Source organism: Camponotus vicinus, unplaced genomic scaffold (genome assembly GCF_025532165.1).
Source record: "Camponotus vicinus isolate PSW18456_S1 unplaced genomic scaffold, iyCamVici1.0 SCAF_11, whole genome shotgun sequence".
In the NCBI taxonomy this organism is placed as follows: domain Eukaryota; kingdom Metazoa; phylum Arthropoda; class Insecta; order Hymenoptera; family Formicidae; genus Camponotus; species Camponotus vicinus.
The window spans coordinates 2,919,595-3,063,773 of record NW_028141947.1 but is presented as its reverse complement, the minus strand read 5'-3'; the positions used below and the strand labels follow the sequence as shown (position 1 = coordinate 3,063,773).

Genomic DNA, 144,179 nt, shown 5'->3' with positions numbered 1-144,179 from the left:
ATATATTTTTTATTATATTATGTTAATAATGTATATAAATATATGTACATTAGTATTGCATTAATTACTATTTGCTAATACATATAAATTAATACATGTATATTAATGTGCAATATACATATATGTGATTTAATAGTGGATAATAATATAGTATAGATTACAATTTTAATATAATATATAATCATTATGAACGTTGTATATAATAAAATATTATATGTATAATTAATATTATAAAATACTGTACATATAATTAATATTTAAATATACTTGTATATAAATATTATCAAATTAGTGCGTTATATTAATATATGTTAATATTTTAAATCCTATAAAAATTATTCTTTACGAATATGTTTTAATAATGTACTATTAATATTTTTAATTTAATAATAAATTATATGGCATAATTCTTGGAGCACGCTATCTCTATAATATTTTTATACCATATTGTGAATAAAAACACCTCTCTCAATTTAAATTTAAAAATCTGCTTCGTTATAAGAAAAACACGATTATTGATTTGATCGATTTGAGGGATTTCCTGTTGTTTTATTCATAAATCCACCAAGTAAATTTGAAAGAACTCATAAACAAAAATCTAAAAAATATTAGTTATTCATTATATTCTCTTATATACGATACTGTAATATTATATTCTAGTGTAAATAAGTTACGTTTTTTCATTAACTTGTTCAAAGACAATTTACCGATACAATCTCGTAATAATATAGTTTATAAAATTTCATTTGAATGTATATTGTAAATTATAAAAGTTCTCAAATTTTTGGTAAAGGAATTTACTACTTTTAAATAGTATAAAAGAATTCAAATATATATATTTCTAGATATATTTATATTCTACGTAACGGTAGCCTCTTTTGCTTTAGACCAACGCGAAATAGACGGCTCTGCCTTCTTACGGCGCTCGATCGCTAGCACGAATTTGGAGTGGGACAAACGGCACCGTGCTTTGCTATTACATACCGTTTCTCGATCGAAACGTCTGTTAACGACCTCAGAAGTTGTGTGTTTACATGACACACATATTTATTACAATATCGCGTACCCCAAGTGTTGTTAGTCTTTGGAAGTTTCTCGAGATATTAAGAAGTCATAACTGTGCATATATATTTTTCTTATTACACTGATGATAATGGATAAAACATTGATTTATTGCGGCTAATTCTTATAAGAGGACATACATTTGCATACATTTTGCGATATATCTCAATATACAGAGTAAGTCGTTAATTAAAATTAAGTACATCTATATGTTTGTTTTATTTCCATTAAACTATTACTAGAGACAACGTTGTATTTAATTTGTCCGTTTGTTTTTTCCAATAAGAATGTTTTTACAGATATCTAAGAAAGTAGTATCATGTTTGTAAAACGATTATTATGTAGCAGTTTAATAATCATCGTATCGGTCTTTTCATACGATTACCGGATAACTGAACTATCCGAAGAAGGCATATACAGGCAATCATCCTATATATCAGCGAAACAATATGATATCATTCTTACATCATATGTTAAAGAGGATGCTTTTGTCGGCAACTGTAATATTAGTATTAGGATAACACATTCAATTCAAAGAATACAATTGTATTTAGACATAAAACGTATTATCGATACAACAGTGGTTAATGATCCAATAAAATTTAATTATTATGGAAAAAAGATTGTTTATGAACCGGTAAAACCGACTTGGTATGATAATAGGAGGAACATTACCGAATATGTATTCTTGAATTATCTATTAAAGGGGGATTATATCATACAATTAAACTATAATATAACTGATACAGGCCTAAAAAAGTTTTATAAAAGAAATGAAGGACAATGGTAAGTAACTGTTAAAATATTAAGTATGTAGTAATTACAGGATGACACAATCCTGGTACAACATTCTATTTATTAAAAAATGTTTTCTAAGAAAAGACATTTATATAAACATGTGCCTATCTGAAAAGTTTTCATTCCTAATTATATATTACTTAAGATCTTATTGTTAGTAACAAATTTTGCAATTTATTATTATTATTATTATTATTATTATTAAAATGAATGTAAACTGCAAATAAAAATCAATTTAATTAAATCAGCAATAATGCACGTCTTACACAACATTTTATCATCAACAGTCGGACGAATTCAAATATTCCGGTAGTGTTTTGAATTGTTTTCAAAATCTAAATAATACAATTCTAAAAGATTTATGTTTATGTTTTCATAGAACTTGTTTATTTGAAATTCAAAATTTTGGCAAATATTTCATTTTTATACTAATAACAAACTTTAGGAAATCATTATTAATATTTAATGAAGCCTATTACCAAGGCGTTTATAACATAAAATTAATCTATAATATAGCTGATGACACAGATGTAAAAAATTGTTATAAAAGTTATAATAATTCGGAACGAAAACATTTCCAGACACATGAGTTTCGTATGAATTATTTGTGATGAAATTTATATGAATTTTTTTGTTCGTACATATATATTTCATAGAAGTCACTAACAAACTTTGGTTAGATCATGAACACTTACTCAATTTTCATAAACACTTTATATATAAAATTAAATATAAATATATAATATTAAGTATACATATAAGCTATATTTATGTTGTTTCATGTATTTAAACATGCACATACACGCACACATAGTACTATTCAGAAATTATTTTCGCTATAATATGCGAATAACTAAAAACATATATATGTGATTCATTTAACAAATTATCACTAAAATATGCAGTTTTTTTAACATGTATAAAATTATGTATGGAATGGTTAAATAATATATCAATGTCAATAATCACAATATATTAATTAAAATCAATTAAAAGAAGTCATTATTCTAACATTGTGTAATATAAAATTTATTTTAATTTTATTGAACGAAATTATTTTTTATTTTAATTTTATTGAAATTTATAATTTTAATTTTATTGAAATTTATTACTTATAATTTTGATACTAAAATATTAACTATTAAATATTAACTATTTATTTTGTACTTGTATATTCTAAAGTAAACATTTCATGACCATTACGTTTTACTAATGTCAAAATACTATTAAAATTGTTAGATTACATAATGTTATACAAGATATAGAACAAAAGAGTAAAAAGAACTCTATGCCATAATTTTCTATATATATTACTCTTATATATAAATTGCATCCGTACATCTTCTCTTTATTCAATTTTTAATATTTCTATGTAATTGAATATTGTCGAAAATTTATTATCATTAATTCATATTTCTAAATGTAGTTAATTCATATTTCTAAATGTGTCATAGGTTGGCCACATATGTCGATACTATTGGGATCCAACACATGATTCCACGTTTGCCCGAATCTATTTACGTTTCACACCCCTATAATATTATTATGAAACATCATCAAAATTATAGAGTTTTATCAAATATGCCGATACAAAAAATAGAAATAAATGATAAAAACATGACAATGACACATTTTTATACGTATGTAATGCCTAAATATTTTGTATTTTTGGCTAATCGGACTAATATATCTTTTATGCCTGGTCCAAGTCAAAGTATAGTCAATGTTGATATGTGGTGTGGAATGCACTGCGCATTTGCACACAAAATTGTTCAAAATATAACTCTATACTTGTTTGATAAATGGAAACGCCTGAATAAAACTTGGCAAATAAATCATGTTGCAATTCCGGATTTTCCGGAAAACGAGAGCTTCATAAATCTGGGTGTTGTTATTTATAGGTAATTATATAATTAAAAATGATTAATATGTTTCGAAAGATGAAAAAAGGATAATAATTGTTGGTACCTAAAATTATCTACATATCTTTTGTCTATTTTCAAAATATTATTTAAATATATTTTTAAAAATAAGTAAAATTGTATGAGACAATAAGAGAAACATATCCGAACATTTATTATATCTTTAATCTGTCAATTTATACGATAAACAATATTAAAATATTATATATATTTTATAATTACAAAATTAAAATTATAAATTATAAATTAAAAACATAAAATTAAATAACGTATTATATTCAAGTTTTCATATTCCTTATCGATCAAAATTTAAAAAACTTTATATACATATATATATATATATATATATGTGTGTGTGTGTGTGTGTGTGTGTGTGTGTGTGTGTGTGTGTGTGTGTGTGTGTGTGTGTGTGTGTATGTGTATATATATATATATATATATATTGGAAGCATTACATGTATATCAAGTAAGTATCGCATTATTTTGTGATGAGTCATTCATACGCGCAGACATTATAAAACATTAATATATAATTAATATGTTAATTTATAGAATTATTTAATTATATTAAATTTGCAAGCACAAAATATTTTCAACAGTAATAAGCTTTCTATAAAACATTTTTTTTTTAATTTTCAGAGAAGCAGATGTTACCTACATTGAGAATGTCGATTCTGCTGCGAGTAAAATTAAAGTTGCTCACTTCATAGCCCATAAAGTAGTACAGGAATGTCTTTATTATGAAAATCCACTTTGGTCGTTATCCTCTTCGTTAAATGAGGCTGTTGTCGCATTTCTTGGATTATATGTCATCGATAAGGTTAGCTTAAGCATTCTTTAGCGCAAAACTTGCTAACTTGCAAACAATATGATAAATATACAGAGTGTAACTGAAAAAGCGCCCACGGAGCAAATAGCTCAACTTAACTCAACAATACCGCTTTATTAAGCATTATAGAAAAAAATGGTTCAGGACTTTTCGACTCAATTTTTAATCAGGAATAACGCTATTTGCTCCGTGGGCGCTTTTTCAGTTACACCCTGTAGATTTATCATATTGTTTGCAAGTGAGCAAGGTTTGAGTTAAATATAAAGATATAGATACATATATAATTTAAAAGCTCTTTATAATTTTAGCTTTATCATAGCGTATAAATTTTTTTTTGCGAATTAGAATATTACGCGAAGATTCTATATTTAAAAAGAGAAATGATAATTTTTTTATAAATGCTAATATTATTAAGTAAGTTAGTAACACAAACGTAGATAAAATAATATAAAATATTCTTACATTTTTGTGTTTCTTTTATTTGTCAAAGTCACTATTATATTACATTTGTTAGACATCTTTAAATTGTTATATAAAATAAAAGAGAAATTATCATTCAGATTGCATAAATTATAGATAAAGTTATTATAAAGTTAAGCATATGTATATGGAAATTGTGTAATAAGATAATTTTGCTATATTTTATAAATAAGAAATATTTAATTTAAAAGTTATATTGTGTAGCCATTTTTGCTATTATTAATATTATTTTTGAATTATTTATTTTATATTTTAAGATTATTTTAATATTATTTATTTTATATTTTAAGAGTATAAGTAATAAAGTTTTTTACATAGAAAGTAGCAGCCCTAGTACATATTGCTGCTGTATGTAAATCTAATATTAAATGACTAAATACATTAAAATTATTTTTTATAGGTTCTCCCAAATACCCGAATAATAGACTTGTTTGTGGTACAGTTTCAACAAGAATCCCTTCATTTTGATAATGAATATGATACATCACTTTATAATACATCATTGAACAGTGCTTTCAAAAATCCCCGTTACATTAAAGGTAAAGATATAATTAAAAATTGAGTTTTGAATATGCTTAAAAAGTTAGGCGTTATATGTAAAACTTATATATAGATTTAAATGTGTAGGTCTCACTATTTAATATTTACACTGTAATAACTCGAGAACAGTGCGTTTTGGAAAAAATTTAAATAAAAGTTGTAGGGTTTGGAAAGAGAAAGAAGGTAGGAATATTAATATATATTGGACTATTTGAATGTAGGTGTCAAGGTCATGTGAAGGTCAATTTAGTTCTTTTTAATGAGATTATCTTAATTTGTTTACATAAAACAATTGCTTATAATATTCCACGTAAAGAGTTATAAGGATAATATATCCAAAAATTGAGTAATTTACACACAAGATATTTTATACTTTAAATTTCCAAAATTTTACATAAACCATAAAATATTTCATAAAATATTTATTTTTCGATTATCTTACATTAATATTCAAATCAATGAATGCACACAATGAAAAAAATTAATTAAAATTAATAAAAAAAACACATAATTATTCTTAAAAAAAATGTGTAGCTGTATGTTGCAAATTCTTCACATTATTTTGTGTATAAAAATATTGAGGTAAGATAATTGAAAAATAAATATTTCATGAGATATTTTATAATTTAGATAAAATTGTCAACATATATAAAATATAAAATATCTCATAAACCATCCAATTTATGACTCTTACTCTTACAACTTTTACATGGAATATATGAGGAATCATTTTATATAGACAAATTAGAGAGAGGGTAGTCTCATTTTGAAAAACTAAATTGATCTTCACATGACCTTAACACCTACATCCAAGGTCCAATTAATATTCTCTAATATAATCCTCTTTCCCTCTCCAAACCCTATAACTTTTATTTAAAATTTTTCTTTTCCAAAAGCAATGTTTACGAATTGTTACGGTATGAATGTTAGAGTGGGACACCATGTATATATTTCTAGCAGGTATATTTAACTACACATATATATATATATATATATATATATATATATATATATACAGGGTGTCCCAAAAGTCCCGATACAGTCGAATATTTCATAAACTATGCACTTTAGAAAGAAATATTTCAGACAAAAGTTGTGTAGCTTGAAGGGGGCCATAAGATGGTGGCAATGATTTGACCTTGGAGAGTCATTTGAAGGTCACGTGATGGTCACCGTCAATTTCTTAAATGGAATCCTCTATATTTTATTACATATTCTTGTAGCTTATCTCGAGGACTTTCCAAAACACTATAATAAAATATTTTTCCCTCAAGTACTTTTTGAGTTATAAGGCTTGAAATCATTTCTTAATTTTACATAAACCGTAAAATATCTTGTAAAATATTCATTTTTCGATTATCTTACCTTAATACTTTTATGTACAAAATAATGAGAGGAATCAATTGGTGTAAAGAAAACACATAGTTGTTTCGAAGAAAAAATATGTAATTTGCAATTAACAATTACATTTTTTTTTTCGAAACAATTATGTTTTCTTTACACCAATTGATTCCTCTCATTATTTTGTACGTAAAAGTATTAAGGTAAGATAATCGAAAAATGAATATTTTACAAGGTATTTGTAAAACGGTTTATGTAAAATTAAGAAATTATTTCAAGCCTCATAACTCAAAAAGTATTTAACGAAAAGGTACTTAATTATAGTGTTTTGGAAAGCTCTCGAGATAAGCTACAAGAATATGCAATGAAAAATAATAGGTTCCATTTAAGAAATTAAAGGTGACCTTTATGTGACCTTCAAATGACTATCCAAGGTCAAATTCAAGGTCATGGTCATACGTCCCCCTCCTTGCCCAACAACTTTTGTATAAAACTTTTTTTATTATTTCGCTTACCGGTCGAGTTATTCTCCATTAAAGGTTAAAATGGTCCACCCTGTATATACAGGGTGTCCCAAAAGTCCCGGAACGGTCGAATATTTCATAAACTATGCACTTTAGAAAGAAATGTTTCAGACAAAAGTTGTATGGCTTGAAGGGGCCATAAAATGGTGTCATTGGTTTGACCTTGAAAAGTCGTTTGAAGGTCACGTGAAGGTCACCTTCAATTTCTTAAATGGAACCCCCTATTTTTTGTTACTTATTCTTGTAGCTTATCTCGAGAGCTTTTCAAAACACTATAATAAAGTATTTCTTCAATGAGTACTTTTCGAGTTATGAAACTTGAAATAATTTCTTAATTTTACATAAACCATAAAATATCTAGTAAAATATTCATTTTTCGATTATCTTACCTTAATACTTTTATACAAAATAATGAGAGGAATCAATTGGTGTAAAGAAAAAACAGTTGTTTTTAAGACAAAATATGTAATTTGCAATTAACAACTCCATATTAGTGCCGCGATATTTTCGCTGAGGAAAAATTGTTTTTAAATTGGCCAGAGAATCTGCCTTTAAAATATCAAGCGTTAGTTTCGGGACACCCTGTATATATATAATTGTAATTATTATTAACTTATATGTATTATTATCTTATTTCTTGATATAAATTATGTAAATGTAGGATCCAATGTATTGCGTGTGTTTCCACATGTGGTTAATGAAGAAATATTTTGGGAAACTATCCGCATATATGTAAAGAATAAGTAAGTAATATACTGTACTACTATAATTACTGTATTACAGAAAACTAAATATGATGAATGATTGATTATATATCATAAAAGTCTCAAATTTTATAGTTATTTTATAGTTATTTTTATTTTAACTTACATCGTATCTTACATACTTTATTATTAACCATACACAATTTCTTTTACCTTCAATGTCATTAAATATTCAAGATAAACTTACAATTTACACATATACTTATCTTTTAAAAATAATCAAGTTAGGCTATTCCTATAGTTAAATTATAGTTTAAACTATAGCATATCAAATATTTATGGAAATTATAAATCATATGATTAATTACGTAATTATTTATATAACTAATTAAATTAAATAAAAAGTATAATTAACGTAGCAATTTTATATATTATGGTAATATTGTGGTAATTGTATATGTTGCTTATAATACTTTTGACACTTTAACAATAAATTTTGCAAAATTTTGTAACTTTAGCAAGCCTGCTGCCAATGTTGGTGAAGTTTTGAAGCACTTTTCGTCTCCACAAATATCTCTAAACAATTTAGTACTTATATGGAAGATAACTAATTGTTTGAATGAAATATTATCACAAAAATATTATCTTGTATTGAAAATAACACGAGAATATAGTTCTCCTATAGAACGGATACAGGTATCAATGCACAATTTAAATAAATTGGCGAATTATGAAATACCTGTAACGTATACTACACAGACGTATCATAATTTTACTGGTACTTTAAATAATACTTTATTGTCCTATTTTCTGACTTTTGGATTACGTTTGAAATTTAAAGAGAATGGCTGGATACTATTTAACATACAACAAACTGGTAAATATGTAACAAATTTATCACACTTTATAATGTTTTTAACATAATGAAAATTTTATATTATTTTAATTATATACATATAAGCCTCTAAATTATTTAAACATTTTTCACTTGTTATATATTTAAAACGATTGACTGTAAAATATAATAATAAGTATTCTGCTACTCCCTAAAAGTGAATCAGTGTATTATAACTGAAAAACAGTAAATAGTCACTCATTATAGCAGTTATAAATACAGCACTGTAAATCACTAATATTTTACTGAAAGAATTAGTAATATTGACTGTTTCAATCAGTATTAGTAATATTTTATTTATATTTATTATATTAAAAATTTTATTTCATTTATATTACTTATTTATATTACTATTTATATTATTACTACTTATATTACTTATTTATATTACTATTTATATTATTTTATTTATATGCATGTTGAACTTGTTATATTAAATACATAATGAATGGATCATTTTTGTTTATTCGCCGGATATTGATTTGTGTCCGACTTATAAAATCGATTTAATATCTGAAGTTCCTCTGTTCAGATTGTATCAGAAATTAAATTGAAGTAATATTTTTAATTTTATCTGTCGCCCTTTGCAAACTTTAATTCTCATGACTAAAACTTAAATATGAAAGATACACTGAAAAAATTGTATTCTCAATTTAAGAATATGCCACTTATCTTTAGAATATATACTAAAATAGGTGCCAAGAGCATCTCTTCTTGGCACCTATTTTAGTACATATTCTAAAGATAAGTGGCATATTCTTAAGTTGAGAATACAATTTTTTCAGTGTATAGCACATCGTAGCGGTAAACGAACGAACTAGCGATTACTGGTTTTACAGTGAAATTTACTGGTTTTACAGTGAATTTTGCTTTCACTGACCATAATCAGTGAGATATCAGATGAAGTAACAAAAAATAATCGTTTCCACTGAAGGGGGAGGTCAGTGCAATACTCGCTGACTTGCTTCTCTTGTCAGTGAATCTTATTTTACTTAAAATTAGTGATATTTTCATTGATTCACTTTTAGAGAGTACATTATCATTTGTAATAAAGCTAAATACTACTTTTTGTATAATATTCAATAACAAAGTTATTTATTCTTACAAATATATAGTAAATTTGATAATATATCTTCTGTGTTAAATTTAAGTATGTAATTTCAGAATTTCATTAAATTTCTGCAATTTAAATCTTCAATAAAATTGTGGTTGTTTTGATATTGTATATTGTTAGGCATGGATATTTTAATTAAAATTTAATTACATCAAAAACTTTCCTTTCATTTTGCTTAAATAGCTTTTTTAAATGCACAATATAATTCTTTAAAGTAAGATATAATTTATATAGATGAATGTATATATAAAAATAAGAATTTTTTTATCTAATTAATAAATTTATTATTTGATAATTTAATCAACTTATTTATCATGTTACAAACTATTACAGATCAATTTTATTATCAATTTTATCATTTTGACCATACATACATTTTGTATTACATAGCATTATTAAATAGCATTTTGTGTGTGCATGTGTGTAAATTTTAAGCTACATGATTTTAAACCATTTATAACCTACTGTTTAACACAAAATATAATGATTATAGAAAAACTTTTTTATTTTAATTTTAGATTATGTTTTTATATGAATATATAGATAATAACAAATAATGTTATGTAATATAATGCAAATTGATCATTATTTATATAATTAAAAAATTGGTTTAAATTTATATAAAATTTCTTGTACAACTATTATATATACTCAATTTTAGTGCAAAGTAATTTCATATATATAATATTTTACAATCTGGTTTTCCTATTTATTTACAATTTTTGATACATTTTTTTATCTGTGTTAATGTATAAAAACAGATACTTAGGCCCAGTTCAACAGTGGCCAGTTAGCTTAACTAGTAGTTAAGTAGTGATGCCAACCACTGAAACAAAATTCGGTAAGCTATTTACAAGGTTAGATTTTGACAAGTTTACTCGTCCAATATCTTCAGCCAAGCCTCTTCTTTGTCTTTAACACTCACAGCATCAGTCCGCTTATTTTCTGTTATCAATTTGTATTTTTGTATTAATGATACAAGTACCAGTTTTTCCTCATGACAAAAATTTGATGTTCGTATACGATTTGTTTTGATATCCATTTTCGTTTTGCGATGAGGTATCGTAATGAGAACGAAGCTGAATATTAATTAAAATAGCTTGTAAATAGCTTACCGAATTTTGTTTCAGTGGTTGGCATTACTACTTAACTACTAGTTAAGCTAACTGGCCACTGCACTGAAAAAAAGGCTTGGTTATAATAATCCAAACTTGATAAATGTTACCCACCGCTGTGGTGAAATAGTTTCAACTAAACGTATAGGTGATTAAGACGAAATTATTTAATTATTTTTAATATTTAGTGAACTCAATTAAACGTAAAATATTTATAACTATTTTTAGAAAATGTTTATAACTATTACTAAATATTTTGTTATTATTATCATACTTGATGATAAAAACTAAATATTTCAATAAATGCATTACTAAATGCATCTCATAGATTTACCCAGAATTTTTTTTTAGTGTGTTGAACTGGGCCTTATATTGACAAACCTATTTGAAAGAATTATATCGTTATATATTCATTTGTTATCGATAGGATATTATCGAGTCAATTACGATATCGAAAACTGGCGAAGAATTACAAATTATCTAAATTCTGAAAATTATATGAAAATACATGTTCTCAATCGTGCCCAAATTATCGATGACACTTTCCATTTAATGATAACAAACCAACTTAATTCCATTGTATTCTGGAATATTACGAAATATCTATCACGAGAAACAGACTACGTGGCATGGTATCCCATGTTCAAAGTTTTGGAATATCTGTCCAATATCTTTCTATTTCGGGAACCAATATATTTTAACATCAAGGTAATAACAAATATTATAAACAATGTCAACAGTAATGTATTAAATATATTAAAACGCTTTAAACATATTACTTATTACACATATTAATATTGTGTGCATTTATAACAATAATTATTAAGTGCTTTCCGAAAAGATACATACAATAAAATACATGCAGACAAAAAAATTTGATTACGATTTTTAAATATATTTTGGATGAATGATAAGTATCTATTTGTAAATTAATATTCGAATAGAGTATGTATTAATTATAAAAAGTTGCAGAGGAAAATAGAGAAAAATATGAAAATTGTTACCATTTTTAATCACAACATGATATTCATAATGACGATTTAAATATCATTAATTTTTAGATAGAAAATTGGTAGGAAACATATATGTACATTAGTTATTTGTGTGTTTAATACACACACAAACAGTTAAAAAGTTATTAAATTATATTATACATATAATGTCTATAAATGTCTACATGTATGTCTATATGTCTACAAAATATGCATTTTTGTATGTATATTTTGATATGGACATGTGTGCATGCGTTAAGCATGTGTGAATGTGCACGTAAGAAAAATTCAAATTTGCATAAATACGTATACAATATAAGTATAGCTAATAGATATCTTTATAAAAAGAAATTTAGAGTTGTTTACCAAGACAAAACGTTCTTAATATATAAAACCATGTAAAATACATTTGCGCAAGATATCTTTTGGTATGGCAAAATATAATACAAGAATCGAAAAATATAAAATTTATATCAAGTAACAATATAAATACATATAAATATATATATATATTTATATATTTAGGGGCAAATGCTAGACTTACTAAACGATTTGCTTGATAAACTTAAATACGATGAAGTTTCTAATGAACACGATCTTACAAAGAATTTAAGAATGGAGGCTGCGAAATGGGCATGTAATCTTGATGGTCGCATATGCACAGAAAATGCCCGACATAATTTAAATCGACATCTCGCAGATCCCGAAAAGAACACGTAATTTTTCTTATATTATTCTTTATATTATTTATATATTACTTATATTATTATATTATTCTCGGTCATTTTAATTTAATTGTTTTGTAAATACATATGCAATGTTTATTTCATTATTTATATATCAAAATTTAAATTTATTATGTTATGTTATGAAATTATAATTTGTTAAATTATTTAATCAAAATATAAGATTAATATGTGCAAAACTTTTATATTAGAATTTGTTTTTTGTTAAATCTCGTAGGCTTTTGCCATGGTGGAAAGAATGGACATACTGTCAAGGTTTAAAAGTATTGCACTATTCTCTTAGCAATGAAGATTCTCCTTGGTGGGGAGTATATCGTCTGGGAAAAGAAAAATTTAAACCTAAACTTTTAAAATTTCTCTCTTGCCCTGAGGATTCACAATTTATCAAAGACTATCTAAATCTAATAAAGAATGATAGTACAACATCGATTATGTTTTTAAAAGATTTTTTCGATAAAGATTATATTAATTATTTTCTTTTTACTATTGCGAAGCATGCAAGGAATCCTGTAATACTCAATTTCATATTACATAATCTTGAGCATATAAAACCTAAGTAACACAGTTTTCTCTCCGTAAATATATATCTATCATTCAACAATTTATTTGTGTATCAATACATTTATTGTTTTACTGTTATAGACAAGTCAGCGAGTATGCAACGTTTATTATTATTATTAATCATGTGTATTCCAAAAATCAACTCGAAAAGGTAAAAATTGCATGTGCTTATGTACATATATATATGTAAAATAAATAACCATGATGCGACATCAAATATTGCTGTTTAATATCATCAAAATGATCTGTTTTAGATAAACGAATTGCTAACAGATAAATTTTTTAAAGTACCGCAACTTGTATTAAATCAATGTAAGAAGTTATGGTTTTTTGTGAAAGAAAAAAATACGAAAGTAAAGGTAAATTTTATGAATATCATTATACTAATATTTCATTTATTAATCATTGATCTTTTTGTTTTCATACAGAATATATTAATATCACAGTATCCCAAAGTAACAAGCAGAAATTAATGTCATTTAATTTTTTTGATAAAATAAACATATTTTTATTTCTAATTTCCGAAAATACATTATTTTGGAAATATGTAATTTTTAATGAATAAAAAAATGGGAAAGAATGAGCGAGCAAGCGAAAGCAAAAGAGAAATATAATTTCTTTACTTGGAAATTTTAGTGAAAATCGATTTATATAAATTTTAAAAAGAGAATTTACAAGCTTCAAATTTAAATCTTAGTTAGTCTAGATGTTCAGCTCTTAGTTAAATAAATTTAAATGTTTTTCAATATGATTGAGAAAGTATTACGTTATGTGATTCGCATTTCTTTAATATTACACGAGCCATTTGATTATTAAAATAAAAATTTAATAAAGATGGATAAGTTAAGAACAATTAATGCACTTGCTAGATATAACAGTTATAATATTATAATATTATAATGATATTATCTCTGTGACAGCTGCAGTTCATATAAATTTCTAATTTTATTTTAAAAATCTCTAATTCTAAATTTTGATTTTTATTTGTTGAAAGTTACTTGCAAAGTATTATTTATAAGCATTCCTTGCAAACAAAAGAGTTGTTAAGTAAAATATAGTGCAACACAATGCACATAATATAATACAACACATAGTACAATAGAGGAATGATTTTATTCTCATTCTAGCAAATTTGTAATTTTCATAATCCATAATTATTATTTATTCCTATTATATTTAAGATTATTATTATTATTGTATGTATTATATATATGTATTAAATGTATTAATATTATATATATATGCACATACACGAGATAATATTTAATATAATATTTAGTAATATTTATTATAATATTAAATATAATATATATTATAATCTGTTTTAGACAAGCAAATTAACAGAATTAGCAGAACATTTCATATGTATGCAGCAATATATTTCAAATATTGAAAGCAAGATACAAATGCGCTTTATCGAAATCAAAAGTCAACAGAATTACTTTCAGAATTTTGTCAAATATCAACAATAACCGTTTAATAAAAGTAACAATTGTGACGCGAATACATCTATATATATTTTTTACAAATAGCTTTCTATAATGTTTATATTTTTCGATTTATTATTTATGCTTATGTGCGTTAATAATATATAATTAAATGCACGTGCATTTACAAGGATTCATTTTAGCCTGCAATGCACTGATGTTTTTATTTTCTTATTAACATGAAGTAAAGTAAAGTGTAAATAATATTCATAATAATAACATATAAATAATTATAATTAAATTATGTTATATTATAATTAAATATATAATTAAATTAAGTGTAAATTATGTTCATAATTTTAATATATAAATAATTATAATTAAATTATGTTATATTATATGAATAATTTTAATTATATTAAATGAGAAAGTATGTGCAATATATTTAATATTATATTATTAATGTACTAAAAACGTATTATCTAATTTAAATTGTATTTGATTTGTTCTATATTTGTAACTTTATTTGTTAATATTTATTAATTATATTATCTTGAATCAAATTTTTATTATAGGTATAATAATGCATATTAATATTTAAATAACATCTAAAATTAAAAATTTATAAAACATATTACAATTCTTTAATATTTATATATATAATAACAACTTTATATATACATATATACATACATATATATATATATATATATATATATATATATATATATATAATAAATTGTTGTTATAAATTTAATATGTATTATTAATATTTTAAATATATATTATTAATTGTTGAATGAAACACATGATCTTTTTAAATTTCATATAATTTTTGATTTTTATAATAAACCACATGGCACAATTTTCTTATTACATGTCTATTCCTCTATACTTATTCTTACATATAAGTAGATATGGGCCTATGGTGCGTCAAAACAAACCCCCACCACTCGGCCCCTGGCGCCGTGGACGTGGCCAGGTAAAGTGGAGGGTGGCGTTCTGATTGGTGGACTAGGATATTGAGAAGTTAGTTTAGGTGCTAAATACCTGAAGAAACAATACCCCACCTCCCGGAAGTCTCGATTTTGATTGGCTTGCACCATAGTGGCCCAGAGCTGCGTTTGGCCGATTCCGGTTATGTCGCCGATTTAGTAAATTTTTATTTCTCTACCTCCACGGTTCTAGACTCGAAGAAGCAATTCTCCTCCAGCTCTGGTATAGGGCTCCAAGTCAAATTCCCGTTACCTAACTCTTAGTCGCTACGTCTTGGCAGAACGAACCCCCACCTTCCGACTTTCAGGGTAGTCGCTATATGTCTCGACGAAACAATTCTTACCTCCCCACTCCATCTTGGGCCCGCTATGGAACATCGAAACAAGCCCCCGTTGGAAGAGTTCATGACGCGCTTTATCGGAAAAGACAAAGTCTCAGCACGAGACAATAATTATAATGAGACTACACTCTCTCGCGCTTCAGTGGATTCTGATAATGGAAAATTAAAGATAAACAGGCTGATGATCGAACGCGAGGTGGGGTGTTATAAAGGAAGAAGGGAAAAGCTAAAAGTATTAAACACGAATTAAGATAAAAAATTTTCACATTTATTAATGTACCTGCATACAATTCGTAGCACTTTGCAAAAATATTTTTATATCTTCTTACAATTAAACACGCTATTAATTAACATTATATTTTTCATGTTTCTTTTCGCAAAGAAAAATTTTATGAAATAATTCTACGATTAAATGATCGTTATATTCGCAATTTTTGGAAAAAAGGCTAAGAAATCCATCAAGATCGTAACCGCTGCACATATAATATAAAAATACACAACTGTAGTGTCCGCAGGTTTGAGAAGAAAGTCCTTGTAGTTGTTCGGTATTCCATCGATAAATGTTGGAATTTCGTCGGAGACGAAGGAAAAAACCGGAATACAAGGGCGGTATTCCGTAGCTATCGAAGTATGTCCCTGTACCGTGTTCGTCGAGGAAGAGAGCGATCCAGTGTTCTCCAGGCCGATTATGATTGTCCGTATTAGCGACGATGGCGTCGACCTCGTCCACATCATCGGCAATCTGTCGGAAGGATAGACTCCCACATGTATGACATCTAGCTGACGCAATGATTGCAGAATTTCGCGAGAGTCCATTTATTTGCAGCGAAGACGAGCGAACAAGCGGTATTATTTGAATAATTTCTTTTGGTGGCTTGTTTTCGGCTTGTACAGCTAACGGATTTTCAATGTCTGTTTGCGTGGAGCGGTTAATAGCCGTACGTTCGATTTTTTGTAGATTTTTCTTCTCTATTTTATTATTTGATTGTGCTTTAATATTTTCATTTTCATCGTCGTCGTCGTCGTCGTCGTAGCTTACTATCAAAATTTCGGGAGAACTGCAAGTCGTTTGAGTAATGTTGCCTCCGTCGTTGTTGAAATTATTTTGCGCAACTATCCAGCTTTTTAATTTGTAAGCGTTGCGTAATGCGCAATGAAAGATTCCGAATTTTCGAAATCCGTGATGTCCGCACTCTTCTTCTACCGTCAGATTTTTAAATGCCGGTGAGATGCCTTCCAAATTATATATATTTCGAGAAAGTAGATTCTGCAAATAACTCGCTTTTTCGTTTCCTCTAACATAAATGTGACGCACGCATCTTGTAATTTGCCGCAGTTGCGAAGTAAAATATTTCGGATTAGTTTCGCCATCGAACCATTCAATGCCGTAATGATTTCGCATGAGCCAGTTGTTTTCTTGCCTTATTTTTTCGGGTAATTAGGCAAACGAATGCGGCGGTATCATAATCCAATGATTGACGATTGGAGCGTCAATCGCTACAACAGCAACTTCCTTAGGGATAAACTTTTTCTCCGCATCGCGGAAACCCTGAATATCGACGATTATATCCATCTTACGAAAAACTTATGTGATTCGACGCGAGGCTCTATACGAAACGACGACGCCGAGCGTGTCTCCAACGAAACTGAATATTTTTCGCAAACGCTGCGCGCTGATGTCGGTGTTTTGAGCGAGGTAGAGGGGGAACAATTTTAAGCGTCTATACAAAATTTACCCCGGAAAAAAATCGACGATGATCTGACGAGACGAGTCGATTTCTATGACATTATTGAATTCGGCATAATTAATACAATTAACCATCTCAGAAAGTGCCTTTATGAATCGCACTTCTAATCGTAAACTACCATGTTTGACGAGATTCCAATGTCCAGCGCAATTAGCGGATAGATCGGGAGTAAGATCAAAAGCAAATAAAGTATATCCTTTGAAATAATCGTCTCTGCTTATAGAATTTTCTTCGTTCAAAAAATGAATACCTGTTCCTGAGAAAAGCGTTTGATAAGCTTCGATGTAAAGCGGCTCCTCCACGGAGAAAGCTGGTTGCAAAGGTCTGCTGGGAATTTGCGTGCCATCGACGTACAGCGAAAAGAAATTTATTCCGTAGATTTTTGAAATTAAACGGATTTAATTTTCTGTCACCGTTAAACACTTTATTACTAACGAAACCGACTATTACTCGCTTCGGTAATTGACCAAATATTACATTATTTAACGATTCACCGATAACACTGCTATGAATCGTGAGTGTTTTAACCTCGACTCTCGTGAGCGGATACTTGGCTGTAACTTTACTCATCATTCTAGCATGCGCGAGTAACAAACCCGAGCTTATTTTCGCCCTTCTAACGAGCAAGGTAGCATCGAGAATGTGAATTTTCGATGTTCCGCTACTTTCCATGAGACAGAACGAATCTTTTGTTAATTAAAAATTTGTCTTGATTAAAAACGTCGCAATGGAGATGTCCTACGAGATCTAACGCCTTCCCTCCGGAAATGTAACGAGCGCGTCTCGCGAGAGCGGGATTGCCGGGATTTGATTCCAACAGATCGTCCATGTGTCCAGGTGCATCCATGTCCCATAAACAGAAAGTTAGATGGGAAGTTTTTGCGGGTAAAGAATAATTTAACAACGCCTCTATGTACGCGCGGTACGCGTAAGCGTTGTTTGGAGGCGACACGAGCTTCTGATTGAAATACACGTCGATTTGATTGAAGATAGAATGAAGCAAATGAAGCAATGATTTACAGGTCCTACGGATATTCTTTCGGCGCTTGTTCCTGAAGTCTGTCTCGCGGAATCGGCGTTTGTTTCTACACGTAGACGAAGACTCAGCATGGTGTGCGTGATATCCAAATATTCTTCTCCATATCCGGAGATAACGAATTCTATCGGTGAGTCGCCCGAGAGAGAAAGGTCACGGGTTTGTAATGAATCCATTGCGAACTTTCGATGCTAGTTTGCGTAGGTGGTAGAGAGAAGAGATCGAGTTCGCTCTTTAAACACTCGCTCGAATGCGTGTGAAGAAAAGACATATTTCTTTATCGCAAATTGCTCGCTGTCGTCCGTCGGTCACCACCGTCGTTAATTAGAATGCTTCGAATATAACCGCTTAAGAAAATATATCGGATACGCTACGTTTTTTACCGATTTTACGTCGTTTCGCAGACGTCTTAAGTCTTTTTTTCACAACCGTATGACTTTTCTTCTTTTTTTTATTTCTCTGTGCTTTTGTACTCCTTCTTTTTTTCCCAACCGCTTTGATTTTCTTACTCGTCCGTCGTCGTTTACGAGCCGATGTTATTGCGGATCGTGCGATGTGATTATCAAGCCCGACAAAAGGGAACTGAGCTACATGCATTTTCGCATCAGACTTATATCCCGAACCCTTCATTAGACTATTTATTTTTTCTTTGGCTTTTCTCTCGAGTTTGTCTCGCGATTCTCAAAAACGGTGTTTGACCGCTATCTTAAATGGCGTATTGTTTTCGACGTCTTCGATTACATTAACACCGGCTCGTAAAGCTTCTTTCCCCACAGCTCGTACGGCTTTACCTAAATATGGTAGTACGCGTCTGAATAATCCCCCGAGAAAACTACCGATTCCGTGACCGCGTTGATAGAGCGATCCGACGAAAACTCGCGGAATTCCGCCGCCGCGGCCGCCTCCGTTCTGCAATTCGTAGCGATATACCGAGTAATAGTCCATTAATAATAATAATAATAAACGGTCAAATGCATTTTTTCTCTTTCGCAGATTCCGTGTATTTTATAATATCTAATTGATACGTCTAAAGTGCAAAGTCACAGTCAACGTTCCGAATTCGAATGGTATACCTTCCCCCTGTTGATCTCTTATATTTATTTCGATTGTTCGGAAACATATTTGACGCAAAGCGATGTATTGTGCGGGCGAAAAATGGCTTATCTGGCTAGATGCAAACGAATAATCATTTTGAGCATCGAGTGCGACTATTCGAAAAAGAGGCGATTGTACATCATCTGTGATATAAGGCTCGCAAATGTCACAGTAGACGAAAAGTTTGTCGGGAATGCCTCGCATCAAGCTAGCTGGTTTGTCGGCCATTATATACTCGATATCATCCTCGAGTGCAAAACGAAATGATGGGAAAAGTAAGTGTGAACGTTTTTTACCATCTATATCAAAACCGAGTATTCGACAAAGTTTGTCGGAAAAATATACGTAATGAACCATGTCGCATTTCTCTTCTACACAAGAAAGTTTCATAACAACTCTACCTTCGACTTCTAATTCCCAAACGATATGCGAGTTTACCAATTTGGACGCGTAATTCATCGTTTCTATAATATCGTGTATACTTGAATAAACGCCTGGCGGTACTTCGGCATCGTCTACAGGAATTATCTCTTCGTTTTTCCTTCTAACATTGAGGAATTGTAATGTACCTTCTCCAGGGCGTATATGTAAAAAGCTACCCGGAAACTGGATCTCCGTGAGCGCTACTTCCCAACGACCACTTAAGTTTATACTTTACGTTGAGGTAATTCAGTGGTGAAACACGTTTTATTTTCCGGAAAGTATCGCATGCTACTATTGCTCGGGAGGATTATGTAAAATTCTTCCCCTCTCATTTTGATATTAAACTCGAGGCTGGTATCCAAGAATCGAATTTAGAAGGATATCCCCGCCAACTAACTAGTAATTGTTTATTATTACCTCGTCCCTTGGTTTTTATCACACGGTCTACGATAAATTCTCCCTCTCGCAAGTCTTTAATAACATGTGTTAATTCTTGCTCGTAAAAAATCCCGTCTATAACCTCGCCCTGTAAATCACTTAGTTCGTATACAGGAGGTTTTCTTCCATAAATTTTGGATCGTCGGGATATACCTGACGTGCTAAATGACAAATTTGCTCGCGATCGCGCGGATTTTTGAAAACTACTATATAATTCGCGTTGAGAGATATGTCGCGCTGCCCACGCCCCTGATGGAAAAGATTTTGCGAAATGAGTAAAACGCTGAGATTCTTATGATGACTTCCTTTGGTAAATAGATCCACGATAGCGTCGCACGAAGATGATTCCCTCATAAGATCATCGATTATCACCAATTTCGGAGAAAGCGGATCGTTAGAATAATCTTTCGGGCGCGGTAACCCTTCGTGAAATTTGATTATATTTTTCCTCGTTTTTACTAAAGCATTATCACTATATTTGCTCTCACTTTTCTTCTCTCTCGCCCGTGTCGCAATGTAAGCACTGATACGCATCTTGCCACTCGGCGTAATAAAATAAAATTCTCTCGAATCGGACATCGGACATGCGGGATAAATGTCGAAGAAATGTTTTCACGAAAATTGTTTTCCCGCATCCCGTAGAACCGCAGACGATCGATGTCCAAGGATGTTTCCAGCGCACGTCCATTACACAAAATAATCGATTTCATGTTTAGGAACAATCTCATAAATAAAAAAGTAAACGATGATATTTAACAATAATAATCTAAGTAAAAAATGCGCATGCTCCTCGAATATTATTTGCGGGAATGTAAGAAGAAAATAAGCTTATTCACTGGGGGCCCCATCCGCGCCGGCCGCGTGTTCGAGCTAACGTTCTCTGTTACGCGTGCGAGCGGAAAGCACTGCCGATTAGCCGATACACGGTGCGCGATCGCGAGTAAGTGTATTCGTGGGAGGGTAGGCTCGTATCAGCGACTTTCGCGAGCACCAACGCTAATGAGCTCATAATTGATTCTCCATATACGCTTATAGTAAAAATAAAATGTTTAAATTCTGGAAAATATATTTTAAATCGATGTATCGTCTAAATTACAAAATACCTGTACATACTCGTATTTTATGAATCAACCGATAACTGACTCAGACAAACACTATCCCCCGTGATATAATAATATCTAGAGATTCTTAAAAGCCTAAACGCACGTTAAAAACTAGAGACATCCAATAAAATAATCTAATCTTAAGATAACCATCGATGGTTTTCATTTTAAAATAGACCCGCTATATTTACAATAGCGATTAAGAAAACAATTCTCTTTCTAAATAATTTAGGAAGATATGGAAAATATTCTTATTTTTCCCGTGGTGAATCACCGAGATATAGCTTAGAGAAAATTTTTAGAAGTTTCTAGAAACGTTTATAGAAGTTTCTCGGTATTTTTTCTTTGATTATTGATAAATATTTTGTTTGAACACGCATTTATGCTCACTTCTGCGCATATTATTTTCTCCCCACTCTTTCTTAGATTTTTTTTTGAGGGGGAAGAAGCAGTAATATAAACGCGAGGACAAACCTCAGGAAAAATTTCATTCGAATTCCGTCGTTAACAGAAGTTAAGCCTCGAGCGAAGATGAAAAATTCTACGCAAATACGCTATCGTTGTTGTGACTATTTTTTACTTAGTACATTCGAAAGTTAATAGTAATGGCTGGAACGACGGAAATAGCCAGTTTTGTGATATCCGCGCACGTTTGCGATATTAAGGAGCCGGGAAATGGAGACAATAAAATCGGCAACGGTGGAAGAAATCGACATTTGTTGCTATCAACAACATATGGACTTAATTCATCCTTCACTAAGAAGATACAAGTGGGATTGCAATCGACGAAGGAAGACTGCTTCGTTCCAATTGTTAAATTAACGAGCAATAATGCCGATGGAATTTGTCTCGACTCCGACACGTGGCAGCAATTTCAAACCTGCATGGATCATATGAGGCAGTATTTGAACGAGGATCAAAAAAGAACAGGGGGATTAAATCCGATTATTATTAACAATATCACTATCAACTTTACCAGCGCTTATGACGCGAGGGCTATTCTAGTGGCATACAAGGAAACCACCGAATATTCTGCGACTAATGTCGAGAAGGAAGAACGACCTCCGTTGAAGAAACGAAAAACTTATAACACCGCTATCGTGATGCAGAAAGTTACTTTTCTAGGCTTGGAAAATATTATAAAATGCGTAGATACATTTAGCATTTGTCGCAATTAATTAATATCGTTGATACTGTCAATACATGTGCTAACTATATAATAAACGAAATAGAATTAAAACTTCCCTCATCGTACATAGATTGTGAAATTATAAAACTCACAATTAAAGGAAATTATGAAGAAATCGAACAAAGTGTCCGAACTCAAATTAATAATTTAACTAATTAATTATTTTACTTACGGGTAATTATTTTACTTATTTTATTTATTTTTACTTTCGATGAAAAAATACAAAAAATCGCGATTATAAAGTTAAATATTTAATTACTAATTAATCACAGGAAACAATAATCCCGCGAGAACAGCGATGGTGCGACCTTCGCGTAGACGCCGCGCTGAGGAAGAACCCGAGGTCCTTCACGTAAGTTTGCACGTAATAAAAACGCGTGCTAATTTTTCTCGGATAGATTGTTCGGTAGTAATAAAAATAATAATTAATACTAATAAAAAATATTCTACATTTCATGAAGACCGCGATTACTTGAGGAAAATCCGGCGATTCCCGTCGTCGTTCTTGACGATGACGACGACGACGACGGCGAGGAAAACATGGACGATGACGCTGCCGACATCACATACGCAGTCAGCAGCCCCGATAGCGAAGTATTCTCGCCAGGTAAGATGATGATGTAAAATATATACTAAAACGAAAATCCGAATATAAAAGTATTTTTAAAACTTTTTTTAAATTTTGTTTCTATAATATTAAATATTCAAATCTTAAAATATTATTAGAATTTCTGCGAGAGATGGAGGAGCGCGAGAGAGTGGAGATTAATGAAGAAGAGCCAGAGGAGAGCGGGGAAGAAGAAGAAGAAGTGCAGGAAGAGGAAGAAGTGAAGAAGTAGTGGAAGAAGAAAAAGAAGAGACAGAGAGAGAGAAAGAAGAGAGGGATGAAGAAAAAGAGGAAAATGTATACGCTCCCTCCAGAGAAGGTAACATTATTAATTTATTTTTCGGTATATTTTTATGCTCGAATTTAATCTAACAAATTCTTAATTTTTTTTTAGAAACTCATCGCTGGGGGATTAGCTATTCCCCAGAGTATTAGTAACAGAATAAAAAAACAACGAATATTGCTAAAAAGGTGAGTTATTTCGTTGTATTATAACATTCAAAATACGGATTACATTCGAGTATAAAAATATTAAAATAATAAAAATAATAAAAATAGTATTTTATAATTTATACGGTTTTTTATTTTTAACAGTGCAATATGGAGGTGGTGTTGACGGCGAACAAAATTCAACGCTCTCCCGCAGCAATGAGGAGAAAGAAAAAGCGGAGGAGGAGGAGACTTAGGGGGAAGTAGCTGAATTACCCCGCTCGGAAAATATTTCATCCGAGACTGAGGAGGATGAAGAGGACGTGGAGGAAGAGGAGCATGAGTACCAGCAGCAACAACAACAACAACAACAGCAACAACTTCAGCAACAGGTCGGAAATAATAATTTTAACTTTGTAAATTTAATATCGGAAAATGCGCGACAATTTGGAAGATTCCGAGTAATCGGTAGAGAAGCGAGTTTCGCGATACGACCGTTGACTGAAGGCGTCGATATATATCACTCGTTAGAAAACGCGTTTCGCGAAATTCACGCGTATGCGTTAAATTCATGCGAACCGTTTACGTAGGAATATCGTTTGATTCACCGAATTTATCGCATGGTTCTGCGGGTATATATTTTCGTCCGGCGCGTGATTTGAGTTATGAAGCTAGATATTTGGAGACTCGTAAGTTCGTTAGCACAGAGCGCCGGTGGTCTCGATATCGCTGACCAATTTATCATACGGGTTTATAATATCTCGATGCCTTCAGGTCGCGGTCGCGTCGCGTTAACACGCGTTGTCGCGAAACGTTCGATAGTCGAAATTAATCATTCGGATAACTTGTGCTTCCCTGGCGCCCTCGTAGTAGCTCAAACTTATAGCGAACGCGGTAATATCCGTACAGGTGAGCTGTATGAGAAATAGAACGCGATAAGATATCTGCATTCTTCGTTACAACGCGAATGTGCATTGCAATTAACGAGAAATGCCGGTGTCGTAATACCGGAAGAGGGTTGTGGAATTCGCGAAATCGAACGTTTCCAACGTTATTTCGCCGCAGGCAATATCGCGATTGTTGTGTATAATTTTAATACTTTCGGTCGTGGCGAAAAACCGTTGTATGATGGAACCGAAATACTCGCTTCTCTCAGACGCGAGTCCTCGCGGTGATTAAATATCTTGTATTATGAGGATTCGCATCATTATAATCCTATTTTAAATTTAAAAGCCGCCGCTGGTACTCGTGATTATTGTGTAGCGTGTAATGTAGACTTTCGAAATAGGCCTAATAGTCACCGGTGTTTAAATAAATGCCCGCAATGTTTATCCGTACCGCCGTGCGATTCTACTTACGCCGAAATAAAATGCGACGCGTGCAATCGGTTATTTTATGGTGCAGGGTGTTTCGAGCGTCATCGTAGCGAGAAATCGTACGATGGTAGAACACGCGCTAATGTTTGTAGCATCGTGCGATTTTGCGATAGTTGCGGTCGTATCGTTAAATTGAATTTAAAACACGAATGCGGCGTTTCTTACTGCAAATTATGCCGTTCACAACAACCGCACAATCATATGTGTTATATGCAACCTCTTCGTCAACGTGTCGATATTTTCTCTGCCGGGCCATCTTCATCAGCGATGGTACCGGATGAGGTAGATATATCTAGCACGAGAGAAGAAGAAGAAGCATGGAACATATGTGATAACGCGGAAAAGAACGAACGTGCATATGAACGCGGAAAGGGACGTGTGGCTTTCGTATTTTATGATTTCAAAACGCGACAGGACGAGACGGTCGAAGGAACGAGAAATATAAAAAAACATATTCCGACGCTACGCATCGCGCAACAGATTTGCGAAGCATGCGCGGGGGAGAATAACATGTCCGTGTGGTGTCGTTGGTGCGGAGTGCGAGAGTTCGTATTTCTACGCGATCCGGTTAAACAGTTTGTAGATTTCGTTACGCGTCCGGTAAAATATTTTAAACACATAATTTGTATAGCGCATAATGCGAAAGCGTTCGACGCGCAATTTATCTTGAAATATATCGTGGAAAATTGTAGGAATATTGAATCGAAAGTAATTTTAAACGGCACAAAAATTATTCTTTTAACCGCGGGACATACAAAATTCATCGATAGCGTTAATTATATGCCGATGCGCTTATCCGAATTACCTAAGGCTTTCGGACTAAAGGATACTGAGGATAAGGGCATTTTTCCGCATTTATTTAATACTATCGAAAATCAAACGTACGTCAGACCGTTACCCGATGTACAATATTATTCTCCGGATAGCATGAAATCGCAAGAGCGCGAACGCTTTCTCACATGGCATACCGAAATAAGGGGAAAAAATACCGTGTTCGACTTCCAACGCGAGATAGTGCGCTATTGTCGTAACGATGTTGATATTCTTCGACGAGCGTGCGTAGCGTTTAGAAAAATTTTCCTAGATCGCGGAAATGTATGCCCGTTCGAGGAATGTACAACTATTGCTTCGACCTGCATGACGGTTTTCCGGAAAAACTTTTTGCAAGCCGATACGATAGGCATTATTCCTATGGGGGGATACAGATGCGCGAGCAATCATTCGCGTAAAGCCTTACAATGGCTGATATGGATGGAGCGCGAACTCGACCGTCGTATAAATCACGCGGGGCGTGCACGGGAATATCGCACGATCGAGGGTACGCTCGTCGATGGTTATTTCAAAACGTCTGTTGCGGGAAGGACGCAGCGTCACGTGTTGCAAATTGAAGTGACCTTCACGTGACCTTCAAATGACTCTTCAAGGTCAAACCAATGGTACCATCTTATGGCCCCCTCGAAACCATACAACTTTTGTCTGAAACATTTTTGTTTGCTGGGCTTAGTTTTTGAGATATTTTACTGTCCAAGTTAAAATGGGACACCCTGTATATATATATCACTAATAATTAATATCGATATAATTTGTTTTAGATAAGCAAATTCAGTAAAAATAGTGAAGAGTTCAAAATTATTAAGCAAGATATTTTAAATATTCAAAGCAAGATACAAACACGCTTATTCGAAATCAAAAGTCAACTGGATTACTTTCAGAATTTTGTAAAATATCAATAATACTCGTATAATGAAAATAACATTTATGACGCGAATACATCTATATATCTTTCTTATAAATAGCTTTTCATAATGTTTATAGTTATCGATGTATTATTTATGCTTATGTGCATTAATAATATACACTACTCAAAAGAATCTAGGGAACACTTTTCATACCCTAAAAATTGGGCTATGTTCAAACCGCTGAAACTCGTCGAAAAATCATCGTAGAAAAAAAATTAAAAAAGCATTTTGAAGCATGAAGTTTCAACTTTAACGCGCTATCGGTGGTTTTTTAAAAATCTTTTATCTTCCTTATTCTGCGCTTTAAAAAGGAACACACTGTTTAGTTCCTTAAAATTATGTATTTTTAACACGCTGCAACTTTATGAAAGAATTTTTTTTCGAGAAATTCAACTCAAGCTCTATAAATTACAATTTCTCTGTAAAATGCTGTTTTAAAAATCTTTCTACGATTTTTTTTCACCGAGTAATGCGATTTTGAAAATAAACCAGTATTTCCTAGATATGATATCGATACTCGGTGAAAAATCATCGTAGATAAAAAATAAAAAAAGCATTTTGAAGCTTGAAACTTCAACTTTAACGCGCTATCGTTAGATTTTTTAAATTTTTTATCTTCTTTTTTCTTCGCTTTAGAAAAGAACATTGTGTTTTTCCTTAAAATTACGTTTCTTTGACACTCTGCAGTTCGATAAAAAAATTTTTCTCAAAAAATTCAACTCAAGATCCAAAAACTACAACATTTTACCTACAAAACGCTGTTTTAAAAACTTTCCTACGATTTTTTTTGACCGAGCTACATAACTTCGAAATCAATATGAAGAAGAGCGTCTGCAAGCGGTAATTGATCAGAGAGGAGGTAACACACGCTATTAAACACATATGCACTCACGCGCGCACGCGCTGGCGCACACACACACACACACAGAGAGAAAGAGAGAGAGAGAGAGCAGAGAGGGTTTGGAGTCATTAAATACTGCAGGAGTGACGAACTGCGGGGTCCTTATCTCTGCTATGTAACATACACACACACACACACACACACACAACACATGATGTGCAAAATCCGATCGGCAATCTCCATGTGGTGCACATTGGATAACGCTAATGCCGGCGGTATACATCATTTTACATATTGGTTTCGAAGTTATGTAGCTCGGTCAAAAAAAATCGTAGGAAAGTTTTTAAAAAGCGTTTTGTAGGTAAAATGTTTTAGTTTATGGATCTTAAGTTGAATTTTTTGAGAAAAATTTTTTTATCGAACTGCAGAGTGTCAAAGAAACGTAATTTTAAGGAAAAACACAATGTTCTTTTCTAAAGCGCAGAAAAAAGAAGATAAAAAATTTAAAAAATCTAACGATAGCGCGTTAAAGTTGAAGTTTCAAGCTTCAAAATGCTTTTTTTATTTTTCATCTACGATGATTTTTCACCGAGTATCGATATCATATCTAAAAAATACTGGTTTATTTTCAATATCGCATTACTCGGTCAAAAAAAATCGTAGAAAGATTTTTAAAAAAGTATTTTACAGAGAAAATGTTGTAATTTATAGAGCTTGAGTTGAATTTCTCGAAAAAAATTTCTTTCATCAAGTTGCAGCGTGTTAAAAATACATAATTTTAAGGAACTAAACAGTGTGTTCCTTTTTAAAGCGCAGAATAAGGAAGATAAAAGATTTTTAAAAAACCACCGATAGCGCGTTAAAGTTGAAACTTCTTGCTTCAAAATGCTTTTTTAATTTTTTTTCTATGATGATTTTTCGACGAGTTTCAGCGGTTTGAAAATAGCCCAATTTTTAGGGTATGAAAAGTGTTCCCTAGATTCTGTTGAGTAGTGTATAATTAAATGCATTTAAAAGGATTTATTTTATCCTGCGATTAATCGGTATTTTTATTTCTTTATTAACATGAAATAATGCAAAGTGTTAATTATGTTCATAATTATAAATAATTATAATTAAATTATGTTATATTATATGAATAATTCTAATCGCATAAGTGAGAAAGTATCTAATATTTGACATTATATGTATATTATACATTATATGTATATTATATGTATATTATTAATGTACTAAAAATGTATTATCTAATTTAAATTGTATTCTGATTTATTTTTTAAATTGTATTTGATTTGTTTTATATTTGTAACTTAATTTGTTAATATTTATTAATTTTATTATCTTGAATCAAATTTTTATTGTAGGCATAATATACGTATAATAATGCATATTAATATTTAAATAACATCTAAAATTAAAAATTTATAAAACATATTACAATTCTTTAATATTTATATATATAATGACAATTTTATATATTTATAATAAATTGTTGTTTCAAATTTAATATATATTATTAATAAATATATATTAATATTAATTAATATATATATATATATATATATATATATAAAATATGTATTATTAATTGTTTGAAACTCATAATCTTTGTAAATTCTATATAATCTTTGATTTATAATAAATCACATGGCACAATTTTTTTATACATCTACATGTATATTTCTCTGTACTTCTTCTTACATATATTTAAAGAAATGTAACATATACATTCGCGCGCATAAGAATAAAAACATAAAATATAAATAATTCACGACATTTAAATTATGTGTCATCAAGAAATATTATATGTCTGTTCTCTTTAGTTTAAGTTTAGTTCTACGTTTTATATCGTATAGAGGCTTTCCCTGTGAAAAATGTTAGAGCTAAGACAGTGGCTGAGGTTTTTGTTAATCAGTTTGTTTCCAGACACGGGGTGCCTATTGAAATTCATACGGATCAGGGAAAGAATTTCGAGTCGCAGTTATTTGCAAGGTTGATGCGACTGCTCGGAATCAAGAAGACGAGAACTACTGCTCTTCATCCTCAGTCTGATGGCCAAGTGGAACGTCAGCATCAGACGATAATTAATTATTTGGCGAAATACATCTCTGAAAACCAGAGAGATTGGGATCAGTGGGTACCTATGTTTCTCCTAGCTTACAGATCTTCAAAGCATGAAACTGCAGGGGTGACTCCTGCAGAATTATACTTTGCTCGGGAGCTTAGATTGCCTGTAGATTTATTGAAAGGAAGTCCTGGATTTTATGAAGAGAGATTGCCTCCAGGGGGAAATTATGTAGAAAAATTAAAAGAGAAACTAGAGGAGATTCATTCCTGTGTTAGGGAACGTATGGTTTTGAAGTCTTCTCAGATGAAAGCCCGATACGACCGGAAGTTAGAAGAGTTCTTTTCAAAGAGGAAGATAGAGTCTGGTTGTTTAATCCTCGAAGAAGTAAAGGGAAGGCTCAGAAATTGCAGAGCAATTGGGAGGGCCCTTATTCGGTAGTGAAGAAATTTAATGATGTGGTTTATTGTGTTCAAAGAACTCTGAGACACAGGAAGAAGATGATACATGCAGATAGATTAGCTCCTTTTCTTGAGAGAGCTTAGAATTGTTAAAGTAGATTGGAGCCCGGAAAATTTCTATCTATTGTTATTAGTTTTTTTTTAAAGAGGTTCGGGGAAATTTTATTGTTGGTAAGGATAAGATAAGTAAATTTCTTTTCTAGAGCCCTCGATCTACTGAGCATCGATCAACTCGATTAGCTGAACAACGAGCTGAACCATCTTGGGAGAGGAATCGTCGAAGGCTGCCTCACCCGCGATTTTTGATCCGTGGTTTTCCCGCGGGTCGTAGGGTAAATACCGAGGCAGGGACTTGGGGAGTCCACGAAGGACGTTGGGTCCACGGAGAATACCCCCCCCCCTTGTCTGAAGATTTCCAAGTTGGCAGGAAGATTGAGTCGTAACAAGAGGGACTTAAAGGTCGATTGGGTTCGAGATGGCGAATCGCTCGGTAACCTGCGGCGGGAGCCCAGGGTAGAGCAAGATGGTTCGTCGGAGCCCTGGAGTCGACGATTCAAGAGGCTGACGGTCGGCTGGGACCATGAAAACGAAATCGCTCGGTAACCTGTGGCAACAGTCCAGGGTAGAGCAGGAGGATTCGTCGGTGCCCTGGGTCGGCAAAAACTTGTGCGGATGTGCGAGTGGATCCGATAGCGAATTGTTCGATAACCTGCGGCAGGAGCCCAGGGTAGAACAAGGAAATTCGCTGGTATCCTAAAATCGACATCGGAGCATGAAGTTCTGAGTCAGCATTGGATCACTCTCTGTTTCTGATTGTCGGGACGACAATCTTGGAAGACGGGGGGCAGTGTTGCGTCCCTGGATTATCGATCCCTGAGCGCCTACTTTCCTGTGATCTCCCGTACATCATCGCTAGGAGGGCTGTTTATTGACAACCGGCGTGTTGTTGTTTTCCGGCACCATATTCGAGTCCGGAGCCAGCTGTCGGGCTGAGCGGACGCGTTTCGATCCGCGGCTTGTTAATTATCGTTACATTCTGTGTTCTCTGAGTCCAGTGTTGTGTTCATTAAAGTTCTTGAGTTCTTAACAACCGAGTTCTTATTTACGAGTGCGCGAGTGAGAGCGTGAGCGAGTACGCGGGTGCCAATCGTTTGTGTCGCGCGCGTCCGATTAATATCGTTCCGCGGACGTAACAGTAGTGTCATTCATATGGCACTATTGAACCTAGATCAAAATTAAAGATAAAAAGTGGTGACATGACGACTTAAGCGACAGATTATTAGCACGTACTGTTGTAAAAAGATCTGGGAAATTATGTAGAGTAAGCAATTATGCAATTTAAAATATTAAATATCTATTTAGAAGACAAATAAAAAAATTGATTGTGCGTGCGTAACTTCACGATCAATTATTTTGGATTTTTTGCTTTATGAAAGATAGATAAGTAAAATGTTGATTTTGTACGTATGGCCATACCTTTATTCGTTTGAACAGCATGACATTATAATATATAGTCAAGTAATTATCATTGTCACATTTTCATCAATGTAGGACCGCAAAAATCTATATAATCATAGATAAAATGTATGTTCGAGCTATGATTTATATTCTCTCTATATTGTAACGTTATAATTATAGCTGTAAAAAATTAAATTTTCTGTTTTGATGATTGCATTATATCGCGCAATATATGTAGAGATATTCTACTTAATAAATTTTCACCTAAATGTGCTATTTATATACCTTGTGTAAAGTAATAATTTTTATTGAGAAATTTAAATGAAGAGTGTATGCTTAAATGCAAACTATATAAAATTGTAATTGGAATTTCGTCCATATTGGATAATTTTGAAAGGCATTATTCACGAGTTATATTTTTTTATTATTTTTATTATATATCCTGTGTACGAATTTGAAAATTCAAGAAATGCGAATAGAGTAGCATAGTGTGTCAAATGGAATCAGGCATGATTGATACATATACATAAGAAACAAAACTCATCGATTTGTTAAAATTTATCACGTGCCCATCTCCGCGCTAGCAAAAATCTTTGGTCCACTTACTAGGACTTTCAAGGATGAATCTATGATCTTGTGAAAGCTGGTACGATTCTAGAAAAAATTATTTTCGACCCTTATTTCCCGCGGTACCGGCGACACTCAATGAATAATGTCAATGAAAAAAAAAGATTGTCCGCATACACGCGTCACAAATATTTGCTCGCGCAAATGAATGTGCGATTCGTAGACTGCAGAGACAAGAAAGTGCGAGTCCGGTATTACTCTATCTATGTTCCACAAAACTTGATCCAATCTTTGTTCTATGACGCGATATGGTATCTATAACGTCGCATATCTTTGCATCATCTCACCTCCTTCGTCATTGAAGCCCACCTATTCGGCGGATCACGCTATCATATAAGTAACCTGCATTCAGCATAGATAACATGACATATTCCTGCAGCTAAGTAACTAGGTCAAGTTCATCTCGGAGACGAGATAATATAGCAAACACACGGAAGTCTTATTTCGTCACGGTCACAATCGCGCTGAAAAGTTATGTAATATTTCCGCTAAATTTATTGGGAGTTAATGATATTTATTGCTTTTAATTAGAATTTTTTGTTGGTATAATTTTATTAATATTTCTGGTAAATATATTCACCTTTATACATGCTTCCCACCACTAATGATTTTGATCTTGACATATGTTCTCAAGGTCATGTCCCTGAGTAATATGCAAAATAAAATGCGCTTTAATTTCTTAGGGTTTTAATTATACTGGGTAGGATTTTAATTGTCCTGCAATGATACTCGATGCGTTTGTATTATAAGAATACTTCATGCATGATTATACATTTTCTTATTGCTCTGCAAATCTGAGATATTTATATCATACTATTAATTATGCAAATGAGAGAAAGTTATATTTTAATACGTAGATTAATATATTTTATTGATATTATAAAAACAAGCTGAATTCTGAATCATTAATATAGTAACTCAATAACTATAAAATTATATTTTAATTTTTATTTATTTATTTTAACATCTCTTAAGTTTTTTATTATATTAATAATGTATATCAATATATGTACATTAATACTGCATTAATTATTATTTGCTAATACACATAAATTAATATATGTATATTAATGTGTAATATATATGAGATTTAATAGTGGATAATAATATAGTATAGATTTATAATTTTAATATAATATAAAATTATTATGAATGTTGTATGTAATAAAATATTATATGTGTAAGTAATATTATAAAATACTGTACATATAATTAATATTTAAATATGCTTGTATATAAATATTAATGAGTGAGTTATATTAACATATATTATTAATATTAAACGTTATAAGGAAGGCTTGTTTAAGACCAAAAAATCGCAGGTGATAATGCGTGTTTTAATAAATCTATAATTTAAAAAAAAAATAATTACTAAAACATACAAACGTTTCGGTCCTCAGTGTGACAATAATTATTTTAATAGAACATATAAAAGGATTACTAGAATAAATCGACAAATATAGAAAATTGAACCAAATGGAGAGTAGCACTGTACAGGTCGAATGATAAAATTGTAAAAATAAACATCGATCGCGATCGAGTCGGTGAACGTAACCGATAAAATTTAAATTAAAAGTGGATAACACGCCAAAATCAACGGAAAATTTTTGTGACGCAAGGCGTTGTCTATTCATTATAAAATTCGTACGATGTTGAACCAATTACATTCCTCACCATCCTTCGTAATAGACGACGGTCTGTTTTCTTAAATTCGCAATAACATTTGTTCCTCGCAAAACTGTTAGCCCCCAAACTTACGCTCGAACATCTTAACGAAATCCATCCCGTATGACGTTTTGCCAAAGAACGCATATTAAAGGAAGAGATTTTTCAATAGTCAATGCCCAAGCGACAGTCCCATGCAAACAGATGGCTCAATAGCTGTAAAGGGGAAGGCTGATAATTTTTTTGAAGCACGACATAAAATTTGAAAATAGACGATGATACAGGTTAACGTTAGAACTTTCCTTTTCCCTTTAGCCTCTTAAGAGAATTTTTTGAAAAAAAGATTGGTCCTAAAAACAAACCTTCCTTATAGCGTTTGGTTTATCGTTCGGACCAATTACATGTAGTTTTAATTATTATTTTTATAATTAATTCAATTTCATCTTTGTTATTAATATTTCAAATCCTACAAAAATTATTTTTTACGAATGTGTTTTATTAATGTACTACTGTAATGTTTTTAATTTAATAATAAATTATATGGCATAATTCTTGGAGCACGCTATCTCTATAATATTTTTATTCCACATTATAAAAAAACCTTCCTCAATTTTAATTTAAAAATCTGCTTCGTTATAAGAAATACATGATTATTGATTTGATCGATTTGAGGGATTTCCTGTGTTGTTTTATTCATACATCCACCAAATAAATTTGAAAGAGTGAACAAAAACCTAAAAAATAATAGTTATTCATTTTATATTCTCTTATATACGATACTATAATATTATACTCTAGTGTTAATAAGTTACGTTTTTTCATTAACTTGCTCCAAGATAATTTACCGATACAAACTCGTAATAATATAGTTAATACAATTTCATTTGAATGTATATTGTAAATTATAAAAGTTCTCAAATTTTTGGTAAAGGAAATATATACTACTTTTAAATAGTATAAAAGAATTCAAATATATATATTTCTAGATATTTTTATATTCTACGTAACGGTAGTCTCTTTTGCTTTAGACTAACGCGAAATAGACGGCTCTGCCTTCTTACGGCGCTCGATCGCTAGCACGAATTTGGAGTGGGACAAACGGCACCGTGCTTTGCTATTACATACCGTTTCTCGATCGAAACGTCTGTTAACGACCTCAGAAGTTGTGTGTTTACATATGACATACACATTTATTGTATTATCGCCAAGTGTTGTTAGTCTTTGGAAGTTTCTCAAAATAATAAGAAATCATAAGTGCGCACATATATTTTTCATGTTACAATGATAGTGGATAAAACATTAATTCATTGCAGCTAATTATTATAACGAAACATACACTTGCATAGAATTTGTGGTATACCTGAATATACATAGTAAGTCATTCAAAATTAAGTTTATTGCTATGTATTTGTCTTAATTCCTTCTTTTCCATTAAATCATGATAGAGACAATGCTGCGTTTAATTTATCAGTTTGTGCTTTCTAACAAAAATATACTTTTACAGATATTTAAGATAAAAGTAGTGTCATGTTTCTAAAACTATTATTAAGTAGCAGTTTAACAATTATCGTCGCGGCGGCTTTTTTAACCGACGATCCGATAATTAAAATATCTCAAGAAAAGTTACTCATCTACCCGAATTATATATTGCCGCAAAAATATGATATCATTATTACACACATCGAAAAAAATATTCTTGTCAGCAACTGCAGCATACATATAAAGATTTTATTTTCAATATCAAGCATAATATTGTATTCACCCGTAAAATATAATATAACCGTGTTTTATTATCCACAATATAATTCTACAAATGGTACAAATGGTAATGAAAAACCGATCCCTTTTATACCGGTAAAATCTTTGTATAATAATGAGACGAACAGTGTCGAATATATATTCAGGAATGATCTATCATTGGGATATTACATTATAAAATTAGTTACTAATATAACTGAAGATACAGGCCTAAAAAACTTTTATAAAAGAGATGAACGACAATGGTAAGTAAATATATAGTAATTTCACAGGGTGTTTATCAAAAAATCCTGGTACAGCATTCTAATTATCAAAAAGTATTTTCTAAGAAAAGACATTTTTATATAAACATGTGCGTATCTGAAAAGTTTTCATTCCTAATTATGTGTCTTTTAAAATCTTAGTAACAAATTTTGCAATTTATTATTATTATCATTATTATTATTATCACTATTATTAAAATGAATGTAAACTGCAAATAAAAATTAATTTAATTAAAGTAATCAGCAATAATACACATCTTATACAACATTTTATCATTAACTGTTTGGACGAATTCAAATATTCCGATAGTGTTTTGAATTGTTTTCAAAATCTAATTAAAAAATACAATTCTGAAAGATTTATGTTTTCATAGAAATTGCTTATTTAAAATTTAAAATTTTGGCAAACATGTCATTTTTATAATGTTTATTAATATCCAACTTCAGATAACTATACTTATGCTGTTTCATGTATTTAAACATGCACATACACGCATACATAGTACTATTTAAGAATTATTTTCTCTATAATATGCGAATAATTAAAAACATATATATTCACTTAATAATAAATTATCACTAAAATATGCAGTTTCTTTAACATGTGTAAAATTATGTATAGAATGGTAAGGTAATATGTCAATGTCAATAATCATAATATATCAATTAAAATCAATTTAAAAAAGTTATTCTAATATTGTGTAATATTGAAATTTATTTTAATTTTATGGAACGAAATTTTGTTTCATTTTAATTTTATTGAAATTTATAATTTTGATACTAAAATATTAACTTTTAAATATTAATTATTTATTTTGTATCTGTATATTCTCAAGTAAACATTTCATCACCATTACGTTTTACTAATGTCACAATACTATCAAAATCATTATTAGACTACATAATAGAATACATTGTACAAGATAAGATATAAAGTAAAGGAATAAGAAGAACTCTATGCCATAATTTTCTATATATATTATTCTTATATATAAACTGCATCCGCGTATATCTTATTTTTATTCAATTTTTAATATTTCTATGTAATTGTCGAAAACTTATTATGATTAATTCATATTTCTAAATGTGATAGGTTGGCAACATATGTTGATACTATTGGAATCCAACACATGATTCCACGTTTGGCCGAATCTTTACACATGTCGCCCGTCTATAATATTATTATAAAACGTCATAAAAATTATACAGTTTTATCAAATATACCGAGACGAACAGTAAAAATGAATAATAAAAACATGACGATGACACATTTTAATACATTTGTAAGGCCTAATTATTTTGTATTTGTGGATAACCGGGCTAATTTATCTCTCATACCTGGTCGAAGTCAAAGTAAGGTCAGAGTTGATATGTGGTGTAGAATGCACTGCGCATTTGCACACGAAATTGTTCAAAATATAACTCTATACTTGTTTGGTAAGTGGGAACGCCTGAATAAAACTTGGCAAATAAATCATATTGCAATTCCGGATTTTCCGGAAAACGAAAGCATCATAAATCTGGGCCTTGCTATTTATAGGTAATTATATAATTAAGAAATATTAATATATTTCGAAAAATGAAGAAAGGATAATAATTCTTGGTACCTAAAATTATCTACATATCTTTTGTCTATTTTAAAAATATTATTTAAATATATTTTAAAAAATAAGTAAAATTGTATAAGACAATGAGAGAAACATACTTAAATGTTTATTATATCTTTAATCTGTATCAACTTATACGAAAAATAATATTAAAATATTATATACAGGGTTTATTAAAAGTGTGGAAACCCCTTAATATTTCGAAAAATACGCATTTTTAAAAAAAATGTTTCATACAAAAGTTATAAGGTTTTATGTGGCGCATTACACAGCAACATTATTATGACCTCGAATAGCGTTGTCAAGGTTATGTGAAGGTCACCTCCAACTTTTTAAATGGGACACCCTATATGCTTTTGCATATTCTTGTAGCTTATCTCGAGAGCTTTCCAAAACACAACATAATTAAGTTAGTTTTCATTAAGTACTTTCCGAGTTATGAGGCTTGAAATCTTTTCTTAATTTTACATAAACCATAAAATATCTAGTAAAATATTCATTTTTCGATTATCTTACCTTAATATTTTTATGTACAAAATAATGAGAGGAATCAATTGGTGTAAAGAAAAAACATAGTTGTTTTGAAGAAAAAATATGTAATTTGCAATTAACAAAAACATATTTTTTTTTAAAAACAACTATGTTTTTAACATATTTCAAACATATTTTTTTTTAAAAACAACTATGTTTTTTCTTTGCACCAATTGATTCCTCTCATTATTTTGTACATAAAAGTATTAAGATAAGATAATCGAAAAATGAATATTTTACTAGATATTTTATGGTTTATATAAAATTAAGAAATTATTTCAAGCCTCATAACTCGAAAAGTACTGAATGAAGAAATACTTCATTATAGTGTTTTGGAAAGCTCTCGAGATAAGCTACAAGAATAAGTAATAAAAAATAGGGGTTTCCATTTAAAAAGCGGAAGTTGACCTTCAAATGACCTTGAAAACGACCTTTAATGTCGAATCCAAGGTCACTATTAGATAGTCCCCTTTGTTCCCTACTACTAACTTTTATCCGAGTCGTTTTCCTTCAAACGTTGATCCTGAAAAGTTATGAGGGTGGAACTTTTAAAATGGGTCACCTTGTATATATATATATGTTGGAAGCATTATTAAATAAGTATCGCATTATTTCGTGATGAGTCATTCATACGCGCAGACATTATAAAACATTAATATATAATTAATATGTTAATTTATAGAATTATTTAATTATATTAAATTCGCAAGCACAAAATATTTTCAACAGTAATAAGCTTTCTATAAAACATTTTTTTTTTAATTTTCAGAGAAGCAGATGTTACCTACATTGAGAATGTCGATTCTGCTGCGAGTAAAATTAAAGTTGCTCACTTCATAGCCCATAAAGTAGTACAGGAATGTTTTTATTATGAAAATCCATTTTGGTCGTTATCTGCTTGGCTAAATAAGGCTATAGTCACATTTCTTGGATTATATATCATCAATAAGGTTAATTTAAACATTCTTTAGCGCAAAACTTGCAAACAATATGATAGATATGCATATATGTATATTAAGTGAGCAAGGTTTGAGTTAAACATAAAGATATATATACATATGTAATGTAAAAGCTCTTTATAATTTTAGCTTTATCTGTATAGCGTACACATTTCTTTGTGAATTAGAATATTACGCGAAGATTCTATATTTACAAAGTAAAATAATAATTTTTTAAAAATGCAAATTTTTCAAGAAAATCAGTAACACATATGTAAAGTAATTTAAAATATTCTTACATTTCTGTGTTTCATTTATTTGTATTTGTTAAAAGTTACTGTTATATTACATTTGTTCGACATCTTTAAATTATATAAAATAAAATTGAAATTGTCATTCAGATTGCATAAATTATACATATATAAAGTTATTATAAAGTTAAACATACGTACATATGGAAATTGTGTAATAAGATAATTTTGCTGTATGATATATTATAAATAATTCTAGAAATATTTAATTTAAAAGTTATATCGTGTAACCATTTTTGTTATCATTATTAATATTATTTTTGAATTATTTATTCCATATTTAAAGAGAGAGAGAGAGAGTATAAGTAACAAATTTTTTTTACATAGACGTAGAAAGTAGCGGTCCTAGTGTATATTGTTACCGCGTGTGTTAAGTCTAATATTAACTAAGTAAATACATTAAAATTATTTTCTATAGGTTCCTCCAAATATCCGGATGATAGACTTGTTTGTGGTACAATTTCAGCAGGAATCCCTCCATTTCGATACTGAATATAATACGTTACTTCATAATACATCATTCAACACTTCTTTCGAACATTACCGTTACATTAAAGGTATGATAATATGTATAATTAAAAATTGATTATATGCGTAAATTTATGAATATGAATGCTCAAAAAGTTAGACAAAATAACACACAAAAAATTTAATTTAATTTAATTTAATTTAATTTTATATATAATAACCTCATTTTATATATACATGGTGTACCGAATTCGCGGATACGGAATGCACAGCGTGATAGTTTGTGCCAAAAAAACAATTTTTTCCTTTGGGAAAATTGCGTCTAAATATTACTTTTTTAATGAGAGCAACTTTAAATTAACGAATAAGCGCTTTAGATCAGTGCTGGAATTTACTTGCAACTTTCGGCCAGATTTCTTGGTTTACACCTACTGTTCCTTTTTTACCTCTTACTCGTAATTAAGGTGCGCTCAGGAACGTGCGCGTCATAAATCTAATGTAACAATCTATCTATCTAAGTTCTCTTTATTGTTTATTAATAATAAAAATAATTATTCTATTATTAATTACATTTAAAACACAAATATTTTAAATTATTACAGAACATATACGTAATTAATAATAGAATAATTATTTTTATTATTAATAAACAATAAAGAGAACTTAGATAGATTGCCACATTACATTTGTGACGCGCACGTTCCTGAGCGCTCCTTAGTTAAGAGCGACCGGCGGCGCGGTCTCTAAGGCGCGAACGGTAAGAGGAGAACAGTAGGCGTAAGCTAAGAAATCTGGCCGAAAGTTGCAAGTAAATCCCAGCACTGTTTTAAATTATGTATGAATCAGGGCCGGCGCGCGCATAGCTTGCGCAGCGTTTGAGCATGTACGCTATTTTATTATTTTGCTAAAGGTTTTATAAGAAATATGCATGATAATTAAATATCGCTATTTTCAAAACAATTTACTCAATGAAGGGACATTTTCCATTTGGTATCACCAAAGCAATGACTAAAAGTAAAATAAGTAGATTACATGTGAATCAATTGGTGTAAAGAAAACACATAGTTATTTAAAAAAAAGAATATGTAATTGTTAATTGCAAATTACATATTTTTTCTTTGAAACAACTATGTGTTTTCTTTACACCAATTGATTCCTCTCATTATTTTGTACATAAAAGTATTAAGGTAAGATAATCAAAAAATGAATATTTTACAAGATATTTTACGGTTTATGTAAAATTAAGAAATGATTTCAAGCCTCATAACTCGGAAAATACGTAATAAAAACTAACTTAATTATAGTGTTTTGGAAAGCTCTCGAGATGAGCTGCAAGAATATGCAAAAGTAGGCGGTTTCGTTTAAAAAATTGAAAGTGACCTTCACGTAACCTTCAAACGACTTTTCAAGGTTAAACCAATGACATCATCTTATGGCGCCCTTCAAGCCATACAACTTTTGTCAGAAACATTTTTTTCTAACTCTAAGTAATATCGAGATATTTGACTGACAAAAATAAAATGAGACACCCTGTATATATATACATATACATATAATTAATAATAATTTATATATATATATATATATATACAAATAATTAATAATAATTTATTACATATATATACACGTAGTGTACATATATAGAGTTTATTTTATTTACCAAATTAGATATGTCTAGAAATAAACATTATAATAAAATAATCTTAAATACATATATTTGATATTTACTTGTTAATCTTTCTCTCAACACACACACACACACACACACACACACACACACACACACACACACACACACACACACACACACACACACACACACACACACATATATATATATATATATATATATATATATATATATACAGGGTGTCAGGAAAATTTTGGTCCATACGAAGTAAGGAAGTAGATTGGCTCAAATTAAGAAGGAAGGACTTGTACTGTTTGGTGATATTCGCAATAATTAACGAAAAATTAAATAAAGAATATCGGCCAATCTGCGTGAGTAGAGGCGCGCGGCGACGAGAGTCGTCCCACTGTAATCTTATACTAGGCGCGCGGCGAAGCGATGGGCGGATCGCTCTCCGAGACATGATGAGTATTGCGATATATCGCAATACCGCGCTGAAAAATGACCCGTCCTTTTAGTGGCGAGAAAATGATGCGCTATCATTTCCACACCACCTTGTGGTAGATAGTATGGTGCGCTTTTTTTATAGTGGTTTCCCCCATAGGCCTATTCCACTCTCAATTTAAATATTTGTGAAAATTGTTCAAAATGCCGTTACTGTACGCTGAATGTATCGTAAATGTAAAAAATTGATGATGACAGTACCTTCACAAAAATTGATCCGTGGTTGAAAATCCCTCGATAAAATGTGTTACACACGTTGGTAATGATACGGACGTAATCCATTACACGTAAAGCGTGATGTACCGCGTATCGCGAAAAACCAAATTCGTGTGTCATATGACGCACGCTAGTTCCAGGATTTTCATAAAATACTTCCAGAATCTTTTTTTCATCTCGTACACGAAGACGCACTGCTGGACCGGTTATCCCGATATTATGCACGACACCCAGTTTCACATAATTATTGCACAACACGTAAAAACGTCCACTTGGTTTTCGCCCGGGAAATCATTCCACGTAAATTGCGGCCGCGCGATAAGTATTTTCTCTCGCTAGCCCGTATGCCACAATCATATCCGTATATTCCTGCAGAGTACACTTCATTTTCACTGTTAATTTACTACGCGAACACATGATTTTTACTAAAACTGTCTCAGCTGTCGCAGGCTGTTGCCAGAGTGCATACGCCAGCAGCACGCAACTACAGCTGAGCGGACATGTGATTGTAATCATAATGCGCAGGCGCCGAGCTCACACGTACGCTTACACTCGCATGTCCGCTCAGCTGTAGTTGCGTGCTGCTGGCGTATGCATTCTGGCAACAGCCTGCGAGAGCTCAGACGGTTTTAGTAAAAATCTTGTGTTCGCGTAGTAAATTAATAGTGAAAATGAAGTGTACTCTGCAGGAATATACGGATATGATTGTGGCATAGGGGCTAGAGGGAGAAAATACTTATCGCGCGGCCGTAATTTACGTGGAATGATTTTCCGGGCGTGCACGAAAGCCAAGTGAACGTACAGTTTTACGAGTTGTGCAATAATTATGTGAAACTGGGTATCGTGCATAATATCGGGATAACCGGTCCAGCAGTGCGTCTTCGTGTATGAGATGAAGAAAGGATTCTTGAAGCATTTTATGAAAATCCTGGAACTAGCGTGCGTCATGTGGCACATGAATTTGGTTTTTCGCAATACGCGATACATCACGCTTTACGTGTAATGGATTACGTCCGTATCATTACCAACGTGTGTAACACATTTTATCGAGGGATTTTCAACCACGGATCAATTTTTATAAAGGTACTGTCATCATCAATTTTTTACATTTACGATACATTCAGCGTACAGTAACGGCATTTTGAACAATTTTCACAAATATTTAAATTGAGAGTGGAATAGGCCTATGGGGGAAACCACTATAAAAAAAAGCGCACCATGCTATCTACCGCAAGGTGGTATGTAAATGATAGCGCATCATTTTCTCGCCACTAAAAGGACGGGTCATTTTTCGGCGCGGTATTGCGATATATCGCACGCCACCATCATGTCTCGGAGAGCGATCCGCCCATCGCTTCGCCGCGCGCCTAGTATAAGATTACAGTGGGACGACTCTCGTCGCCGCGCGCTTCTACTCACGCAGATTGGCCGATATTCTTTATTTAATTTTTCGTTAATTATTGCGAATATCACAAAACAGTACAAGTCCTTCCTTCTTAATTTGAGCCAATCTACCTCCTTACTTCGTATGGACTAAAATTTCACTGACACCCTGTATATACAGGGTTTATGTTTTAATACACAGAGCCTAATTTCTTATAGTTATTTAAAATTCACGCCGGCGGAAGATGGCGTTATTCTTCAATTTAATATATAATTGTAGGCGACCGAGAAGTATCGAGTTGAAGGGTCTGAATAGCTCAGTGGTAAGAGCAGTCGCCCGGCAAGCGAAAGACTCGGGTTCGATTCCCGATTCAGCGACTTTCGGCCCGATATTTTTCTCGCCTACAACATTACAGGGGGGAAAGAGGGATAATAATTAAATAAATTCTCGAATTGAGAATTATTTAAATTTGCTTGGTATCGTACCAAGAAAATTTGTGCCCTGTGCACACAAATAAGTTTCAACGAAAAACTTATTTTCTCGTTGAACTTACGCACTATCATCCGCGTTTAGCTCTTATGGCCTGTTTAAATTTAAGTTTATGTTTTAATACACAGAGCCTAATTTCTTATAGTTCTTTAATTAATTTTTCGTTAATTATTGCAAATATCGCAAAACAGTAGAGGACCTTCCTTTTTAATTTGAGCCAATCTACCTTCACACTTCGGGACTGCGAAAAGTTGTCAGATACCCTGTATATACAGGGTGATTCAAAATAACCCCTGTGTCCCTGAAATGACATATTCTTGAATCAATTCTAAGACGATTTTTCCTTCGGCAAAATTTCGTCCGAAGCTTAGTTTTTGAATTATTAAAGGAAGTAGTTAACGTATGACGGGTCGAATACAAGAGGCAGGCAAGGGTGGCGCGATTCACCGTCAGACGCGGGAGCTTACGCGGGGCGCCTGCTGCGATCAGCTGATCGCTATACACATACAGAAACACATGCGAACACACACATTCTCTCTCTGTCTCTCTCTCTCTCTCTCTCTCTCTCTCTCATTCGCTCACTCGCCTGTATTTTTTTTTTTTTTTTTTACGAGAGAGGGGAAAATGCATTTTATGCATACCCACCGGTCGATCCAGTGAGTTATGTGGGACTCGAGTACCAAGTCCAATTACCAACTCGGTACTCCCTACCCACTAAAAACCCCTCTCTTTTCACGAATTTCCATTCACACACTGTCCCTCTGACTTCCCGAGATCTGTTTTCACATAACGTCAAAAAATAGTTATTATTACCTTGTTCGATGACTTTTGATGTATTGCTGTAATTGCTTGAAGGAGAAATGAATTTTCCGATAGATCGTACGTTCTCAAATTTAACGTAGATATCACGTTGCAAAAGACAAGAAATCCACACTAAATTATTAACTGAAAGTTTTTCTTCTTTCATGAACTGTATTCTTTTATAAACTTTAACGTAATCACATTTATTTACTCACTCGATGAGACGAGAAATTTACTAATGACTCTATCACTAATCACTATTAATCACTGTCGAATAATAACTGTTGGCGATTAAAAATCACTCGATGAAAGAAACACGCGCGGACACGTTACTACACGACACGACGACGCGACAATGCGACGATAATTACTCGGCGACTGCAAGCAATTTTTTGTCATGGTAGGTTGCGGTAGGTTAAGGTACTACTGGCGCTATCGAACGCGATCATGTGTTCGATTGAAGAATGCGGTAAACATAATAAACATTTAACATATTAATATTATTATTATCATGAATGTATGTGATATCCATACATCGTATGATATCTATTTAAAAATTAATTAGATTAAATAAGTGTTTTTAAAATATTTATTACTTTTACTATTATCATATAAAATATTAATATTAATATTAAATATTTATTTAAGATAATAGTAAAAGTAATAAATATTTTAAAAACACTTATTTAATCTAATTAATTTTTAAATAGATATCATACGATGTATGGATATCACACACATTCATGATAATAATAATATTAATATGTTAAATGTTTATTATGTTTACCGCATTCTTCAATCGAACACATGATCGCGTTCGATAGCGCCAGTAGTACCTTAACCTACCGCAACCTACCATGACAAAAAACTGCTTGCAGTCGCCGAATAATTATCGTCGCATTGTCGCGTCGTCGCGTCGTGCAGTAACGTGTCCGCGCGTGTTTCTTTCATCGAGTGATTTTTAATCGCCAACAGTTATTATTCGACAGTGATTAATAGTGATCAGTGATAGAGTCATTAGTAAATTTCTCGTCTCATCGAGTGAGTAAATAAATGTGATTACGTTAAAGTTTATAAAAGAATACAGTTCATGAAAGAAGAAAAACTTTCAGTTAATAATTTAGTGTGGATTTCTTGTCTTTTGCAACGTGATATCTACGTTAAATTTGAGAACGTACGATCTATCGGAAAATTCATTTCTCCTTCAAGCAATTACAGCAATACATCAAAAGTCATCGAACAAGGTAATAATAACTATTTTTTGACGTTATGTGAAAACAGATCTCGGGAAGTCAGAGGGACAGTGTGTGAATGGAAATTCGTGAAAAGAGAGGGGTTTTTAGTGGGTAGGGAGTACCGAGTTGGTAATTGGACTTGGTACTCGAGTCCCACATAACTCACTGGATCGACCGGTGGGTATGCATAAAATGCATTTTCCCCTCTCTCGTAAAAAAAAAAAAAAAAATTTACAGGTGAGTGAGCGAATGAGAGAGAGAGAGAGAGAGAGAGAGAGAGAGAGAGAGACAGACAGACAGACAGACAGACAGACAGACAGACAGAGAGAGAATGTATGTGTTCGCATGTGTGTCTGTATGTGTATAGCGATCAGCTGATCGCAGCAGGCGCCCCGCGTAAGCTCCCGCGTCTGACGGTGAATCGCGCCACCCTTGCCTGCCTCTTGTATTCGACCCGTCATACGTTAACTACTTCCTTTAATAATTCAAAAACTAAGCTTCGGACGAAATTTTGCCGAAGGAAAAATCGTCTTAGAATTGATTCAAGAATATGTCATTTCAGGGACACAGGGGTTATTTTGAATCACCCTGTATATATGGGATGTTCCGAAACTAACGCTTGATATTTTAAAGGCAGATTCTCTGGCCAATTTAAAAACGATTTTTCCTCAGCGAAAATGTCGAGGGAGATCATTATTTTTTGCATATTCCCAATTTTTGTCATCATGTATCTTTCTAACTAAACCTTAAATTAAAATTCTATTAAAGTAAACTCTACCTAAAATTAACTAAAGAATGTGACTTTATTAATATTTTATTCCCATAAGCCTTAGTTTGCGAAAAATCCTTTATTTTCAATCATTTATAACTCGAAAACTATTAATGCCGCGATATTTTCGCTGAGGAAAAATCGTTTTTAAATTGGTCAGAGAATCTGCCTTTAAAATATCAAGCGTTAGTTTCGGGACACCCTGTATATATACATATATATATACATATATATAATTTTAATTATTATTAACTTAAGTATTGTTACTTAAGTATTAAGTATTGTTATCTTATATTCTGATTTAAATTATGTAAATGTAGGAGCCTGTATATTGCGTATGTTTCAACATATGGTTACTGAAGAAGTATTATGGAAGACTATCCGCATATATGTAAAGGATAAGTAAGTAATATACTGTACTACTATAATTACTGTATTACAGAAAACTAAATATGATGAGAGAGAGAGAGAGAATGATTGATTATATATCATAAAATTCTCAAATTTTATAGTTATTTTTATTTAAACTTGCATCGTCTCTTTCATACTTTATTATATAACCATACACAATTTCTTTTACCTTCAATGTCATTAAATATTCAAGATAAACTTTCAATTTACACATACATTTATCTTTTAAAAATAATCACATTAGGATATTCCTAATTAAATTATAGTTAAACTATAGCATATCAAATATTTATAGAAACTATAAATCATATTATTAATTACATAATTATTTATATAACTAAGTAAATTATATAAAAAGTAATTAACAGCATATTAGCAATTTTATATATTGTCATAATATTGTGGTAATTTTATATATTGCTTATAATACTTTTTGACACTGATAAATTTTGCACAAATTTTATAACTTTAGCAAGCCTGCTGATACTTTTGGTAATGTTTTGAAGAACTTTTCGACCACACAAATATCTACAAACAATTTTGTTGTTATGAGACAGATAATTAATTATTGGACAGATCAAAAATATTATTCTGTATTAAAAATAACACAAGGTGATTATCATGAAGAGTGGGCATATATATCGCACAATTTAAGTAAGATGGCGGATTATGTCATACCTATAACATACAGGGTGACCCATTTTAACTTAGGCAGCCAAATAACTCGAAAAATAAGCACACTACGAAAAAATGTTTAGAATCAAAATTTTGTCATTTCGAGGGGGACGTACAATGACGTTAAAATGAGCCTCCCCACCCCTCCCCCTGGGCGGTGAGGGGGGGCAAGTTTGAAATCTTAAATGGGAACCCCTATTTTTTATTGCATATTCGGAATCTTTGGCTAAAAACACATACAATTTGTCTGAAACATTTTTCTCGATTCATGATAGATGGCGCTGTAATCGACGAAATTCAATTTCTTCGATTTCTCTTACTGAGAACCCATGCTTACGATTCTGCAATAAATTAACAATAAAAATACCACGTTTTCATTGTTAATACTCGAAATTAGTCTTAAAACAAACTTCTCATTATTTTTTATTACTCATTAATTACTTCTCAAGAAACTGCTTTTAGCGTAACCTGCCCTTTAGGCAATTTGAATGGTCCAAAGTACCGAGACATTTTGGACTTTCCATCTGATGGAGTTCCTCTAAGTATCCCTCCAAAATTTTGTCCATTTAGTGCCAAAGTCACAAGTGTTTATGTATTTTTTTAACATTTGTACTCTGATAAAATTCTGGTAAAATGGCAAATTATACGCCTACAGAAGTAGTCGATATTCTTATAACCTTTGGCGAATGTGGTAGAAATTACAGACTTACTGCCCGTACTTATGCGGAGCGATTCCCAAATCGCCGCCATCCTACTGATCAACAAATTATAAACATTGAAAGGAGATCTCGTAATAATCCACTTCATCGCGAAAGGCGAAGGAATAGACTTCATAATAATAATGACCCTAGATTGCTCGCAGTTTTGGCTATGGTTCATCAAAATCCCCATATTAGTACCCGTCAAATAGAACGAGAACTGGGAATCCCTCAAACTACGGCATATAGATTGTTACGATCAGTCAATTACCATCCGTATCATATTACTCTGGTACAGGAATTAAGTGAGGCCGACTACGTACTCAGAGTACAATTTTGTAGATGGGCTCTTGAGATGTTAGATCAGAATCCAGATTTTTTTAGTAATGTTTGTTTCATTGCTGATGAAGCAACATTCATCAGCAATGGTAGTCTCAATAGGCATAATTGCCACTATTGGTCACCAGAAAATCCACATTGGTATCGTGAGGTGCTTAATCAACATCGTTGGAGTTTATATGTATGGGTAGGCATTTGCAATGGCCAAGTCATTGGACCTCATTTTTTTGAACGTCCAATTAATAGTCCAATGTATTTAGAATTCCTCGAAAATGATTTGCCAGCATACCTAGAGAATGTTCCCCTTGCAGTTAGACTAAATTTATGGTATCAACAAGATGGTGCTCCTGCTCATTATGCTCGTATTGTACGGATGTTTTTGAATCAAAGGTTCCCAAATCGGTGGATAGGGCGGGGTGGACCAGTTCTGTGGCCTCCGAGATCACCGGATTTGAACCCCCTTGATTTCTTTTTATGGGGATACGTTAAAGATGCAGTGTATAGTAAAGCTCCAACGACAAGATTGAATATGATGGAAAGAATAAGAAGAGCTTGTGAAGCTATAACTCCTTTAATGCTAGAAAATGTACAACGTAACTTTCGCTGTCGATTACTGTTATCCTTAGAAAATAATGGTGCACACTTTGAGCATCTCCTCCATGCGGAGAGAGCTGATAACAATGCAATCTTGCCTTAACTGGTTGGGTCACCACACGACCTTGCCTTCACTGGCTGGATCACCACACGACCTTGCCTTCACTGGCTGGGTTACCACACTTTCAAGCACCCCGAATTGTGAGAGGCGAGGGGACTCACGTTAATCAAGCACCCCGAAGGGAACAGAAAACTGCTACGTCCACGACGTTGTTCCTGGGTTACGCTAAAAGCAGTTTCTTGAGAAGTAATTAATGAGTAATAAAAAATAATGAGAAGTTTGTTTTAAGACTAATTTCGAGTATTAACAATGAAAACGTGGTATTTTTATTGTTAATTTATTGCAGAATCGTAAGCATGGGTTCTCAGTAAGAGAAATCGAAGAAATTGAATTTCGTCGATTACAGCGCCATCTATCATGAATCGAGAAAAATGTTTCAGACAAATTGTATGTGTTTTTAGCCAAAGATTCCGAATATGCAATAAAAAATAGGGGTTCCCATTTAAGATTTCAAACTTGCCCCCCCTCACCGCCCAGGGGGAGGGGTGGGGGGGCTCATTTTAACGTCATTGTACGTCCCCCTCGAAATGACAAAATTTTGATTCTAAACATTTTTTCGTAGTGTGCTTATTTTTCGAGTTATTTGGCTGCCTAAGTTAAAATGGGTCACCCTGTATACTACACAGACGCATCAACATTTTACTGGTACTTTAAATAATACTTTATTGTCTTTTCTGACTTTTGGATTACATTTGAATTTTAAAGAGGATGGCTGGATACTATTTAACATACAACAAACTGGTAAATGTGTAACAAATTTATCATACTTTATAATGTTTTTAACATAATGAAAATTTTATATTATTTTAATTATATATAAGCTTCTAAATTATTTAAACATTTTTCATTTGTTATATATTCAAAATGATTGACTGTAAAATATAATAATAAATATTCTGTTATTCTCTAAAAATGAATCAGTGTATTATCACTAAAAAACAATAAATACTCACTTATTATAGCAGTACAAGTACAGTATAAGTACAGCACTGTAAATCACTAACATTTCACTGAAAGAATCCGTAATATTGACTGTTTCAATCAGTATTAGTAAGATTTTATTTATATTTATTATTAAAAATTTTATTTTATTTATATTAAATATATGTTGAACTTGTTATCTTAAATAGATAATGAATGGATCATTTTCGTTTATTCACCGGACATTGATTTGTGTTCGATTTATAAAATCGACTTAATATCTAAAGTTCCTCTGTTCAAATTGTATCAGAAATTAAATCGAAGTAATATTTTTAATTTCATTTTTCGCCTTTTGCAAATTTTAATTCTCTAATGACTAAAACTTACTTAAGAGATAGCGCATCGTAGCGGTAAACAAACAAACTAGCGATTATTGGTTTTACAGTGAAATTTACTAATTTTACAGTGAATTTTACTTCCACTGAATGACCATAATCAATGAGATATAAGATAAGGTAACAAAATATAAACGTTTCCTGAAGAGGAAAGGTCAGTGAAACACTCGCTGATTCTCTTGTCAGTGAAATCTTATTTTACTGTTAAAATTAGTGATATTTTCATTGACTCATTTTTAGAGAGTACATTATCATTTATAATAAATATAAATACTACGTTTTTTATAATATTGAATAACAAAGTTATTTATTCTTACAAATATACAGGGTGTAACTGAAAAAGCGCCTACGGAGCAAATAACGTTATTCCTGATTAAAAATCGAGTCGAAAAGTCCTGAACCATTTTTTTCTATAATGCTTAATAAAGCGGTAATTATTGAGTGAAGTTGCACCAATAAGCACCGACCTTTAGCTTCCTTGTTGAAATTTCTTTTTAAGGAAACGTTTTTGACGGAAGAAATATGATTTTTAATGCAAATTAAGGTTTTTCACATTATTACAACGCATAAAAATATTGCACGATAGCGGCATAACATAGCGCCGAAACGGCGGAGCGCTCACGCACACTACCAGGCGCACCGCTCACTGACGTGCGCCCGTCTAAAGGTCGGTGCTTATTGGCGTAACTTTATAATTACCGCTTTATTAAGCATTTTAGAAAAAATGGTTCAGGACTTTTCGACTCCATTTTTAATCAGGAATAACGCTATTTGCTCCGTGGGCGCTTTTTCAGTTAGACCCTGTATAGTAAATTTGATAATATATCTTCTGTATTAAATATAAATATGTAATTTCAGAATTTTATTAAATTTCTGCAATACATTTAAATCTTCAATAAAATTGTGTTTTGATATTGTATATTATTAGACATGGATATTTTAATTAAAGTTTAAATACAATAAAAACTTTCTTTTTCTTTTCTTAAATAGTTTTTTAAATTCGCAATATAATTCTTTAAAATAAGATATAATTATATTAATTTAATAATACATGTATATATAAAAGTAGGAATTTTTTTATGTAATTAATATATTTATTATTTGATAATTTAATCAATTTATTTAATATGTTACAAACTATTGCAGATCAATTTTATTATCAATTTTATTATTTTGGTCATACATTTTGTATTAAATAGCATTATTAAATAGCATTTTGTGTGTGTGTGTGTGTGTGTGTGTGTGTGTGCGCGCGCGTGCGCATGCATGTGTAAATTTTAAGCAACATGATTTTAAACCATTTACAATCCACCGTATAACACCAAATATAATTAATGATTATAATAAAGAGACAAAAATATACAACAAATAAAAATCTAAAATAAAAAAAAATTAATTAAATAAATTAAGTAAAAAAAATTAAAAAATTAGAAGTAAATAAAAAAATGAAACAAAAATATTAAGTAATAAAAAACAAATATTTCACAAATATTTAATATTTAATAATAAAAACATAAGCTTAGAAAAGTTTGAAGTAATATTTATTTGTAAACATTACTTCAAACTTAACAATTAACTTTATACTATTATTAAATATTACATTTAAAAAAATTATACACATACATATATGAGAAGTAAAGTTATTATTATTTCAATTTATTCTTATTTGAATTGATTCTCTTCACATATTTAGCGTAATATGATTTACAAAGGCTAGGATTTTAGAATTAAATGGTGCTAACAAATTACTTTGTTACATTGTAATTATTATTAATTCTATATTTTACAAGAGTAATCTGGAAACGCCGCGCTAGATGTGTTCGGTGTGTATACATGAATGTGTGTATGTGTGCGCGTATGTTTTAAAATTAACGCGGAAGAGAAACTTAATATAAAATATAATAATGATACATTCCCATACGGAAAATAATTGGTATTAGATATCCACTAGATATCCTTCATGGGCACTAAGGATATCCATGAATAAAATGTTGCGTCCGCGGAACGATATATCTCAAATCGCGCAACACAACGATCGGCACTCGCGCACACGCTTGCGCACATGGAAATAACACTCGTGTTAAAGGAACGCAAGAACTTTAATAACATCAGAGAACACAGAATGTAACAGATATAACGATAATAATCACACGGGAAATCGAGACGCGTCCGCCCAGCTTGACAGCTGGCTTCCAACTCAGCTGACTCTCGTTGTTTATAAACAATTGACCACGGGATCCGGACAACGGCAGAGCCGCAATGACTCGGGCGCGCGCGTAACACTGCCCCTCCTCTTCAAGATTGTCGTCCCGACAATCAGCAAGGGGCTCGATGACCAATCTTCGCGGACTCCAGGGACCCCGAACGATATCTTGCTCTCCCTGAGCTGTTGCTCCCGGTTACCGAGCTTCGCTCCGACCAGGCCCCAATCCACTGGGCAGACTCCCAATCGATTCCTTCCAGGGAGTTGGCCAGACCCCCAAGAATCGACTCCAGGGCAGCCTCCCATTTCAATCATCTTCCTCGTGCCCGGCGCAAGTCTTTTTTTTCTGTCCCTTTTCCTGTCCTTTCCGTGCCTTTCTTCGGACAAGAGGGGGGTATCCACCGTGGACCCATCGTCCTAAAAGGACTCCCCAAATACCTGCCTCGGCATTCGCCCTCCGGCCCACGGGAAAATCACGGCTCAAAAACCGTGGGCGAGGCAGCCTTCAATTGAAGATTTCTACTTCTGAAGTTTCGGCCAGATCACTCCGACGCGTCTCCAAAATTTTCTTCCCTTTAAATAAAAAACAGTAAAACGAGTAACTAGTAACACTAATTTTCATTAAGTTTCCCTTTTTATCTCTTTCGGGCCTCGGATGTAAAACCATTCCCTAATCAATTTACAATTTGGTAGTCCCTCCCACAATTCTTCGAAGATTACTCAACTATTACAAATACACGAATGCCCCTTACAAAAATATTCGGAATCAATACAACCATTTTCCTAATAAACACTAAAAAAACCACAACGAATATTGCCGTCCAGGCATTCTAAGAATGAGGAATTACCCCTATTCGAGATACATCCGAGTCCGCACAAATTTTAAACACAACAGCTTATTCTTTAATAAGTTATATTCCGAAACAAAACATTTTTAACATAACGATTTTTTTATAAACCACGCGAGCCGATCTAACCGCGTGAAGCCGCTCTTACAGAATAACAATTATTCATAATATTGGAGCGACTTAGCTGGATCGTTTGCCTCCTCTCCCCCCTTTCTCGGAGCATTTCGCCGCAGCTGCTCCGTATACTCCGTCCGCTGCCGCATTCGTCCTTCACGGAGCGTTGCCATTTTTAACGCCAGGATGTTCTTTTCATTCTCGGGATTCTCAGATCCTTTCACTCCCGGGATTCTCAGATCCTTTCTCCCCGGGATTCTGGTATCCCGGACGAGCCCCCAAAAATGTTGCGTCCGCGGAACGATATATCTCGAATCGCGCGCGACACAACGATCGGCACTCGCGCACACGCTCGCGCACACGGAAATAACACTCGTGTTAAAGGAACGCAAGAACTTTAATAACACCAGAGAACACAGAATGTAACAGATATAACGATAATAATCACACGGGAAATCGAGACGCGTCCGCCCAGCTTGACAGCTGGCTTCCAACTCAGCTGACTCTCGTTGTTTATAAACAATTGACCACGGGATCCGGACAACGGCAGGGCCGCAACGCGGGCGCGCGCGTAACAATACAAAAAACAGTCATTAGAAATGCTATAGATATCCAAATGTCCGCATTTCGAAGTTTCGTAGATATCTACAGGATATATAAATCAATATCCTGTAGATATTCGTACAACATTCAGTGGATATTTATGTATAGATACATTTATTATTAATATAGATACATTTACTATTATGTATTGATATTGATTTTTGCAAGGACATTTATTCTTTTATAATAAATATGACGGAATTCGCCATAAAAAAAATTAACCGTCTGCGGTTAATTTTTGGAGCTCTGGGGCTCCTCTCACAAAAGATAGAAGAGATACGGCTATAACAGTCTTCGAGCTAATGCGCTCTTTGACCGATAAGCTATGACTCGCGGAACCAGTGCCGCGGTCTTATATACTGTCTTAGATTGGATATGGATCCCTTTCGGGTTAGGCGTTTTCCTTTTACCTAGCGGCAAAGCGTGAAACTCGTGGATATATATGAATATCCATTGGATATCTTTGGTAGCTACTTGGTGGATATACACTCACATTCAAAAAAACGGAATACTAAATTTTAGCAAAATATTTTAATATCTTTTAATGGCAACAAATTAGCAAAAATCACCGTATTGATATGAAATAAAGCTCAAATTAATCAGTCCTCTTAAAAATTAAAAAAACCAAATTTGAGTTACAAAAAATGTTTTACAAAATGACAAATGCTGAAGATAGACTTTGAGAAATAGAAAACAAATTATTTTTTTAAACTGCTGCATTGCTCAGGAAAATCGACTCCCTGGTGCAAATATGTTTTTAAGCTTATTTATTTCTTAACAAATTCATATTTTAATAAATTTTTTATCTTTTTTGATAAAGTTACACCGTTTTGAAGAAAATGTTATAAAATGAAACTATCCTTGTAAAATCTGCAATTCAGAAATAAATTATTATGGAAAACTTTTTCAAAAAAGAAATTAAAGTGTAACTCGATCCAAGATGCTTCATAGAGATAGACGGTCAGATTCAAATCTTTCCTCAAAACGACATAACTTTATCAAAAAAGATCGTAGAAAATTGATTAAAATATGAATTTATTAGGAAATAAATGGGCTTAAAAACTCATACATTTTTGCACCAGAAAACAAGAATTTTTGTAAAACTTTTGTACCAGTTAAAAAAAAATTTATTTCCCATTTCTCAAAGTCTATCTTCAACGTCTGTCATTTTAAAATATCTTTTGTAAAATATTTTTTGTAACTCAAATTTGTGTTTTTGCTTTTTAAAAAAAATGTTCAGGTTTTAATTTGAGTTTTGTTTAATCTTAATACGATGATTTTGGGCTGATTTATTGTTATTAAAAGATGTTAAAAAATTGTGCTAAAATTTAGTGGCTCGTATTTTTTGTGTGTGAATGTAGATATGTGGATAATATGTGTACATTTAGTAGATATTTCTGGTAGCTATTTAGTGGATATAGATATGTGGATGTTATATATACATCTACTAGTTATCTATAGAGGATATGGACCTCATATAGACATTTAGACATTTATTAGATATCTATTAGATAAATTTTTCCGTGTGGGTTTAAATTCAAATATATAAATTCTGCATATTCCACACTACATAACTATGACTACACAGAAGATAATTCTTTCTCACATTATGTTATTATTTATTAGGACTGCGCAACAACATAACATAATGTAACAGAGAATAATCTTCTATATAGTCACATAATTATGACTATATACAAGTTTTTAGGGTTGCGCAGCAACATAACATAATGTAAGAGTAAATATTAGGGCTGCGCAGCAATATAACATAATGTAAAAATGAATATTAGGGTTGCGCCGCAACATAACATAATGTAAAAATGAATAATCTTCTGCGAGCCACATAATTATGACTATATACAAGTTTTTAGGACTGTGTAGTAACATAACTGCAATCATAGAAGTTTATATATTTGCTGCGTAGCCAAGAATGATTGTAGAAATATCATATAATGATAATTATATGGCTATGCAGAAGATTATTTTCTCTCACATTATGTTATATTATTTATTATTATAACTATGCTGCAAATAAAAATAATTATTATTAATAATAGAAAGAGAGAAAAGCTTACCTATTTAGGAACATTTTCTTCAGATATGTCCATATTTTGTAAAACTTTTTTCTGATAAATATAACTTCAAAATAAATAACTTCACAATTATTCTTTATTCTTGCACTAGACTGAACTAGAACTGAACTTGCACTGAATCAGTGCAAGCGAGAATTAAGAGTATAGGAGTATAGGAAATAAAAAACGCTTGAAGTGCAAGAGTAACATGATGTCACATCCCAGGCAGCACAGTGACATCTTCAGGACGTCCAGGACGGACATTACGGATATCCTGTGGATATCCTAATTTATTCCTAGGACATACTCAGGATATCCTGAGGAAGAACAAAAAATATCCGAATATTAGTTCCTAAGACATCCTCAGGGTATCCTGTTAAGCATCCTCAGGATATCCGTCGGATAGCTCCAGAATGTTCTCCCATTCAGTATGTAATATTATTGAAACATTATTGCTGCCATATTTCAAATATTTAAAATATTATACTTTTTAATAGTATTACAGAAATATTTCATGACCGTTTGTGTAACACTTCTGCTATGTTTCATGTCCGTAATCATTTCAAATCGGCAACTTCGTCGAAAGATTTTAATAATATCACTGAAATATTATTATTCGTTTCTGATAAATGAATATCTTGGAAATTTATAAAAATATATAAATGCCCTCGCGGTATTAAGAATACTTTAATACGCAATAAACGTGCTATTTTCCATTTATCCGATTAATTTCAAATAATTTGTTTTTAAATTATTTTAAATTAAGTCAGTTTATCAGAAAACTGGCTAAAAAGAAGAAATATAGTTCGGATCTTATGTTATCCTTTATATAGCGCCTTCTTGTTGAAAAATTGAATACGATCCAAACAGCACACGAACGTCTCTTGGATCTCCTAAGGATGTCCTGCACGAATATAGGAGATATGCTGAGGATATCTGTTTGTAATTTTCGTACATTCTGAGGATGTCCTGAGGAATAGTAAATGAATGCCTCACATAAAGCCTAGATATATCCTCAGGAGATTCTATTTCAAAGTCCTAAAGATATTTGCAGGATGTCCATAGGAAATCTTATAACTCTTGAAACATCTGCAATACATCCTAAATTGGTCCAGAATATATCGTTGAGGTGCTTTATATGCTATTTTCAGGATTAATTTAGGTTATATCCAGCATATTTTTTCGCATATTTTATATCGCATTGCTTGATTTGGCAGTTTATATGCCAAATATATGTTTGTATATGCAACGCATATATAATTTTTTAAATTTCTTCTTAAATAATCCTGAAAACATATGCTGGACATAATCTAAATTAATCCTTCAAATAGCATATATATAGTACACCGAAAGAATTCTACTCTCAACTTGAGAATATGCCACTTATCTTTAGAATATATTCTACTAAATAGACGTTAAGAGAATCCTCTTAAATTAAGAAGAAAATCTTCTAAAGAGATATTCTTATTAAATATTCTTATTAGATATTCTTAACATACAAATAAAAATTTCTTTAGATTTAATAAATTTTGCTGAAGTCAAAGAAATTTAATTATTGGTCTAAAAGTCTTTTTCCGTCTAATTTCAAATAATCTGTTTAATATTCTGAATCCTAACAAGGAATCCAGATTATTACACAAATTATTTTAAATTCAATTTAAAATTAAACTGATAAACAGATGATGTCAGAAAGAGGATCCTGCTCAAATGCACATAATCAGAGAACCTGTGTGTGAACAATGTCCTCTTTTTCGCACCACTGCTAAGAAAAAAAAATATACTTTAGATCTTACGTTAATACAAGTCCTTTATATACATTTTATGATAAATATTGCATACGAGAAAAGTTAAGAGTGGTGTCGCTGCGTAGCGGCAAATGAAGAAACATGTGTCATTGCACTGCACGCATGTCCCACACGCGGAAATCAAGTTGCGGCGCAGAAATCGCAAATTAAGAATATATTCTTATTCATTAAGAATATTTATTAAGAGAACTTATAAAGTATACATTTCAAGAATACAATTTTTCAGTGTATCAATCACATATTTTCTGAACTAATTTGGGATGTAATGAGGAACACAAAAAGATATCCTTAAAATATTTCTTATAGCCACGCAGGGTTCCCTTAAAAATTCCAAAAAAGCATCCTGAGCTGTTTGAATTATGATCCTGAAAACGTCTTGTGCTGTCTAGATAAGGAACACAAAAGGATATCCTTAAAATATCTCTTACAGTTCCGCAGGACTCCCTTAAGAGATCCAAAAAATATTCTGAGCTGTTTGGCTTTATATCATATCCTGAATAAATCCTGCGTATATCTCGAGAATATTTAGGATATATTCAGGATCATCCTGAGAATATCTTGTGCTGTTTGGGAAGTTAGTTAAGTTTGGTGTAGCATCGCGTAGCGGCAAAGCTAGAAACACATTCTAAATATGTAATATTATATATTTCCAAACAAACAAATATAAAACTTTTTCTGAAACATTTCAGATACAAAGCTACAATTGAAATGTTAATGAAATATTTCTAAGCATTATAATATTTTAGTAATATTACATGCCGAATGAGTTAAGCATTTATGCACTTATAAGCTTTGTTTTCACTCATTCCAGATAGTAAAAAACTCATGTGAAATGTGTTCACGATGTCTTGAGGAGTTTTATAAAATGTCTTCAGGATAGTCTTGGATATGCCTCAAGACATGTTTGGATAGGATATGTATGTATAGGATGATATTAGGACTTTTTATATTTGAATTTAATAAATATACATAGTGAACTCTCTAATGGAACAATGGACATTAAAGGAAGATTTATACCTTGTTGAAATTTTTAACATCTTAAAATTATTTCAAATATTTTATTATAATTAATGAAGTTCGCAAATATACACATAAAATATTTAACATTAACATAAATATCTTAGAAATATCCCAGAGTATCCTGGACATATTCAGGATAATTCTGAAATTGTCCCAGGATATCCTAGACATATTCAGGATGATCCTGAGGATGTCTTGTGCTATCTGGGATATTAAATAAAATAAAATAAATAAACAGAATAATATTAATAATATTATTTATTATATTATTATTTATTATTTATAGATTATATATTATTATTTATTATATTATAAATTGTGAAAATGTTTATATTATAAATTTGACAAAATTTTAATTTTTATAATCTTTTTATAATTTTTTTATAAATTTTTAACCTATTACATTTTACTATTAGTCAAATATTACCTTTTGTAATTGGTATTGGTTATAACGATTGATTTGCCAAGAGAATCTCTCTATTTCTCAGCCGTTCGGAATCGGCATTAAACTGTAGGTCCCATATACGTGTGATAATCTGGTGCGCAACACAGGTATATAAAAGAGAGAGATCACTATGTTCGGACACGAACAAAAGGACTATGAATGAAGATAACGATTGATTTAACGCGATTGTAACTTTTATTATATTTTAACTTTATTTAACTATATGAGATATTGAGATATTAAACTATAAATATTATAAAATCTTTTTTATTTTAACCTTTAAGATCTTTACATTTGACAGTTACTTTACTTTCGTTTGAAATTGCACACGAGTGCTTTGCACTGCTTACTCTATCTCCAGACTGAAGGCAGTGCAGTGAACTCGTGCACTCAGGTCAGCTACACTGGAATAACGAACAGTTACACCAGTTCCGGAATAAAAAACGCTTTAATGTACACTTTTTGAACTAGTTCAGTTAGTGCAGGAATAAAAAACAGACCTTATAACTTCACAATTTAATAATAATTACTGACAACAATTTATTATCATCAATAACAATAATTTGACATATAGGGTTATGTCAATTATTATTCCCGCCACTACTTCGAGATGTCTTAACTTCAACTCAAGTATAATTCCCTATACGGTTGCTTAGAACGAATCTTATTGGTGAATCATTTTGCTTCTTAGATTCACTCGCAGCCAATGAGAAGACGTATAGACGAAATAATATTTATTTTTCTGCTTTTTATTAATAAAACAAATAACGATAATTATATGCTTGAAACCTTCCTTGATTAATAAGAAATTGATGTGCAAAAGATGATATCGAAATAAAGTTTAAAGTTTAAAGTTATCGAGAATACCCGTTACAATCAATCCGAACTCGATAACGCATATTCCCTTTACCGTAGGTTTGCAGTAGTCGGGAGTAAAAAAGCTTTTTCATTTTCATTAATTTTAGATTATGTTTTTATATAAATATATAGATAATAACAAATAATATTATATAATATAATGCAATTTGTTTATTTATATAATTAAAAAATTGGATTAAATTTATGGATTTATTTATTATTGGATTAAATAAAATTTCTTGTACAACTATTATATATACTCAATTTTAGTGCAAAATAATTTCATATATATAATATTTTACAATCCGTTTTTCTATTTACTTATAATTTTTGATACCTTTTTTATCTGGGTAAATGTACAAAAACAGATACTTATATTGATAAATCTATCTGAAAGAATTATAGTCGCTATATAATTTATTTGTTATCGGTAGGATATTATCGGGTCAATTACGATATCGAGAATTGGCGAAAAATTGCAAGTTATCTAAATTCTGAAAATTATATGCAAATACATGTTCTGAATCGTGCCCAAATTATCGATGACGCTTTCCACTTAATGGTAACAGGCCAACTTAATTCCACTGTATTTTGGAATATCACGAAATATCTATCACGAGAAACAGATTACGTAGCATGGTATCCTATGTTCAAAGCTTTAGAATATCTGTCCAATATCTTTCTATTTTCGGAAACAAATTTTGGAAACATCAAGGTAAATATTATAAATTGTCAATAATGATGTTAAATATACTAAAACATACTTATTACATATATTAATAATTATTAATCATTATTACATATATTAATAATTAATAAATATTACATATATTAACAAAAATTACATATATTAATAAATTATGCGCTTTTATAACAATAATTATCATATACTTTTCAAAAAGAGACATACAATAAAATACATGTAGCTAAAAAAATTTGATTACATTTTTTAAATATATTTTGGATGAAAGATAATCTATTTGTAAATTAATATTCGAATAGATTATGTAGGGGAGACCGGAGACAAAAGTAACAGCGTCATGAAAGTAACAAGCCTCCTACTAAACTACACAATATGTTGAATAATTTATACTATATATATTACTTATATTATACCCACACAGAACATGACATCCATTGGAGGTCCATATAACCTCCATACCCCCATGTGACCTCTATCTCCACGGTGGATGTTCAATGGATCTCTAATAGAAATCCATATTATCTCCACGGTAGATGTCGTTTGTAAATTCATCATGGATGTCCATTAGACGTCGATTATAGATGTATGATAGATGTGTACACATTTCTCTTAACATAAATAATTTTTATCAATTATTTTTCCTAGTATTGGTAAATATTATTTTTTGTTACTTTATCTTATATCTCACTAATAATTATAGTCAGTGGAAGTAAAATTTCACTGTAAAATCAGTAATCGCGCTAGTTCGTTCGTTTACCGCTATGGTGCGCTATTTTTCTCGTACTTGAGTTTTAGTCATGAGAATTATATAAAGCTTGCAAAAGGCGACAGATAAAATTAAATGTATTACTTCGATCTAACTTCTGATACAGTTTCAATAGAGGAACTTCAGATATTAAATCGATTTTATAAGTCGGACAAGTAAATGTCCAGCCAAACGAAAATGATCCGTTCATTATCTATTTGTTACTCCATATAACGTACATATGACATTCATGAAAGCTCGACAAAATATCTATAATTACTCCATATAACGTATATCTGACATCCATAAGAGCTCCACAAAATATCTATAATTACTCCATATAACGTACATATGACATCCATGAACGCTTCATTCAATATCTATAATTACTCCATATAACGTACATATGACATCTATGAATACGTCTAATGGATGTCGAATGGAGGTATGAAATGCGGAACTGTGGATGTCTAGTAGATGTTTACGGGACGTTTCATGGACATGATCTAATGGAGGTTTCAAATCTCCATGGTAAACATCTAGTGGACATCCATTAGAGGTTTTTGTTCCGTGTGGGTATAGTTAAACGCGTACGTCCCGATTCTCTTCCTTTTCAGCTAATTGTTGTAGAATGATTGCACCAGTTGCACATGCAGGAGTGAAATTAGTGTATTTGCATTATTCACCTAAGTATTTCTTGTTTTAGTTTTTTTGTATCTATGCCTAATTAAAGTGTATATATTGACGTAATTATTTGCCGGTGTATTCTTCTAAAATGTATTCATAAGTTTTTATAGTTAATTTGGCTAAGGTTTGCATCATATTTAGATTATAATGCTTTTATTCTAAAAAATGTGTTTGGGGACAAATGTAACACGACACTTTGTGGACGAAAGTAACATGTTTCAATGCTTAGAATGTAAGAGCTGGTCCCATAATAACTGTACCAAAGGCGATTCTTATTACGTATGCCATAATTGTGATTCGGAATAGATATCAATCTCTTTTGTATAAGTAATTATCATACAATTTTTACACTATTATTTAGAATTAAACTATTATTTAGACTTAAAAAAGTAGAAAACTGGTGTGATATTAAGTATAATTATTTTATGATATTACTTATAATTATTTTGCTTAACGGAGATTATTTCTTTTAAGTTTTTCAAAGATGATAAAAATAAATATTTATTTTATTTTTTATTTTAACATAACATAATACAAAATAATAAAAGTTATCTTGCTTAATAAATGATTATAATAAAAGTTGCCTTAAATTGAAAAAAGTGATATTTATTTTATTTTCTCGAAAATAAGAACTGATACTTTTATCCCCATACTATGTTACTTTTGTTCTAGTATAAAAGTAACAATCAACGTACTTGCGAGAAACTATAGTAGCTCTTTAAATATCCATTATTTGAGATTGAAACATAGGTATAATAATAGAACAATAAATGGAGTTTTTTAGCATATAATCTTTTTTTATATATCTAACGATAATTAATTAGTGACCTATAATACAAAAAATGTTACTTTTCCCCGGCCTCCTCTATTAATTATAAGAAGTTGGAGAGGGAAAAATTTGAGAATTGTTGCCATTTTTAATCACAGCATGATATTCATAATGACGATTTAAATATCATCAATTTTGAGATACAAAATTAGTAGGAAACATATATATTAGTTATCTGTGTGTTTAATACACAAACAGTTAAAAAGTTGTTGCATTATATTATACATATAATGTCCAAATGTATGTCTACATGTCTACAATATATGCATAGAATGTATGCACTTCTGTATGTTTATTTTATGATATGGACATGTGTTAAGCATGTGTGAATGTGCACATAAAAAAATACAAATTTGTGTGTAAATACGTATATAATAAGTACACCTATATAATAGATATCTTTATAAAAAAAATTCACAGCTTTTTACTAACGCAGAACGTTCTTTATATATAAAATTATGTAAAATATAATTGCGGAAGGTATCTTTTTATATAGCAAAATATAATGCAAGAATCGAAAAATATAAAATTTATGTCAATTAACAATATATATGCACTTATATATTTAGATGGAAATGAGTAACTTATTATACGATTTGCTTGACAAACTTGGATACAATGAAGTTTCCAATGAACACGATCTTACAAAGAGTTTAAGAGTGGAGGCTGCTAAATGGACATGTAATCTTGATGGTCGCATATGCATAGAAAAAGCCCAACATAACTTAAATCGACATCTCGCAGATCCCGAAAAAAATACGTAATTTTTCTTGTATATTCCCGATTATTTTAATTTAATTGTTTTGTATATACATGTGCAATGTTTATTACATTATTTGATCAAAATTTAACTTTATTAGATTATGTTATAAAATTATAATTTGTTAAATTATTTGATCAAAATATTAGGTTAATATATGCAAAACTTTTATAACAGAATTTGTTTTATTATTGATTTTGTTATTGAATCCCGTAGGCTTTTGCCATGGTGGAAAGAATGGACATACTGTCAAGGTTTAAGAGTATTGTACTATTCTCTTAGCAATGAAGATTCTCCTTGGTGGGGAGTATATCGTCTGGGAAAAGAAAAATTTGACACTAAATTTTTAAAATATCTGTCTTGCCCTGAAGATTCACAATTTATCAAAGACTATTTAAATCTAATAAAAAATAATAGTACAACATCGATTATGTTTTTAAAAGATTTTTCCGATCAAGATTATATTAATTATTTTCTTTCTACTATCGCGAAGCATGCAAAGAATTCTGCAGTACTCAGTTTCATATTACACAATCTTGCAAATATAAAACCTAAGTAATACAGTTTTCTCCGTAAATATATATCTATCATTTAACAATTTATGCGTGTATCAATAAATTTATTATTTTACTGTTATAGACAAGTTAGCGAGTATGCAACGTTTATTATTATTATTAATCATGTTTATTCTACGAATCAACTCAAAGAGGTAAAAATTGCATGTGTTTATATATATATATAAAATAAATAACCATAATGCGACATCAATTTATCATTAAATATTGTTGTTCAATATAATCAAAATAATCTGTTTTAGATAAACGACTTCCTAACAAATATATTTATTAGTCAATTTCCAATTAAATTAAGTGAATATAAGAAGGTAACATGGTTTTCACATATGAAAAAGAAAGATGTGAAAGTAAAGGTAAATTTTATGAATATCATTTTATCGAATATACATATATTCCGTTATTAATCGTTGATATTTTTTGTTTTCATACAGAATATATTAATTTAGTCACAGTATCTCAAAGCGACAAGCAAAAATTAATGTTATCTAATTTCTTTTATAAAATAACCATATTTTTATTTCTAATTTCCAAAAATATACTGTTTTTAAAATACACTTCTCAAAAAAAACAAATAGAGAATACTTTTTGTACCCTAAAAATTGGGCTATTTTCAAACCGCCGAAACTCGTCGAAAAATCATCGTAGATAAAAAATTAGAAAAGCAAGCTTGAAAGCTTCGAAGCTTGAAGTTTCAACTTTAATGCGCAGTTGGTGGTTTTTAAAATTTTTTTATCTTCCTTATTCTGCGTTTTAAAAAAGAACACACTGTTTAATTCCTTAAAATTATGTATTTTTAACACGCAACTTAACTCTTGATATAAAAGGGGCCGTGGAGCTGGGACGATTGTGTCAGGGATAAAATAAAATATTCTTTGCTAATAAACTCTGTTACGATACTTTATTGGAAAGCGAAACAACCCGACACTCGCGTGATTACTGCGTAATGACGAGTGCACGAAGATAAAGAGATGCGCATACCGGGGAGGATCGACAAAAGAAAAAAGTCTTTAACTGAGAATCTATTACATATCGCCACGGGAGTCGCCACATAAGACGATATAACATTAACAATAAATTTTTCTCGAGAAATTCACCTCAAGTTCTATAAATTACATTTTCTGTGCGAAAAGCTTTTTTAAATATTTTCTTCCGACTTTTTTTGACCGAGTAATATAAAAAATAAATACGATTTTGAAAATAAACCAGCATTTTTTAGATATGATGTTGATACTCGGCGAAAAATTGTCGTAGACAAAAAATAAAGAAAGCATTTTGAAGCTTGAAATTTCATCTTTAACGCGCTCGTTATCTCGCTATCGTTAGTTTTTTTAATTTTTTATCTTCCTTGTTCTATGCTTTTAAAAAAGACATTGTTTTGTTTATTAAAATTACGTATTTTTGACACTCTGTAGTTCGATAAAAAATACTGGTTTATTTTCAAAATTGTATATTTGGTCAAAAAAATCGTAAGAAAATTTAAAAAAAAGCGTTTTGGCAAAAAGCGTTTCAGGCAAAATGTAGTTTATGAAATTTTAGTTGAATTTCTCGAGAAAAATTTTTTTATCAAGTTTCGGTGTGTTAAAAATATATAATTTTAAGGAACTAAACAATGTGTTCTTTTTTAAAGCGCAGGATAAGAAAGATAAAAAAATTTTTTTAAATCACCAATTGCACGTTAAAGTTGAAGCTTCAAGCTTCAAAATACTTTTTTTATTTTTTGTCTACGATGATTTTTCGACGAATTTCAGCGGTTTAAAAATAGCCCAATTTTTCGGGTACAAAAAGTGTTCCCTATTTTTTTTTAGTAGTGTATTATAATTCTTAGTGAATAAGAGAGTGAGAAAGAACATGGGAGTAAGGGAAAGCAAAAGAGAAAGAGAATTTCTTTACTTGGAAATTTTAGTGATCTTAATAAAAAATAGATTTATATAAATTTTAAAAAGAGAATTTATAGCTTTGAGATGTTAAATAGCTCTTAGTTAAATAAATTGAAATATTTTTTCAATATGATTGAGAGAGTTATTAGGTAATGTGACTAGCATACTCTAATATTACATGAGTCATTTGTTAAACTAAAACTGTGATAATGATAGGTTAACACAATAATTAATGCAATGGCCTGCTAGATATAATAATTATAATATTATAATATAATGATATTTTCTCTGTAATAGCCATATCTCTTATAAATTTCTAATTTTATATTTAAAATCGCTAATTCTAAATTCTGTGAATTTTTATTTGTCAAGAGTTACTTACAAAATATTACTTATAAACATTCTTTGCAGACATAAGAATTGTTAAATAAAATATGGTGCAACACTATGCACATAATGTAATAGAACACGTAGTATAATAGGAGTATGATTTCATTTTTGTTTCAACAACTTCATCTCGATATTTTTTCGCCTACGCTTTTTTATAGGGATTAGGGATTATTTATTTTAATAAAAATCTTAAATTAAGACTTCGATATTTAGTATCGCATTGAGGAAAGAAATGTATTCCATGTATAACGATTTATTTTGAAAGAAAAATTAATTTTCTCTGAAACTGAGGTTATAACTGTCATCTGCATTTCACTTTCTCTTCCTAGTTCGAAAAATTTAAATTTATGTTTCACATTTAGAGCTTTACTAATTTCTTAAAATTCATATCACTTTATTCGATTGCTGGCAAATTTTTTACAAATATGCGAAACCTGCATAGAAATCGACATAGTAATTTAAAATGTTTACAAACTTATAAATTCCGTTTTTTCTTCAGGATAACTAAAATTTTGATTCTGAGAAGAGAATATAATCTTCATCAATATAATCTATAATTATTATTTATTCCAATTATATTTAAGATTATTATTATAAATAAAATGTTTATAATATATATATATATATATATATATATATATATATGTATGTATATGTATATATACGAGATAATATTTAATATAGTATTTATTGATAATTGATAGTTGCTATTCACTAATAATTAATATCGATATAATCTGTTTTAGACAAGCGAATTGAATAGATATGTCGAAGAGGTCGAAAGTATTAAGCAATATATTTTAAATATTCAAAGCAAGATACAAACACGTTTTTTCGAAATCAAAAGTCAAAAAGATTACTTTCAGAATTTTGTAAAATATCAATAATATCCGTTTAATGAAAGTAATAATTATGATGCGAATATATCTATATATCTTTCTTTAAAATAGTTATTTATAATGTTTACAGTTATCGATTTATTATTTATGCTTATGTGCATTAATAATATATAATTAAATGCATTTACAAGGATTTATTTTATCCTGCAATTCATATTTGCACTAATGTTTTTATATCCTTATTTACATGAAGTAATGCAAAGTGTAAATTATATTTATAATTATAATATATAAATAATTATAATTAAATTATGTTATATTATAACTAAATTAAATATAAATTACATTCATAATTATAATATATAAATAATTATAATTAAATTATGTTATATCATAATTAAATTATCTTGTATTATATGAATAATTCTAATTATATTAAATGAGAAAGTATCTGCAATATATTTAACATTATATTATTAATGTACTAAAAATGTATCATCTAATTTAAATTGTATTCTGATTTATTTTTTAAATTGTATTTGATTCGTTCTATATTTGTAACTTTATTTATTAATATTTATTAATTTTATTATCTTGAATCAAATTTTTATTATAAGTATAATATAGGTATAATAATACATATTAATATTTAAATAATATCTGAAATTAAAAATTTATAAAACATATTATAATTCTTTAATATTTATATATACATACAGGGTGTCCCAAGTATCTTCCGTCCAAAAAAAAAGGCAGATTCTCTGGCCAATTTAAAAACGATTTTTCCTCAGCGAAAATGTCGAGGGAGATCATTATTTTTTGCATATTCCCAATTTTTGTCATCATGTATCTTTCTAACTAAGCCTTAAATTAAAATTCTATTAAAGTAAACTCTACCTAAAATTAACTAAAGAATGTGATTTTATTAATATTTTGTTCCCATAAGCCTTAGTTTGCGAAAAACTCTTTATTTTCAATCGTTTATAACTCGAAAACTATTAGTGCCGCGACATTTTCGCTGAGGAAAAATCGTTTTTAAATTGGCCAGAGAATCTGCCCTTTTTTTTGGACGGAAGATACCTGGGACACCCTGTATATAATAATAATTATATATATATATATATATATATATATATATATATATGAATGATAAATTGTTGTTATAAATTTAATATGTATTATTAATATTTTAAATATATAGTATTAATTGTTTGAAACTCATGAGCTTTGTAAATTTCATATAATTTTTAATTCATAATAAATCACATGGCACAATTTTCTTATACACCTACATGTCTATTTCTTTATACTTCTTGTTACATATATTTAAAGAAATGTAACATATATACACTCGCGTGCATTCGTGCGAATATTTACACACGCACGCGCGCACTAATGCAAACAAATTATTTTACGCGCCTACATGAGCAAATAGCGATATTTTTGAATAAAAAAGAAATTATAATCATGAATCATTTTTTTCTGTAATTTATAACAATATAGAAATTATCAAATTTAATTCACTTGATGTCACATAAAAGTCACTGCTTTTTGTTAGATTGCTATATTGATATATAGATTAATATGTATATTAGTGAATCGCTGCATACTATCCGATTTCAATCCGAATTCAATCTTTGGATGTTCGTTTGAAAAACGGCGTTAATTACAAATTATTATTTAATAAATTTCTCTTTTCTAAAGCATCATAGAAATAATTCATATTTTAATTTATTTTTCATTGAGGAATATTGTGCTTCTTTAGTTCTGTTTGATTTAAGTTTAATTCCATGTCTCATATTTTATATTTATTCCTTTTTTCTTTTAACTGAAAAAAAATTTTATTTCCAGCTGTTTCTTTCTTTCTCTATTTGTTTATATTTTTGTCATGTGTTATGTTTAGATTCTACGTAAAATATTATTTCACATGCGCCATTAAATTGTTTTTATGTAAGTTGCACACAAACGAGTAGATGATTCTCTCTCAGCGTATATCCATGTTCTATGATAAGAAACATAGAGATATATTGTAAAATTAATTATTCGTTTGAATAGCATGACATTATAAGACAGTAAAATAATTCTCGTTGTTACATTTTATCAAAACAGGACCGCAAAAATCTATATAATCGTAGATAAAATATATTCGAGCTATGATTTATATTCTCTCCGCATATTGTAACGTTATAACTATAAAAAATAGATTGTGTTTTGATGATTATATCATGAAATATGTAGAGATATTCCTGTTAATCAATTTTCGCCTAAACATGCTATTTATATAACTTGTGTAACGTAATAATTTTTATGAAGAAATTTAAATGAATAGTATGCTTGAATGCAAACTATATAAAACCGTAATTGGAATTTCGCCCATATTGGATAATTTTGAAAGGCATAATTCACGAGTTATATTTTTTATTACTTTTATTATATACTCTGCGTACGAATTTAGAAGTCCAAGAAATACGAATAGATTAGGATATTGTGTGAAATGGAATCAGGTACGATATACGTACATAAGGGGAACAAAATTCATCGGTATATTAAAATTTATTTCCAGCCTATCTCGGCGCTAGTAGAAACCTTTAGTTTTTTGCTTTGGTCCACCTACTGGACTTCCAAGAATAAATCCATGATTTTGTGAAGGCCGGTGTGACTCTAGGAGAAACTATTTTTGACCCTTATCTCCCGCGGTATCGGCGACACTCAATAAATGTCAATGAAAAAAAAAAATTGCCTGCACGGCAGAGATCAATTAGGAAAATGTAGAACGTTATGTACTTAAATAATCAATGACGGAATTGATATGTATCTTCTTTTGCCTCGCCGTGATATTTGTAAACCTCATCTTCTTCCTTTCGCGGCGAAAACAAAAAGAACTTATCTGTCTGCTAAAAATAACGATGGAATAAAGATGCTTTAAACGCGCGTGGTGAAAAATGCAAAAATGGAGGACGGAAGAAACAACTCTTTTGTAAGGACACTCTTCATATTATTAAATTCGAGAGATAAGCTCTGAAGAATTTGATGATCGTATATAAAACATATTTAATAGTCTTTTTTAAGAGATCTTATATTGATGCATGAAAGATATTTTCTAAGCAAAATCTTATTAATTTCTTCCTGTTTCCGAATTCTGTCTGTTCGAATATTGGAGTGAAGATAAAAACTGCGGAGCAAATTAGTAATGTAATTGATTCTAATAAGTGTCATTATTACGAGCAATTATGTTTAAGATACTTTTGATATTTTGTATGTATAAAAAAGCGTTTCTTTATATAAAGAGCCTTATAGGCATAAACGTGTCGCAAATGTTTGCCCCCGCAGTGTATATGCGATCCATAGGCTGCGGAGACATAAAAGTGAGAGTCCGGTATTACTCTTCGACTGTTCGAAGGTTGAAAGATCAATAATCGGGTTTAAAATGCGTCGATACATATGTGTAATTATTTGATTGTATAATATATGAATATAATGTAGTTGAAAGCAAAATTGAATTAATTTCCATCGATTGTTATCGACTGTATCGAGATTTGCCGTCGTAATTTTTTAAACTTTGTTTTGATTTCATTTACCGTTCGATATAAAGTTAATGTGAAATGTGTTATATAATATAATTATAATATATCTATGTTTAATAGAATATCCATCAGGGTTTCTCTTTTTTAAAAAATAGGTCTATTAGAGCATAAATATGTGGAAATTCTAAACAATCTGCAATAATACTTGAAATATATTCGTTCATGTGAAGTATTCATATTTTTATATTATTATATTATAAATTGAAAAGATATTATAAGAAAGATCTTACATACAGGGTGAGACATTTAAAATATTACAAGCCATTCTTGAAAGTACACATTATACCTATGAGAAATACAGAAAATTACATTTATTATATGTTTATAAACGTCTATCAATATATAATAGCCATCTTTCCAACCTATCATTTCTCACTGGATAGCAAAAATTGTTTTAAGTAAAAGGTATTTCATTTAAAAGAAAAGAAAGCAATATATACATATTAGTCTGAGTTTGGGGTGTAAGTGCCAAAATATAAAGATCAATCTAGATTTTTTAAATGGAACCACTCTATTTTTTTTTTATATAAATCGATTCGTCACAAATATTGGCATAAAAAGTTATAAAGATACAATGGCTAGAAATTGAAGTTTAAAAAATATTATATATTTTACTTTGACATTTTATATAAATTTTATATAAATTGTGAAATACCGTAAAATATTTATTCTTCCATTTTATTTTACTTTATGTATAAAATAATAAAAGAAATAATAAAAGAATCAATTAATAAATAAAATATATAATTGTTATTTAAAAAAATATTTAAAAAAAATTTTGAAAGTTATTTTTAAAATAAATATAAATTTGTAACAAGCAAAGTATATATATATTGTATATATATTTTATTTTTTGTATATTGAATATATTTGTATTGTATATATATATTTTTTAAACAACTATGTATTCCATTAACAAAAAGAATTAAGTTGACCTTTATAAAATTTTAGCACTTACACCCAAGATCAAATTAATATCCTTATTATTTTCTCCTCCAAACGAAATGGTTTTTATCTAAAACGTTCTTTGTCATAATGCGTATTTTATGCAAAAATGGCTTGCGACACTTTAAATACCTCACCCTGTATAATACATTTAAAAAGATACTCTATAATACGAAGAGAATTATTTGGCACATTCAATCGCAACACATGTACATTGATTAAATTTAATGTGCTTTCTACATCTATAATTTGCGTGATGCGTTCGGTGATGCTTTTAGGCAGCGAGATATATGCTGCGCATCGTAGCGTTCGACAGCATCGGAGATCGTGTTTGCAATCGTGAACTTGTATATATTGCCATTACTGATGAAATGCACATACATCGCGGTTCCAGATCTTCGGATGATCAAACGCCGGTTACAGCGGCGAATAAACATGGTCATCGTGTGTAATCATAACTTGCACGTGTATACGTTCTGTACGACGTTGCCTATCATCGACAAACGGCGATCGGATTATGCATCTACGAGTAATCGCTGACAGGTGGCCAGGATAATCAGGGGACGGGAACTGTCGTTCACAAGAGTTTCTGTTATTAGTTCGCACAGCAATAGAATAGCGTGTAATTGTACCCAAGAGGACTCAAAATTTCAAATTCTATTCTTACCTTAGCTACCGCATATATATATATCGTGAGTTCCATAATATAGTCAAGTATTCAGTTGCCACACTTCGTCAAAATAGGACCATAAAAATCTATGTAATTGTAGATAAAAAATATGTTCGAGCTATGATAACATTACAATTATAATTGCAAAATATTAGATTATATGTTTTGATGATGATTGTATTATATAATGAAATATGTAGAGATATTCTCGTTAATAAATTTTCGCGTAAATATGCTGTTTAAATAATTTGTGTAAGGTAATTATTTTTACGAAGAAATTTACATGAAAAGAATACTGCTTGAATGCAAACTATATAAAATCGTAGTTGGAATTTTGCTCATATTGGATAATTTTGAAAGACATTCACGAGTTATGTTTTTTATTATTATATTTATTATTTTTATCACATTTAAAAAAAAATTTATATTATATTATTTTATTATTTTTATTATATAGCCTGTGTATGAATTCAAAAATCCAAGAAACACGAGTAGAGTAGCTTATTGTGTCAAATGGAATCAGATACATGATCGATACGATGTACGTATATGAGGAGAACAAAATTCATCGGTATATTAAAATTTATCTCGTGCCCATCTCGGCGCTAGCAGAGAAACTTTCGATTTTTGCTTCGGTCCACCTACTGGACTTCCAAGGTTGAATCCATAATCTTGTGAAGGTCGGTGGGACTTTAGGAGAAACTATTTCCGACCCTTATCTCCCGCGATATTGACGACAACTAATGAATGTTAATGAAAAAAAAAGATTGCCGGCACGGCAGAGATTAATTAAGAAAATGTAGAACGTTACGTACTTGAATAATCAATGGCCGAATAGATACATATCTTTTTTTGCTTCGCAGTGATATTTATAAACCTCAGCCTCTTTCTTTCACGACGAAAGGAAAAAGAATTCATCTGTTTGCTAAAGATAACGATGGAATAAAGATACTTCAAACGCGCACGGTGAAAAATGTAAAAATGGAGAACGGAGGAAAGCACTCTTCTGTAAGAACACTCTTCATATTATTAAATTCGAGAGATAAGCTCTGAAGAATTTGATGATCGTATGTAAAACGTATTTAACAGTTCCTTCCAAATACAAGATCTTACATTACGAATGAAGGATGAATATTTTCTATATAAGCAAAATTATCTTATTAATTTCCTCCTCTTTTGGAATTCTCTCCGTTCGAATATTGTTGTGAAGAGAAAAAATACGAAGCAAATTAATAATGTAATTTGTTCTGATAAGTGTCATTATTTAAGCACGAGCAATTGTGCTTAACATAGTTTTTATATTTCGTATATATAAATCAGCAAAAAAGCATTTTTTCATATAAAGTGCTGTGTACAACACGCGTCGCAAATGTTTGCTCCCGCAAGTGTATGTGCGATCCATAGGCTACAGGGACTTGAAAGTGAGAATCCAGTATTACTTTATCCATGTTCCACTAAACTTGACCCAGTCTTTGTCTTATGATACGATATGGCATCTATACACAGTAAAAAATAAAATGTTAATTATAACATTTTTCACATGTCTCAGAAAATCTACTCTAAATTTTAAGTTAAAATAACTCATTCGTCGTATGTTTCTTATTGACAAACTAAAAATGTTAAATAATTGACCAGATACTTTACATTTATTTATGTTAATGTGACTTTAAGTGTAATGTAGAAATAACATATAAATTAATTAAAAATTACATGAAAAAATAGTTACAATAACTCGTAAGAAATGTTGAGGACATTAACATAATAGTAATTATATTTTAACTTAAATTATTTGTAATAGAAACATTTGACTTTAGTAAATTTGGTTATTTTTGTCTGTTAAAGTTCAAGATTATTTGAAGAGTCACTTTAACTTTTCTTAGAATGTTAAACTGACTTTGAGACATGTTGATTGTTTAAAATGATTATGTTCAAAATGCTCAAAATAATATTCCATTTCTAAGAGACATATACGAAGTATTAAGTTATAAAGGAGACATAAATGTAACACATGAAATCGTTATAAAAATAATAACATATAAGTTGCATGTTAATTTTACATTGAAGTATTAATCAAAATGTGGTAACACAAGAAAATTTTAACATATGGACGCACAATTTTTTACTGTGTAACATCGCGTACTTTTGCATCATCTTACCTCCTTCTTCACTGAAGCTTACCACGCATATGAATTACCTGCATTCAGCACAGATAACGTGATATATTCCTGCAGCTAGGTAACTAGGTCAAGATCATCCCGGAGACGAGATAATACAGTAGACACACGGAAGTCTTATTTCGTCACAGTCACAATCGTGCTAAAAGTTATGTAATATATCCGCTACATTTATTGAGAGTTAATGATATTTATTGCTTTCAATTAGAATTTTTTGTTGGTATAATTTTATTAATAAAAAATTCTGATAAATATATTCATCTTTATATATGCTCCCCACCACTAATGATTTTGATTTTGACATATGTTGTCAAAGTTATGCCCCTAAGTAATATGTAAAATAAAATGCGTTTTAATTTCTTAGGGTTTTAATTATACTGGAGATAGGATTTTAATTGTCCTGCAATGATACTCGATGCGTTTTGTATTATAAGGATACTTCACGCATGATTACCAATTTTCTTATCGCTCTAAAAATCTGAGATATTTAAATCGTACTATTAATTGTGCAAATGAGAGAAAGTTATTTTTTAATACGTAGATTAATATATTTTGTTAATATTATAAAAACAAGTTGAATGCTGGATCCTTCCTTACTATAACTTCTACCTATTAAATTAACTATTAAATACCTAATAAATACCTATTAAATTACATTTTAATATTTATCTATTTATTTTAACTTCTCTTAAGTTTTTTGTTATATTAATTATATATTTTTTATTATATTATGTTAATAATGTATATAAATATATGTACATTAGTATTGCATTAATTACTATTTGCTAATACATATAAATTAATACATGTATATTAATGTGCAATATACATATATGTGATTTAATAGTGGATAATAATATAGTATAGATTACAATTTTAATATAATATATAATCATTATGAACGTTGTATATAATAAAATATTATATATGTAATTAATATTATAAAATACTATACATATAATTAATATTTAAATATACTTGTATATAAATATTAACAAATTAGTGCGTTATATTAATATATGTTGTTAATATTTTAAATCCTATAAAAATTATTCTTTACGAATATGTTTTATTAATGTACTATTAATGTTTTTAATTTAATAATAAATTATATGGCATAATTCTTGGAGCACGCTATCTCTATAATATTTTTATTCCATATTGTGAATAAAAAAACCTCTCTCAATTTAAATTTAAAAATCTTCTTCGTTATAAGAAAGACACGATTATTGATTTGATCGATTTGAGGGATTTCCTGTTGTTTTATTCATAAATCCACCAAGTAAATTTGAAAGAACTCATAAACAAAAATCTAAAAAATAATAGTTATTCATTATATTCTCTTATATATTATACTGTAATATTATATTCTAGTGTGAATAAGTTACGTTTTTTCATTAACTTGTTCAAAGACAATTTACCGATACAATCTCGTAATAATATAGTTTATAAAATTTCATTTGAATGTATATTGTAAATTATAAAAATTCTTAAATTTTTGGTAAAGGAATATACTACTTTTAAATAGTATAGAAAAATTCAAATATATATATTTATAGATATTTTTGTATTCTACGCGACGGTGGTCTCTTTTGCTTTAGATCGGCGCGAAATAGACGGGCCTGCTTTCTTACGGCGCTCGGCCACTAGTAGCACGCATTTGGAGTGGGAAAAACGACACCGTGCTTTGCTATTACATACCGTTTCTCGATCAAAACGTCTGTTATCGACCTCAGAAGTGTGTTTACATGACACACATATTTATTACAATATCGCGAACCCCAAGTGTTGTTAGTCTTTGGAAGTTTCTCGAGATATTAAGAAGTCATAACTGTGTATATATATTTTTCTTATTACACTGATGATAATGGATAAAACATTGATTTATTGCGGCTAATTCTTATAAGAGGACATACATTTGCATACATTTTGCGATATATCTCAATATACAGAGTAAGTCGTTAATTAAAATTAAGTACATCTATATGTTTGTTTTATTTCCATTAAACTATTACTAGAGACAATGTTGTATTTAATTTGTCCGTTTGTTTTTTCCAATAAGAATGTTTTTACAGATATCTAAGAAAGTAGTATCATGTTTGTAAAACGATTATTATGTAGCAGTTTAATAATCATCGTATCGGTCTTTTCATACGATTACCAGATAACTAAACTATCCGAAGAAGGCACATACAGGCAATCATCCGACATATTAGCGAAACAATATGATATCATTTTTACATTATATGTTAAAGAGGATGCTTTTGTCAGCAACTGTAATATTAGTATTAAGATAATACATCCAATTCGAAGAATACAATTGTATTTAGACATAAAACGTATTATCAATACAACAGTGATTAATGATCCAATAAAATTTTTTGATGGAAAAAAGATTGTTTATGAACCGGTAAAACCGGCTGGGTATGATAATAGGAGGAACATTACCGAATATGTATTCTCGAATTATCTATTGGAGGGGGATTATATCATACAATTAAACTATAATATAACTGATGATATAGGCCTAAAAAAGTTTTATAAAAGAAATGAAGGACAATGGTAACTGTTCAATATTAAATATGTAGTAATTACAGGATGACACAATCTTGGTACAACATTCTATTTATTAAAAAATGTTTTCTAAGAAAAGACATTTATATAAACATGTGCCTATCTGAAAAGTTTTCATTCCTAATTATATAGGGTAAGGTTGCTCAAGTCGTACCCCTTAAGAAAAAAATCGTATAAAAGTGAGGATTTATCAAATAAATAGAACCTAAATGTGTTATTCAAAACTTGTGTAAACATTGTTTTCATTTATTATAACAAAATGAAAAAATCTATATGTTGTCACATCAAATAAACTAAATCTTCAAAAACTTATAACGGTACGACTAAAGAAACCAGTCTCCTAAGTGGTACCACCTAAAAGCTTAAGTCGTACCTAAGAATACAATTAAGCAACAATAATAATTATAACGTATTTTATAAGTAATATGTATGCATGTCTCATATTCAATGAGTGCACTCATCACACACATATTTTTTTTTTTCATTGAAACCAATAACACCTTGCGATAATTTGGATAACGCCTCATCCATATCTTCTTTTTTCCAACTATTATAAATTCGCTTTGACATAATTATGGCCTATAAAATCACAAAAAACAAGAATGAAAACAATAAGAAATGAAAGTCGGTAAAAGCAAAAAGTAATTTTATGAATCATACCAGTACGACTTAGGAATCTCGCATGGGTACGACTTAAAACACTACTCAATTCATATGTAAAATAATCATAACTTCACACTGATTAAATTTAATACGATTTCGTTTCGTACAAACGATTCTGTAAATGCTACAGAACTTATGTTTAATAAAAAAATTTGATTTTACCAACAACTTACTTGCAAGATTAACTACCAAACATATGTAGAAAATTATAACAAATACCCATAAACTCTTTTTGATGAGAGATTACGTTTCCACGGTATCGGTGACACACGAACAATATGTGAATCAGTATGGTTGACTAAAAAGTAAATCTTTTTGCCGCTAGTGGCGCTGTTGCCGCGATATTACATCCAATATTTAAAAGGTACGATTTAGGCAGTGGTACGACTTGAGCAACCTTACCCTATTACTTAAGATCTTATTGTTAGTAACAAATTTTGCAATTTATTATTATTATTATTATTATTATTAAAATGAATGTAAACTGCAAATAAAAATCAATTTAATTAAATCAGCAATAATGCACGTTTTATACAACATTTTATCATCAACAGTCGGATGAATTCAAATATTCCGGTAATGTTTTGAATTGTTTTCAAATTCTAAATAATACAATTCTGAAAGATTTATGTTTATGTTTATGTTTATTTTTATAGAACTTGCTTATTTGAAATTCAAAATTTTGGCAAATATTTCATTTTTATACTAATACCAAACTTTAGGAAATCATTATTAATATTTAATGAAGCCTATTACCGAGGCGTTTATAACATAAAATTAATCTATAATATAGCTGATGACACAGATGTAAAAAATTGTTATAAAAGTTATAATAATTCGGAACGAAAACATTTCCAGACACATGAGTTTCGTATGAATTATTTGTGATGAAGTTTATATGAATTTTTTTGTTCATACCATATATATATATTTCATAGAAGTCACTAACAAACTTTGATTAGATCCTGAACATTTACTCAATTTTGATAAACACTTTATATATAAAATTAAATATAAATATATAATATTAAGTATACATATAAGCTATATTTATGTTGTTTCATGTATTTAAACATGCACATACACGCACACATAGTACTATTTAGAAACTATTTTCGCTATAATATGTGAATAACTAAAAACATATATATGTGATTCATTTAACAAATTATCACTAAAATATGCAGTTTCTATAATATGTATAAAATTATGTATCGAATGGTTAGGTTATATATCAATGTCAATAATCACATTATATTGATTAAAATGAATTAAAATAAGTTATTATTCTAATATTGTGTAATATTGAAATTTATTTTAATTTTATTGAAATTTATATATATACATATATATATATATATATATATATATATATATAATTTTGGTACTGAAATATTAACTATTAAATATTAATTATTTATTTTGTACCTGCATATTCTAAAGTAAACATTTCATGACCATTACGTTTTACTAATGTCAAAATACTATCAAGATCATTATTAGATTACATAATGTTATACGAGATAAAGAACAAAATAGTAAGAAGGACTCTATGCTATAATTTTCTATATGTATTATTCTTATATATAAATTGCATCCGTATAACTTCTCTTTATTCAATTCTTAATATTTCTATGTAATTGTCGAAAATTTATTATCGACGAAAATTATTTATTATAATTAATTTATATTTCTAAATGTGATAGGTTGGTAACATATATTGATACTATTGGGATCCAACACATGATTCCAAGTTTGCCCAAATCTCTTTCCGTCTCGCCCGCCTATAATATTATTATAAAACATCATCAACATTACACAGTTTTATCAAATATACCGATACAAAAATTGGAAATGAATAAAAATGTGATGATAACACATTTTCATACTACGTTTGTAAGGCCTAATTATTTTGTATTTCTGAACCGGACTAATATGTTTTTCATGCCTGGTCCAAGTAAAAGTATAGTCAGGGTTGATATGTGGTGTGGAATACACTGCGCATTTGCACACGAAATTGTTCAAAATATAACTCTATACTTGTTTGATAAATGGAACGATCTGAATAAAACTTTGCAAATAAATCATGTTGTAATTCCGGATTTTCTGAAAAACGAGAGCATCATAAATCTGGGCATTGTTATTTATAGGTAATTATATAATTAAAAAACATTAATATATTTCGAAAGACGAAAAAAGGATAATAATTGATGGTACCTAAAATTATCTACATATCTTTTGTCTATTTTCAAATATTATTTGAAAATATTATATATATATTTTATAATCACAAAATTATAAATTATAAATTAAAAATTAAAAACATAAAATTAAATAACGTATTATATTCAAGTTTTCATATTCCTTATCGATCAAAATTTAAAAAACTTTATATATATATATATATATATATATATATATATATATATATATGTGTGTGTGTGTGTGTGTATGTATGTATGTGTATGTATATATATATATATATATATATATATATATTGGAAGCATTACATGTATATCAAGTAAGTATCGCATTATTTTGTGATGAGTCATTCATACGCGCAGACATTATAAAACATTAATATACAGGGTTTAGCAAAAGTGTGGAAACCCCTTAATATTTCGAAAAATACGCATTTTAAAAAAAAATGTTTCATACAAAAGTTATAGGGTTTTATGTGGCGCATTACACAGCAACATTATTATGACCTCGAATAGCGTTGTCAAGGTTATGTGAAGGTCACCTCCAACTTTTTAAACGTGACACCCTATATGCTTTTGCATATTCTTGTAGCTTATCTCGAGAGCTTTCCAAAACACTATAATTAAGTTAGTTTTCATTAAGTACTTTCCGAGTTATGAGGCTTGAAATCATTTCTTAATTTTACATAAACCATAAAATATCTAGTAAAATATTCATTTTTCGATTATCTTACCTTAATACTTTTATGTACAAAATAATGAGAGGAATCAATTGTTCTAAAGAAAACACATAGTTGTTTAAAAAAAAAAGATGTAATTGTTAATTGCAAATTACATATTTTTTCTTCAAAACAACTATGTTTTTTCTTTACACCAATTGATTCCTCTCATTATTTTGCACATAAAAGTATTAAGGTAAGATAATCGAAAAATGAATATTTTACTAGATATTTTATGGTTTATGTAAAATTAAGAAATGATTTCAAGCCTCATAACTCGGAAAGTACTTAATGAAAACTAACTTAATTATAGTGTTTTGGAAAGCTCTCGAGATAACCTACAAGAATATGCAAAAGCATATAGGGTGTCCCATTTAAAAAGTTGGAGGTGACCTTCACATAACCTTGACAACGCTATTCGAGGTCATAATAATGTTGCTGTGTAATGCGCCACATAAAACCCTATAACTTTTGTATGAAACATTTTTTTTTTAAATGCGTATTTTTCGAAATATTAAGGGGTTTCCACACTTTTGCTAAACCCTGTATAATTAATATGTTAAGGGGATGCTGTACTCGACTGTATTACCGACAAAATTACCATTTTCGTACTTCTGGTCTTTCGTCGCATTAATTTGACAGAATTGAAAATATTTATGTAGGATTGCAGTACATACATAAATAATCCTAGCAAACTTCGATTTTATATGAAAAACGAGAAATAATTATGAAATTACAGTTTTCCTTATCCATTTTTATCTTAATATGGCGTCTCGAATTGTAGACGAACTGTCAACTCGTCATAATATGTACTTCATATAAAAGCTATATAATTTGTATGAACGTAAAAACAAGTTTGCTTGGGTCGAATTATACGAAAAAACATTGTTGAACCTTCGAAATCAAAATTAGAAGTTTAATATAAAAGTATAGTATGTAGAACGATTCGTGTGTATGTATGCGTGAGTGTAGGTAAAGTGGAGTGAAAAATAGCAACAAATTAGTTCCAGGATATTACGATAGAAGATGTTCCATCTCCATCTCCATCTCCATCTCCATCTCCATATCTCTCTCTCTCTCTCTCTCTCTCTCTCTCTCTCTCTCCTTCCTCATCATCTTCTCTCTCTCTTTCCCTTCCATCCTTCCTTCCTCTCTCTCTCTCTCTCTCTCTATTTGTATAAGTTATATTGAACAATAAACAACTAGATTATTTGTTCACAACAATCGACATAAATCACATACATAGATCTTGTATATACGTATGCACATATAATTGAACGTAGTTCTAAATTTGAAAAATGAGTATATTTTAATTGCATAAACATGAAAGAATAATTATAATAATAATAATAATTATACAATTTTTATTTTTGTTCGAAATATTTTAATTATTATTAATAATAATTTTGAGTGTTTTTATATTCAGGAGTGTTTTTATATTTAGGAGATATGGAGACAAGGGATAGGGAGAAAAGAATATGTTTTGTCTATCTTTACAATTATTTATACAAAATATATTTATTCATATATTCATGTTTCAATATTTAGTACAAACATATCAGTATTATATTATATAATCATTACTTATATAATAAAATATTTTGCAGTCTTTTAATTTTCTTTAAAAATTATCTTTATTATAAAAAAATAAACATTTTATATATGGCTAGTGTTTAATGTACGGTGTGTTATTCTGTAAAGGTACAGTAAAAATTATATTTAAATCATACAGATAACGAAGAAGTGACAAACATAAAAATTAAAATTAAAAAAAAAATAAAAAATGAAACAAAAATAAAAATTCGCACGTTCTCATCTCTTATGTGCTAATAAGCTTTTGGATATCTTGCATTTCTATAACATAGATATAGAAATGGCGCAGATGGTATGACATTGTGATCTATGCAAATTACAAATCACAAAGCAGCCACAAATAGTAGATATTTAAGATATAAATACACGTAAAGAAATCAGATAAATGTTTTGTTATTCTATTACAAATTCTTTGAATATTGCAATCCAATAGCAAAGACTGACATTTCGATTCTTGTAAAATATAATCACATAGAGATTATATTTTACAAGAATCGAAATGTCAGTCTTCGCTATTGGATTGCAATATTCAAAGAATTTGTAATAGAATAACAAAACATTTATCTGATTTCTTTACGTGTATTTATATCTTAAATATCTACTATTTGTGGCTGCTTTTTGATTTGTAATTTGCATAGATCACAATGTCATACCATCTGCGCCAGTGAACAACTTTTTTCTACGTTTCTTCCTTGCAATTGCCGTCTACAACGCTCCATCCGAACAATATACAATGCTTGTTGCACAGATTGTAGGTTTCTTTCTGATTCTCTTCTCCCTTGAATAACTCAACAAAAAGGTTTTTCGATAATAAATTTAGAAATATGCAAAAAAATGCAGACATGTGAAAGTTCGTAAAAAATCTGTTGAAATAGATTTCGTTTGTCGTTTTCGTTAGTTAATAGAATAGTTGATAGAATTATATATCTCGATATTATGAAACAATCGCGCATTTTAAATATGTGTTTAAAGAACAGCAAAATGTCAGAAAGATTATTTCTAAGAAAATTATACTTTAAAATCGAAGAGGACCTACATTTTTCTATGTGTTTCACCTTATGCATACTTGAAATTGTTATTGTGATTTATTTCATATTTATATTCGTCAAAACGACCTACGTGCTAAGTAAATTCAAACCAGCCGAAATTGTAAATTTTAGAAGAAAATGCAACTGAAAAATAATTATTTTTTTTATCGAAATATGTTAGCAATAAAAGTTTATCGCTAAAAAAAATAAAATTTTCTTCATTTTATATATCATTGAAAATGCAAACTCGCCGCAAAAAATCAATTTCAAAAATGAGGTCGATACATATGCGCGTAAGGTGAAAATATTACATTCGGAGTTCCGTAAGGCGGTGGTTGTGGGTGAGTCGGTGCTGCGTAAGGCGGTGGTTGTGGGTGAGCCGGTGGTGCGTATGTAAACGGCGCTGCATAAGTCGATGGTGCGTAAGTCGGTACATAAAACGATGTTGGTACTGGCGATGATACAAAAGGTGGCACATAAACAGGTGGTGCAGGTATCGGTGGAATACGTGTCGCGTATTTCATTTTTCGTCTTTGAAATTCTTCTCTTTTTATTTTTTTCCTTTCTTTGGCGACTTCCCGACGCACGACTTGATTAATTCTCTGAAATACATGAAATAAGACAATAAGAAAATACATGAAATAAGACAATAAGAAAATACGTTTTTATAGTCTTAAAACATAAAGTGTCTTATCGTAATATATCAAATTAATAATTAAAAATAAATACGAATTGAAAGAATAAATGAAAAATGTTACGATTATAATAGGTTTTCAGATTACAAGCAATAAGAGATAAATGTTATTATTATAAATATATTCTAATTATATTTTTAAATATTTACAACTGAGAGACCATACCTATCAATATTTTAATAAAATTTTGGACATCTCTAATATAATATACTTTTTTCACAAATTTTAAAAAATCCAAGTATTATTTATATCTGCATTATAGACATATTAACATAGACTGCTCATAAGGTAGCGAAGAGTATCCTCCTGAGAGAAAAGGATAGCATGAATTAACTTGTGTATCTGTCTTTTTCTGACACATGCGTGATGCAATTTTAAGTTATTGACTTTTAACTTGAAATTGCATCACGCGTGTACCAGAAAAAGATAGAAACACAAATAAATTCATGCTATCCTTTTCTCTCAGGAGGACACTCTTCGCTACCTTATGAGCAGTCTATGTTAATATGTCTATGATCTGCATACAGTAAAAAGAAAAGTATGCAATAATTAAATATGCAGTTACTTACTTTTATATTTGTATGCACATTTTCTTTTATATTTTCATACGTCGTCGCCGTCGTCGCCCCTGGTGACATCGGCTCTGTCATGGTAGATCTTTGCATTGTCGCCGTCGTATTGTCGCCATCGTATTTAGTTGATGGTGTCTTAGACTCCGTTGACTTTTGCGTTGTAGCCCTTTGCATCATCGCCGTTGCTGTACACTTTGTTGGCACCGTCGTGGATGTTGATTTGCGACGATTCACCTCAGATTTCGCTTCCCGCCCTTTTGATAGCAGCGGAGAGAGAACATTTTTCACTCTCTCTATTGATTCACTTCTTCCTTAAATAAATATACATTAATTAATATTTACGTATATGTGTCTATCGAACAGATTTATTTTATAAAATAGTCTTTAATTACTATGTCTTATTACTATTACTGTACCTAACCAACAAATATTATTACAATTTACATGGTTATTTATATAGTTTCTAATAATGCTATTGTAATATCACATCTAATAAATTTCTACTAATAAAAAGTACCTACTAATAAAAGTAGTACTACTAATAAAAAGTAATATTTTATGTATATACGAGCGCAGTACTTACGTGTGTTCATCGTGCGACGGATGGAATATTACTGCACTCAGTACACTGCGATTATCTTCAAGACACGTTTCGCACTTGTTGCCAGTGATACCAGAATGGATACGTTGGCAACAACAAATTATTTCACATAGAGTATAGCTCGACGTTCCTCGATGCCTCTCGACCCTCGACTGTTCCACAGGAACGCCGAGCTATACTCTATGCGAAATAATTTGCTGTTGCCAGCGTATCCATTCTGGCATCACTGCTTGTTGCGTGGACACTCGCTTATCGCGTGCACGATCCGACGTTGCCAAGTGTAACATATATGTGTCGTATAACGAAGCCAACGAACAACATTGTATAATTAAACAATTCAGTAATTGTATAATTTTATTCGTAAGTATTGCTAATTTGATTTGTGATATTACGAAATATTATAATTATGTACAGGGCGTTTAATTTTAATCGCCCCAAACATATTTCGAAAAATTTATTATTTTAAATTTATTATTTATTTTATTCTCTTACAGCAATAAATACGAAATGAAAGAAGACTTAAAAAACAAATATCCTTCCCGCCTCCGACTTTCTCGAAAGAAAGGATGGGCAAGAAGGTATGTTTTGCATAATCATATAAGCTTGTAGACAGAATAGTAATGGTTGCAGCACTTTTATTATTAAATTTAGGTACAAGTTAGTAATCATATATCGTATATCGATATATGATTACTAACTTGTACCTAAATTTAATAATAAAAGTGCTGCAACCATTACTATTCTGTCTATATATACAGGGTGTTTCATTTTAATCCGACCAGTCGAATATCTCGAAAACCAAGCCCGGGAGAGAAAAATATTTCAGACAAAAGTTATTTGGTTTCGAGGGGGCCATAAGATGGTATCATTGGTTTGACCTTGAAGAGTCATTTGAAGGTCACGTGAAGGTCACTTCAATTTTTTTAAATGGAATACCCTATATATTTTTGCACACTCTTGTAGCTTATCTCGAGAGCTTTCCAAAACACTATTATTAAGTACCTTTTCGTTAAGTACTTTTTGAGTTATGAGGGTTGAAATAATTTCTTAATTTTACATAAACCGTAAAATATCTTGTAAAATATTCACTTTTCGATTATCTTACCTTAATACTTTTATGTACAAAATAATGAGAGGAATCAATTGGTGTAAAAAAAACACATAGTTGTTTTTAAGAAAAAATATGGAATTGTTAATTGCAAATTACATATTTTTTCTTCAAAACAACTATGTGTTTTCTTTACACCAATTGATTCCTCTCATTATTTTGTACGTAAAAGTATTAAGGTAAGATAATCGAAAAATGAATATTTTACTAGATATTTTACGGTTTATGTAGAATTAAGAAATTATTTCAAGCCTCATAACTCAAAAAGTACTTAACGAAAAGGTACTTAATTATAGTGTTTTGGAAAGCTCTCGATGTCAGCTACAAGAATGTGCAAAAATATATAGGGTATTCCATTTAAGAAATTTAAGGTGACCTTTATGTGACCTTCAAATGACTGTTCAAGGTCAAATCATTGTCACCATCTTATGGCCCCCTCGAAACCAAACAACTTTTGTCTGAAATATTTTTCTCTCCCGGGCTTGGTTTTCGAGATATTCGACTGGTCGGATTAAAATGAAACACCCTGTATATACAGGGTGAGCCATTTTAATTAACGCACGCAATTATTTCGGAAACAAAGCATTTTAGAGAAAAATGTTTCAGACAAAAGTTTTATGGTTTCGAGGGGGCCATAAGATGGTATCATTGGTTTGACCTTGAAGAGTTATTTGAAGGTCACATGAAGGTCACCTTCAATTTCTTAAATGGAACCTACCATTTGTCATTGCATATTCTTGTAGCTTATCTCGAGAGCTTTCCAAAACACTATAATTAAGTACCTTTTCGTTAAAGTACTTTTTGAGTTATGAGGCTTGAAATAATTTCTTAATTTTACATAAACCATAAAATATCTTGTAAAATATTAATTTTTCGATTATCTTACCTTAATACTTTTGTGCACAGAACAATGTGAGGAATCAATTAGTGTAAATAAAAAACATAGTTGTTTTGAAGAAAAAATATGGAATTGTTAATTGCAAATTACATACTTTTTTTTAGAAACTATTATGTGTTTTCTTTACACCAATTGATTCCTCACATTGTTCTGTGCAAAAGTATTAAGGTCAGATAATCGAAAAATGAATATTTTACTAGATATTTTATGGTTTATGTAAAATTAAGAAATTATTTCAAGCCTCATAACTCGAAAAGTACTTAATGAAAAAATACTTAATTATAGTGTTTTGGAAAGCTCTCCAGATAAGCTACAAAAATATGCAAAAATATATAGGGTGTTCCATTCAAAAAATTCAAGGTGACCTTTATGTGAACCTTCAAATGACTCTTCAGGGTCAAACCAATGGCGCCATCTTATGTCTCCCTTCGAATCAAACAACTTTTGTTTGAAACATTTTTTTCTTAAATGCTTTCCTATAGAGATAATCTAGTGGAACTTTTAAAATGGGACACCCTGTATAAAATATTGAAAGTGAAGTCTACGGTTTTTTTTATTCTGTGATTTTTCTTCAGCAAATAACAAATTTATAAAATTAATCTTATATTTCGATAAAAAGAAACGTGTACCGCCAGTTCATCCACGAGATATTAAAGTAAAATATGAAGAACAGTTTTTTTCTAATTTATTGATAAAAATAACACTTGATATAAATAGTAGTTACACAGTTAGTTAATCGTAATAGTTAGTTAATAGTAATTGATGCCAGAGACATACTTCAATGTGGACTGGTCATAATAATAATGCCAGAGGCGTCTATTCTGACGTGGGCTGGTTCGTAACAATAATGCCAGAGGCGTCTATTCTGACGTGGGCTGGTTCGTAACAATTATGCCAGAGGCGTCTATTCTGACGTGGGCTGGTTCGTAACAATTATGCCAGAGGCGTCTATTCTGACGTGGGCTGGTTCGTAACAATTATGCCAGAGGCGTCTATTCTGACGTGGGCTGGTTCGTAACAATTATGCCAGAGGCGTCTATTCTGACGTGGGCTGGTTCGTAACAATTATGCCAGAGGCGTCTATTCTGACGTGGGCTGGTTCGTAACAATAATGCCAGAGCCATCTATTCTGACGTGAGCTGGTTCGTAACAATAATGCCAGAAAAGTATATCATGTACTGGTTATATTTACTCTTAAAGGTTTTAATTACTTTGAACATAATATTGTATTGTATATGAAAATTTTTTTACAGTAGAATAAGAAAAAAACTGTTCTTACTTTTAAGATTGTATCTTTTTGAAGTTTTCTTTCGAAAATTGAAAGGAATAATGAGTATATAATGTTTTATATGACGTTTCAAATGCGTATAAATATTATATGATTATTTTTTTCTAGGCGACAAATGCTAAACCTACAGCGGGTTGAAAGTCTGCGTGGTACTAAGCTTACTAATGGTACTGAAAATGAATCCATCAAGTTTGTTGAATCAATGGAATCATCAGACAAGATGGATTCAAACATCAGTACCAAAGTAATGCAGTACGAAGATATAAAAGGCGACGTACCAGGTATGTATATAGAAAAAGTTGTACATAGCGAAGATAACGAAAATCTCGTTATCGATAATAAAGGCCTTTTAGATACAAATCGTATCCAAGAATGCATGCCTAAAGGCCGCAGTATTGTCGACTTTTCTTTTATATGGACAGAGATGCACAGAACATTTGATAGCCATGCGCGAGGAATAGAGTGCCAATTTAAAGATTGGAAACTCATAAAATCTCATCGTGAAGGGTTGATGACGCAATATTTCTTCAAATGTCAAATGTGCAACTATGAAGACAATATATGGTCAGAATCCTGAAAAGTTGGATCTCAACCAAGCTGCTGTAGCTACAACTATAACAATTGGAAATGGTTATGCCCAACTGGAAGAGTTCTGTGCAGGTGTAAATATTCCTTGCATGTCTGAAAAGACTTATATAAAATATCGCGAAAATCTAGTCGATGATTTTCAAAAAACAGCTACAGAAAGTATGAAAATGGCAGGCGAAGTAGAAAAACAACTCGCCCTCGAGAGGAATGAAACTATAAATGGCATTCCATACATAACCGTTGTAGCGGATGGTAGTTGGATGAAGAGGTCGTACGGCAACACTTACGATTCACTTTCCGGTGTTGGTGCCATAATTGGTTACCGCACAAAAAAAGTTCTCTTCATTGGTATCCGCAACAAATTTTGTACGGTGTGTGACAGAGCGGAGCGAAATGGACTCGAGTCACGCAGTCACAAATGTTATAAAAATTTTGACCGCAACGCTAGCTCTACAAGTATGGAAAGTGACGCCATTGTAGAAGGCTTTAAAAATAGCCTTGAAATGCATGGACTGATATATAAAACAGTTATTGCTGATGGCGACAGCAGTGTATATCAGGCCATACTAAATAACGCACCGTATCGCGAACAAATGGTGACCGTAAAAAAAGTAGAATGCACTAATCATTTGCTTCGCAACTTGTGCAAAAAGTTGAAGGTCGTTGCAGGTACAGTTCAGCTAAAACAGCACAGAAAACGTGGCTTTGTACAGCTACGAAATCTTGTAAAAAACAACATTTTAAAAATACGGAAAGAAGTAGTAGAAGCTGCCGCTCTACGAAGAGGGGAAAAATTACCTCACCATGACAAAGCTACGGAATTACAAAAAGATATTTTAAATATTCCTAGCCATATTTTTGGTGAGCATAAAGGATGTAATCAACGTGGCCGTAGATGCGAAGAAAACCGTGAGAAAATACAAAATTATGTGCCGTATTTAAAATTCCACGGTTTATATGACAAAATTGAAAGTGCTGTCAGGTATTTGAGTGCTTATTCCGATAGTTTGTTGTTAAATTTGACAAACAATCCTGCAGAAGCGTTTAATTCAATAATCTGCAAAGAAATAGGTGGAAAGCGCCTTAATTTTGGTTTACGAGGTTCTTACAATGCTAGAATTGCGGGAGCTGTTGTGCAGTATAATACTCAACAAGTGCTTACGCAAGTATACAAAAGCATGTGTAAGGATGTTCCCCCGACTGTCAAAAATTTAGAAAAACGACGACAAATAAAGGTTGCGATAACCAAAAAATCTCGAGAAGAGGATGGCAGATGTAAAAAATTTAAACGAGAGGCAGGAACAGATCGATATTATGGCCCACAATCACAAAAGCCAGATCTTCCACCTGACGTATACAAACAACTTGAAATAAATCATATAGAAAAGTTGTCAGAAAATGCAGAAAACAGGGAAAAAATTGAACGGGATACAAGAGACCAAAATGAATGTGAACTATGGCATTCATTAAGGCGTGAAATGCTAACAGCATCCAATTTTGGAACTGTATGTCGCATGAGACCAACAACGTCTTGTGCAGCGACTGTAAAAAGCATTTTATATCCTTCACAAATTGACACAGCAGCCATGAAATATGGTCGCGATAGGGAGGAAGTCGCCAGAAAAGAGTTGGCTACAAAATTAAATAAAAAAATTGAACCATGTGGATTGTTCATTGATTATAAAAATCCATTTTTGGGTGCTTCTCCCGATGGACTTATCGATGAAGATGGTTTGGTAGAGATTAAATGTCCTCTATCAGCAGAGAATTTAACAGCTGATGAGGCTGTACAAAAATTGCCTTTACTGAAAGGCATATTTGACAGAAAAAATAATGATAAAATGAATCGAAATCATCGATTCTTTTATCAAGTTCAAGGGCAGTTGAACATAACGCAGCGAAACTATTGCATATTCGCTATATGGACTCCCAAAAGTTTAAAAGTTGTGGTAGTAAATAGAGACAATGACTTTTGGGAAAATCAAATGCTGCCTTTTCTAAAACGTTTCTATCATGACTGTATGCTTCCAGAAATCTTGGATAGCCGTCATAACAGGCATATGTTAATTAGAGACCCGCAATATGTAGAAGATGCTCAAAAAAAAGCATCTGAAAGAAAAATTATCCGCAAAACTGCGCAACAAAATAATGTAGATAACAAGCAAGAAAACAAACGATTAAAACTGAATTTGATGCAAACAGACTTGGCGAATATTGCTACTGTTTCGGATACAGAGCAAGATAGCGATTGCATCTTAGTCAGTTATTCAAAGATTAAACAAAATCTAACTAAAGATGAAATAGCAAAACGTAAGAAAGTTTTAGATGATATAATTGCTCCTCTTCCTTTGGTGAGAGAGAACGTTCTGCCTGTACAGAGCAAACTGAACGATGAATCGTTAGATAGATTCTTGCGTGTTGTTAGAGAAACTTCTTGTTTCGAAACGCAAAGCGTTCTGTATTTGGAGTTTCCGGATCTGATAACAGCCAGTGATAGCGATAACAGTTTACAAATAATTGGAGGCAACTGTACTGATCACTGGCGATGCATTTTCTGTGATGGCTCCAAACTGCATATATATGACAGCTTACCTGGCTGTACATATAAAAAATTGGCAGAAAAAGAGAAAGATTATATTCGCAAACGTTATCCAAGAATAAATGTAAGCAATATAATATTTGAAAAAGTCCAAGAACAACCAGATAGCATATGTTGCGGAATTTATGCAGCTGCTTTTGCTACATCTGTAGTTTTAGGAAGAAATCCTTGTGAGGATAAATATTCTAATGACGTAGAGCGCATGAGACGTCATTTTATGAATATAATAGAAACTAACAAGCTGTCACCGTTCCCTTCACAATAAATGTTTGTTGCATCAAAATAAATAGCATTTGTTTAATATAATAATATTCAATGCGTCCCTCATTTGCATAAAAAGAATGCTATATTATTTATACACTTGGTGTGCAAATCGGAAAGACGAAAATATAATGGTTGCGTCTTACGAAAATGGGCGATGGATGGGGCCCATTCTATATATGAAATATTTTTAAAAATATTTTATATTAATATAAATATATTTATATACTAATAAAGCCAGGGGCGATCTAACGTGTACTGGCATTATACGTTTATATGTATATACATACACCTAGTGTTATATACTTTACGTATTTTTATCTCTATATAATAAATATGTACAAATAAATTATTTAATATTTGAATACAAACAATTACATATTGAACACATAATTATCTTTATTTTGTGTTTTATATCATGATGAATAAAATGTTAATACGTATATTTATAACATTTAATATATATACACAAATACATGTACTAAATAGTATTGTAAATACATGTATTCATTTTTTGTCATTATGGTGTTAAGTGTAAAAGATAACTATATTGTGTAACTGTATTATATTAATTTTTTAAATAATTAATTTTGTATTTATCATATACGGCTAAAATTAAGAAAAGCATATTTTTCTTTGGTTAAAGATTACTCTTCAATTATAAATGTATAATATTATATATATGTTATTATATATATATATATATATATATATATATATATATATATATATAATGGGCCACCCTGTATATATATATATATATATATATATATATACAGGGTGGCCCATTTTAATCCATCCAGTCGAATATCTCGAAAACCAAGCCCGGGAGAGAAAAATGTTTCAGACAAAAGTTGTTTGGTTTCGAGGGGGACATAAGATGGTACCATTGGTTTGACCTTGAAGAGTTATTTGAAGGTCACATGTAGGTCACCTTCAATTTCTTAAATGGAACCTACTATTTATCATTGCACATTCTTGTAGCTCATCTCGAGAGCTTTCCAAAACACTATAATTAAGTACCTTTTCGTTAAGTACTTTTTGAGTTATGAGGCTTGAAATAATTTCTTAATTCTACATAAACCGTAAAATATCTAGTAAAATATTCATTTTTCGATTATCTTACCTTAATACTTTTACGTACAAAATAATGAGAGGAATCAATTGGTATAAAGAAAACACATAGTTGTTTTGAAGAAAAAATATGGAATTGTTAATTGCAAATTACATATTTTTTCTTCAAAACAACTATGTGTTTTCTTTACACCAATTGATTCCTCTCATTATTTTGTACGTAAAAGTATTAAGGTAAGATAATCGAAAAATGAATATTTTACAAGATATTTTACGGTTTCTGTAAAATTAAGAAATTATTTCAAGCCTCATAACTCAAAAAGTACTTAACGAAAAGGTACTTAATTATAGTGTTTTGGAAAGCTCTCGAGATGAGCTACAAGAATGTGCAATGATAAATAGTAGGTTCCATTTAAGAAATTGAAGCTGACCTACATGTGACCTTCAAATAACTCTTCAAGGTCAAACGAATAATACCATCTTATGGCCCCCTCGAAACCAAACAACTTTTGTCTGAAACATTTTTCTCTCCCGGGCTTGGTTTTCGAGATATTCGACTGGATGCATTAAAATGGGCCACCCTGTATATATATATATATATATATATATATATATATATATATATATTTGTGAAATAAATATTTTATTACATTTGATTAATATCTCTTAGACACTTTGTAAACGTCTACTTCATCTTGTACATTATATCATAGATTTGCATTTGCAAAATATGCAATAAATAGGAACTAAATATTCAACAATGTTTAATTTTAGAAATATGTGTATATAACACTATATATCTAATATTATATACTTTTCTAATTTTTATCTGTGTGTAATATAAATGAAAATAAATTGTTTATTATAATGCAATTAGGTAAATATAAAATTGCTTTTTTCTATTTTATACCATAATGAATGAAATTATTAAAATGTATTTTTATAATAGTATTCAATATATACATATAAATACATATATTGATTATTATTGTAAATGTACACGTATTCATAATTTTTTCACACACATTATGGTATAAAATACAAAACAGAGATAATTATATATTCAACATCTAATATGTATTATAAATAATAAACAATTTATTTGCATTTATTAGACACAGATAAAAATAAGAAAAGTATAAGATATTAGATATATAGTGTTATATACACATATTTCTCAGAAACATTGTAACATATTTAGTTCCTATTTATTGCATATTTTGCATATGCAAAACCATGATATAATGAAGCCATGTACAAGATGAAGTAGACGTATGCAAAGTGTCTAAGAGATATCAAATATGATAAAATATTTATTTTACAAATATATATATATATATATATATATATAATATATATATATTACTATACATTTATAATTGAAGAAAAAATTTAACTAAAGAAGAATATGCTTTTCTTAATTTTAGTCGTATATGATAAATACAAAATTAATTATTAAATTAATATAATACGGTTACACAAATTGAATATAGTTATGTTTATTTTACACTTTACATCATAATTACACAAACAATGAATACATGTTCCAACAATATTCAATATATGTATTTATATATGTATATTATAAGTATTATTTTATTCATTATAATATAAAATACAAAATAAAAATAATTATATATTCAATATGTATGTATTTAAATATTACAATTAATTTGTATTTATTATATACAGATAAATATAAGTCAAGTGTATAACATTAGATGTTTATTATATACAAATATTTTTCAAATTTAATTTACACACATTTTATATATGCCTATTCGTTCTCTACATTATATTCAGCCTTGCGGCGAAATTTTGGTCGAGAAAAAAAGTCGTTTTTTTATAACCATTTGAAACGACACATGTACAAAGATCACGCGGTGTGTATTATTATTACCACACAACAAATGTATTTCAGCGAGCGAGCGAAAGAGAATAATAGAAGCGAGCGAGACAGTAATAGGAGCGAGCGAGAGGAGCATAGCAGTTGGAAGAGAAAACTCGAGGATCGAACCTTTCCTTGCACGCTGCTATTCCCTTCTCGCTCGCTCCTATTACTGTCTCGCTCGCTCCTATTACTATCTCGCTCGCTCCTATTACTGTCTCCCTCGCTCCTATTGCTGTCTCGCTCGCTCCTATTGCTATCTCGCTCACTCTCATGCCGACTGCGTCGGTAACATTTTTTTTAATTCTTTCAAGGCGGCGCTCAAAATCGCGCATGAGTTCGCCGATGATTCCAGCATCCCCTTAATTTATAGAATTATTTAATTATATTAAATTTGCAAGCACAAAATATTTTCAACAGTAATAAGCTCTCTATAAAACATTTTTCTAAATTTTCAGAGAAGCAGATGTTACCTACATTGAGAATGTCGATTCTGTTGGGAGTAAAATCAAAGTTGCTAACTTCATAGCCCATAAAGTAGTACAGGAATGTCTTTATTATGAAAATCCACTTTGGTCATCATTCTCTTGGTTAAATGAGGCTGTTGTCGCATTTCTTGGATTATATGTCATCGATAAGGTTAGCTTAAGCATTCTTTAGCGCAAAACTTGCTAACTTGCAAACAATATGATAAATATACAGGGTGTAACTGAAAAAGCGCCCACGGAGCAAATAGCTCAACTTAACTCAACAATTACCGCTTTATTAAGCATTATAGAAAAAAATGGTTCAGGACTTTTCGACTCAATTTTTAATCAGGAATAACGCTATTTGCTCCGTGGGCGCTTTTTCAGTTACACCCTGTAGATTTATCATATTGTTTGCAAGTGAGCAAGGTTTGAGTTAAATATAAAGATATAGATACATATATAATTTAAAAGCTCTTTATAATTTTAGCTTTATCATAGCGTATAAATTTTTTTTTGCGAATTAGAATATTACGCGAAGATTCTATATTTAAAAAGAGAAATGATAATTTTTTTATAAATGCTAATTTATTAAGTAAGTTAGTAACACAAACGTAGATAAAATAATATAAAATATTCTTACATTTTTGTGTTTCTTTTATTTGTCAAAGTCACTATTATATTACATTTGTTGGACATCTTTAAATTGTTATATAAAATAAAAGAGAAATTATCATTCAGATTGCATAAATTATATATAAAGTTATTATAAAGTTAAGTATATGTATACATATGGAAATTGTGTAATAAGATAATTTTGTTATATGATATATTATAAATAATTCTAGAAATACTTAATTTAAAAGTTATATCGTGTAACTACTTTTATTATCATTATTAATATTATTTTTGAATTATTTATTCTATATTCAAAAGAGAGAGAGAGAGAGAGAGAGAGAGAGTATAAATAACAAATTTTTTTTATAGACGTAGAAAGTAGTGGTCCTTGTGCATATTGCTACTATGTGTTAAATCTAATATTAACTAAAGTAAATACATTAAAATTATTTTCTAGGTTCTCCCAAATGCCCGAGTAATAGATTTGTTTGTGGTACAATTTCAACAGGAATCCCTTCATTTCGATACTGAATATAATACATCACTTTATAATACATCATTCAATACAGTTCTTTCGAAAATCTCCTTTATATTAAAGGTATGATGTAATTAAAAATTGATTATGCGTAAATTTTTTAATATGATTGCTTAAAAAGTTAGGCAAAATAATAGACAAAAAATTTAATTTTATATACAGGGTGTTTCCGGACATTTGCGACAAACTTAAAGAGGTAATAGATCTTGATAAATGCAACAATTTTTGTTAAGCAACCCGTGTCCGGGAATGCCTCCTTAAGGCGCCAGGCGATGAATGCTCTTTGATTTCTATATGATTCGATTAAAATTTAAAAAGTCATACGTTTTTTAAATTATATTTTGTTTATTTTATTACAATAAATGTTCAAAATGGCGATGTTCAACATGTTCAACCTGCAAACTCAATACAAACATTGCATCTACAGTGCATTGACTGATACACTTTTTGAAAAATTCCAGGATTATTGCGAATTGTATCGCATGCGTTCATAATCCTGTCAATGAGCTCATTTCGGGTATTAACAGGGGTTGTATACACTAATCTTTCGTAAACTGTGTAAATATTCATCGCAGCCTGGCGCCTTAAAGAGGCATCACCGGACACGGGTTCTTAACAAAAATTGTTCCATTTATCGAGATTTATCACCTCTTTAAGTTTTTCATAAATGTCCGGAAACACGCTGTATAATAATCTCATTTTATACATAATATTGGATCTTGGATGTAGGTGTCAAGGTTATGTGAAGGTCAACTTAGTTTTTTTAAATGATACTATCTTAATTTGTCTATATAAAACGATTCTTTATAATATTCCACATAAAGAGATATAAGGATAATATATCCAAAAATTGAGTAGCTTATAAGATATTTTATATTTTAAATACCACCAAACTCGTACTTAATTTTTGGTGAAATGGACATAAAGGACTGGTACTAACATGAATTCCAAAGTTTCTTCTTTTTTCTTTTTAGTCAGCTTAATTTATAATAAACTTAATTTAAAGTAATTTGTCTAATAATCTGGATTCCTTGTTGGAATTCAGAATATTAAACAGATTATTTGAAATTAAAATGAGAAGTAATCCATTTACTGCATTTATTAAGGTATTTCATTTATTACCGAGTGTACTTACATAATTGTATATAGATTATCGAGATCAATATTTCAATAAGAATCATTTAATAAACACTAATAGGTGTTTTTCAAACGTTTTATATTCATCTATTAGAAATAACATTTTTGTCTGAAGTTTTGTTTATAAAGTAAATAATTTCACATTTTTATTTATTTTTTACATCACGGAAAATCTATTTCTTATTCTACATATAGTCAAACTGTCTTCTATATTCATATATAATTTATTAATGTAAAAATATGCTTAAAATATTATAAAAATATACTCATAATATACCAAGAAATATTCTGAGTATATACTGAGTAGGTTTCTAAGGCAGACATAGGAACATCCTCCGTACATTCTCAAAATATTATAGTACGTATCTCGAATATTAATGGGATATACACAATCTACGTTTGTGATATACTGCGTATGTACTCAGGATCTACCTGTGCTGTATGGGAATACACACAATAGTGAGAGGAATTAATTCAAATTAATAAAAAAAACATAATTGTTCTTAAAAAAATATGTAGCTGTAGCTGTACGTTCCAAATTCCTCACATTATTCTGTGTATAAAGATATTGAGGTAAGATAATCGAAAAATAAGTATTTTATGAGATATTTTATAATTTATACAAAATTGTTAACATATAAAGTATAAAATATAAACCCCCATTTTTGGCTCTTACTCTTATAACCTTTACATGGAATATTGTGAGGAATCATTTTATGTAAACAAATTAGAGTAGTCTCATTTAAAAAAACTAAATTGATCTACACATGATCTTGACATCTACAACCAATTAATATATTCTCTAATATAATCCTCTTTCTCCTTCCAAATCCTACAATTTTTATTTGAAACATTTTTTTCCAAAAGTTATGTTTTCGAGTTATTACGGTATGAATGTTAGAGTGGGACACCTTGTATATATTTATAGCAGGTATATTTAACTATATACAGGATGTCAGGGCTATCTGTTGCTAAAAAGAAGCTCTTGTAGCTTACCTCGAAAGCTTTTCAAAACACTATAATAAAATATTTTTTCATCGAGTACTTTTTGAGTTATGAGGCTTGAAATAATTTCTTAATTTTTACATAATAAATCATAAAATATCTAGTAAAATATTCATTTTTTTGATTATCTTACCTTAATACTTTTATGTACAAAATAATGAGAGAAATCAATTATATGTTTTCTTTACACCAATTGATTCCTCTCATTATTTTGTACATAAAAGTATTAAGATAAGATAATCGAAAAATGAATGTTTTACTAGACTTTTTATGGTTTATCCGAGGGGGAAACCGCTGATCAAAATTATGTACACTAATGCCTACTAATGCCCAATTCCTGGGCATTACTGCTAAATTTTTTACTAATGCCTAGTAATGCCCACCAATGCCCAAGCAAGACTAATAGGCTGAGTTCAGCAGAAAAAATAGCTTTGCAACTGTTATAAAATTTTTTATATGATTGATTTATTACATTTAGATCGATAAGAACTAAGGGCAAGAACGGCTAAGAATTTCGACAAGAATTAATCGTATTGAAGAATCTTACAACAGTTGCAAATAAGTTGCTTTTTCTGCTGAACACAGTCATAGTAAAACTGTATAAGTTAATATTTACCTTAATAGATTTACATAAATACACTTTATTTAAATCATCTAACATACAGGGTGTCCCATTTTAAATAATACGCTCAAATATCTCCGAAACAGTGCGTCAAATAAAAAAATATTTCAAACAAAAGTTGTATGGCTTGAAGGGGGCCATCAGATGGTGTCATTAATTTGACCTTAAATAGTTACTTAAAGGTCATCCTCAATTTTTTAAATGGAACCGCCTATTTTTTATTGCATATTCTTGTAGCTTATCTCGAGGACTTTCCAAAACACTATAATAAAATATTTTTCCCTCAAGTACTTTTTGAGTTATAAGGCTTGAAATAATTTCTTAATTTTACATAAACCGTAAAATATCTTGTAAAATATTAATTTTTCGATTATCTTACCTTAATATTTTTATGTACAAAATAATGAGAGGAATCAATTGGTGTAAAGAAAACACAGTTATTTTTAAGAAAAAATATGTAATTGTTAATTGCAAATTACATATTTTTTCTTCGAAACAACTATGTGTTTTCTTTACACCAATTGATTTCTCTTATTATTTTGTACATAAAAGTAGTAAGGTAAGATAATCGAAAAATGAATATTTTACAAGATATTTTACGGTTTATGTAAAATTAAGAAATGATTTCAAGCCTTATAACTCAAAAAGTACTTGAGGGAAATATATTTTATTATAGTGTTTTGGAAAGCCCTCGAGATAAGCTACAAGAATATGCAATAAAAAATAGGCGGTTCCATTTAAAAAATTGAGGGTGACCTTCACGTGACCTTCACGTGACCTTCAAGTAACTATTTAAGGTCAAATTAATGACACCATTTGATGGCCCCCTTCAAGCCATACAACTTTTGTTTGAAACATTTTTTTATTTAACGCACCGTTTCGGAGATATTTGAGCGTATTATTTAAAATGGGACACCCTTATATCCAAATTTCGATGATGACGTAACAAAACGAGAACAATAGTAGTGATAGCAGCGCTGAACCGGCGTTTACCGATCGGAATACTCAACGGATAACATCATAAGATATTTATACAATTTACCTAAAATAAAAACACGTTTTATTGAGTGTTGTAATTGTGACATAAAATTATTATTTGGAAAAAAAAACTTAATATTACTTTAATAACGTCCATAATACGCATTAATACTTCAATAAAACCTAATAATGCCCAAGTAATGCCCAGTAATGCCCAAGCAATGCCCAGTAATGTCCAAGCAATGCTCAGTAATGCCCAAGCAATGCCCACTAATGCCCAAGAAACGCCAGTAATTGCCAAACAATGCCCAATAAGTCTACCAATGCCTCAAATCTGTACACCACAATGCCCTCAGCGGTTTGCCCCTCGGGTTTATCTAAAAATTAAGAAATTATTTCAAGCCTCATAACTCAAAAAGTACTTAACGAAAAGGTACTTAATTATAGTGTTTGGGAAAGCTCTCGAGATAAGCTACAAGAATATGCAATGAAAAATAGTAGGTTCCATTTAAGAAATTGAAGGTGACCTTTATGTGACCTTTAAATGACTATCCAAGGTCAAATTTTTGCCACCATCTTCAGTCCCCCTCGAAGTCAAGCAACTTTTATTTGAAACATTTTATTGTACATTCAAAAATAAAAAAGTTATTGGGGTGGGTAACTTAAAATGGCTCGCCCTGTATACAGGGTGTCACTGACACCCTGTATATACAATATATATATATATATATATATACAGGGTGACCCATTTTAACTTAGGCAGCCAAATAACTCGAAAAATAAGCAAGATAGAGAAAAATATTTTAGACAAAAGTTGTATGGTTTCGAGGGGGCCATAAGATGGTATCATTGGTTTGACCTTGAAGAGTCATTTGAAGGTCACGTGAAGGTCACTTCAATTTTTTTAAATGGAACATCCTATATATTTTTGTACATTCTTGTAGCTCATCTCGAGAGCTTTCCAAAACACTATAATTAAGTACATTTTCGTTAAGTACTTTTTGAGTTATGAGGCTTGAAATAATTTCTTAATTTTACATAAACCGTAAAATATCTTGTAAAATATTCATTTTTCGATTACCTTACCTTAATAGTTTTATGTACAAAATAATGAGAGGAATCAATTGGTGTAAAGAAAACACATAGTTGTTTCGAAGAAAAAATATGTAATTTGCAATTAACAATTCCATATTTTTTCTTAAAAACAACTATGTGTTTTCTTTACACCAATTGATTCCTCTCATTATTTTGTACATAAAAGTATTAAGGTAAGATAATCGAAAAATGAATATTTTACAAGATATTTTACGGTTTATGTAAAATTAAGAAATTATTTCAAGCATCATAACTCAAAAAGTACTTAACGGAAAGGTACTTAATTATAGTGTTTTGGAAAGCTCTCGAAATAAGCTACAAGAATGTACAAAAATATATAGGGTATTCCATTTAAAAAAATTGAAGTGACCTTCACGTGACCTTCAAATGACTCTTCAAGGTCAAACCAATGATACCATCTTATGGCCCCCTCGAAACCATACAACTTTTGTCTAAAACATTTTTCTCTATCTTGCTTATTTTTCGAGTTATTTGGCTGCCTAAGTTAAAATGGGTCACCCTGTATATATATATATACAATTAATAATAATTTATTACATATATATACACGTAGTGTACATATATAAAGTTTATTTTATTTACCAAATTAGATATATTTAGAAATAAACATTATAATAAAATAATCTTAAATATATTTAATATTTACGTATTAATATCTTTCTAAATTATTATATATACAGGTGTACCAGAATTCGCAGATGGGGAATGCACAACGTGATAGTTCGTGCCAAAAGAAACAACTTTTTCTTTTGGTAAAATTGCGTCTAAATATTATTTTTTTAATGAGATCAACTTTAAGGTAAATGAATGTGCGCTTTAGATTGCGCGCACAGCTTGCGCAGCGTTTCAACATATATGCTATTTTGTTTTTTTGTTAAAGGTTTTACCAGAACTATGCATGATAACTAAATATTTATTAAATATCTATTAAATATCTATTAAATAGCTATTTTCAAAACAATTTACTTAATGAAAGAACATTTTCCATTTGACATCACAGAATCAATGACTGAAAATAAAATAAGTAGATTAGATAATGTGAATAATTGAATGATTGATGTGAATAATTTTGATCCAAAATTATTGTTCCAACGTTCTAAGAATTTTTTGGGTTCTAAAATAGATCAATAAATGTTTTAAAGCGTATGTTCAAAACGCAGACTTTCTATTTGTACACACATGTTCGCTCTGCGGATAAGATTTTTTTGTATAGTTGGACCATTTCTGATGCGACGATTGCTATTGCACAAAGGAACTGTTCCTCTAAGTCTAATATGTGTGGATCAAAATTATTCACATGTTATCTAATCTACTTATTTTACTTTCAGTCATTGCAAGCTGTGCGCGCGCCGCCTCTGATTCATGCGTAATTTAAAGCACTTAGGCCCGATTATACCAATGTTATTTTAGCTTTAAGCGGGGCTTAAATATATGTCTATCTTTATCCTTCTTTCTAAATAAATAAAGACAGACATATATTTAAGTTTCGCTTAAAGCTAAAATAACGTTGATGCAACCGGGCCTTATTCGTTAGCTTAAAGTTGCTCTTATTAAAAAAGTAATATTCAGACGCAATTTTGCCAAGAGGAAAAGTTGTTTCTTTTCTCACGAACTATTACGCCATGCATTCAGCATCCGCGAATTTTAATACACACTGTATAATTATAATTATTATTAATTTATAAGTATGATTACCTCATATTCTGATATAAATTATGTAAATGTAGGATTCAGTGTATTGCGTATGTTTCAACAAACGGTTACTGAAGAAATATTTTGGGAGACTACTCGCACATATGTAAGGGATAAGTAAGTAATATATTATACTACTATAATTACTGTATTACAGAAAACTAAAATGATGAATGATTGATTATATATCATAAAAGCCTCAAATTTTATAGTTATTTTTATTTCAACTTACATCGTATCTTTCATACTTTATTATTAACCATACACAATTTCTTTTACCTTCAATGTCATTAAATATTCAAAATAAACTTTCAATTTACACATACACTTATCTTTTAAAAATAATCAAGTTAGGCTATTCCTAGTTAAATTATAGTTTAAACTGTAGCATATCAAATATTTATGGAAACTATAAATTATATGATTAATTACATAATTATTTATATAACTAATTAAATTAAATAAAAAGTATAATTAACGTAGCAAGTTTATATATATATTGTGGTAATATATTATGGTAATTTTATATGTTGCTTACAATACTTTTTGATATTAAATGACACTTTGACAATAAATTTTGCACAAATTTAGCAAGCCTGCTGACTATTTTGGTGAAGTTATAAAGAACTTTTCGTCCACACTAATATCTACAAACAATTTGTCTTTTATGAGGCAAATAATTAATTATTGGGTAGAACAAAAATATTATCCTGTATTGAAAATAACACGAGAATATAGTTATCCTGTAGAACAGATACAGGTATCAATGCACAATTTAAATAATGTGACGGATTATGACATACCTGTAATGTTTACTACACAGATCATGCATCATTATTTTCCTAATACTTTCAATAATATTTTTTTACCCTCTTTACTGATTTCGGAATTACGTTTGCCTTTTCAAGAGAATGGCTGGATACTATTTAACATACAACAAACTGGTAAATATGTAACAAATTTATCACACCTTATAATGTTTATAACATAATGGAAATTGATAGAACTTTAGAAAAAGACTCCAGGGTCGAATCGTCTTGACCTTGACATATGTTGTCAAAGTCCTGAGTAACATTCAAAAGATTTTAGCTGTCGCTCGTTGTTTATTAAAAAGTTATTAACAAAAGCGTATATACAACATGTGACTATACGAATTCCCAAGCAATGTTGATTTGGCTTCTAAGAAGGTCAAAGTTATTTTAACTTTCTATGTAAAGCAAGGTCCACCACACACCACCTCTGAGTCAGCGCGAAACAAGGTCTATTATTGTATGGTTCCACATGGGTTTGCAACTTTCCATGCGAAGCGAGGTCTATCTCACACCACCTCTAAGTCAGCGCGAAACGAAGTCTATATTGTATGGTTCCACATGGGTTTGCAACTTTCCATGCGAAGCAAGGTCCACCGCACATCACCTCTGAGTCAGCGCGAAACGAGGTCTATATTGTATGGTTCCACATGGATTTGCAACTTTTTATGCGAAACGAGGTCTACCCCACATTACTCCTGAGTCAGCGCGAAACAAGTTCTATTATTGTATGGTTCCACATGGGTTTGTAACTTTCCGTGCAAAGCGAGGAACCATAGACCTCGTTTCGCACTGACTCAGGGGTAGTGTGGGGTAGACCTCGTTTCGCATAAAAAATTGCAAACCCACGTGCAACCGTGGTGTGAGGTGGACCTCGCTTTGCATAGAAAGTTAAAATAACCTTGACCTTCTTAGAAGTCAAATCAACATTGCTTAGGAATTCGTATAGTCGCATATTGCATAATTCATGGAAATTCTTTTGTTAATAACTTTTTAATAAACAACGTGACGGCTAAAATCTTTTGAATGTTACTCAGGACAGTGACCTTGACAAAATATGTCAAGGCCAAGACGATTCGACCCTAGTGTCTTTTTCTAAAGTTTTACCAAAACGGTAAATAGTCACTGATTATAGCAGTTATAAGTACAACATTGTAATCACTAACATTTCAATGAAAGAATTAGTAATATTGAATGTTTCAATCAGTAATATTAAATTATAATTTATCTATCTACACATTTACTAAATATTTTATTTATATTTATTATATTAAAAGTATTATTTTATTTATATATTACATGCATATTGAACTTGTTATCTTAAATAGATTATTGGATCATTAATTAATGGATCATTTTCATTTATTCGCCGGACTGATTGATTTGTGTCCGACGTATAAAACCGATTTAATATCTGAAGTTCCTCCGTTCAGATTGTATCAGAAATTAAATAGAAGTAATTTTTTAATTTTATCTTTCGCCCTTTGCAAATTTTAATTCTCATGGTTAAAACTTAAATACGAAAGAGATAGCACATCGTAGCGGTAAACGAACGAACTAGCGAGAGATTACTGGTTTTACAATGAATTTTACTTCCACCCTTGATCATAATCAGTGAGATATAAGATAAAGTAACAAAAAATAAACGTTTCTAGTGAAGGGGATGCGAGAGAGTCAATGAAATACTCTCTGATTCTGTTGTCAATTCTCTTATCAGAAATCTTATTTTACTGTTTAAATTAGTAATATTTTCATTGATTTACTTTCAAAGAGTACATTATCATTTGTAATAAAGATAAATACTACTTTTTGTATAATATTGAATAACAAAATTATTTATTTTTACAAATGTATAGTAAATTTAATAATACATCTTCTGTGTTAAATTTAAATATGTAATTCCAGAATTTTGTGAAATTTTTGAGTCTATAATGCATTTAAGTCTTCAATAAAATTGTGTTTATTTTGATATTGTATATTATTAGGCATGGATATTTTAATTAGTTTAACTACAATAAAAACTTCCTTTATGTTTTGCGTAAATAGTTTTTTAAATGCACAATATAATTCTTTAAAATAAGATATATAAGTTATATGCATGTATATATAAAAATAAGAATTTATTTTATCTAATTAATAAATTTATTATTTAATGATTTAATTAATTTATTTACCATGTTACAAACTATAGCAAATCAATTTTATTATCAATGTTATTATTTTAGTCATACATACATTTTGTATTAAATAGCATTATTAAATAGTATTTTGTGTGTGTGTATGTGTGTATGCATGCGTGTAAATTTCAAGTTACATGATTTTAAATCATTTATAATCCACCATATAATACAAAGTATAATTAATGATTATAAAAAAGCTTTTTATAGTTTTAGATTACGTTTTTATGTGAATATAGATAATAACAAATAATATTATATTATATAACGCAATTTTATCATTGTTTATATAATTAAAAAATTAGTTTTTTATATAAAATTTCTTGTACAACTATTATGATAATTATGCACTTTACGGACGACCTCACCGATTTCGATGATCTTGACATATGTTGTCAAGTTCACTCTCCTGAGTAAGTATCAAAAGGTTTTAAGTGTCGCTCGTCATTTATTAAAAAGTTATTAACAAAAAATGTTTTACGAATTATGTGCAATTTTTAGACATTATGTACGTTTTAAGAGTCAAGGTAAATTGTACATGCGTGGATACAGTATGTTCCGCCCCCCCCCCCCTACGGCGGGGCCCAACTTTCGGAAGATATAACCTAACCTAAACCTATTTCTGATTTAAAACTAAAATTTGGTTTGAGATGAACCTTGCTTCGCGTGAAAGTTGCAAACTCATGTGAACTTCGTTTTATCTTGCAAAGTACATACGTGGCTACAGTGGGTTCCGCTCCCCTTTTGGGGGGAGGGCTCCACTTCCGGAAAATATAACCTAACCCAAACCTATTCTGATTTAAATCAAATTTTAATTTTAAATCAGAAATAGATTTGGGTTAGGTCATATCTTCCACCTTTGGGGGGGGGGGGGGCGGAACCCACTGTCTCCAAGCATGTACTTTGCAACACAAAGCAAAGTTTACTCTGCATTTAATGATGATCTTCGCTATATATTAAACATATATTCCATCAAATATAACTTCTTAAACGTACATGCTGTCGCAAGATCATATTATATTCATTAGACTTTTTTCGTTAATAACTTTTTAATTAATAATGAGCGACACTTAAAACCTTTTGAGACTTACTCAAGAGAGTGAGCTTGACAACATATGTCAAGATCATTGAAATCGGTGAGGTCGTCCGTAAAGTGCATAATTACCACTATTATATATACTAAATTTTAGTGCAAAATAATTTCATATATATAATATTTCACAATCTGTTTTTCTATTTATTTACAATTTTTGATACATTTTTTATCTTGGTTAATGTACAAAAACAGATACTTGTATTGATAAGTTTTTTTGAAAAAATTATAGTCGTTATATAATTATATAGTCGTTACATTCATTTGTTATCGGCAGGATATTACCGAGTCAATTACGATATCGAGAACTGGCGAAGAATTGCAAGTTATCTAAATTCTAAAAATTATATAACAATACATGTTTTGAATCGTGCCCAAATTATCGATGACGCTTTCCACTTAATGATAACAAACCAACTTAATTCCTCTGTATTCTGGAATATTACGAAATATCTATCACGAGAAACAGACTACGTGGCATGGTATCCTATGTTCAAAGCTTTGGAATATCTGTTCAATATCTTTCTATTTCAGGAAAAAGTATATTTTAATATCAAGGTAATAACAAATATTATAAACAATGTCAACAGTGATGTATTGAATATACTAAAACGCTTCAAACGTATTACTTATTACACATATTAATATTGTGTGCATTTATAACAATAATTATTAAGTGCCTTCCAAAAAGATACATACAATAAAATGCATGTAAAAAAATTTGATTACGCTTCACAAATATATTTTGGATAAATGATAAGTATCTATTTGTAAATTAATATTTAAATAGAGTATGTACTAATTATAAAGAGTTGAAGAGGAAAATGGAGAAAATTTGAATATTGTTACCATTTATTCACAATATGATATTCATAATGATGATTTAAATATCATTAATTTTTAGATAGAAAATTAGTAGGAAACATATATGTATATTAGTTATCTGTGTATTTACTACACAAACAGTTAAAAAGTTATTAAATTATATTATACATATAATGTCTACATGTATGTCTATATGTTTACAATATATGCATTTCTGTATGTTTTGTGATATGAACATGTTGTAAGCATGTGTGAATGTGCACCTAAGAAAAATACAAATTTGTGTATAAATATGTAATTTGTGTAAAAATATAAATATGTGTATAGATATGTATATAATAATAAGTATAGCTATATAATAGATATCTTTATAAAAAGAAATTTAAAGCTATTTACCAAGACAGAACGTTCTTAATAATCTTATAAAATCATGTAAAATACATTTGCGCAAGATATCTTTCTGTATGGCAAAATATAATACAAGTAATATCGAAAAATATAAAATTTATATCAAATAACAATATATATACATATAAATATATATATACATTTATATATTTAGGTGAAAATGCGAAACTTATTATACGATTTGCTTGATAAACTTGAATACAATGAAGTTTCTAATGAACACGATCTTATAAAGAGTTTAAGAATGGAGGCTGCGAAATGGGCATGTAATCTTGGTGGTCGTATATGCATAGAAAAAGCCAAACGTAATTTGAATCGACATCTCGCTGATCCCGAAATAAACACATAATTTTTTCTGTATATTCTCGGTTATTTTTTAATTTAATTGTTTTGTAGATACATGTACAATGTTTATTACATTATTTCATCAAAATTTAAATTTATTAGATTATATTATGAAATTATAATTTGTTAAATTATTTGAAAATATAAGATTAATATGTGCAAAACTTTTATATCAGAATTTGTTTTTTGTTAAATCTCGTAGGCTTTTACCATGGTGGAAAGAATGGACATACTGTCAAGGTTTAAGAGTATTGTATTATACTATTCTCTTAGCAATGAAGATTCTCCTTGGTGGAGATTATATCGTCTGGGAAAAGAAAAATTTGACACTAAATTTTTAAAATATCTGTCTTGCCCTGAGGATTCACAATTTATCAAAGATTATCTAAATCTAATCAAGAATGATAGTACAACATCGATTATGTTTTTAAAAGATTTTTCCGATCAAGATTATATTAATTAGTTTCTTTTAACTATCGCAAAGCATGCAAGGAATCCTGTAGTTCTAACTTTCATATTACACAATCTTGGGAATATAAAACCTAAGTAATACAGTTTTCTCTTCGTAAATATATATCTATCATTCAACAATTTATGTGTGTATCAATAAATTTATTATTTTATTGTTACAGACAAATAAGCGAGTATGCAACATTTGCTGTAATTATTAATCATGTGTATTCTATGAAACAACTCGAAGAGGTAAACATTGCATGTGCTTATACACGGTGGCCCCGGACGTTCCGGCCAGACTTTGAGATCTTATAGGAAATTTTATTCTGAACAAAAAATTTCATATAAACATGGGTCGAAAAATGCTTCGTTAAGAAGTTATCGCTCAAAAATCTCTCAAATCATGATTATTTTACACATTTTTCCAAATATCACGGAAAATATGTGTCTTTTAACAAAAAGTATCGAAACAAAAGTTGTAGAAAATTAAATTATCTTTCAAATGAGATGAAAATAATTGTTGTACGTTCCACAGGCGCGTGTTCGGTTATTTTATAAGAGCGGTGTTCTCGAAACTTCTGGAAATTTTGAGAACGCGATGTCGAGTCGTGAGGAGGTGACTTTTATTGTTTTGTATTAGAACTTGGCTGTCGTTCGAGTTCTTAAATTTCTGACTGTTTGCATGGTAGAAAGAATACATACAATAGTCAAATTCTCATACCCGTGTTACAGATTTTATCGCGATTGATTTAACGCACAAGTTAATGCAGAAGATTCGCTTTGACTGTGCTCAATGATATTTTGAACAGTATTGTTTAAATCAATTATCATAGGAGAATGAAAGGAAGACTAGAAGGTGAAAAGAAAATGAAATAAAAAGAAACTTAATAAATTATTTGAAACTTATAGAGTAACGAATAGTTAAGAATAACTTCTTAAGGAAGCATTTTTCAACCCATGTTTATATAAAATTTTATGTTCAGAATTAAATTTCCTATAAGATCTTAAAGTCTGGCCGGAACGTCCGGGGCCACCCTGTATATGTGTAAAATAAATAATCATGATGCGACATCAATTTATCATTAAATATTGTTGTTCAATATCATCAAAATAATCTGTTTTAGATAAACGACTTCCTAACAGATAAATTTATTAATGTAACGCAAGTTGAATTAAATGAATATAAGAAGATAAATTGGTTTTCACATATGGAAGAGAAAGATTGGAAAGTAAAGGTAAATTTTATGAATACCATTATACTAATATATATTCCGTTTTTAATCGTTGATATTTTTTGTTTTTATATAGAATATATTAATATAGTCACAGTATCTCAAAGCGACAAGCAAAAATTAATGTTATCTAATTTCTTTTATAAAATTACCCTATTTTTATTTCTAATTTCCAAAAGGATACTGTTTTTAAAATACGCTAATTAAAAATAATAAGAAACACATTTTGTATCCTGAAAATTGGACTACTTTCAAACCGCTGAAACTTGTCGAAAAATCATCGTAGATAAAAAATTAAAACAGCATTTTGAAGCTTGAAGTTTCAACTTTAACGCGCAGTTGGTGGTTTCTTAAAATTTTTTTATCTTCCTTATTGCTTCCTTTATGCGTTTGGAAGAAGGACACACTGTTTAGTTCTTTAAAGTTTTGTATTTTTAACACGCCGCAACTTAATAAAAAAATTTTTCTCGAGAAATTCAACTCAAGTTCTACAAATTACATTTTCCCTGCAAAAAACTTTTTTAAAAATTTTCGACTTTTTTTGACCGAGTATGATTTTGAAAATAAACTAGCATTTTTCAGATATTATATCGATACTCGGCGAAAAATCGTCGTAGATAAAAAATAAAGAAAGCATTTTGAAGCTTAAAATTTCAACTTTAACGCGCCATCATTAGTTCTTTTTTAATTTTTTATCTTCCTTGTTCTGTGCTTAAAAAAGGACATTGTTTTGTTCCTTAAAATTACATATTTTTTAACACTCTGCAATTTGATAAAAAAATTTTATCTTGAAAAATTCAACTCAAATTTCACAAACCACAACATTTTGCCTACAAAACGCTTTTTCTAAAATTTTCTTACGATTTTTTTTGACCGAGTTACATGACTTCGAAACCAACAAAAGTTCTTCATAACAAAAGCGTTTTGTAAGCAAAATATTGTAAATTATGGAATTTGAGATGAATTTTTCGAGAAAAATTTTTTCATCATATCTAAAAGAATACTGGTTTATTTTCTAAATTGTATTACTCTGTCAAAGAAAATCGTAGGAAAATTAAAAAAAAAAGCGTTTCGTATGCAAAATGTTATAGTTTATGGAATTTTAGTTGAATTTCTCGAGACAAATTTGTTTATTAACAAATAATTAAGAAGATAGAAAGGCTCTAAAGTAAATATACTAATATTAAGATATCAAATGCGCATAAGAGCCAAACGCGGGTGATCGTGCGACAGTTTTACAGAAAAATAATTTTTCTATGAAACTAATATTTGTGCACAGGGCACGGATTTATCTTGGTTAAACCAAGTAAAATTTATAATCTCAATTCGAAATTCCTATAATACCCCTCTAACCCCCCAAAGAAGTTATCGGCAAGAAAAATAACAGGCCGAAAGTCGCTGAATCGGGAAACGAATTCCTGATTCAGCGACTTTCGGTCTGTTATTTTTCTCGCCGATAACTTCTTTGGGGGATTAGAGGGGTATTATAGGAATTTCGAATTGAGATTATAAATTTTACTTGGTTTAACCAAGATAAATCCGTGCCCTGTGCACAAATATTAGTTTCATAGAAAAATTATTTTTCTGTAAAACTGTCGCACGATCACCCGCGTTTGGCTCTTATGCGCATTTGTTTATTAAGTTGCGGCGTGTTAAAAATACATAATTTTAAGGAACTAAACAATGTGTTCTTTTCTAAAGCACAGAATATAATGAAGATAAAAAAATTTTTAAAAACCACCAACTATGTGTCAAAATTGAAACTTTAAGCTTCAAAATGTTTTTTTAACTTTTTATCTACAATGATTTTTCGACGAGTTTGAAAACAGCCCAATTTTTAGGGTACAAAAAATGTTTCCTATTTTTTTTTGAGTAGCGTATTATAATTTTTAGTGAATGAGAGAGTGGGAAAGAGCGTGCGAGCAAGCGAAAGCAAAAGAGAAAGAGAATTTCTTTACTTGGGAATTTTAGTGATTTTAATAAAAATGGATTTATATAAATTTTAAAAAGAATTATATTATTATAAACAAAATGATTAATGTATACACACACACACACACACACACACACACACACATACACGAGATAATATTTAATATAATATTTATTGATAATTGCTATTCGCTAATAATAATTGTTGAAGCAACTAATTTTAACAAACTAGAGACAAGGTGAGACAGCATTATGTCTGTTACGTTGAACTCACATGAATTCATGTGCTAATAACAACAAATTGATTGCAACGTGTTAGCATATTGCTGACATGTTGTAGACAACGTAATATACCAATATTGCAGCCCATTTGCTTCGTTAATTGATTGCATGTAGAAGCAGACATATAGCTGCATTCGTAACGCATTCTATTTCGATGTCAGCAAGTATACTGCAAATATATAATAATACATGCGATGCATTTGTTTGCTGAATATGTCATATCAAGCTTGGCTATCTGGGAACGCAGCAACGCTTGTTGCGCGGCAAGAGACAACGCGGTAACCAATCAGGGCTCCTGTATACAGGACGGGATTGGTCATGTCCTATGTAAATGCACGTGACACGTGATTCAGTCGCGCACATGGCTGCGGTTCGGGAAATGTCTCAAATGCTTGGAAACATTTTATACCACCAATCAGGAAAAAAGAATATAACTAAAATGTAAACTTATGTGATAAGACAATCTTAGAAATAAGACAAAAAATGTATTTAAAAATATTTAAAAAAAAGTACAAGTTATAAATTAATAATCGAGCATATCGTAATATATATATAAATAATGAAAATTTTAAACAAGTTAAAATAAATAATAAGAGTAATTAAAGTACTTAAAATAATATAAAGTAATTAAAATATGATAGTAACGTATGTACAAGTATGTAAAAAGTATCAATAAAAATTATATGCAAATTTTATCTTACATATAAATTATCAACAAAAATTATGTACAAATTATGTAACATACAATTTTATTAATATTACTCATATTATGTAATATATGTTATACATAATGCTGGCTGTGGTCAAGGAAACGCTGAGGATGCTTTGAAGTATTTGATTGACCAATCAGAATAAAAGGAGTAAAGATTTCTTAACTGGATTGGTCAATCAAACGCTTCAAAGCATCTTCAGCATCTCCTTGACCGCAGCCAATATTGAATAATAACAATAAAACTGTAATAGTTGCAAAAATAATGAAATAAACATCGGTTAGATTAATATACGCGCGCGCGTTTCTTACTTTTCTACAAATTAGCTCAAGGAGATTATGAATAAATAATATATGAATTTATGAATAAATAATATATGAATTTATGAATTTTTTGATAAAAAAATTATTTCAAATATTAGTTGGGTAAAAAAATGTTTCAATTAAAAAATCGTTGGTTTCTATAAAATATGGGGACTAGATTGGTTAAAAAAATATCAGTTATTTCATTGCTTTTATACAGAAAAATGAAGTCATCCTGTGTTTTTTAAATAAGATCATCATTTCTCCATATTTTTAACATTTAAAAAGATTAATTAGACGATATATTATGATATATTAGCATATATCATTTTGATCAAAAACCTCAAAATAATTTAAATAATATCTTGAAAGTATAGTCTAATACAAATTATTAATCGCATAAGTATATAAGTCGTAAGTATGTACATAAACATGCTAAAAGTATTGAGACAAAATGTCGCAAAAACTTATTTTTTTCTTCATCTTTTTGTCAATTTTTTAATACGATATTATTAATAGGCAAAACGACTATTAATAATAGATTTTGATATAACTAAATTTGTCATCACGCCATACAGAACAAGATTTGCTCTGTTATTTGCGTAAACTTTACGTTTCGTGCCAGAGCAAACCTTGCCGTGTTCTTGCTACAAATTTGCTATTACATCGTGCGTGACAAGGTTTGTTCTGTTATTTGCGTGAATTTTGCGTCTTGTCGTACCAAAGTAAATCTTGCTCTGATTTTGCCACAAATTTGCTATCACGCCATGCATAGCAAGACTTGCTCTGTTATTTACATAAACATTGCGTCTCATCGAGCTAGAGTAAACTTTGCTCTACTTTTTTCGTAAATTATCTATCATATCGTTCATTGTAAGATTTGCTCTGTTTTTGTCACAAAATTGCTATTATATGCGGTGTGTAATAAGATTTACTGTTATTGAGTAAAGTTTGTGTTTTACCGTGATAGCATCATTTGCTCTCTTCTATGCGTAAAATTTATGAAGCCTTTCTGTGTTATTTGCAGCATTATATGACGAAAAGTTTTACCGTAAATTTGCTCGAAATATTTAGATAAGACGAATGTTTGTTAGAAAATTGTTGTTAAAATTGAAACAAACTTTGTCGCAAAGCTTTAGTGAAACGTGATTTTAGCACTCTTGGCTATCTGGGTTATTGTTAATATAGATCAATAACTTAAAGTTTAGTGTTGTAAATAGTATTATTAAATAAATTAAGTAGCTTCAAATTTGTTATGGATAATCTTTTGATATCTTGTATTACTTTTTTATGAAATTAACGATTATAACATTATTATAGTTATGTTATACATTTGCAGGCATGCAAGTAACCTTCCACCATCCGTCCTCGAAGGCCAGGAGATATCTTCAAATATTAATCAAGGCTTCATAAATTTTAACAAACCACATAACTACAATGATAAGCTGAGACAGAATTCTGCGAGTGTTTTGGCAGTGGACTAAGTTCCAGCATATAGAACATAATCCCAAACCTTGAAAATCTTAATCCTAATATGCAGTCATGGTCAAATTTAACTCATTCCGGATCAAATGTACCAAATTTACCACTAAATTTAATTAAATTAATTTTAATTAAATTAATTTTAATTAATTTAATTAAATTAATTTAAATAAAAAGAGATATACAACTTGACGCATTATATTTTAAAAATTAAAATGCAAATTGTAACATTAGCTTTCTTCCCATTATACAAAGAAATATATCAGATAGTTTTCGGAAACATTACTTTGTAACATGAAATGTTTCGGAGATGCATGCAGAAACGTTTTAGAAACATTGCATAAACAGTTAATGTCCGCATTCAGACACCTTGATATAAAATGTTTACGACACTATCCTAAAAAATGTTACAAAAACATTTTTCAAGATAGTGTCGTAAACATACTTGAGAAATGATATTTAAATGTTGCTATGTTATATTTCTGTAATAATTTATATATAGCGGTATCATGCCCGGAAAAAAAAAGTCCATATAAAATTGACCATATATGGATTTTATCAATATCTAATTATGTTTTGCCAAATATAGTCATATATGATACCATATATGAATAAATATTATCAGATCTGAAAATTAAGTACCACTAAGAGTACACCGAAAAAATTGTATTCTTAAATTAAGAATATGCCACTTATCTTTAGAATATATACCATTAAAATAGGCGCCAAGAGGATCCTCTTAAGTTAAGAGGAAAATCTTCTAAAGAGATATTCTTAATATACAGAGAAAAATATTTCTTTGGATTTAATAAATTTTGTTGAAGTCAAATAAATTTAATTATTGGTCTAAAAGTTTTTTTCCGCCTAACTTCAAATAATCTGTTTAATATTCTGAATCCCAACAAGGAATCCAGATTATTAAATAAATTATTTTAAATTCAGTTTGAAATTAAACTGATAAACAGTGATGTCAGAAAGAGGATGCGGCTCACGTGCACACAGAGAACCTGTGTGTGAGCCGCGTCCTCTCTTTCGCACCACTGCTAAGGGAAAAAAATATACTTTAGATCTTACGTTAATACAAGTCCTTTATATATAAAAATATGTTTAAAAAAACAGAATGAAGGCTGTAATGTCCACTTTAAGAATATTTAAGTGGCAATTATGCTCAGCCATTGTTTTCAAAATGGCGGATAAGGAAGTGAAAGGATGTAAAATTGATTATTAAAGGATCGAGTTTGGGACGGTGCACGGCGTAAATCAGGTAACGCAGCCCAATGAGACCAAATGCTCGTGAAAGTGTGGAGTGTTATCTTTAAAATGTTTTTTTACCGAGCTCGATACGATGATTTTTCGCTGAGTTATTCCGAATTTAATTAAAAACGCTCTTTTTTCTTCTTCAATTTGCAGCTCAGCGAATAATTATCGTATCGAGCTCGGTAAAAAAGCATTGTAAAGGTGATACTCCACACTTTCACATGCATTTCGTCCCATTGGGCTGCGATACCTGATTCACGCCACGCACTGGAGCAAAGCGAGAACCTTTATTTATCGGTTTTGTATGCTTTCATTTATCCGCTATTTTGAAAAAAAATGGTTGCACATAATTTCAATTTAATTTAGGTGTGTGTGTGTGTGTGCTCGTTTGTATACCACAAGGATAAGGACCCCGTGGTTCGTCAGCTCCACAGTATTTAAAGACTCCAAACCCTCCTTGTGGCGTGTGTGTGTGTGTGTGTGTGTGTGTGTGTGTGTGCTCGTTTGTATACCACAAGGATAAGGACCCCGTGGTTCGTCAGCTCCACAGTATTTAAAGACTCCAAACCCTCCTTGTGGCGTGTGTGTGTGTGTGTGTGTGTGTGTGTGTGTGTGTGTGTGTGTGTGTGTGCTCGTTTGTATACCACAAGGATAAGGACCCCGTGGTTCGTCAGCTCCACAGTATTTAAAGACTCCAAACCCTCCTTGTGGCGTGTGTGTGTGTGTGTGTGTGTGTGTGTGTGTGTGTGTGTGTGTGCTCGTTTGTATACCACAAGGATAAGGACCCCGTGGTTCGTCAGCTCCACAGTATTTAAAGACTCCAAACCCTCCTTGTGGCGTGTGTGTGTGTGTGTGTGTGTGTGTGTGTGTGTGTGTGTGTGTACGGGCGCACGCATGTGTGTATTAATAGTGGGTATGACCTCCTCGTGCGCGTATTACCTCATTCATACGATCAGGCATACTCTGTATTAGTCTTTTTATTTCATCCTGCGTAATTGCATCCCATGCATTTTGAAGAACTCTTTGAAGTTCTTGCAGTGACTGAGGTGCAGGTACGTGATTTCGTACTTTCTTGCCGAGATTGTCCCACAAATGCTCAATGGGATTTAAATCCGGACTACTTGCTGGCCAAACAAGTCGATTTATGCCAACTTCATCGAGGAAATCAAACACTCTTCTCGCAGTGTGTGGTCGAGCATTGTCTTGCATAAACAAGAAGTTCTCTCCGATAAAGGGTGCATACGGAACAACATACGGAAGGAGTATGTCTTCCACGTATACATCTGCGTTCATGTTCCTGTCAAAAAAGTGCAAATCTGTATGAGCGTCCGCTGAAATACCTGCCCAAACCATCACAGAGCCTCCATTGTAGCTGTACCTTTCACTTACAGTACAATCTGCAAATCGTTCTCCACGACGACGATAAACTCGTTCTCGTCCATCTGGAGAATAGAGACAAAAACGAGATTCATCGCTAAAGAGTACTTTGCCCCAGTCTGCGTAATTCCAGTCTCTATGCGCAACTGCAAAATTGAGTCGAGCTACGCGATGACGACCTGTAAGAAAAGGTACAGCCGCTGGCCTGCGCGAAAACAGATTTTGTTCCGCTAATCTTCTCCGAACGGTGTCAACGGATACATTGCAATTGTGGACATCCCTTAAATTGTTTCGAATTTGAACAGCTGTTCGATGTCTGTCTCTTAATGAATTTAAAACAATAAATCGGTCATCGTTTTCATTGGTACGTCGAGGGCGCCCAGAACCAGGCCTCCTCTTGAAAGAATTGGTGTCTAAGTACCTGGCATAAGCACGTTGCACAGTTGACACTGACAGATCAAGTGCCTCAGCAACGTATCTTCGACTTCTGCCATCTTCAATTAAAGCAACAACTTGAGCAGCTTTTTCTGGAGTTATCGTTGCCATAATCGAGAAGTAATTTCGAGAAGAAGTAATTAATTATGGTTTCAATAGATGAAGTCGCAAGGAGCAACGCGTCTAGAGAGCTAGCAAATCAATCGCATAACTTGTACTATAGTCTTTCAATGTTTTTTCCGTTTGAGACGTGCTTATGCCAGGTACATTGAAAGACTATAGTACAAGTTATGCGATTGATTTGCTAGCTCTCTAGACGCGTTGCTCCTTGCGACTTCATCTATTGAAACCATAATTAATTACTTCTTCTCGAAATTACTTCTCGATTATGGCAACGATAACTCCAGAAAAAGCTGCTCAAGTTGTTGCTTTAATTGAAGATGGCAGAAGTCGAAGATACGTTGCTGAGGCACTTGATCTGTCAGTGTCAACTGTGCAACGTGCTTATGCCAGGTACTTAGACACCAATTCTTTCAAGAGGAGGCCTGGTTCTGGGCGCCCTCGACGTACCAATGAAAACGATGACCGATTTATTGTTTTAAATTCATTAAGAGACAGACATCGAACAGCTGTTCAAATTCGAAACAATTTAAGGGATGTCCACAATTGCAATGTATCCGTTGACACCGTTCGGAGAAGATTAGCGGAACAAAATCTGTTTTCGCGCAGGCCAGCGGCTGTACCTTTTCTTACAGGTCGTCATCGCGTAGCTCGACTCAATTTTGCAGTTGCGCATAGAGACTGGAATTACGCAGACTGGGGCAAAGTACTCTTTAGCGATGAATCTCGTTTTTGTCTCTATTCTCCAGATGGACGAGAACGAGTTTATCGTCGTCGTGGAGAACGATTTGCAGATTGTACTGTAAGTGAAAGGTACAGCTACAATGGAGGCTCTGTGATGGTTTGGGCAGGTATTTCAGCGGACGCTCATACAGATTTGCACTTTTTTGACAGGAACATGAACGCAGATGTATACGTGGAAGACATACTCCTTCCGTATGTTGTTCCGTATGCACCCTTTATCGGAGAGAACTTCTTGTTTATGCAAGACAATGCTCGACCACACACTGCGAGAAGAGTGTTTGATTTCCTCGATGAAGTTGGCATAAATCGACTTGTTTGGCCAGCAAGTAGTCCGGATTTAAATCCCATTGAGCATTTGTGGGACAATCTCGGCAAGAAAGTACGAAATCACGTACCTGCACCTCAGTCACTGCAAGAACTTCAAAGAGTTCTTCAAAATGCATGGGATGCAATTACGCAGGATGAAATAAAAAGACTAATACAGAGTATGCCTGATCGTATGAATGAGGTAATACGCGCACGAGGAGGTCATACCCACTATTAATACACACATGCGTGCGCCCGTACACACACACACACACACACACACACACACACACACACACACACACACACACACACACACACGCCACAAGGAGGGTTTGGAGTCTTTAAATACTGTGGAGCTGACGAACCACGGGGTCCTTATCCTTGTGGTATACAAACGAGCACACACACACACACACACACACACACACACACACGCCACAAGGAGGGTTTGGAGTCTTTAAATACTGTGGAGCTGACGAACCACGGGGTCCTTATCCTTGTGGTATACAAACGAGCACACACACACACACACCTAAATTAAATTGAAATTATGTGCAACCATTTTTTTTCAAAATAGCGGATAAATGAAAGCATACAAAACCGATAAATAAAGGTTCTCGCTTTGCTCCAGTGCGTGGCGTGAATCAGGTATCGCAGCCCAATGGGACGAAATGCATGTGAAAGTGTGGAGTATCACCTTTACAATGCTTTTTTACCGAGCTCGATACGATAATTATTCGCTGAGCTGCAAATTGAAGAAGAAAAAAGAGCGTTTTTAATTAAATTCGGAATAACTCAGCGAAAAATCATCGTATCGAGCTCGGTAAAAAAACATTTTAAAGGTAACACTCCACACTTTCACGAGCATTTGGTCTCATTGGGCTGCGTTACCTGATTTACGCCGTGCACCGTCCCAAACTCGATCCTTTAATAATCAATTTTACATCCTTTCACTTCCTTATCCGCCATTTTGAAAACAATGGCTGAGCATAATTGCCACTTAAATATTCTTAAAGTGGACATTACAGCCTTCATTTTGTTTTTTTAAACATATTTTTATCATCATTATTTACCAAGTTATGATCATTTAAAATTTGATGAAATTTTCTCAAATTTTAGGTGTACCGCTTTTTTTGCGGGTGAGGTACATTTCATGATAAATATTGAATACGAGAAAAATCAAGAGTGGTGTCGCCGCGTAGCGGCAAATGAAGAAACATGTCGCGCACACGAAAATCGAGTTGCGGCGTAGAAGTCGCAAATTAAGAATATATTCTTATTCATTAAGAATATATTCTTATATATTAAGAATATTTATTAAGAGGACTTATAAAGAGGACTTTTAATTAATTAAATATATAATGCAAGATATAATTTTTAGGAAAAATTATATTTGTCTATACAAAAAAAGGTAAAATCATATATAATATTAAATGATTATATATAATATCATATATGATTTATATCAAAGCATACATGAAACTAACCTTTGCTTTGGTTTTGTAGATGCTTAGATATGATATCAATATCTGACTATGTCTGATTGTACAAAATGACGTGAGTTATCTAATATCATTTTTTATGATCAGAAATGGTCAGAGATGGACATCATATCTAAGCATATACAAAAACGTATGCTCTGATAAAATCATGTGTGATATTATATTTAATTATATAAGACTGTATATAATTTTACTTTTTTTTATATAAATAGACATGGACTTTTTTTTCCCGGGATAAGCAATAATAAAATGTTTCAATTGTAGCACTCATGAGTTATATCATTTGTAAAGATACATGAAACATAATTTTGGAATATTTCCGAAACGTATCAATTGAAATATCTTATTTGAAATATTTCTGAAATAAGCAAAAATAAAATGTTTCAATTGTAACACTTATGAATTACATCATTTGTAAATATACATGAAATATAATTTTGGAATATTTCAGATACATATCAACTGCGATATTTCATTTGAAATATTTCTGACTATGAAACATTTTAGTTGTGACACTTATGAATTATATTATAAACATAGACATGAAACGTCTCATTTGAAATCTATATGAAGCATTTTGAAACATTGCATATATATTTCATGTTTAGTGGGTTCTATTTCAAGAAAAGTAGGATATATGCTAAACAAATATCTAACACATTTATTACATTATATACATTATAATTGATGTAATGTGTGTGATAATATTTAATATATAAGATTCAGTTGTGGAAGCATCGAGAAAACATCAAATGAACCAAAATATGTTATTATACAAGCTATAGCCAAAAATCTTACCAGTAGGTTCGATAGCCTCGCAAAAACCATTGAGTCAATTAAGTTCACATAATATTAATAAATATCCTCAGGCATATATGTCTGAAAATTCGTCTAACCTTTAGTCACATCTGAAAAATATTAATAGAAACTTCTGAATCAATGCATAATTTATCAAAACCGAGCACGCTGTCCACAGTATCAAGAAGATCAAAATCAAAACATGAAGAGTGTTCTTCAGGAAATTTGGCTGTTGGTACAAGTGTAAATAGTACTAACAAGCAAACAGAGCAGACACTTATGCATGAACAATTTAGGATTGCTTTACAGATGGTGGTATGTAGAATTTATTTAATATTATTGTATTATTATTATTATTATTATTATTATTATTATTATTATTATTATTATTATTATTTAATTTTAGCAATCGTGCATAATTTAAAAACATTTATATTTATAATTTTTATAATTTTTATAATTTTTTTATAATTTGTTAAATTATATACTCTATGACTTAACTTTAATGTGTGATATATGATATTTACATACATATATGCATTTAGATAAGCCAAGGTGATTCGAGAGAAAATTTGGAGAATTTCTTGAAAATCGGTGAAGGTAGCACGAAAACTGTATGCATAGCTACAGATAAAAGTACAAATCGTCAAGTTGCAGTTAAGAAAATGGATTTGAGAAAACAATAAAGACGTGAATTGATTTTCAATAAAGTTGTTATTATGAGAGACTATGATCATCCAGATATAGTCGAAATATATGATAGTTTCTTGGTAGACAATGAGTTATGGGTCATTATGGAGTATCTGGAGGGAGGTGCACTAACTGATATCGTAACACACTCAAGGATGGATGAAAGTCAAAAAGCGACAGTGTGTTCTCAGTGCCTCAAACCATTGACGTACTTACACTCACAGGGTGTACTTATACACAGGGATATTAAATCAGACTCAATATTACTTATGGTAGATGACAGAGTTATCGGATAAAGTTATCGGATTTTGGTTTTTGTGCTCAAATCTCTCAAGAATTACCAAAGTGAAAGTCTCTCATAGAAACCTCATATTGGATGAGTCCTGAAGTTATTTCAAGGTAATTTACACATTTATATTACTTACTTTCAAGATTGAATGTTGTAAATTTTATGCTTATTCTTATCATTTTATATAAATCATTAATAATATATTACTAGAATCAGTAGAAATAAGATTGAGTTTTAATGCAACACAAATTATAAAATATAAAAGAGTAATTTTTTATTCATTTTGTAATGTTCTTCCATAAAATCTGACATTTTTAAAATATGAACTTAAGGATAGCATTTCTATTGACATGCGCTTTTAGTATTATAATTATTTTTTTTACTAGATAAATATATAACCAATAAATGTATCTATTTAATAATATTTAATATTTTTGTGTTAAATACAAATTATTATTTTATAAAATATTCAGTTGTATATATATAGTTCTTAGTTATACTGTAAGATAAGGAAGATGAAAAAAATAAATAGAAATCTAATAATATGAAAAGTGCGTGCGTAGTGCATGAAGTTCGTCTGTATAGTAATTAATGAGAAATTCGTCATTCTTTTTTTTACAGAAGTCTCATAGCAACAAAATAAATATTTGTGCATCTAATATTATTGATTCATTTTGGTGATGTGAACATACAGTTACAATAAAAGTAAATGCTTCTTTATCACAATTAATTTTTGATATTTTGTGTTTTTGATTGACTCTTAATTGAATCTACGATAAGTTTTATTGGTCAGTTAACGTGACAATACATACATATATATATATATATATATATATATATATATATGTATATAAAATAAAAAATTGATTTTAATATTTACAGTTATTTATCACATCTTGTGCACAAGTTGGACTACATAAGATTCTTATTGAACAAATATCTGGTATTACAAGTCGTATAATGTCGAAAAATAATTCAAAGCAGATTCAAGATAAATATGTTGAATAAATATATTAATATATTATATTTATATAAAATAATATATTATTAATATATTAACCCTCCAACTGAATAAAAAGAAAAGATAAAGATCACCTTCAATTTTTTGTAAATAAAACCTATTTTTTATTACATATATGTAGAATAATAAGACAAATCCATTGATGTACAGAAAACATTACTTTTAAGAAAAAATATAAGACTGCATGTTGCGAGTTTTATACTTTTTCTTAAAAGCAATTATATATGTTTTCTTTATACCAATAAATTTGTCTTATTATTCTATACATAAAAGTATTAAAGTAACATTATTGAAAACTGAATGTTTTATAAGATATTTTGTATTTTTTGTCAAAATACTGTAATTTTGAAGCTCTTGTAACTCGAAAAATAGTTAAAAAAAATATTTTATTATGTTTTGGAAAACTCACGAGAAAGCTACAAGTATATGTAATGAAAAATAGGTTTTATTTTAAAAAATTGAAAATGATCTTTGTATGACTTTCAAACGACTATGCAAAGTTACACTAACAACATTATCTTATGTTCCCTTTGAAACTCTACAATTTTTATCTAAAACATTTTTTTCTAAAACCTTATCATTTCGAGATATTACCCTATTCTAATTAAAATGGGAAATCCTATATATATAATTATATGAATATTATTATACAAATATAATCATTAATAGCTTATAAATATGTAAATTATAAACTTGGGTTTAAATTATATAATAAAATGTGTGTGATTTTTATTCTTACTCTATAAATATCATGAACAGAGATATCATGTAAAATCCTGATGTCAGAATTTTTCATTAAGAAACGACAGAAAAATTTGCAACTAAACCATTTGACAAGAGATGACATCAGTGACACTCGCGTATCGATTTTATGAATCGCGACCGTAATTCAATAATCTTTTTATTGTGTACTAGAACAACACAAAGCGCGCGCTTCGCGCGCGCCATTGGATCATTTTCATTATACATTTTAATAATATATATAATATATATAAAATTACATAATACATATATAATCATTATTCTTATTTTTTTATTTGAATAATAATAAATATAAATTTAATACACTAATACAATAAATATAAATTAATTAATAATATTAAAAATGTTAATAAATATTAATTAAATACACTAATATATCCTTTATCTTGTTTCTTCTTCTTTGTTTCACTCTTTCCATTTCTTCTTTATTCATTATTCTTCGTCTCTTCCTAAGCTATAAATAAAACATTTATAATAAAAAAATTTAATCAGATAAATAATATAAATAATATTTAATAATACTATTACCTGATATTATATTTTTCTCCTTTTTTTTTCCTTTTGTCTTTCTGTCTCTTTTTTTCATTCTGTAATTATTTTATTATTATATAAACTTTTTTTATATAAAGTAATATACATTATACCCCGTAAGCAAAATGTTAGCAGTATGTCGGCAGACTGGTAACAGATTTAATCAAAGTATATGAGCAGACTGACATCAACTGCGTCCTCATTCAGCTTATATTCTGCTGATAGAGCCTGCTCACAGAATCTGACAGCAGATTGGTAGCAGAAATCCAGCAGGATCTGTAAACATGACTTGACGCTCGATTGGCGGCAAAAACCGAGCAGAATCTGTAAACATAATCTGACAACAGATTGTCGGCAGAAATCGAGCAGGATCTGCGCACGCAATCTGATGGCAAATTGACAGCAGAAACCGAACAAGATTTGGGCTTACTTATATTAATGTTGTATAAATGCAATAAAATTGATTATTACTGGTGCTAAATAAGAGTATTATCGGTGAGTTATCGGTTAATTACAATTTTTTCTGATATGACATAATGTATAATAATATATGTTATATTGTAATTATTCTCACATAACGAAGGACTAGTTCAATTTAATTAAATTAATAATAAAGTAAAAGTAATTTAATTTATAAAACGAGATATAATTTATTTAGAATTAATTCTTGCTTTATGCTTCAAATAGGCAGTAAATGAATAATTTACCATTTATCCTATTGATTCTAATCAGTTTAATATTCTAAATCTCATCTGCTTGTATCAGATGTCAGAAATTAAAGTGATAGAAATAGTTACTATATTTTTGATCTTTTATTAATAATCGCGACTTTATATATATTTTTGACAGAGATTTGATTGCGAGAAAGTATGTCACATAGCGGTAAACGAAGGAACTATCGAATCATGCAAACCCTGTTCTGCTTCTGCCGTCAATCTGCTATCAGATATTGTATGCGCAAATCCTGCTCGGTTTCTACAGGCAATCTGTCATCAAATTTCACCGCACAGATCCTGTTCCATTTCTGCCATCAATCTGCCGTCAGTTACATCAGCAGGCTCTACTCGGGTTCTGCTGACAATTTGATATCAAATTTCATTGCGCAGATCCTGCTCGATTTTTGTTACCAATCTGCTGTCAAAATTGCGCCGCACAGATCCTGTTCAGTTTCTGCCATCAATGTGCCGTCAATTATATCAACAAGTTCTGCTCGGTTTCTGTTGATAATCTTGTCCAGTTATGTGAACAGATTTTATTATATTTCTGTTGACATTCTGCCGACATCACATGATATATCAGAACCTGCATCAATTCTGTAATCTTTCTGTCGACAAAAATTTGTAACAGATTACCTGACAAGATCTGCTTTAGCAGACTTGGCTATTGGGGTATATATATTTCTTTATATACATAATTTTTAATGTTTTTACTATCTCATTGCTTACCTAGATAAATTTTTAATGCTTGCTAAGAACGAACTCTCGAAAAAGCAACATAAAGTTGTCCATGGTTAAAAATATCTTTGCGAAGATCTATTCCTACTCTATCAAATGTTTGTCCCTGTGATTTATTAATCGTCATAGCAAAAGCTATTTTTATCGGAAATTGTCTTCTTTTAAACGTAAAAGGATATATATTTTCGCAATACAATGTTATACGATTTAAAAAAACGATATCTCCCATTTTGTCACCTGTTAAAATTTTGCATTTTATTAAATGATCTGCAAGTTCTATAATCATTAATCTAGTACCATTGCAAAGTCCTTCATTAATATTAAGATTTCTTATTAACATAATGATACAATTTGGTCTTAAACGTAATTCATGAGGAGGAAGACACGATGGAGATAAAGTATTTAAATATTCTGGTAATAAAGATTCACCAATGTCACCATTGTCACCACAATTTACAGCGCTATCTACACCTGTATAAATTCATTCCTCTGTAATATTTAATAATTCGACAACTCGTTTATTAATTTCATCTACATCAATATTCCTTGCGGAAAGTATCGCACATTTAGCTACTTTATTAAAATCTTTTTTTTATTTTTTTATTTTTATTAAATCACTATATATATCTGTGACAATATCTGCATTAGATGATGCTAAACAACATTCAGGAACTTGTATATTATCGTTAAAATCATTTAACTTCCCATCACCCATATCTAATAAAAATTTTGCAAATTCAATTTCTTGTGGAAGAACTCGCATGTTTTGTATTAAAGAAAAATTTGTAAAATATTTCCAGGTTGAACTAAATTTAATGGAAAGATTTACAATTTCACTTCGAGTACCACGTATTTTAATCGGAAGAAGTTGTCTGAAATCACCTCCTAATATGACAATTTTTCCACCAAATGGTAAATCATTATTCATTATATCACGTAACGTTCGATCCATAATATCTAGAGCATATTTTGGTGTCATTAGCGCTTCGTCCCAAATAAAGACATCTATTTCTTTTAAATATTGAGCTTCTTTAGATTGAATTTTGATGGTAGATGATGAATCAGCAAATAATGGAACTGGTAATCTAAAAGTTTAATGAACTGTCTTTCCAGCGGGGAGTAATGTTGCTGCTATGCCTGTGAAAGCCATTGTACATACGCGTTTATTTCGAATTTTAGCTAAGTAATAAATAGTTGTGTATATAAACGTTTTACCTGATCCACCTGGACCATCAATATAAAAACAATTAGTATTATGACTGTTATTATCTAATCTGTTTAATATTAAATCAACTATTTCTTTTTGTTTTTCATTTAATTGATTATATTGTCTGTTTCCAATTTCCATAGCTTGTTCAGATGTTACATAATCCTCCTGAATATTATTTTCTATTATTTGTTCCATTTGTGGAAAATCAGCAAAACTTTTACCTTCTGCAAAAAGCATAGCACCGATTTCTTCATAAGTTTTCTTTTGTCCTTATAATATACCAAAATGTCGTGCATAATCTTCTGACATTGATACTTTAAAGCTTTCCCAAAGTTCTTCAGGATGTAAAGGCTGACAATGTAATAAAATGCGTACAAATAATTTACGAAGCTGTCGTGGCATCATTCATCCGACAGCTTCATTCATAGCTCGTTTCCACTCATCTTCAATCAGGCCTAAAGCTAAACATGTTTCTGAAAATGATTGATATGTTTCTCCATTTACAGTTCTTAAATTGTTAAAACTCGTTGCTCCTTTTACAGTAAGTAAAAGTAACCGTAAATAAAATAATTCTGTTTGTGTAGGACTAACAGAATACATTCGACCTATGCAATTATAATAATTACTTCGTTTAACCCAGTAAGATACATTTCTACCATTCACTTTTTCTTTCTTAAAGATATAATAGTGTGGAATTTCTATATACAAATACTTTTTCGCTTCGATATCGCGTAAGTTCAATGCAAAATAGTCTATTAACATAGTAACTTGATTTAAAGCAGAAGTTATTGCATCTTCAATAGGTTCATTTTCAATGATTACATTTTGTTCATTAGGTAGATGAACTGGCAAACGTATTATAGCATGACTTTTATCTTGTAATTTTTTACCGAGTATACGCCAGCTAGCTTCTACAGGTCCAACATAACGAGCTTCAATATAATTATGTATTTCATCATGATCAATAACTACATCGTTTGTTATTGGTTCAATTGTTATGGCGGCAGCATCATGACCTTTATAAATATATTTATATAGATATTTAACTGATTTGATACTGGAAACTATTTCGACATTAATGTGACAATTAAATATAACTGATAACATAGGACAATATGGAACAACATGACGATTATCAACTATATATCTACCGGGTCGTTCGTAAGTCTTACCAGTATTTCATCGACGATAATATGGATAAGCATCTTCAGCCATCTTGGTTTCTTCTAAAAACTTTTTCGGATAATTTTTCGAACATCGTCCATCTACCATACACCAATCACCACAAGGTCCGTGAATCATATGTTTCATGATTATATCGTGTAAATTACGATTTTCACATGGATCAGGAATTTCAGCAGATATATATTTATCGATAATTTCTGGAGTTGTTATTTTAAAATTATGTTTTAAAGTTATCAACATATGAATATGCAAACCACGTTTCTGGAATTCAATAACATATACATACGCTGCAACTTCACCAAAAAATTTTTGTTTAGTAATTAAATCTACTAAATAGTCTTTTTTAATATTAAAAACACGAGCGCATATATCAGGTCTATCCGAAGCTTGTTGACCAAACAAAAGATTTTCCTCGATTTCACGCCATTTTGGATTACAGGTCATTGTGATAAAAAGATCTGGTTTATCAAATTTAGCAACAATTGCCATTGCATCTTGATAATTTTGTAACATGTTACGTGGTGATCCGATAAAAGTAGAAGGAAGTATAACCATTTTTCCAACACGTCCATTTAAATTATTCGCCATATTTTGCATATAATCTATTAAACCTTAATATGTTTCAGAGCGTAACTCTTTCTGATGAGCCTTACAATAATTTATTCTGTCTTTTTCCATTTTTACATAATTATCTACAAGCCATTGTTGGAATAAGCGTCGTCCGAATAAGAAAACATTAAAGTTGTCACGAATAGCCATGCGATACTTAATATATTGTCCTCTAGTTATTCGTCTCTCACTATTTAATTTCTTTAAATCACGATGCCATCCTTGAGTACCATATGGATAAAACAATGGATATATCCATGGTTCAACATTTGGATCCATAATACTTTTTGTAAAGTTTTGGTATTCTTATTGCGTATAATAACATATGATTCTGGAATTTCTCCATCAGCAGTTGTAGAAAAAACAGCAGCAACTTCATTCGTTCTTTGAACATTATATCGACGTCGATCCATTCCTGGCTTTAAAGTGAATAATAATTGTAATTCCGGTAATGGCTCATTAGATGTTAATTGTCGTTGTTTTTCTAATTCCTCACCCATCATTTGATAAGATTGAGCAAATACATTAAATTTTCGCATTATTTGTTCAAGATTTCGTATAATTTCTAAATCTAACTCTGAATTTTCAGTAAGACGATAATTTATTGCTTCATTAGAATCTATAATAAGAAGCTGACCAAAAGTCGGATTTTTATTCTGAGCAGAATATAATGCTGTATTTATTTGATAATAAATTTGACCTTGTATTTTGAAACAATACGGACCTGGTCGCCTATTTTGAAAATCAACTAAATTAGCATTAAATGACGCAAATGAAAATGAACTATTATAACTACGAATATGTTGGAAAAATTTATTGGATTTTACATGATTACCATTAAATAAACTAAGCAAAAAAGGTGGAATTTGAGGCAATGGTTCCAAATACACTGCACCGTGATTGCAGCAATCATGAAATGAATTTCCTTTATTAGATATTTTTTCTGCTGCGAAATGCTTTGCATTACAATGAATACAAGATACATCCATAGAACCAATATAATATTCATTTATTTCGTTAATTAATGTTGCATTATTAATATTTAAACGAGGTTGATTTTTTATCCTTGATAAATAACGATATTGACGTTCTACATGTTTTCGATTCAACAATAAAGTATTTTGTTCCTGATCTATTATTTCTGAATTGTTATCGGAATTATTGCTATTGCTATTACTACTAACTAATGCTTTTACAATTTGTCGTTGACGACTCTGATTTTCTGCCTGTCTTTCACGACGTCGTCGTTGAAACTCTGCTTCTTCTTCTATACTACTTCTATACTTCTTCTATACTATTCCACCTTACGTCTCGGCATTTTAGTCAAAATCTCTTACTTAAATATACAGTAATATTATTTATTGTAAAATATAAAGATATATTTTTAAATATTAAATAATAATATATAGAAATAAGTTCAAATAAAATTCAAGATAAGATGAATATAATCTTTCACAAATAAGATTACACTACTACTAACTCAAGCATCTTAATAATAACAATAATATTAATCATCATCATCATCATTATCATAGTCATCATCATCATCATTATCATCATCATTATCGTCATCGTCATTATCATCATCATCATCATCATCATCATCATTATCGTCATCGTCATTATCATCATCATCATCATTATCATTATACTATCATGATCATAATTATATTCATAATAATCACCATTATCGTCATTATCATCATCATCAAATTTTATCATTTATTAAATAATATCAATATACATGTATAAATCACATATATATATATATATATATATATATATATATAAGAATAATGCATAATATACAAAAGAATAATGTAGATAATGTAACTATAACATCAATCATTAACCAATATAAAACGTAAAATCTGCTTATAATTATATTAATATTAATCTTTATACACAATTACACACAATTAATATTAATATTTATACACACTATTTGTATTATTTATTCTTATTCTTCTTATAACTTCTTATGATTAATTCTTCTAATTGCTCTTCTTCTACATCGTCGCTCTCGATCCTGAAACAAAAAATTATAAATTAATATATTTTATTTAATATTTTAATATTTAATACACAGTGTCTCCCAAATTTTAAATTTTAATATTTAGATATCTTTTCTGCAAAATTTTTCAAACAAAAGTAGGATTTCAAAGCAGACGTATAGTAGTAGTACTATTGCATTAAACTTTAGTTAGAGGATCAAGATAAAATATAATCAACTTAATTCTTTTTAATGGAACTAATCTAATTATTTTATATAAATGGATTCCTTGTAATAGTACCAATATAGTACCATTATATAACGATGGTACCATTATGCAACCTTTTTAAAATCCTACAACTTTTGTCTAAAACATTTTTATTTAAAATGAGTTACAAAAAAAATATTAAAATGCATTATTTAAAATAGGATATTTTGTATATTTATTTATGAGACACTAAATATTTAGAAAATATTTATCATACAGAATGTTTTGTAATCTTGACCATTTGAAATACGTATTTCTGTTGTTTTTAATGATAGGAAAAATGTAAAGAAAAAGAGATACACTGTGTAAAAAGGTAATTATGATGTAAAAAAGATTTACCCTAAAATTATTTGTTCAAAAAATTTTATGATCAAAATCATGAAAACGAATTTAGAAACCTATAATAACATGACCTTTAAATTATCTTGAATATGAAAAATTACATATCAAAGATAACTAAAAACTAAAAAAAATTTTCTTTTCCAAAATTATTTTATAAGGTGTTCAATATATAACAAACAATGAAACTCTCTTGTAAATATTTTAAATGGTCAAAATATACAAAACGTTTTGTACAATAAAAGAATATATTTAAACATTATTTTAATATACAGGGCGATCCTGAAAAACGTTATGTCTTTAAAATGACGTATTCCTGACACCATTCTAAGACAATTTTTCCTTCACCAAAATTTGATTTGAAGCGTAGTTTTTGAATTATGAGCAAAAATAGTTAGTAAATCACGCGTCGGGTACAGAAGGCAGGCAGGAGCGGCGCGGCGTGCCGCGAGCGCGGGCGCAGCTGACCGCCCGACGGGTGATTATCACCGCATGAGTCGCTAACTATTTTATCTTATAACATAAAATTATGCTTTAAATAAAATTTTGGTAAAGAAGAAAATGTCTTAGAATTACGTCAGAAATACGTGTTCCTTAAAATAACGTTATTTTAATAATGAAAAGTTGTTCCGGATCGCCAGCCGTCCGACGTTGCAATCAGCTGATTGCTACACGCGATGTGCGTATGGCGGAGTGTGTGCGTAAGAGAGAGAGAGAGAGAGAGAAAGAGAGATAGAGGGAGGGTAGGAGGGACAGACATTCATACACACGCACGCACTTTTTTCTCGCTCTCTTTCTCTCTTTTACGCAACACTCATACACTCTCTCATTCAGTCTCTCACTCACACTCTCTCGGTCACTCACTCACTCACTCACCTGCTTACTCACTTGCTCACTCACCTTGTAGCAGCGTAACGAATCTTCATGCTATGTATTGTTGTTATCTGCTGCACGGTTATGATTGCTAGAGATGCGCGACACATCGAAATTTTTTCGATTATTAGTCTCACACTTGATTGACACAATACAGATTACACGATAACGAGTTTACTGTTTATTCACTCACTATTGATTTATCGATACCAAAAATTACTTTCAAAGAAACGCGAATGCAAACAGCACATGACTCGACGCGAAGCGACGGACCGCGGAGACTGCGCGACCACAAGAGTTATGTTGCCAGAAACGCGACACGCAACATCTAACAAACGACTTGCGCGTGGCGCGTGATTGACGCGAGATAAGACGAACGATCGGCTAAAATCTTCGCATTGCGAATGCGGTAGAAAACATGAAACGTATAATGACATACTTAAAAAATTAATTATTTATTATAAATAATAACTATTTCTAATTATAATAAATAATTATTATTTTAAAAAGCATGTGTTATACGTTATTACGTTTTCGAAATTATTGCATTTACGATGCGAAGATTTAAGTCAATCGCAAGAATAATGTAATTAAAATTACATTTGGAAAAATTTATTTTTATTCTGCTCACAATGAAATGTTCCAACGTGAAAATGTATTGGTCGCTCTGAAAAGAGCGGATTGACTAAAAAAAATTTTAAAGCAGATGCTCAAAATGCCCGCCATCCATCCTAATGCAAGCTCTCATGCGTTTTAATAAGTTTCTTTCGACGTTTTCCATTATTTCTTCGTCAATATTCCAAATAGCGAATCGTAATCTTGTCTCCAGATCTTCAATATCTTCGGGAAGCGTTTTATAAATTACTTCCTTGCAGTATCCCCATAAGAAAAAATCTAGAGGATTGAGATCCGGAGATCTTGCGGGCCAACGTATCGGGCCGTACCGACCCATCCAGCGTCCGGGAAAATTCTCGTTTAAATAATTCGTAACGATCCTGGCGTTGTGTGGCCCAGCACCGTCTTGTTGGAAGATAATATCGTTTCTTTCAAATAATGGCACATCTTCTAAGAAATGTGGTAGATTTTCTGTTAATAAATCGACGTAGGTTCTTCCAGTTAAAATATCTGGAAGAATAACTGGACCAAGTATTTCAGTGCCCATTATTCCAGCCCATACATTAATCTTCCAACGAGTTTGAAAATTTCGAAATCGCGTGACTCTGGGATTTTCTTCGCTCCAAAAGTGCATATTATGCACATTAAAAATTCCTTCTTGTGTGAATAGCGATTCATCGCTGAATATCACACGAGAGGAATATCTGGGATCTCGATCGACGTTTTGCAGAAAATTTTCGCAAAACGTTCGTCTTGCAGGGTAATCTGCTGGTCGTAAATGCTGCACGCGTGTATAATGAAACGCATGCAACTTTTCTTCTTTTAATATTCTTTGTATAGAATAAATCATGTTCTCGAGCAACTATCCGAATACTTGTTTCGGGATTATCTTCGAAAGTACGTATGACTCTCTCCGTACACGTGTTCCGTACATTTCTAACATCGCGATTTCTCCCAGCGTCGTGTTTGTTCGGCAGGACACTGCCAGTATCATACAGTCTGCGATGACATCATCATCCCCAGAACAAAGATTTAGCTGAATTCGCTAAAATCGAGCGCCGATGTACGACTGCTCCCGATGCAACCACGTTAGATTTTTCAAATGTATGTGACAAAACGCGAAATTATCAAGGTTAAATTGCAGACGCTACTCCAGGGAATTTTTAAGATGAAATCATTCTAGAATGTTCGATGATATGCACGAGACAGTATATAAATCATGATAAAGAGGCACACCCCGCCAGTAGCTAAAGTACATCCGGAACTATCATTGGGAAGCGCATTTCGCAAGTCTGATACAATATGGAGGAACAAAGTTTGCGAGAGCAATCCACTTTGGTGAATTCATTGGAAGACTACATTGTGTGGGAGCAACGATGTGATACGTATATCGAGTCGTTGGAAGAGCAAAGTCGCATCAAGCGACCGCGATTATCAATCGGATATCGACAATCGCTGATTGCTCGGATCGCGCGCCTCGAAGGGTTGAAAAATTCGGTACGTGGACGTTTCGTACACACGGGTGCCGGATGTAGCACGCGTCAAAATGGACTTGCGTGGCGCGAGATTGATGCGGCGTTCGAGAGTCGTATATTGACTGGTGCAGTGATAAATTATAATCACATCGAACCGCGCCAGTTTCTCGATGATGCCAAAGACATTGTGTTGGAACATGTGAAGGATGTTATGAAAAAACATTATAATGTGAAAGTGAACACAATATTTAACGGTGAATTTGTGGCTGGGGATAAACGCGCCAATAAAAGTATAAACACGAAAAACTATAAACTCTTTCGCACATCCGATTTACGCGAGTGGTACGAACGGCGCGTTATCGAACCCACCCTAGCGTCTCTGGAAGAGTTTCAGGAACGCGACAGCGGGTGGGCTTTGTCGCGAATATTAAATTTAACTGTAAATATAAATAAGTATAATCCTATGCGTGCGGGATGTCACATTAAGTTACCGCGGGAGATTATGTTGAAAAGAGCGGTGATTAATGTACAATCAAAGGACAATGCATGTTTCGCGTGGGCAGTGGTCGCCGCACTATACCCCGTCGAAAGAAAGGCGGAACGGGAATCATCGTACCCGCATTACACGACAGTGCTGAATCTCCAGAACATTGAGTTTCCAGTGACTGTGAACCAAATAAAAAATTTTGAACTTGCTAATGACATTTCTATAAATGTGTACAGCATCGAAGACAAAAACAGCATTGTCCCGATGCGTCTTACGGAGCAGAAGCGGGATAAGCATATCAACTTGCTGTACATTGAAGACGACAACAGCGTTGGACATTTCACTTGGATTAAGAATTTATCCCGGCTCGTGAGCTCACAATTGAGCAAAAAGGAGCACAAGAAATATATCTGCGACCGGTAAGTTTAATTTATATTATTTGAATAATTATAAGTTATGTAGCAAATTGTATATAAATCTTTAAAAAATTTTTCTTTTACAGATGCTTACATTACTTTGATTCGGACGCCAAGTTGCAGTCGCATACGGTCGACTGTGGAAAGATGAACGATTGCGCTGTCCGATTGCCGAGCGATAAGGACAAGTGGCTCGAGTTCAATAACTTTAATCGGAAGGAGCGGCTTCCATTTGTGGTCTACGCCGACCTGGAATGCGTTTTGGCCAAGATGGATGAAGAGAAAAACGCATATCAACATCACCAAGTATTTAGTATAGCTTACTATGTACATTGTTCGTATGACGAATCTTTATCGGCATATCATTCGCGTCGTAGCGCCGATTGTATAGCTTGGGTCGCCGAAGACCTCAAAAATTTAGCGTTACGTGTAAAAAATATTTTAAAAACAAATGTCCCCATGGTAAATTTGACGTCCGAAGAGTGGGAAAAATTCCATAGCGCCACTCAATGTCATATATGCGAAAAACCGTTCGTGGAAGACGATATACGCGTTCGCGATCATTGCCATCTGACCGGGCGGTACAGAGGTCCAGCACACTCAAATTGCAATTTAAATTATAAAGAATCTTTTTGTATTCCCATAGTTTTTCATAATTTATCAGGTTATGATTCACACTTTATTATCGAGGAAATAGCCACATCGTTCGAAGGGAAAATCGAGTTACTTCCGATAACAAAAGAGAAATATATTTCATTCACAAAAGATGTTTATATGGATGAAGAATCAAAAAATCATGTAAAATTACGTTTCATCGATTCATTCAAATTTCTCGCATCGAGTCTCGACAAATTGGCATCGTTTTTGGATAAAGACAAACTCAAAATTTTAAAATCAGAATATCAAAATTTATCAACAGAAAATTTCAATTTGTTAACGCGGAAAGGTGTATTTCCGTATGAATACATCGACTCGGTAGATAGGTTGCAAGATACGTGTTTACCACCGCGCGAATCATTTTACAGTTCCTTGACCGGTGACACTGTATCCGAGAGCGATTACGCGCACGCCGAGAACATCTGGACGCGATTCTCCATTCGGACGCTAGGCGAATATAGCGATTTATATCTTAAAATTGATGTCTTGTTATTAGCCGACATTTTCGAAAACTTTCGAGATAAATGTATCGAAAGTTACGGACTCGACCCCGCGTATTACTATACTCTCCCCGGATACACGTGGGACGCCATGTTGAAGCATACGAAAATTACGTTCGAGTTGCTTACTGACATCGACATGGTTATGTTCATCGAACGTGGTATACGCGGTGGTCTGAGTCAATGTTCGGGTAGATATGCTCGCGCTAATAACAAGTACATGGAGTCGTACGATCCATCGAAACCAGCATTGTACTTGATGTACTTTGATGTAAATAATTTGTACGGATGGGCAATGTGTCAACCGTTACCTTACGCCGATTTTCGATGGGTCGACGACGTGACCAATTTTGAAGTATCATCCATCGCGCTAGATTCGCCTACAGGCTATGTCCTCGAAGTGGACCTCGAGTACCCGCAACATCTTCACGATGCGCACACTGACCTACCGTTTTGCCCGACACGCGACAAACCACCTGGCAAGCGGGAATTCAAACTGCTTGCAACGCTATACGATAAGAAGCGTTACGTAATACACTACCACAACCTGCAGCAGTGTACGCGTCACGGTCTTCGCGTTACAAAAATACATCGAATTTTACAGTTTTCACAATCTCCCTGGCTTCGAAATTACATAGAATTAAATGCACATTTTAGAACATTGGCTAAAAATGATTTCGAAAAAAATTTATATAAATTAATGAACAATGCGATGTTTGGTAAAACGATGGAAAATGTGCGCAATCGTGTCGATGTTAAATTATTAACAAAGTGGGATGGTCGGTACGGCGCAGAAGCAATGATTGCGAAACCAAATTTCCACAGCAGAAGCGTTTTTTCAGAAAACTTAATCGCTGTGGAATTGCGTAAACTCGAGGTGAAATTCTACAAACCGATTTACGTGGGTATGTGCATACTCGACATATCCAAGACATGTTTGTACGAGTTTCATCACGAGTATATGACGCCAATGTATCGCGACAAATGCCGGGTAATGTACATCGATACGGACAGTCTAATATATCACATTGAGTGCGCGGATGTGTATGAGAATATGAAGCGCGATATCATCAGATTCGACACGAGCGATTATGCGGTGGATAATGCGTACGGTATACCGCTTGTAAATAAAAAGGTACCGGGCCTGATGAAGGACGAAAACAACGGTACCATAATGACCGAATTCGTCGGGCTCAGAGCAAAGATGTACGCGTTACGAGTGAATGGGAAAAAGGACACAAAGAAAGTTAAAGGTGTCAAGAGTAACGTTGTCGCGAGAACGATAACGTTTGACGATTACACGCGGTGTTTAAACGAAGAGATTGAAATGACGCGTCAGCAGTCGTGTATACGATCTAAACTACATCAAGTATATACGATCTGCGAGACGAAAATTGCTCTGAGTCCGTACGACGATAAGCGGTATATCGTACCCGAAACCACCGATACGTTACGTGGGGACATTATAGAATACCATTGTAAATAAATGTATATTTTATTTATTATTAATTGTATATTTTATACGTAACCATGTATATATTTTTATATTTAATACATTTTATATATTTTTATATTATTAAATATTTATATATTAAATTATTTATATAGTTTATATGTATATTATTTTAATAAATATTTATAATACATTATTTTTATGTATCCAAGAGTTGTATGATTTATCCATTCCCAACCATTTCACGTATACGTCATCACCCTTTTCCCACAAAATTTTTTCCACGAGATATACGTCGGGATTAGCGACGCGTTGTAATTCGTATTCGTAGAATCCTCCAGCGACGGGATCTCCACGCGAATCTTCGAGTATGAATGTCGCGGGATTAGTTTTCTGCACCTCGACAATCTTAAAAACTTCGGTCGTCCAATTAGGTGTGAAACCTTTTTCAAAGATGGTCTTGTATTTGCTCACGCGTACAGAATCGCCTACTTTAAATTTTGTCGGAGCCGCAATTTTTACGTTGCTATACACCGTATTTAAAAGTTTTTCAGCGATCGCTGGAGTGACGTCGGCAGGTCTCATACCGATGGTGCGATGTTTTCGCGTATTGTACTCTGCAACGAGTCGAGATAGCTCGTCGATCCATTTGTAATTTCCGTTGAGCGTAAACATTTTCCACATATTGTTTTTTAAAGTACGATTGAATCGTTCCGCGACCGAGGCTTTCATAACGGAATATGTCGAGTAATGATTAATATTGTGTTTCTTCATGAGTTTCTGCACACTCGCGTTGTAAAATTCTTTTCCTCTGTCGGTTTGAAAATTTTTCGGACACCTTTTATCGTCTGCAATAATCTTTGCAATCGTTTCGGACATTTCGTTTCCGCTCTTACTCTTGAGCGGTACGGCCCACGCATACTTGCTCAACACATCGATAACTGTGAGTATGTATTTATGACCCTTGTTGAGTCGAGAGTACGAACGCATCTCGACCACGTCCGCCTGCCACAGATCGTCGTATCCGCGTACAATGACACGTCTTCGTGGAAAATTTCTTCTCGCCGGAGCATGTAGTTCCTCGACTAGTTGTCGCTTTTTGTTGTTTTTCTTCTTTCGCACGTTTGATCGAGGCATAATTAATATTGCGATAGTATGTCTCGTTTACTGTGTCGAGTCAGATGTTGCATATCTCAGCACATTCTTTATCTCGTCCATCATTATTCGTAGCGCCTGCACGTGTGTTTCAAGCGCGATAATTTTTTGCTCAATTTCTCCCTGTCGATCTCTCAAAAGTTTATCCACGTATCGTTTGTTGACGGCGTCAGTATCAGCTTCCGGTTGCGCTACACGTTGAATCTTGCGCAACCTTGCGTCAAAGCCGGTAGTAGTCTGGCAGAGAGCGTTATCGCGAACGTAATTTCTCAATAATCCATTCCACTGATAGTACAAATTATTCGATGTTCCGAGCGATAATCCAAATTTATTAATCGACATTTCGGTACCGAGAACTTTGACCGAATGACACGTATCGTTGATGCACAGTTTAATTTATAATAATGCCAGCCTCGCGAAGTTCTTCAATAATTGACAAGATTTCATTGTCGTGAGCATTGTTGCCGGCTCGACGTGAGGCGTCCAGCAATCGCAAACGATCTACCAATTCGTTGGGATCGTTCCAATGCACGTAATCGATCATGTTATCACTTAGCGTCATGGTGCGCGGCGCGTCTATACCTCTTCCCACTTTTCTATCGGGGAATAATGGTGCAATTATATATTTGTACTTGTATCCTTTATTAGTTTTAATAGGATTATTAACTTTGTTGTCACGTTTATGCGCATTTGTTGCTTTTAATATACTTTGATATTTATACAAATCGTCTTGAGTGTATTTTTTATGATTGGGAAATTTTTTAAAAATCAAATCGTAGATACCTTCGGTTCCCGTATATTTTATTCCATCGATAATTATATTATCTTCCATGTCCACATCGAAACGTTTATCACCGAGCATCATTCCTTCGCTGGTAAATTTAACACCGTAGACGTAATCCATACTCTTATTTTTATCAACACTCATGATAGCTCCTATATATTTTTGCGCTAGTGGACCAAAATGATCTCGGAACGTTTTCTGACCTTCGGACGTTTCTAATTCGTGTCGGACTGATGTTACAAACGAATCGGGCGTGGTCTCGTAAATTTCTTCGACGGACGGGGATGGCATTGTTTGATGCGGTTGTACTTTTATCGGAGTAGAAACAGTAGCCATATTAGAAAATTGTTTCCTTCGTTTTGATCGATTCGGTGTCGAATATATCGGCGAATCGTTTATCGGCATATTTATCCGTGCTCGCTTTATTCCTTGCTTTGACTCTTTTATTTTTTCCTCGTGCTTCTCTCCAAACGTCAAACTCAACGGCTCGATTTTCGGCGCATCAGATTCCACAGTATTTTCGACAAGCTGTTTTAAAGGTTCGGTAATTGGCTTAAATTGTCTTTCCAATGCAACGTCTTCCTCCATTTTACCAGTTTTCAAAACGCGATATTTTTTGCGAATTGATTCGCTCGTTTTTGCAATCTCTCTCGCAATCTTTTCGCGATCACCGTTCATGATGCTCGATCGATGTGTCGATGACGACTGATCGCTTTACGGTATCGCGAAATCGTTAAATCCTCTTCTATATCGTCCATTGATCAACGTGCTGTCTTTATCAATGACTACGAAGCCATATTTGCGTTGCCAACATTTCTGACACAATGAAATCGCGGAAATCGTCATAAGACATGTCGGTATTTACATGATCGTTGTACACATGTTTCAAATTTGTGCCGTCTTGTTTAAATAAAATCAAAAGATTCGCATTGTCGCGTATAAGATGCTTAGGTATCTTGGCGTACGTTTGACAAAGATAGAAACAGTCGACGCTCGAGTGTCGACCCATTGCAAAGTATTCTCTTATCGTATCTTGCTTGTCACATGCCACGTCATCAAAGATAAAGATGGAATTCGGAAGCGCCTCGCTCGGTGGAATGACATCGCTGTTATTAGAGAATGTAAAATAACCAATTTCGCCTATAGGTGCTAGTAAATTTTCCAAATATCTATATTTCGGTTGTTGAAGCGATTTCGAGTATACGTACATGTTCTCGAAACGTACACCGTACGGACTTTCTATCAAACTAATCAACACGTTTGTCTTACCGCAGTTTGAAGGGCCGCAAACGATACCGCGTATAGTAGTCGGTAGCATGTTTCCATGCTTGCGTACTTTTTTCTCCGATATTAGTCTATCATCGAAATTTGATACTTTGATTATCCGCGCTTGTCGCACGAACCGCATGTTTTCTCTTTCGAATCAATTTTGCAAATGATCACGAGGGGGAGACCTATTTATAGAGGTGTCTCAACTCGAAACCATTCAGTATCAAAAATGTTTCTCCTTCTGTCGGATGACAGAGACATTTTCCGGCTTACCGCCGAACAACTGCAGTATATCCCAAAGATTGTTTTACTGCAAAATTTTGGTGATTACGTGGAACGATTGTGGGACAAGCTTCCAGAATATATAAAGGCTGATTCGGAGGTTCGACAATATCGTTCGTGCATGCGACATTACAATCAGCCGTGGCAGCGAACGCACATCGACGGTCCGCCACCGTTAATAAAAGATTGCTACGAATGTCAGCGAGAATCGTAAGAGGTAGCGGTCTCTTAAATCGTGCGATAAACGCGCTTCCCATCG

At 31.0% G+C, this 144,179-nt stretch overlaps 4 protein-coding genes and 3 pseudogenes across 4 annotated transcripts; 6 read left to right on the top strand and 1 right to left on the bottom strand.

The window, feature by feature from the left end:
* The first annotated feature begins 1,156 nt into the window (after positions 1-1,156).
* LOC145961225 (aminopeptidase N-like) lies at positions 1,157-15,095 on the top strand. Its single transcript, XM_083081220.1, has 13 exons — positions 1,157-1,239; positions 1,362-1,848; positions 3,315-3,761; positions 4,422-4,602; positions 5,492-5,630; positions 8,158-8,239; positions 8,719-9,077; positions 11,752-12,032; positions 12,842-13,032; positions 13,280-13,618; positions 13,705-13,774; positions 13,878-13,982; positions 14,952-15,095. The coding sequence occupies exons 2-13, from the start codon at positions 1,382-1,384 to the stop codon at positions 15,093-15,095; spliced, it is 2,805 nt and encodes a 934-aa protein (XP_082937346.1). The 5' UTR covers positions 1,157-1,239; positions 1,362-1,381.
* A 21,118-nt stretch (positions 15,096-36,213) lies between these two features.
* Positions 36,214-69,068, top strand: LOC145961226 (aminopeptidase N-like). Its single transcript, XM_083081221.1, has 13 exons — positions 36,214-36,689; positions 37,801-38,247; positions 39,615-39,795; positions 40,513-40,651; positions 47,911-47,992; positions 48,474-48,693; positions 51,025-51,169; positions 62,147-62,427; positions 65,246-65,436; positions 65,653-65,991; positions 66,076-66,145; positions 66,254-66,319; positions 69,042-69,068. The coding sequence occupies exons 1-13, from the start codon at positions 36,214-36,216 to the stop codon at positions 69,066-69,068; spliced, it is 2,664 nt and encodes an 887-aa protein (XP_082937347.1).
* Positions 69,069-78,585: 9,517 nt separating this feature from the next.
* Positions 78,586-117,063, top strand: LOC145961756 (aminopeptidase N-like; annotated as a pseudogene).
* LOC145961478 (uncharacterized) lies at positions 84,779-87,304 on the bottom strand. Its single transcript, XM_083081694.1, has 3 exons — positions 87,120-87,304; positions 86,534-86,847; positions 84,779-85,871 (listed from the first exon to the last, which is right to left on the bottom strand). Exons 1-3 carry the CDS (start codon positions 87,127-87,129, stop codon positions 85,536-85,538), a joined length of 660 nt encoding a protein of 219 aa, XP_082937820.1. The 5' UTR covers positions 87,130-87,304; the 3' UTR covers positions 84,779-85,535.
* On the top strand, positions 90,748-93,883 carry LOC145961646 (uncharacterized; annotated as a pseudogene).
* A 5,841-nt stretch (positions 117,064-122,904) lies between the features above and the next one.
* LOC145961755 (serine/threonine-protein kinase PAK mbt pseudogene) lies at positions 122,905-124,696 on the top strand (annotated as a pseudogene).
* Positions 124,697-136,983: 12,287 nt separating this feature from the next.
* Positions 136,984-138,136, top strand: LOC145961699 (uncharacterized). Its single transcript, XM_083082141.1, has one exon. It carries the CDS (start codon positions 137,129-137,131, stop codon positions 137,825-137,827), a length of 699 nt encoding a protein of 232 aa, XP_082938267.1. The 5' UTR covers positions 136,984-137,128; the 3' UTR covers positions 137,828-138,136.
* The last annotated feature ends 6,043 nt before the right edge of the window (positions 138,137-144,179 follow it).

Excerpts from the sequence above, each read along its gene's own strand:
- LOC145961225 (XM_083081220.1), top strand. The coding sequence starts at position 1,382 with ATGTTTGTAAAACGATTATTATGTAGCAGTTTAATAATCATCGTATCG. Across the intron at positions 4,603-5,491 it reads GATTATATGTCATCGATAAG|GTTCTCCCAAATACCCGAAT; the intron begins GTTAGCTTAAGC and ends TATTTTTTATAG. Across the intron at positions 13,983-14,951 it reads AAAAAAATACGAAAGTAAAG|ACAAGCAAATTAACAGAATT; the intron begins GTAAATTTTATG and ends AATCTGTTTTAG.
- LOC145961226 (XM_083081221.1), top strand. The coding sequence starts at position 36,214 with ATGTTTCTAAAACTATTATTAAGTAGCAGTTTAACAATTATCGTCGCG. Across the intron at positions 66,146-66,253 it reads CTACGAATCAACTCAAAGAG|ATAAACGACTTCCTAACAAA; the intron begins GTAAAAATTGCA and ends AATCTGTTTTAG. Across the intron at positions 66,320-69,041 it reads AATTAAGTGAATATAAGAAG|ATATGTCGAAGAGGTCGAAA; the intron begins GTAACATGGTTT and ends CGAATTGAATAG.
- LOC145961478 (XM_083081694.1), bottom strand. Across the intron at positions 85,872-86,533 it reads ATGTGCATACAAATATAAAA|AGAATTAATCAAGTCGTGCG; the intron begins GTAAGTAACTGC and ends CATGTATTTCAG.
- LOC145961699 (XM_083082141.1), top strand. The coding sequence starts at position 137,129 with ATGAAAAAACATTATAATGTGAAAGTGAACACAATATTTAACGGTGAA.